The following is a 143,701-nucleotide window of genomic DNA, read 5'->3' as shown; positions in this document are numbered from 1 at the left end:
CTGAGGTCACACTGCAGAACCTCAAGAGTTTGAATGAAAAATGTAAGCAATTTTATTTCTAGAAAATGAAAATGTAAGATAAAAGTCTTCAGGTCTTGCCAAGACTCAATCAAGGGGAAAGGCGAGTCATGGAAACAAAATCACTCACAAAGGGCTAACTGGAAAAAACGCAGTGACAGACTTGACTCTTTCTGGCTGGAGCGGCCCTGCCTTCCACTCTCAAAGCTTCCTCCACAGCCACAGTCAAGTCAGGGTGGGACGGGCACAAGGACAAACATCGAACAGCAGCAGAGAAACACCAGAAATCAACACATTTAAGGCCAATTGATTTTTGAGAATTCAGTAAGGGCAACAACAATTTTAAGCCAATTTGTTAGAACAGGAGGTTCTGCATAAGCAAGAGGAGCAGCGACCGGAGAGACAGCACAGGGGAAGGCGCTGGTCTTGCACGCAGCCAATCTGGGTTCTAGCCCCAGCACCACATATGGTCCCCGAGCATGCACAGGAGTGATCCTTGAGCACAGAACCAGGAGTAAACCTTGAGCACTGCTGGGTGTGGACCAACTCCCATCTCTCCCCAAAAGGAAGAAACTGGACACTTCCAGGAATCACTAAACTGCCAGTGTGAGTGTCACCATCACAAACGAGGCAGAAACGAGTGTCAAGTTCAAAGGGCAAACACTGAACTTACTCTGAAGGCGCCCTCCGACTCCATAGAGAGAAGGTCCCCGTCGAAGGGAATGAGGTCCAGGCTGTACTCCTCCCTACGGATGAAGGAGCCCAGGACGCCCAGGTCCTTAAGCCGCTGCTCACACAGCAGGCTACGCCGGGGCACAAACAAAATGTGGAAATCTCTTGTGGGGCCACGTCTGTCTTCACTGCAAGAGAAGGACTGTGCGTTGTCCCGAGGCCCCGACGCAAGGACTGTTCCCCAGGGCCCCACCTGTGCCTGACACACAGTGGGCTCTAAAGAGACGCTTATCAGCTAACCCCCCACTACTGACTCGGCCCAAGTTTCGAGTTTCCCTGCTCTCTTGATGTGATGCTTTTTCTGGAAACCGCTGACCTGTGCTCTGCCAAGGGGCAGTGCTGCTTCTCTTGGGCCATTGATGGGACATGAAAACTCTCAGGGTTGGGGCTGGAGCAACAGCGCAGCGGGTAGGGCGTTTGCCTTGCACGCGGCCGACTCGGATTCGATTCCCAGTTCCCAGCATCCTATATGGTCCCCTGAGCACCACCGCAGGTAATTCCTGAGTACAGAGCCAGGAGTAACCCCTGTGCATTGCCGGGTGTCAACCAAAAAGAGAAAAAAAAAAACCAAAAACCTCTCAGGGTTATTGCAATGGACATCTGTTTCTTGCAGAAAAAAAAATGTTTCTATTTAATCAAGCGATGTCTCTAGGAAAATAAATGGTTGCTTCACACCGTGCCCGATCTTGCGCAAATACCCCGCATGCTTTTAAGTCCGTCCGTAGGGGCCACGTCGATCAAACGTAATGCAGACTGGGCTGGTGCACTTCCTCCATAGATGCTGCAGCATTAAATTTTAATCAGCTTCTCCTGACGTTGCTTATGAAATTTGAGCATATGGCATTCAGTACTTGAAAAAGAACCACTAGCTGTTTTTCTTTTTATAAAAAAATCTGGGTCCTTCTACTGAGACAGGCCGGAGCTTCCTACTGTCCTGAGAGAGTGGGTTTCTGTGGTTTGCCCTGCCTCCCCAAGCCCCAATGCACAAAGTTTCCCATTCTCTATTTATAGTTTTTGGGCCACACCTGCAGGTGCTCAGGGATAACTCCTGGCTATGCACTCAGAAGTCACTCCTGGAAAACTTGGGGACCACACTGGGTTCCGAGGATCTATCCTTGTCTGGCTGCAGAGTATCCTACTCCTGACCCCCCATTCTCCTCCGACACACTCTCACATCTGTCCAAAGATCCACTTCCTAAAGTGCTGGCAAGCAAAGGTGTCCTGATGAGCACTAAAACCACTAGAGGAATGATTCCGTATGGACCAAGCATCAGTTCTGAGATACCTAAGCACATTTTCAGCAATTATATCCATCAGTTCTAGCCGGGGTCTGACGAAAAAAATGATATTCTTGACATCCGCTGCTTGCAAGCGGCTTCCTTTGAGTGTGAACATTTTCTCCACCTCATGTTCCTAGGAAAGCACACATACAAATGGTGAACAGAACCCCTAAAGCTTAGCAGCCGACCCTAACTCAGACATCACTGCAGGCAGCCAACCCGGGTTGGATTGCCGGCCTCCCACACCGTCCCCAAACACCACCAAGAGTCATTCCTGAGTGCAGAGCTAGGGGTAAGTCTGAGCACTGCCAGGGGTGGCCCAAACAAAACAGACCAACAACAAAAACTCAGGTGTTCTAACACTCCCACTCGAAAGCACAGTAGACTGTAGTGTTGAGTCAGAGAATGCAGGGGTTACGGTACATGCCTGACACATGACTGCCAACTTCGCCCCCTGGCACCACAAGGGTCTCAAGCATTGCCATGTGCATCCCAAGAGAGGCCACTGGAGTGGCCTGGGATATCCCTGCCACCACAGCGCCAAGCCTCATCGAACTGCTAAGACTCACCACCAGGAGGTGCCCAGGGGCAGTGCTCAGGAGACCTGGGGCTAGGGAGAAAGTAGAGTGGTGAAGGTGCTTGCTTTGCATTCAGCTGACCCGGGGTTCTATCCCCAGCACCCCATACTGTCCACTGAGCACTGCCAGGAGTGATCCTAAGTGCAAAGCCAGGAGTAATTCCTGAGCACTGCCTGGCACGAGCCCCCAAATAAAATTCAAAACCACTTTAGTATAAAAATTTAGATTCCCCAAAGACAGGTGTATAAATTCAGGCTGAAGTAACCAATCCTGTGTCTGAAAAACTTTGAGCCACATGAAGTAACAATCAGAAGACATGCCGCTCCGTCAAGGAGAAGAGGGGGGTGCACACCCACCCTTGAAAGGTCCACTGAAGGCTCCTATGCTGCCCGAGCCCCTGAGTTGCTTGTGCCCATGTAGCCGAACAAATGCGGTGCCCGCAGCTCTCCTTGAGATGGGGACTTTTGTGCTTTCCGTTCTAATGTTGGGATGTGTGTAGGGGCTCTCTCTGTCTTTGGAGAAGCCCACGGTCTCTCCTGAAATGTTACTCTCTCTACGCTCATCCTCTTCCTAAAGGTCACCAAATAAAATGTTTTTTTTTTTACTTCAAATAAATAAACAAAAGGTCCACAGAAGATAAAACATTTACCACTCATAACAGCGTCAGTGATTCTAAAAACCAGACAGCTCTGCACACCACTTACTCCAGAAGTGGAACATCATATTACTCTTGCTAGAGTCCAGAATGACAGTTTCAAAAAAAGTAATAATAACCAAAACCTTTTTACCTTTAGAAGTGAGTACTGTGCAATCAAGCCAAATGGTCCTGTGAGATACTCATCTCAAACTATTGCCTGCGGGAGAGAGAAGCATCCCGTTCTTTTAGTAAAAGGGATTTCAATAACGGCCAACAGCAAACAACAGTCATTTGCAAACTCTGGACAAACAAAACTTGCCGTTAGCAATAGCTAACCACACTCCTATTTTGTGGCCTGAAGAAAACAGCGTCAGGGCAAGGGGCGCTACTGGCCACGGAAGCACATTCACTGTCATCCACAAAGAGTGTGTATGCAGTGTCCTGGGGTCAGACTGGGGTCATGAACCCCGTGGGTGAACTGCTAAGGAAACCGTTCAACCCAGCATGTAACAGGCGTCATATAATCCAGCATCAATCAAATGAAAACCTCTCGTGTAGGTATCCCATAGGTATCTTAATTCTGAGAGAGTATTTGGAAAGCTGGGACAGTGTCAGGTGCCCCTGAGAGAGTCAGGCCTCCAGCTGACCTTCGCCTCTACCTAGGCAAGGATGGTGTCACTGGGGGCCAGGATGAATGCCAAGCGGCCTGTGAGCATTTCGCCTGTGCGACACCAGGGTCCTTTTTCCCCATTTGGCGTAACTGCTTGGACGAACCATGGAGGAACAGGCAGCTGGGAGAAGTGGTACCCAGGGTAGCATGCAGCGACACCCCGCACACGGGGACAGCGGGGAGTGCCTGGACGCGGGGCTGTAATCGTCCTGCTGAGGACTCAGGTCACTCCCATTTTCCTTCCCAGAGCCAGGCCACAGGGGCGGGGAGCGCAACGCCCCCTCTCTCGGGGCTGCCGACTCTGGGTGGCGCCCCGGGACCCAGAGGCCGCCACCCGCCCCGGCTGTCAGCTTGCTGCCCGCGCACATGTCCAGGAACTCGCGCAGCACGTTCAGGTTGACCCGCCTGACCACAGGTGCGTGGCCTTGTCTGCACTGGGCCCCGCCGCCACGTGACGCCGCGGTCACGTGAAAATAGTGACATCACACCCCCTCATCTCCCTCCATACCGCTAGGGGCGCCGGGGGTGCCCCACGGAGCCAGGGCACAGGCCTCTGAGACTTAGCGCTTCCCGGGGGCTGTACAGACCCCCCAGACCCCCAGCAGAGCCGGGGCACAGCGCTGCCTCTGCTCCCTTGGAGGGACCCTCCCGGGAAGCTGGGGACGGGGGAACGAGGGCGCCCTGGCGTCATCTCCCCTGCACTGCCAGCTGGCCTTGCGAGGGCATGTTTCCCCCCCGCCCCACCCCGGCTCCTGGGAGCGGTCTCAGGGGGTCCTCGGGTTCCCCTGGCCATTTCCGGGTCCTGCCCAGTGAGGGACCGACCAGCAGCCCCAGCAGGCCGGTGAGCGGCGAGCGGCGCCCTCTGCTGGCCGCCGTGCGAACTGCACAGGTGCGGGCCCTGCCTGGCGGGGTGGGGAGGGCGGGGGTCCCGCCCACCGGCACCCAACAGCGCCTCGCTCAGGCCTTGTCCCCCTGTCCAGAGGGTTCCCTGCCCACCCCTCAGGGGCCGGCCCGTGGCTGCGGAGCCGCAGGAGGTGGCGCTGCCCGCGCAGCGGTCCCTGGGGGGCCTCCGGCCGGATGCCCGAGCTCCTTGGCGCCAGGTGGGTTGGCGGGTGCCGGAGCAGGGCCCGCGACTCCCGGCGGGCGACCCCCGGCGCGCGTCTCCCCGCGCGGGGCGGACCCCAGCCCCCGGCGCCCATCGAGGCGCACACCGAGGCCACGTGACCGTCTTTCCTGGGGGCCGCGGCGGGCGGCCGGGAGCGCAGGGCGCGCGAGTCCTGGGCCGCGGGCGCGGACCCCCGGCGCGGGGGTCTCAGTCCTGAGGCATCTGTCCGCGGGGCTCTGGCGGCGGGGGCGGGGACGGCAGGACGGGACAGCGTCCTGGGATCCCGGCCCCTCGGGCGGGGCGGGCGGGGCCCCCTGGCGTGCGGCTTTGGGTCTGGGTCCAGCGGTGGCGTTGGGCTCAGGCTTCGGGCTCCTCATCTCCCTCGTGGGGGGGGGGGCACCCTGCCCAGCGCGGTCGAGGAGATGGGGGTCAGCAGTGGCCCGGGCGGCCCGCACTTGCCAGCAGGGGGCTGTCCCCGCTGCAGCGCCCCCGCCCCAGACTCACCACGCACCCCCTCGCCTGCTAGGGGGCGCCCTCCACTCCAGGTGGGAAAACCCCCAGCCAACTGATCCTCCTAGGGCCCGCTGGCCAAAGACTGCTGGTCACAGGCCCTGAGGGTCCTCATGGCCCCTGGGGCCTCGACTTCCCTTCCTGTACCAGAAATCAACCCAGAGAGAGGCCAGTGCACAACTGCCCTAGAACCCCCGCTCAACGGCTCCCAGGACTATTGCGGGGGGAGGGGCCCAGGCTTTGATGCTTACACAAGTTTAGTGAAATTTTACTGACTGTGAGGGAGAAAAAGTTTGCCTGTGTGTACATGCCAGAACCAGCGTATCATTCTGTCCATTTGAATTTAAAGAAACAAGTTAATACCTTTGCGAGATGGAGAACAGAAAGAAAAAAGAAAGAACTTGTTGCAGCCCCACCCCACCCCCCCAAAAAAGAATTCTTTTAAACACCTAATCCCAGGAAGAAGTGCTATTTCTTGAATAAATTATTACCAAGCAATGACAACAATTAAAACACACACAAAAGGACGTGTGTGGGGGAGCACAGGGTGGGGACGGACGTTCAGTCAAGACTGGGCAATGCCACAGCCTGGAAAGGACATGAGAGGGGACAGAAGTGTGGCTCGTGGGATGCATATTGGGAGAGATACAGAGGTGCGTGTGAAGTGGGGGATCTCATTAAAGTCTGGGGTCCAGGACAGCAGTGGATGTTTGTGTCCTACTCATCAGTGTTTCGAATCTGTGTGCCTTGGGGATGGAGGGAATGCGCACCCCTGGGAGAAGCTGGGAGGGCCACTGGGTATTCCCTCCAACCCACCTTGCGGCACTGGGTCATGCATGTTTAGATCACATGCTCTGGGCCATAGCACCAGTGATGCGGGCAGGTGACACATTGAATGAGGCATAACTTACAGCAACAAGCCGAGTCTCTCTGGTCCCCGAGTGAATGGGTGAACAAAGAGCATGTTCCGAGTGTCAGATGCCTCCCAAAACTGACAGGAGGAATCGGAGACTGAGGCCCACCTTAGAAATGGCAGAATGTATGTCTGGTTAGTGAGACCCAAGATATCCGCAAACACATTACAGAATTCTCATGGGTTTACGGCAAAAGGGAATTCTCACAGAGATGAAAAGAGAAGTGTGTATTTCTCTCAGCACCTGGCTCACACTTACACTCCAGATCATTAAATAGAAAGCAAAGAATCTGAGACTAACAGAGATCTCCTGAATTCCACACCCAAGGGCTGGAAATACACCGGAAAGGGTGGACTTCTGTGCAGTTAAGCTATTACATGAGCAACACCTCGCTAGGGAATAGGATCTTGTTTAGGTGGAAATAAGAGCATTTTAGTGGAAAGGAAATCTCTGATGTGACCCTGTGGGTCAGGTATCTTGACTTTCCTATGGCATGTGTTTGGAGCTGGGCTGGGGTCTACGCTTCACAGACAGGAGAGCTGGGTTGGTCCCCAGCACTGCATGGTCTCTGGAGGCAGGAATGACTGAAGAGCACTGTGTCCCCAAAGCAAAACAAAACAAACTTACTTGGCAACTGATCCCACCATAAGATTATTTTAAGAGTTCCTTGCTCTAAATCTAACACATACTTAGAAAGTCTGATTTTAAATGTTTATTCAAAGTGAAGGGGTTTAAGGAGGATGAGCAGAGTCTCCTGCCCCCGCGCCTGGCTGTCCTCGCCGGGACCCTTTGGAGGGGAGCAGGTTGAGTTTCCCTCCCCACCCCGACCAGGGCTCCGGCAGCCGAAGACCTCTACAACCAGCCACCACCATGCTGAGACCACTCTCCACAGGCATGAAGGTACTGGCAGAGGAACAAAGGCATGCGTGTCCTGGGGCTGAGATCTCCAAGCCTGCCCAGATTGGGGCTGAGCATCCTCCACTCAGATCCTCCATATTCCAGTAGGCAGGGGTTACACGCACCAACTGCCCCCCTTGTGCCCTGTAATCCCATCAACGGCCAAGACCCAGAGACTATAAAACCCAGCTCCCGGAAGCATCTTATTATCTCATTCGTTCTTTGGACAAACTGGCAGGCTACCGAATGTAACCTGCCCACACGGCAGAGTCTGGCAAACTCCCCGTGGCTTACCCAATATGCCAAATACCAGTAACAATGATGAGGCTCATTCTACTAACCCTGAAAGAGCCTTGAATATGGCACTTTTTAAAAAATTCTCAGGGCTAGGACAAAGGAGACATTACTGGGGCCTGTTCGAGGCAATCGACGAACAACAGGATGGTTGTGATCGTGATCGTGAGCAGATTCCAATTTTTGGGGGGTGGAGGGGGTCATACCAAGAGATCTCAGGGGATCCTCCTGGTTGTGCACTCAGGAATTACTCCTGGCAGTGCTTAGGGGACCATATGGGATGCCAAGGATCGAACCCAAGTTGGCCGTGTGCAAGGCAAACGCTCTCCACGCTGGAATGTCGCTCCAGTCCCACATTCCCATTCTTTGGTCAGGACTATCCAACTAGCCTGAGCCATCAGCTCTAAGGCAGGAGGGGAGGGAAGCTTCCTTGGCGTGTTCCTGACACAAGCCTGGAACATTGCACAATCACCTGGCAGCCTTTCCTCGAGTGGGCACGTGTGGCGACCCCTACATGGACACGGCCAAACAGACCCTGGCAGCTGCTCCTGCTGACCAGTCCTCACGGCTAATTCCTTTGGTCTCTTCTCAGCTCTGACTCCTACCGTGCAATCCACAAGTGGCTGGAGGACATCGGCCTCTTTACCGATGCCCGAGTCACAAATACGTGGGCCCCTTGAAAGCCACACGCTTTAGATTTGGTGTCATGAGCAACAGCAGAGGGAGGAGAGCCGGAAGGGAGGTGTCCGGGGCCAGAAACCTTTCCCAAGGGATCACACTATCCAGATTCTTTCCTTACGACTTTCATAAGAAATAAATCTCAGTCATGATGCAAATGCCTTAAAGTGTTACTGGGCAGCCTTTCAAAATGCAAAAAACAAGAACCAAATATTAGAAACTAAAAAAAATATGAAATTTATTATAACGTGGATAGAGTTTCTTTAGTCTTTCCATCAAAGACACACAGATAGAGCAAAGGAAGCAGGAGTGGGAGGAAAAAGAGAGGGTGAGGTGAGCACGGCAGCGCGTGAGCGCAGAGACAGCCAGACATCAGCACACACAGTGAGCTCAGGACCGCGGACGCTGCCTCCCGGACCCGCAGAGTTCCTGACCAAAGCCCGAGCCTGACATTCTGGTTCTGGTATCTGTCCTTGACTGTCAGGGAAGTGGGGTACGCCGAACAGGACCACCCCGCCCCCGTCTGCTCTGGGCTTTAGCAGTGGTCGGAGCAGGGCAGGACTGGCCCTGCCTTCCGCAGCTGGACCTGTTTTCTTTTATTTATTTATTTATTTATTTTTTAAATTTTATTTATTTATTTTTATTGAATCACCATGAGAAACTTACAATCTTTCATGTTTGGGCTACAATCACACAATGATCAAACACCCATCCTTCCACCAGTGCACATTCCCCACCACCAATCTTCCAGGTATACCGCCCCCCTTCTACACCCTCCCCCTGCCTCCATGGCAGACAATATTCCCCATACTCTCTCTCTACTTTTGGACATTATGGTTTGCAATACAGACACTGAGAGGTCATCATGTTTGGTCCATTATCTACTTTCATCACAAATCTCCCATCCCGACAGATCTGGACCTGTTTTCAACCTGTCTGAAAACCTAACTTGGAGACAAGCTCCCGAAAGAAACGCTGACTTTCACCTTTGGCACACATCGCGTGCAGCTACGCTGGAGATAACTACAGTCTGGGAAAAACCCGCAGCAAACCCAGGGGCTGGGTGAGTGTAGGCGACGTCCTCTCTCAGAGGCAGCAGTTCTGCGCCTCCATGTGGGAGCCCAGGATGGAGAGAGCCTCCGCCATCAGGACTGCACGCCCACAAGGCCCTTGGGGGCAGGCAGCGGTTTCTGCATGAACCCAGGGAAACTGGACCTAAACCCTTCTAGGCTTTCAACCTGAGAGCAGAGCAAATTCCTTTTAGCACTTTATGTACCATCACACTCAGACCTACATCTGAATCCTTTACAATCTCTACCTGCCGATGAAGATCCTGGGATTAGCTACAATTGAGTTGTCTTCAGATTTCTGAATCAGACACAGCTTGCCATGATTAACGAGAAGAAACAGTTCAATATTTGTTTTAAAATTTTTTAATACTTTTAAAATTTTTTACTCCCACAAAAAAAAATAAAGTCATCATTTGTTCCTTAGATTCACTGAAAGTTTTTTTCCTTCGGGGTGGATGGGTGCACACCTGGCCATGCTCAGGGTTTACCATGGCTCTGGGCTCAGGGTACCACATGGGGTGCCAGGGATTGAACCCAGCTCAGCTGTGTACAAGACAAGATAGTACCAGTTCTACGACTTCCCCAGCCCCTGAAAGAATGACTTTCCATGGATGGCTGCATAAACATTCCTGGGACATAGGGGGAGAAGGGGAAAAGAGGTGATGAGACAGCAGAGGGAAATGGACAAGTGGTTAAATGGGTCATTTATTTTTTAAAATTTATTTGTGTATTTATTTTTGCCGGGGGTCACGCCCGGCGATGCACAGGGTTACTCCTGGCTCTGCACTCAGGAATTACTCCTGGTGTTGCTCAGGAGACCATATGGGATGCTGGGAATCGAACCCGGTCGGCCGCGTGCAAGGCCCTACCCTGCTGTGCTACCGCTCCAGCACTAAGTTGCATGCCAAGACGAGTGTCTTAAAAAACAAAACCAAAATGAAACAAAAAACTGCTTCCCGTTCTGACGGATGGTTCCTCCTCAAGCCAGGGGCGCCAGCCTTGATTCTGGGGGGCTGTGCGTTGTGGGGAGCGCGGGGGAGGATGGGACTCTGGTGTCTGTGTGCCCCCCACTTGGGAGTTGTCTCCTGCAAATAGCACCAGGGATGAACCGACCATTTGGGACCAGCTGTGGGGGGCTGGGAGGATGAGCAGATGGAAGGACCTGAGATGGGTGGCAACCGTGGACACGCAGCAGTCCCCGACAATCGCCACTCAAGAGTACAGAGGAGGGGGTCTCCCCGCAACCAGAACTGACGGTGGGGGTGGGGTGGGGGGTGCGCTGTGTCACAGGGAATTACAGCACAGTAGATTTCATGGGAAACGCATTTCCCTTCCTTGTGTCCTCCATCTTCGGCAGCCTGGCAGTGGGCTGGCCTTGGGGATACTCCTGGCTCCTTGCTGGGGGCTGGGTAGAGGGAGGGAACTCTGCCTTCTGCAAAGCCTGTGCTCCCTGTGGCCCCAGACTTCAGAGCAAAGCTCAGATATGCTTAGGGCCATCTGCCTTTTTCTTTTCTTTTGTTTTGGTGCCACACCTGGTGATGTGAGGGGCTTCCTCCTGGCGATGCGCTCAAGGATCACTCCTGGTGGGGGAGGGTCCACCTGGGATGCTGGGGATCAGGGATCGACCCTGGGTTGGCCTCAAACAAGGCAAGTTCCCTGCCCGCTGTGCTATCCTGCACTTCCCCTATTTGTCCTTTTCATTCTGACTTTCGTTTGCATTTCTGCAGGAAGTTCAAATTCTGGGCCTATCTGCCCCATCTCAGTTCAAGATTTTTTCCATCCTGTTGAAGTATGTCTTTTTCTCCTGATACGCTGGTTGAAGTTTTTGTTCTCCTTAGTCATAACAGTACATGCAGAAAACGAATCTGTAACAAGATAGTTCTTTTTTGTGGCACATTTGGCGGTGTTCGGGGCTTACCCCTGGCTCTGTGCTCAGAGAACACTCCTGGCGGTGCTCGGGGGACCATACAGAGTGCAGGAATTAAGCAGCACATGGGCTCCTTTGTTCAAGGTGGCTTTTATAGGGTTTCTCCAACCTGCCCCCACGAAGGGCTTCTTCCCAGGTAAAAGTCCGTTGCTAAGGAGGTTACCAGGGAGGTCCAAAAAGAGGAATTTCATGGGGAGGAGGCCTTTATCCTCAGGGTCTGCGGATGGTCTTATCGGGCCTTTGCTTTCTGTATCCACAAGGTGGCTCATTCCTAGAATTCTTCTTCCATGAAACTTTGTTTCATTGCAAAGGGCCTTTCCCCATCTACCTGCCTACATCACAACCATTATTGCCATACTGGTCCCTACTCTATCCTAAGCATCCTCTGTCCCCTACACGTGTGGTTTTTTCCAATCATTGACAAGGCCTCCTGGCCTCCATTTTTCTAGCCTTGGATATCAATCTCGTGTGTGTGTGTGTGTGTGTGTGTGTGTGTGTGTGTGTATTATGGGCTGGAGCCATAGCACAGCAGGTAGGGCGTTTGCCTTGCACGCAGCCAACATGGCCGACCCGAGTTCGATTCCTCCGCCCCTCTCGGAGAGCCTGGCAAGCTACCGAGAGTATCTCGCCCGCAAGGCAAAGCCTGGCAAGCTACCCTTGACATATTCAATATGCCAAATACAGTAACAACAAGTCTCACGATGGAGACGTTACTGGGCCCGCTCAAGCAAATCAATGAACAACGGGAGGACTGTGACCATATATATCATATTCCACAAAATGGGTGCTTACTTATATTTGTGAAGGGACTTGGAAATCATATCCAGCAGTGCTGAGGCTCCTCCGGGCTCTGCTCAGGCATCACTCCTGGAGGGGATACTGGGGACCCTATGAAACGCCAGGGAAAAGAATCTGGGTTTGCTGCTTGCTAGGCATCAGCCTTGCCCCAGGGCTCTCTCTCCAATCTACAGTTTACTTACTTACAACGTAGTATTACAGAATACTCACAGTACGATGTAATAATATTTGGATATCCTGCAAAGTAACCATGATTCATGTATAGACCGTTTGAATTCCCTACCATAGATTCTAAGGTCAAGGACTGCTATTGGGTATTATGAAGGCTGAAAGTAACGGTCCTACTCAAGTTCTTTTTCCAGAAATCTCAACGTGAGGACATGTGCTTCAAACGTACAGGAGTTGGTGCTTATAAGCATATTTGGTTCTGTTCATTTTGGGTTAATAATATAGCAATGTCCAGTTCTTTCCCAGACTTTATGGATTGATGGTGTTTGTACTGCTTGGTGTCCCTTCATTTTTGTCTTGTGAAGAATCACTGAAGGCATTCATTTTAAGGTACATTGACTAGGAAGCTTTGCAATAATGCAAGAAAGGTTTTGTTTGTTTTGTGGTTTTTTTTTGCTTTTAAACCTCACCCAGTGTTTTTCTTTTCATTTTTTATAATTTTATTGATTGAATCACCATGAGAGCAGTTACAAAGCTTTCGCGTTTAAGTCTTGGTCATAAAATGAAACACCCGTACTTTCATCAGGGCCCATTCTCCACCACCAAAAACCCCAGTATAGACCCATCCCACACCCTCCCCCTACCTGTAGAGGAGATAATTTCCATATTACTCTCTCTGCTTTGATTACATTCAATATTTTGACACCGGACCCACCATTATTATTTGGTGCTCAGATCTGCTGTAAAGGCAACAGTAGACAATTTGTTTTCTACTCCTGGTTATGAATAACATATGACATCGCGTGGCTGCAGTAGTGACTGCGCGATTTTGAAATTCCACAATTTTAACCATTAAATCTGGAGGAATTTCTTGCCAAAACCTGCTGGGTTCCAAGATGAAATCAGCAGCCAGAGAGGCCATTTGTGGGTGACAACTTGGGGTCTCGTTGGGGAGGAAAGGGCCAGCTCCACCCACATCCCGTGAGGCCCTACGTGTCTCGTCACTGTGAGCCCAAACCTGACTGTCCAGTGGCCTCTGGAGGATGGCGGCCAGCGGGCTGCCAGGGGGAACGGGCCAAGGCACGAAATCTATTCCCACCTGGGGTGGCCCAGTGCCTGTAACTTACTTCAGGGACTGGACACATTTCTGCCAAAAGCTGTTGGGTTTCGAGATTTGTTTCTGAGTCTCTGGGATCATGGCCGTTAAGCAGTTCAATCAGGAACCAGAGAGGCCATGCCTCCAATTATATAGCTGGACTGGAGGTGGTTTGTGTCTGTGTCTCCCACATACCTAACTTTTGCCTGTTTACTTTCTTGGTAAACTCTGCCCCACGTTTTTGGGGTCTGGCCCAAGGCACAGCAGCAAATAGGGGGTACCTGGAAGTCTGAAGGCGCCATCAGACTGCTGATGCACTCACCTCACAGGTACAGAGAGACCTGCTGGTGGCACCATACCCCCAACCCAGTGCTTCTTACGGTTTACTCCTGCCTCTGCACTTAGCGATTGCTCCTGCCGGGGCACAGATGACTGGATGGGATTCCTGCGATTGAACCCAGATCAGCCACATGCAAGATAAGAAACCTACTCACTGTACTACCTCTTTATCCCAAGATATAAACACTTTTAAGAAAATGGTATACAGGCACAGCGCAATAGTTCAGCTGGTAGGGCATGTGCTTTGGCCAGTCTGGCTTCAATCCCTGACGTTCCGTATAGTCTGCCCAAGCACTGTCAGGAGTGATTCCTGAGTGCAGAGCCATGAATAAGCCCTAAGACATCACCAGGTGTGGCACAAACATAAAGAAACAAAAAGAAATTGGTGTATCAGAATTCCATTGTAGAAACTCTTTGACTTCTTTGACTCTATAGTTCTTGATTGCTAGCCAAAAATCTTTTATAAATAAACCGGAGAATAATCAGTTATCACTGGCAAAAAGGAAATAATTTTATTCAAGTAGATAAAGAACATTGTTTGCTCAAATTTTAATACTGCTTTACATAGTTTGTGAAACAATTTCAATCGTGTTTATTACTCAAAATGTCAATGGATTACGATCTTTCACTGGTGAGACACTTGATAATCTCCAGAGGAAAATACATCAAAAGCATATATACAATTATAGAAATTCTTATAATCCATGTAGCCCTGATGGTACATTATTTATCACGTTTTACAGAACTAGAAAACATTCAAATGAACATAAAGAGATTCAGACTGGATGATAAACTTCTGATGGTTCAGGTCCTTCATTTAATTTTTTCTGATAAGAAAATCCAAAATTATTAATGTTGAATTTCTCATCATACATTCATCTAAAACCACAGTGGAAAAAAATAAACTTTGTAAAGACAGTAAATTGGTTATTGTAGGTGTTTCACAAGTAGCTTGCTATCTAATCCAGGAACTGCTGGAGATTTCTGCAGAGTGCAGAGAATGAGGTGGCCGGGCCGAAGTTGTTGTTGTCGTAATTGTTGAGGTCGTCCCCGTTCCCTTTGAGAGCCGCCTCGGACATCATCTCCACTTTCATGTTGAGGTCCTGATTCTTTCTTTGGAGGTCCACAATCACGGAATTCAGGAAATCAATCTGTGTTCAAGGAGAGCGTGAGACGGTGAGCCATCTGCGGGAGCCATGGGAGCCCGCCACAGAGGAGGCTGGGCCCCGCTTCCAGTCCCCGCCCCAGGGTTGGAGGCAGCCAGAGCTCCCCTTTCCCTTCCTGAGCGCAAGCTCCCAGGTGCCCAGGGAAGACCCCAGGAGGAGATGCTGGTACCCCTCGGTTCTTCTCAGAGCAGGGAGTCAAGAGGGGTCTTCCCTCTCCTACAAAGACAAACTCACTTCTTTCAAATGAATGGGGCGGGGGGAAATCCCACTTTACAAAAGCAAGCATGACTGTAGGCACAAACATTCATGTTTCACTTGAAAACTGGCAGGCGCGTTGGGTCTGAGTGATAGCACAGCGGGAAAGGTGCTTGCCTCGCACGCAGCCAACCCAGGTTTGATCCCTGGCATCCTATAGGGGCCACCGGAGAGCAGCCAGGAGTGATTCATGAGTGCAGAGCCAGGAGGAAGCCTGGAGTATCGCCAGGTGTGGCCCCCAAAGAAAGTGTAAATAAAACCAGAAAAACAGACTGATTCTTTTTCTCCCTCAGGGCAAGTTCTGATGGCCAGTCTCTGAGAGTGCCCAGGCCATCCCACACTAGAGCCAAGAAACGCGGATCTCTCTTCCTCCAGCTGAAAACAAAACAAAGCAAAACAAAACAAAACAAAACAAAACATGGAAATGTTCAGTTCCCAACAAGCCCACACAGGGTCCACCTGCACAGCCCACATGCAAAGTTCACTTCAGCCCACAAGTGCCCTCCAGGGCCACCTGCTGTTAAGTACAGAAGTGCAGGAAGTGAGGGTGTGCGGGAACTCCTCAGGGCACTGGAACCCAGATGGTCCCCTTCCTTGGAGAGGATTCAAACGATAAAGCGCTGCAGACCCGGGTGGGATGGAAGGGGGGTTGGGGAAGGAGAGACATCAAGGAGGCCCCAAGGCTGACTCCTGCTGCAGGCCAGGCCTGAGCCTGTTGATGTTAGGTGCGGGCACCGGACTGCAGCCAAGTGTGCAAACCCCGGAGGACCCCACCCAGCTGTCTCCCTTGACAGGAGCAAGAAGCAGGAAGGCAGCCCAAAGGACCAGACTCCCACAGCTCTGGGCCGAGAGCATGCGCAAAGAGGCTGGAAAAGCCACATGCTGGTGGGCGTTTCCGTTTGCGACTGAACCTTCCTGGCAGGGAAGAAGCCCTCCAAAGTGGTGTTCGACTCTGGCAACGTGAAGATTTGCCAATGTGATGGGAGCCCGAAGCCCAGGTTCTGGGAGAGCAGCAAGAGGAAGGGCATTGGAGGGCTCTGGCAAGGACATGACCCCTTGACTGAAGGGATGTGTCCTTGTCCATGGGGCCTCTCACTCCTTAAGCATCACCTCTTGTGCTGGGAGCGTGTGGGGGTGGGGTTCCAGCAGCATGTGCGCGGCCCCTGGTTCTCACGGGCGCCAGGGGAGCACAGCCCCTTCTTCCTCAGCTTCCCTCTTTTTGGCTTCTGTTATTTTAATGAATCAATTAATTTTAGGAGGGGGTTTTTGGGTCACAATCCGGCGTTGCTCAGGAGTGACTCCAGGCTCTGCACCCAGGAAGTTCTCCTGGCGGTGCTTCGGGGACCATATGGGATGCCGGGAATGGAACCTGGGTTGGCCATGTGCAAGGCCAACACCCTACCTGCTATGCTATTGCTCCGGCATCATTCTCGGATATTTTAAATGGTAGATATTCCCCGACTCTTTTGAAGCATACACGCATATATACATATATACATGTCTGTGTATGTATACATGCTTATCTAGAACCTTTGTGGGTAGTCAGTTTGGTTTGTTTGGGGGCCACACCCGGTGGGGTAGGGACTAAACCGTGGCTCTGTGCTCAGGGATCACTCCTGGCTAGGGTGGAACAGCTCAGGCTGTCAGCAGTCACTCGAGCCCCGGAAAGTGGGGCTGTGAGTTCAGAGGGCACTGGCTCACCTACAACTGCACTCAGGAATTACTCCTGGCGGTGCTCAGGGGACCATATGGGATGCCGGGGATTGAACCTGGGAATTCGGTGTGTAAGTCAAACGCCCTCCCCGCTGTGCTATCACTATGGCCCAGGATATGGTTTCTCTCAGGGCTGAGGCTGGGCCTACACAGCCCTGGTCACTACCATCACCCACCTTACTCTGCATCATCGCATTGGTGTTCCTGGTGTCCTCCAGGGAGGCCAGGGCCTGCAGGGACGCCTCCCGCTCGGCCAGCAGCTCGGTCTGCTGCGCGTCCAGCAGCGCCTGGTCTTTCAGCAGCCAGTGCAGCTGCCGCTGGAGCTTCGTGGCCTTCTGGCCCAGCAGCTGCTTCTCAGAGCCAAGGCTGTTCAGCTGCTCACGCAGGGCCGACTCCACGCGGGCGGCCTCCTCCTTCTCAGCCGTGAGCTCCTCGATCTCTTGCACCAGCGACTTCTGATCCCGAGCCAGCTCCTCGTAGGAGCACTGCAGCTTCTGGATGATGTTGTCCTTGTCCTTGGCCAGGGATAGGTTCTCCAGAACCAGCTTCTTGACATGCTCCTCCAGCTGGCCCCTCTCCTCCAGGCCCTTCTTGCACTCGGCCACCAGGCTGCTCTTGCTCATCTGCAGCTCCTCCACCAGGGCCTGCAGCCCCAGCTTGGCGACCTGCAGTGCGTCCTTCTCCGCGCCCACCCTCTGGAGCTCCTCCTGCACCGCCCTGCCCTCTTCCAGCACTTTCTCTTTCTCCGCCTCGAGGGCTTCTCGGTCCAGCCGCTCCTGCTGGCAGAGCTTCTCCGTGGCCCACCTGGCCTCGATAACCTTCTCCTTATCCAAGCGAATCGCTTGGTTCAACAGCCAGAGCTTCCTCTGCTCTTCCCTCAGCGAAGAGTTTTTGGCCTCCGCTTCTCTGAGTTTCAATTGAAACCACCCTCTCTCGGACTTCAGACAGCTCTTCTCCTTCGCCAGCAATTCATTCTCTGACCTCAGGGCCCTGCGATCCTCTGACATCAGCTCCATCTCTTCTTTGGCCGAGCTTAATAAGCAAGTTAAGGACTGCAGAAACAAAAAGCGGGGAAGAATGGAAACAAGAATGAGATCAAGCAGGCACACGCAAGCCAAGCACTTCATGTGGCCTAAATACCAGAAATGAAAATGGCAGAGTAGTCTTACCTGCACACGCGTGTATACGCGCACGCGCACACACTCACACACACACGCACACACAGACTCAGGATGGAGAGGCTCAAACACAGTTAGCTTCTTAGCGTCAACATAACTACCTGCCTATTTTGTGGATGGGGGCCCCACACCTGCTGGTGTTCGGGTCTCGCTCAGGGTTCTGTGTTCAGGGATCACTGCTGGCAGGGCCGGAGGACCATACGGGATGCTGGGGATCAACCCCAGGTTGGCGAGTACAAGGCAGAACCCTACCCATTCTACTATCAGCCGATTTGATTTTTGAAATGCCGTCTGAAATGATTCCTGACAGCTTCCCGGAAGGTGTAAGTACAGTTGGATCTTGACATTGGGGCATAAGATTTTTCCCCCCACTTCAATTCTTCTATTATAAAATCCATCACTCTGTCCTAGAAGGGATGCATTCAAAAACTAGTTTTCAATACAATTCAAAGAACTACAAAAAGTATTTTGTTTTGGAACTTTGTGCAGGAGGGGAAGGGAAGAGCAACCACTGCTTGTCAAACGATTTTCACAGGGACAAACAGAGGCAGGAAATGGACTTAGTCCCAAAAGTTATACACTTTATAGAAAATCCAGACGAATCCACCAAGCTTTGGAGACTGAAGCCAACAGTTTTTGCTTGCCAAACACAGTAACAAGTCTCAAAATGGAGACATTAGTGGGCCCGCTCGAGCCAATCGATGAGCAATGGGAGGGCAGTGTTTGCAGTCATTTGGGAGGGGCCCAGGGGCTCCAGGAGGACTGGCCGCACACGGGTCAGGGTCTCCCTCACCTGCTCTCCCTGCCCGTCAGCAATGGGTTGTGCGTTTTCATTTCTGAGTCTCAATGCACACCCCAGTTGAACCGCCATGTACTTTCCAGAACTTTCTGCAGCAAGGGCTATCTTCTCTGTCCAGCTCAGCAGCCATGAGCCGCAGCAGGCTACTGGTGTGTGCTGGGCAGCTGACCGCTGGCGGCCATGTTACCGGAATGGGACTGACCTGAGCATGCACACGAGGCTGCTGGCCACAGAACTGGGCCAGCAGGTGGTCCAGAGAGGAGATGTAGCCCTGGCTGCGGTGCGCGGTGGAAAGCGGCCGGGCACCAACACACACACGGGCCACGGCCGCCATCAGCCGCTGCGCTGCCCTGCGCCCACCCACCTTGGCCTTGTCGGCTTGCGTCTTCAGCTCGGCCACCTCCCGCAGCAGGCTCCCGTTCTCCGCCTGCACTGCCTGCAGCTTCTCCTTCGCCTGCAGCAGCAGCTGCTGAAGGGCCTGCGGTGCGTCCTCGTGCTGCCCCTGGATCTCCACGCTGGCCTTGGCGTGCTCGGCCTGTAGAGCCTGGCACTGGCTGCGGCTCACGTCCACCTTCTCCTCCTGTGGGGAGCCGGGGGCCACCGTCAGCCGCCGGCCCCCTGCCCGCTCCCAGCACACACGCACACACACGAACAAACACGAACACACACACACACACAACGCAAACACACAAACATACACACACGCACACACACGACCCCTCTGCTCTGCTCACCAGCATGCACACACAAACACACATGCACACACACGCGCGCACACACGGCCCCTCAGCTCGGCCGCTTTCGTTCAAGTTCTCCTGAAGACTACGAAGCGCTAGCCCCTTCCCCTGCAGCTCTTCGGCCAGGCTATCGGCCTACCAGAGTCACAAGGATGGAGTGAATGGACCAAGGAGACAAACAGGAACGGGAAGGGGAAAACAAAACAGAAAACACGTATGAGAAGCCCATGACCCAACACAACCCCGATGAACAGAGGCGTGAGGTGAGCGTGATTGCCTGAAGCTCACGAAGCCAAGGCCTTGGCGCCGGCAGTTCTGGTGATGACTGTCTAGTGGTTATTGAAAACGGCCCAAACAGAGGCGTTTTCTAGCCCTAACTTTGGCGTGACCAGAAAATAAGAAAGCCTATGAGAAAGACTGACTTTCCAGGGGCGGGGAGACGGCACAAAGGGCTGGAGTACACACCAGGCCCGAGTTGGAACTGCAGCACCACTGGGCGAGACTGAGATCGGTCCCCAAGCTGAAAAGCCCCACTTCTGCTGGGCGGGAGGACCCCAGAGCCCAGAGCATGGCTTGGCGAGGAAGAAGGAAGTAAGCAAGGGAGGAGGGAAGCTAAGGATAGGAAGGAGGGAGGGAGGAAACAGGGAAGAAAGGGAAAGGGAGGGGAGGGAGGGAATAAAAGGTTATCTTTTTTTTTTCCTTTTGGCTTTTTCGGTCACCCTAAATGCTCAGGAATTTCTCCTTGGCAGTAACTCGGCCAGCTCACCGAGAGTATCTCGCCTGCACAGCAAGCCTGCCAAGCTCCCCGTGATGTATTCGATATGACAAACACAGTAACAAGTGTCACAATTGAGATGTTACTGGGTCCGCTCGAGCTAATCGATAAACAACGGGAGGGTAGAGACAATGACAGGGACCCTATGGGATGATGGAGATCGAACCCACGTGGGCCGCGTGCAAGGCAAATGCCCTTCCCACTGTACTATCACTCCGGCCCCCAAGATTTACTTTCTTGTAGTTTCTTTTCTGTGACTTGAAAAGTTTGAGGGGTTTCAATATGAAATTTAAAATGAGGAACCTCTAATCCCCTAGACAGCAGTCACCCAAACTTGAGGTTTGTTACATCTTGATGCGAACAAGTGGGTCAGCTATCCCCTGCTCTGTCCTAGGAATTGATTCCATTTGTTTCAGCCGGTGTTTCTGGAATGCCAGCCAAGGAGTCCTGAGTCCTGAAGGGAACTCCCAGGGATCTCGGGGCCCTTCTGTTATGTCTGTCAGTCCTGTCTACAAAACCCACAGCCCTTCCATCTTGGCCAACAGAGAAGTTTCTCCAACAAAGTGCCCAGCGCGGGGGGGAGTGGGGGGGGGGGTGAGGGCACGTCCCTGCCACCACAATCCTATAGGAGGAAAAGGGCATCTCTCGGGGCTCCTTGGTGAGAACTGCAGCTTCCTCGGCTTGGCCCAGATCTCACTGTCTCGTCCTTCCCCAGGGTCAGGGCTACCATGAGAGTCCATGCCTGTGGCCAGCAGGGGGCCATGCTGGAAGGCGGACTTGGCCCAAGCACCTGTTAGAGGCTGAAAGGGATGGAATCTCTGCAGGGCTGCGCGGGGGCTTGTGCTGCAGGGAGGGAGGGGCTGGCAATGAGAAATACCAAGATGGGCCACGTCACCAGCCTTGAGGGAGCTCAGAGGCTCAGAGGCATCGAGCACCAGCTGGGAACTGAGGCGCCTCGGGGAGAGGAGGGCAAAGCCCGTCACACGAGCAGGTGGTCAGCAAGGTCAGGGAAAGACCCTCGCGGCCTGACTCGAGCCCAAGTGTCTGGGCGAACTCGGCGAGTATGCAGCAAGCCCAAGAGGTGGGGGGCAGAGGTTTGCTCTGGGGGCTCCTATCTTGTTTTCTCACTGGCCTCGTGAAGAATTCTCTGTTTCAGAAAGACCCCAGACGGGCCCGATTAGCCGGGGCCAAGGCTAGCACGGCATCCAGGTGCTGGGGACCAATGACAACCCCCGAATCATGCCGACTCCTTCTCAGTCCCCTCAGAGGGAACCGCACGGGACGTGACCGGGAGACCTGTCAGCACCAAGCCGGAACACGGCAGCGAGCAGACTGACACACAGCATGCAGGGAGTGAGCGTGGAAGTGGGCGAGGGCGCCCGAGTACCAACCTGCAGCTCTCGGCCTGCTTTGCATTCTCTAACTCCTGAATCTGCCGCTCAGCCACCTGGAGCTGCTGCCTGAGCTTCTCCATTCCCAATTGACCTTCGGAACTGGCCTTCCAGAGCCCATCGAGCTGCAAGAGCTTCTGCTGGGTGGCCTCCAGCTGTGCCGTGGCATTGGCCAGGGCCTGGGCTTGCTGACTACACACGGCCCGCAACCCGTCCAGGTGCTTTACCTTCGTCTCCGCCTCCTGCAGCTTGTTCAGGGCGTCCTCCATCTCCACCAGGTGCTGGTCCTCGATCTGCTCGAGCTTGGCCCGTGCGGCCTCCAGGCTGTTCTTCTGCTCCTGGGCCGTCCTGAACAGAAGCGACCTGAGCGTCTGCAGCTCGGAGGCGTGCGCTGCACGATCAGCCGCCTGCTGGGCCTTCAGGCTCTCCACCTCCTGCTGGTACTCGAACTGTAGCCTCTCGATCTGCATATTGAGCTCGGCCAGCTCGGCCGCCTCGGCGCCCACGCCCTGGCTCACGGATGCCTTCGGCTCGCCCATGGCCTGTTGGTGCGGGGCGATGGCCGTCTCCAGCTTGGACTTCCTCAGGGCGATCACGTCCGCGTTCTCCTTGTTGGCATGGTCCAGCTTGGTCCTCAGGCACTCGTTCTCCTTGGCGAGCTTCTCGGAGGCCGCCTGCAGGGACTTCACCTCCTTCTGGTGGGAAAACAAAATTTCCATGAACTTAAAACAGGAAGGAAAAGAAGCAGAAATAGAAACTTTTCTTTTCCAAACTGACTCTTTGCTTCTTCTTGTTTTAAGGAAAAGCTTCCAAAAAATGGGGTTCTAAAGGATTTGATTTGTGCTGCTCGAGTGAAAATCAAAGCTGAGGCAAAGGCATAGACCCGACTGTCAGAACGAGAGAAAAACGCTCATCAAGAGCAGCCTCCAGCCCCAAGGAGCAGAGATGTGTCAGCCGGGCCCTGCCAGGTGCATGACCCCAGGTATCCCTGTCTGATTCGGAGTCTCCAGCAGAAGTGGTCCCGGCGGGGTCGGCCAGGCCGCCCCGCATCCTTGCCTGCACCCTGCAAGCCTCCGGGACCTGCCCGGGCTTTACCTCCAGGTCGCCTTTGGTGATGGACTCCTCCTCGACTCGGAACTGGAGGTCTTCCACTTTCCTGTGGGGGAGAGGGAGACGTTGTGAGGTGCGTCACTGCTGCCCCCCATGAGGGCCACCATCTTGTAAATGCGCCTGACCCAGCCCCCGGCTCCACACACAGGAGGGCTGAGAGAGTCGGGGAGGGCCAGAGCGAGAGTACAGCAGGCAGGGCGTTTGTCTTGCACGTGGCCGACCCGGGTTCAATTCCCAGCATACCACTATGGACCCCGGAGCAATGCCTGGAGTAATTCCTGAGTGCTGAGGCAGGAGTAACCCCTGAGCATCGCTGGGTTGACCCAAAAAGAAAAAAAAGAAAGTCAGCGAGTCCCCTCACCTTCGAGCACTGGGTGGGACCCGCAGGCTACAGGAGGAAGCTAGGCCGAGCCAACGCCAGGTGCAGTGTCATATCAACCCATTCTGCCTCGCAGCTAACAGAGGTGGTTAAAAACTGACCCGCGGCGCCTGCCAGTCCCTCCCAGCCAGCACCTGTCTCCACATTGGGACAAAAACTGAGCCCCTGGGGGAGAAGCAGCCAACGACTCGGGGGCGGGGAGGGGAGGGGCTCCCAGTGACTGTCGAGTCAGCATGTGGAGCTGAGGGGCTGAGCCAGGCACTGGCAGTGCCCATGGGCACCACACTGCTGGGAGCCCATCTGAAAAGGCGGTCTCGGCCAGCACCCCGTGTCCATCTGTCTGCAGCCAGGCCTCAGCCCCGCGTCCGTCTTTCTGCACCCCGGCCTGAGCACCACGTCCGTCTGTCTGCAGCCTAGCCTGAGCCCTGTCTGTCTGCTGTCGTGCCCCATTAGTACTGTGGGTTTCCTCCCGCCTGGAACTTAACCACATGGACTCCCAGAGGGCCCAACTGGGTTAGGACAGTTCCTTGCCACCCAGCACCGGCCTCCTGAATACCAGGCCAGGTGGACACAGCAGGGAGGGCCGGGGGTGGCTGGGCTCCAATGAGCTCCCCCCCCAGCCCTCCCGGTGAGGCCGCGCTCAGGACTGGGCACCCATTGGTTTCTGGTTCTCACAGCCCTGGAAGGCCAGGAGTGCCCCAGCCGAGGGAGCCCCCAGCTCCGGGCACGGCCTCACCTCTTCTCCTCCTCCAGCTGGTTCAGCAGCTCCACCTTCTCCCAGTCGGTCGCTTCCAGCATGGCCCGCAGCTCGTCGTTCTTGGCCTCCAGCTCCAGGACGTGCTGTAGAGGCAACGGCGCGTGAGTGGCCTCGCCCGCCCCCAACAGCCCTCTGTGGGCTGGCATCGCCACCTGTCACCGCAGCAAGCTGAACGCATCTCCCACCTAAGCTACGGCATTTCTGGAAGGCCAGAGGGGAACCACACCACGCAAGCACCGGCGCGGACAACTCGGCACTCCCTAAACACCCAGAGGTCGAGCAGAAGGCGCATGCGATCAAACCACGCGCCGGACGCCACCGCAACGACGGCAGACGGGGACCCACGGCCTCTGCCTGCACCGCCTGCACCAAGCTCGCGCCCAGCCTCTACCGCAGGCGTCTCTCGGCCCCGGCACTGCCGTCTGCACAGACGTCACCTGGTCGTGCCCGTTCCGGCCAGGGCCAGCTCCTGCTCTATCTCCCCCATGTGGCTCGTGGCCTTGGCCACCTCCGCCCGCTCTAGGTCCCGCTCGGCCAGCAGCTTCTCAATGTGCTGCTGCTTCTCCTTCAGCGCCTCCTGGAGGGCGGTGGTGCCAGAGATCTTGTGCGCGTAGCGGGAGGAGGTTTCTGGCAACTGCAAAGGAAAAAGAGACGTGAAGGGGATGGGGCCGGCCGACACGGGCATGCTCGCAGTGATCCTCGGCAAAGCACATGGAGCAGTGCTGCATCCTTGCATATGGGCCAGCAACTCTCAGCAGAAACGTCATGAAACCTTCCCGAAGATCCTTGGACGGGACCTGGGCTCCACTGACCTCGGGCCTCGTGGGAATCCAGAGACTCTTCTGCAGAGCTGGAGGCAGCCCCCTCCACAGCCCGCTCTGGCCTGAGCTTCCTTAAGGATGAGCCCTTGACTTGAGCTTGAGGCCAGCTCCAGCATCTTCAGCCTTGCAGGTCCGTCAGGGTCTCCCAGGGCAGCCTGTCCCTTCTCTCTTCCTCTTCCTTCCAGCTCACCTCGCTCTCCCGGGCACCCGCCCCATGCCTGAATAGCAGTAACCAGAGACTCTTGTCTCTGGGAATGGCCCCGTGCCCCCGGGGGTCAGTGGGTGTGACCTTATAAAAGACCCCTGTGCCATCTGCCTTCGAAAATGGGAGATGAGAGGCTAAATGATAAAGTTGCGGGAAAGGCGCTGGCCTTGCACGCCGCTGACCCGAGCTGGATAACAGGTACCCACCCCATAGGGTCCCGAGCCCACCAGGAGTGACTCCTGAGTGCAGAGTCCAGAGTAAGTCCTGAGTATTGCTGGGGCATGGCCAAAGTCCAGGGGGAAAAAAAGGAAAAAGTGGTGGGTTCGAATGTGTGAGGGCTCACGCCCAGCAAGCAGGACAGCAAGGGCAGCTCAGGGAAAGACCAAGCACAAAGGGAAGGAGAGAAGAGGCAAAGACAGTGAGGAGGGGAGGGGAGTGGGCTGAAGGGCTGCGGGGACCGGGGGTCCTGTCCGTTCTATCCTGGGCTCGTGGTCGCTCATGGTCGCTCTGCAGACCCAGATCCCTCTCTGCACAACGGCCCCTGCAGGAGGGGACAAGGCGGGACCTGATCTTCATTCTTCGGGCACATGGTGGCGGGGGCTGCAGCGGCGATGGCCAGGACTTCCGCTCCTTCTGCCCGGCCATCCCTGTTCCATCGCCCTGCTGCGGTCCAGCCGCAGGTTCTCTTGCCGCTTCCCCGCATCATCTGAGCTGCTGCCAAACGCCTCCTGACCGACGGGCTCAGCAGGGCCCAGGCTGTCCACTGCTGCTTTGCCTTCTGGGAGCTCTCGAGCCACCTGGTTCTGTCCGGAGAGCGGGATCATCCTTGCCTGTGCGTAAGGACCTGGCCGTGATTTCCCGATACACTTAAAGTATATCTGGTCCGATTAAATGCCCTCCCCAGGGCCAAAGAGTCTGTTGGGGGGGTGGGGGAAGGTGCTTGCAGAGGTTCAAGATCCAGCACCATCAGGAGTGACCCCACCCCCCAAGCAGAGAGCCAGGAATAAGCCCTGAGCACCCCTGGGTGTGGCCCCAAAACCAAATAATAACTAAAATTTCTAGGAGCACACGAGCTCTCGGGCCAGCCATGTGCAGTGCTCCCGGGAACTGCAGTCAACTCGGACTTCAAGGGGTGGCTGGGAAGAGCTTGCCAGCCTTGGGGGTCTAACACCAAGACCCGGGCTCAACCCCCCTCCACCGGGAGCAGCCCCCAAGCACCACGCCTGGAGTCCCTGAGCACTGCCAGGTGAACCCCAAAGAGCAAAAATAAAAACTAAGAAAGGCAGGCGGCGGTGTTCCCTGAGCCTCCTGGCCTGAGCTGGTGGGGCAGGCCAGACGCACGCGCTTCCTGGGCCCGAGACAGCTCCCTGAGGAAACCAGCACAGGAGCGATGGGCTTCTTTCAGCCAACTATGGAGACGAGACTGTGAGGTTCAGGCGCCGGAGCAGGGAGAAAGCAGCACCCCTAGCATGGGGGGAGGCGCGTGCTGAGGGGCTGGGCAAGGTCGGGGCCACGAGCTGAACTCAGGATGCTGATGCCAAAGCCTCTGCCCTGCGCGTGGTTTGTGAGGCCCCAGGCTCCATTCCAGCAAGGCCAGGCCTTCTGTGGGAGCCTGGTACCTCAGAAGAGCAACTCAGCCAACAGACGAACAGGGAGGCCTCCACAGGGCACGCACGGACCCGTGTGCATGTATGTATGCGTGCATGTATGTTCCGGTGGGCATATCTACACGCACCTGTGTGCATGCGCGCGTTGTGTTTATGCATGTATGTGCCTGTGTGTGTATACCCATAAGCCTGTGTATATACGGTATGCACTACGTGTACATGTATGAGTGACTGTGTGTATGAACGCTTGTGTGTGCACTTATGGAATTATGTTGTCGAGGTATACTTCCGTGAAGTCACACAGAATCTTTCTATATTCCTGTCATAGACGCTAACGGTGATGTTCAGTTTAGGAGTGAGCTCCACCCTGCATAAAGATATGCAAGGCAGGGGCCAAAGAGCTGGAGAGCGAAGCCCCAGCGCTGCCCAGGCTCAATCCCGGAGGCCCGCCAGGAATAATCCCGAGCACAGAGGAGGGAGAAAGCCCTGAGCTCTGCCAAGTGTGACCCCAAAACAGAACAAAACAAGATAGCGGGGGGAGGCTGGAGATACGTCTCAGGCGTAGGGCTCTTGCTTGGAGGTGGGAGGCACCGGCAAAACCCCAGCACTGCAAACGGCCCTTTGAAGCACTGTAGGGTATGGCCCACAGTCAAGCAGAAAAACAAAACCAAATTCCACAAATGGGCTGGTTCGCGAGGGAAGGAGAGGGGCTTCTGAGTCTGCTCCCCTCCTAAATGGTGAGGCGAAGGGAAGGAGGAGTCGGACGTGAGGATGCACGTGGGGCAGGGAAACCTGGTGGTGGTCGAGCAAGACAGGACTGGCCCCAGGCCTGTGCCCACGGCGCGTGGCCTCCTGGCTCCCGTTCCCGTGTCATCTGTTTTGTATCTTCCGTTGCACACACAATCACTCCCTCCTGTTCCGCATCGAGGGTCAATGCATGGAGCAGAGGCGGCGGCAGGAAGCGCAGCCCCCAGCAAAGCCAGCCCCCCGGGACACCCTCTCCATCGTGGTCCCATTTCCCTGTGGACAATATCTCAGGGCACCCTTGCATATTCAGACACACTTTAGTGTTTATGACTCAGATAGAGGTGAGGGGAGAAGCCACGAGGCCCCAGCTTTGAATTGCGGCACCGCAATGGACAGAAGTCGAGGGCACTCTGCATGTGGACAGCGGTGCAGAGGGACAGGAGGGAGCAGGGAGAGACGGAGAGAGCAAAGAAGCAAGATGAAGGGCCAAGCGTTCCCCAGAGTCTCTGGGCCCTGCTCTGACCCTCAGGCGCCCCCTTCAGCTACCCCACTTCATCCCTAAGGTGGCCTGAGGCCAGAGAGGAGCCCTGAGCACCCCAGGAAAGGCCCATCCCTGCTCCTGTCACTGGTGGTGGCTGGGAAGCCACTCGCCTGCCACCCGGAGCTGCTCAGCCCACGTGCTCCTGCTCCGCCTCGCGCCCCTGGGGCTGTGGGAGTCTGTGGGGGCCCGAGCACCCCGCAGTGGTAGGGGGCTGCTTACTAGTCCCGTGCGGCCGGATCTGCTGCTCTCGAATGAGGCCCCGGAGCTGACGGAGCTGAGCGAGGAGGCCGAAGGGCTGCGCTTCAGGCTGGCGGGGGTGGTGGCCATCACACGCCTCACGGCGGCCACCTTGCCCTTGGCCGGCGTCGAGGACGGGAAGCCGATCTTGGTGACTTTGTGAATGGGAGCAAACAAGCCATACTTGGGCTGACACTGGAAGTACCTGCGGACAACGAGGAGGGGGGGGGACAAAAACACCTTCGGCAAGAGACACAAGCGCCGACCCAGAAGTCCACTGAGTTCCACAGTCTCACACCCCCACAAACGAACACGCTCCCACAGCCCCACATGCCCACACACTCACACCCCAACAAACACACTCACACACGCACCCCAAACAACACTCCCACACTCTCACACTCCCACCCCAACAAACACACTCACACTCACACCCCAACCAACACTCCCACATTTCCACAGCGCCACACTCACACTCACTCCCCAACAAACATCATACCCTCCACCAGCCCACACTCACACACACTCACAACCCAACAAACACACACACACCCCAACCAACACTCCCACACATAAACACCACAACCAACACACACTTACACTCACACCCCAACCAACACTCCCACACTTCCACACTCTCACAGCCCAACAAACACACTCACACCCCAACCAACACTCCCATACTCTCACACTCCCACCCCATCAAACACACACACTCACACCCCAACAGACACTCCCACATGTCCACAGCCCCACACTCACACACACTCACTCCCCAGAAACACACATACTCACACCCAAACCAACACACACTCACACTCGCACCCCACCGACACTCCCACACCCACACACACTCACACCCCAACCAACACTTCCACACACCCACAGCCCCACAGTAACACACACGCACACCCCAACCAACACTTGCACGCTCTCAAACCAACACTGACACGCTCTCATTCCCCCACAAACACGCTCACACCCCCACCAACACTCTCATGCCCACGCCCCCACCAACACTCTCATGCCCATGTCCCCACCAACACTCTCACAGCCCCACACTCACACGCTCACATACACACTCCCTCATACATTCACACCCACACTCGCTCGCATGCCGCCCACCCCCACCACGCAAACCAAGGGCGATTCCAAGCAGCCTCCCCGGCATCTGAAGGGTGACAGCAGGCCCGGGGGGTTCCTGCGGCCCGAGCACAGCTGCATGTGGGGGCCCCAGGCTGTACCCACATCCCTGCAGGGTCCCCGAGTGCCACCGGAAGTGGCCCCGCCTAAGAACCAAGTGAAGTGGCCTGCAGTCCTCTCAGCGCCTCCCGGGCACCGTGCATGGACCCAGGCTGTCTGGGGGGCAGGGGGACCCACCTCCTTCCGGCCACGGCACCATCGTTCTTGCCCAGTGGCTTGTCCAGCTCTACGCCGCACCAATCCCCCTTGGCGAAGTCCGTCTCCCCGAGGAAGCGCACCACACCGGCCTCCATGCCTCCCACCTGCAGGAGGGATGGAGGGACGTGGGTCAGGCACCCTGGACTGCGCACAGCGCCCCCACCCCCGCAAATGAACATTCTGGCTTCAGAGTCGGGATTTCCTGAAGAAACCCCAAAGGTCAAAGTGCCATTTCCCCCCGCAACCCCTACAGGGTGAGCAGACGCTGCTGCTCAGTGTCCATGCAAGGCAGCGGCATTCACACCCACTCGCTGTCACCGGTGGCCTGGCTGACCACACCCCCGGGAATCTCTGACCCAGGCCAGCCACCTGGTGTGGCGAGGGGATCGCTGCCCCGTGGGTGTGGGAGCGGAGCACTGGCAACCCCACCGCTGGAGAACAATTAAGCCAGAAACCAGCTAAAGGAAAATGACTGTTCTCGTATCTTAGCAGAGTTCGATCTTCCAGTTCTCCTTCACTATGCCTTGGCTTGACGCTTGGCTCCCGGGACACAGAGCAAAACAGAATCACAGCGCTGGACACTGACAGGAATGCTGACAAACAGGGCTGGAGCACCGGGGGAAGGGTGCTTTGTGTGCGACCACCCTGTGACGCCCCAAGCAAAAACATCGAAAACCAGAGAAATAGAACCGATTTCCAACTTTGTTCATTGGTTTGTTTTTGAGTCACAGTCAGAGTGCTCAGGGCTTACTCTTGGTTTGGTGCTCACGGATCACTCCGGGATGTGCTTGGGGGACTGTACATGGGACCAAGACTTAAACCCCGGGTCAGAGGCGTGCAAAGCATGACCCCTCCCCACGGCATGACCCCTCCACCCTGTTTTGGCTAAACTGGTAAAACTGGCAGCATCCCCGCACGCATCCATCACGCTGGAAACTGCAGGACCAGGCGTCCCGGCTGCTCGTGCTTCCACCCAAACCGCGAGTCTGGAGGAGCTGATGAACCAGACAGGCGAATGGACAGCCACCCGCGACCACTGCCCTCGGCACTCACCAACACCTGGTCCCCGAGCTTCAGCTCCCGCTCCCCTTTCTTGAGGGAGCCAGCCTCAGAGAGGTTGGAGATGGACTCGCTGGTCGTCCTGGTCAGGCTGCTGATGTGAGGGGTGGCCGGTGCCTCCTTCGCGGGGGACTGGGGCACCTTCGCGGTGCCGGCAAGGGCCGGGGAGGCCGACAGGGGCGGTGTGGCACAGGCGGCAGGCGCTGGCTGCTGGCAGTTGGTCTCATCGTCGGCCTGCAAGCTCCTACTCAGCTTGGACGGCCGGGTGAAGATGCCCTTCAGCGGCTCGCACTGGAAGTAGCGCACACCCGCCACCGAGCCGTCGTTCTTGCCGATGGGCTCGTCCAAGACGATCCCGGCCCACTGACCAGGGGCAAACTGGGTCTCCCCGAGGAACTGGATGAATCCAGGCTTGTTCCCGTTCACCCAGACTCGTTCCCCGACCTGGAAGTCGCCCACAAACTCCTCCTGCATCTCCGAGGAGGGGGCGCTGGGGGTTTTCTCCCCAGGCACGGTCTTCTCAACGGGAGCAGCCGCTGGAACAGCAGAGACGGTCAAAAGGGTCAGAAGGGACAGGAAGGGCCTGTGCAGGTCCAGTTAAAGTGTGGTTGGGGGAGAGGGACACCCAGCAGTGCTCGTGGCTACTCCCAGCCAATGACGGGGGCTGCTTGTGGCGAAGCCTGGCCGGGCCAGCCGTGAAGCGGACGTGCTCACCTACCGCAGCATCCCAGGCCGCAGTCATACTTTGGGCAGCTCAGGGGAAATCTTTGGATACACCCCGTGATACTACGGACCAAGCCAGGTGAAAGCTCGAACCCAGTGTCTTATTTCTGCTGTGTCCACTGGCCCATCTTCTTTTTCTTTTGGGCGGGGAGCAACCCAGCCAATGCTCAGGGCCTATTTCTGGTTCTCCGTTCAGGGTTACTCATGGTGAGGTTGAGGGTGGAGAGTCACATGGGGTGCCAGTTGCCCTCCCCACTGTACTGTGGCTTTGGCCGGCAATGAGGCCCTCTAGTCCAGGTGAGTCCACCTCCCTAAGCCTGTCCCCAAGCCCGGGCAAGGGAGCTAGCAGTTAGAAGGGAGCGGGTTGGTCGCCTCAGCTGTCACCGGTTGCCGTGACAGTAAACTCACAGAACGTGACACTCGTGTGTGAGAGCTGTCCCCAGAGCCACGGACGTGTCTACAGCTCAGGGAGCCCTTCCCGGGCGAGGACTCGGGATGGGGTTCCCGGGTGGGAATGAGTCTCCGTTGGCCTGGGCTGAGCGCACTTACCGGCCGAGGGTGCCTTCAGGGCCCAGCTCCCATGCTTGAGGATCTTGGTGGGGGCCTTCAGCCCGCTGGGCCTCAGCAGACTCATGGTCAGGCGGTCAGACGCTGCCGCGGCCACTACCAGGCCCCGACCATCGAGCCCACTGTGGGGCCTTCTGAGGCACACTCGTTCTCAGGACTAAATCTCTGAAGAGCAGAGGAGAGAGTCTGTCTCAGGCGAGCGACCACAGCAGCTTCCGGAGCCCAGAGAGCTGCCAGTCTGGCACTCGCCACCCCGAGTGCGACCCCCAGTCTCCCGCACAGCCCCCTGAGCCCACCAAGTGTCATTCCTGCGCAAAAACTCAATCCAAAACAGACAAACAAACAACTGCCGATTCGGGGCCAGAGAGCAGAGGGGACAGGTACTAGCCCTGCGGGCAGCTGACCCTTGCGCCCTCCCTGCCATCACTCCCACCACCAAACACATTCAGGAGCCAGAAATCATCCCTGAGCACCGCGACTGTCACTGACCACCTCCCCGTCCAGACACTGACGAGCCGGCAGGCGACGCAGCAGTGATGGCTGGTCTTGTGTGTGCGTGTGTGCGTATGTACATGTGTGAGAGGCCCGGGGTTACACGTAGAAGCTAAGGCAAGCAACAGGCACACTTTTTTCTATGGGCTGAGAACTGCAAGGGAAAAGGGCCCAGCAAGACTGCGCCATGGGGGGCTGGAGAGCGATAGCACAGTGGGAAGGGCATTTGCCGTGCACGCGACCGACCCAGGTTCGATTCCCAGCATCCCATATGGTCCTCTAAGCACTGCCAGGACTGATTCCCGAATCCAGACCCAGGAGTAAACACTGTGCATCACCAGGTGTGAACCAAAAAGAAAAAAAAAATTGTGCCAAAGGGGAACGAAGGAGTTTTCGGCATTTCCTTCATTCCTTGTGACGCTGCCCAGGTTGGATAACCACAAGCCAGTATTAACTCCATTCCTTAACCCACAGAACTGAGGCAGACAGGTAGATGGGGAAAGCGTCCCCATGGCGATGGAACGCCGAGAAAGTCAACAAAAGCTTCATGGCCACCAAAAGACTACCTGAGTGCACGGGACCCAAGATCTTGTCAAAATTAACCCACATTATGAGGCCCAGAGCAGGCTGGACCACCTGAGGGAATAGGAACAAAGGGCAGGAAAGGAATTTCTAAGAGGACCATGGACCACTCAACTCTACCCCGTTGGCAACCACCCTAGCAACGGACTCTAGGTAGCTAGAAACTCCCACCAGGGGCAGCCTGGGGAAATCCCTAGATAAGCCACCTTGAACCAAGGGAGGGCGCTCATGTGTGCCCGAGCCCAGGTACTGCTCTTGCCTATGAGGTCCATCATGTCACGGGCTTCTCCCCTCCTGAGGTGTGGACTTTCAGACGGAATGCAACCTAGCAACATAACATGTTCAGTGGCTTTCCGCACCTCTGGAGAAGCCGCACTCTCTCTCGAGCGTGTTACTCCCTCCCTCCTTCCCCTTCCTAAAGGCCTCCAAATAAAATGTTTCTGCTTCATGCTCATCTCCTGAAATGCTTTTCTGCGAGGAGGACAAAGACCCGGGGGCATGAGGAGGTCGAGGATCGACTCCCTTTCCCTGAAAAGGGCAACCCCTCACTCCGGCCCAAGACCCCGGGAAGGCCTAGTGGGCGTCGTGGGGCTGGCGGGGCTCATCGCACTCAGCAGTGCCAGCGCTCCAGCCAGTCCCGGGGGAGTGATATATTCTCCTCTACTTCTCATCAGCCCCCCATGAGGGCCCACTGACTTCAGAGTCATTCCATATTTCAATAGAGAAGTCCGCAAGGGGCAGAGAGGCAGGACAGTGGGGAGGGCACTTGCCTTATATCCAGTTGTCCTGGGCTCGATCTCCGTCAGCACAGGGACGTTAGCCGGCCAGGGTCACCCCTGGGCACAGCCAGGTATGGCCACCCCACCCCACCCCGCCCCCACCCCACCCAAAAATATATATATATAACTAGTAAAAAAACTTAAACTAACTAAACATTAAAAACTATCATACACTAAAGAACTGTTAGAGAAAAAAGCCGCCCGCACGCGGGCAGAAAGCCCAGAGACTCAGATTCACCTGTGTCACACTGCACTCGCAGCTTCAGTACTGAGCTCTGCCAAACAGGCTCGTGCCAGTCTCGTGGAGAGACTGAAAATGGCAGTTGGAGTCTAGAATGTTCTGAGGTAGAAGTAGAATTCAGCAAGGAGGAGGGCATCATGGGCCATTCTTAAAGGGGCAGGCGCCACCCTTCGTGATGTCAGTGTCTGGCTGAGGCTCCGGAGGGCTGCCCTTGCAGACGTCAGCACTACATGGTCAATGAGCCTCTGGTCCCTGCGGGGCCCAGTTCTGGATCCCCGGGCCCTGTGAAAGTGGTTTCAGAAAACTTTTGACAAATGTTTGTCAGTTACAGATCTCCAACTGAGGTCATTCAGCATCCCCCGAGAGGGACCTGGACCCAGTGACCCTGCCCAGGGCCCTCCTCAGGAGCCGGGCCAGGAAATCTGTGAGCCGGGGGGGTGGGGGGGCGCGCGGGGGGGCAGAGCGACAAGGCAGAGGTCCTGAGCTCGACCCTGACAGCCCTGCTCTCTGTGACCCCAGTGCTGTGAGCAACACCGGCCGCACCGTGGCCAGGGAGTGGCCCAGCCCACTAAGGCCTGAGAGCTGTACAGAGGAGTATTCCCTGGCCTGCTACGGATGGGAGCACAAGCTGAATGAGTGCGGGTCCCCTCGAGGATGAGTGAGCGGGAACTGGGGAGTGGGGGGGAGGTGGGGAGGGCAGAGTGACCTAACCTGGGGGCTGAGGATGGGACATCTAAAGGTGCTCAGGGCTGACTCTGATCCAGTCATGGGAGCTCATCCTGGCAGGACCTGGGTGGGGAGGGACGTACAGGGTGGGGTGGGGTCAGCCACAGGCAAGGCAGGCTCCTTGGCCCTGGGCTACCCTTCCAGGCAAGGATACCTATTTTCTTTCTTTCCTTTTGTTTTTTGGGACACTCTGCAGTGCTCAGGGTTACTCCTGGGTCTGCACTCGGGAATCACTCCTGGCGGTGCTCAGGGTACCTATGGGGTCAGCCATGCACCAGGCAAGCGCCAAGTCTTCATGTCAAGGTGCCCACGAAACACAGTGTGCAACAAGGGACTCTGCAGAGAACGTCAGGGCCAGCAAACGCTACTTGGAAATCAATCAATTCTGAAAAAACACAAAAAGATGCAAAAGGAGGGGCTGGAGTGAGAGCACAGTGGGGAGGGGTTTGCCTTGCTCACGGCTGACCAAGATTCGATCACCAGTCCTGAGCACTGCCAGGAGGAATTCCTGAGTGCCACGTCCGGCGCTGCGGGGCAGAGCCAGGGGAGGGCCGTCAGGGTGAAATCAGCACTCGAGTCACACAGGGTTCGTCATTCAGGAGATGGCATGAATGCGTGCGTTTATTCAGAGCATAAGTACAGACTTAAGTATGTTTCCACAGCCCACCCAAAAGAAGGAAAGGGGATGGGACGTGGGAAAGTGGGTGGGACAATGAGCAGAGCCATGCACTGTTGGTCAGCCACCTGGTGACCCTTTCGGCATAATGCTATTGGTCAGAACGACCTGCTTTGATATAGCTTTGACATAACTGCAAAGATTGTGCTGTTCCTCATACACCATTTACAAATCATTTACGAGGGTGCATTTTCCCCAAACTGAAGCCTCCTGTACTGGGAAGTTGCCCAGCTTTGAGCAGGACAAAGGGGGAATGAAAAATCAAGCATTCTTTTACTTGGTCAGTAGGCAACACTGAGCATCACTGAGTGTGACCCAAAAAGCCAAAAAAAAAAAAAAAGAGAAAAAAACAGCGCAAAAGAAAATGTGTTTGAGCCTCACTGTCTCCCTGAGACTTGAGCACTCAATGCTGTGTGTGAGCCTAGTAGAGTCTCCGGCCTGAACAAGCCCCCACCTCCCCACCCCCATGCTCCTGTGTTTGGACCCTGACCCTAAATCCTGTGATGGGACCACGTGTGTCCATGACAAAGACGCTAGCAGGCTCATGCCATGGAACGTCCCTGCTTCACACAGGTGTGGCACACGGGTCCTGTCCTGCTAGCGGCCGGCAGTGATTCGGCAGGAAGCAGAAGTGTGAGCCTGAACGTGGGTCAAGTCCGGTCCTTCAGCTTGGAGGGGAGGAATGTACGAGAGGGGGTTTTGAGCACTGCCTCACAAGCATGAGGTCCTGAATCCAAGTCCCCGGGGTCAACCGTGCACCTGGCACAAAGCCGGCACTAACCCGGCAGCTCTGCTGTCCCAGCACCACGCAGGAAGGGGGGTGACCCCAGGGGGAGGGCCACCGAGAGAGGAGGGGGACACCACAGAAAGGAGGAGTGAACACAGGGCAGGAGTTGAGGGCTACAGGGCCGGGAGCACCGGGCAGAGAGCAGCTCTGGGGAGCAGGAGGACACGCGGGTGCCCTTGTCACTGGCCACTCGAGGCAGTCGCACAAGCCGTGTGCAGACCCACGAGGCTGACAGGACGCCAGGGACGGTGAAACCCCAGCAAGGATTTTTCTTTAAGTTTTGGGCCTTGGGGCCAGAAGTCTAGTACAGCGGGGAGGGCATTTGCCTTGCACACAACTGACCCGGGTTCAATCCCGTCATCCCATAGGGACCCCCGAGCACCTCCAGGAGTAAGTCCTGAGTGCAGAGCCAAGAGTGACCCCGGAGCACGTCCACGTGTGACCCAAAAACAAAACTACAGCAGAGCAAGCAGAAGGGCACGGAAGCTCCGAGCCACGGAAACGCCGAAGTTGGTGCCCACTCGCCCCCGCCCCAGGCCAGGTCAGGCCTTCCTGCGATCAAGGTGCCCGAGTGTCTCCAGACAGGATCTGCCTCAGCGGCTCGGTGCGTTATCTCAGCCTATCACCCAGCTCGACTGGGATTGACTCTGGTTATCTCCTTGACTGGTTATCTTGGGCATCTCAGGGGCCAGCCACCAATCTCCATCCTCCCACCTGGCCAGGGCGGGATCAGGTGTCAGCAGCTGGGCCCTGAACACCCCACCTGCCCGTCCAAACACAACGCGAGCCGAAAGGCCAGGCTCGCCCCCAACTCATAGGACACGACCAAGCTAGGGGCCCCGGAGAGCACTGGGCCGAGGATGGGTCCCAGAGATCCCCAAATCTCCCTTGATCGACGGCCTGGCCCAGCAATCTGCATCAACCACCGGGCCCAAGCTCTTTGCTTTCCTTCTTCTTGCTGAGCGAAACTTGGAGGGGAGGAACACCAAACTTTTTTTTTTTTTTTTTTTTTTGCTTTTTGGGTCACACCTGGCGATGCGCAAGGGTTATTCCTGGCTCTGCACTCACAGGGGTTACTCCTGGCTCTGCACTCAGGAGTTACTCCTGGCATTGCTCAGGGGACCATATGGATGCTGGGACTTGAACCCGGGTTGGCCACGTGAAAGGCAAATGCCCTACCTGCTGTGCTATCTCTCCAGCCCCGGAACTCCGAACCTTATATAGAAAACAATGTATTTCACAATGCCATTTCAGCCATTCTGATTGTTGGGGGGTAAATTCTAAGCAATCATGGTGCATCTTTTGTGGAAATAATGAATGTAATCAATGTAGAGAAGAGTTAGTTAGAAATCATTTGCCTCATAGGCATTGGGTGGGTGGGAGGTGGGGTATATTGGGGTTCTTGGTGGTGAAAAATGAGTACTGGTGAAGGGTGAAGAAGATGGTGTTTGATCATTGTATGACCGAGACTTAAATCTGAAAGCTTTGTAACTTTTCCCACAGTGATTCAATAAATAAATATAAGAAGAAAAAAGAAAGAAAGAAAGAAAGAAAGAAAGAAAGAAAGAAAGAAAATTATGGAAAAAAATGTAAGGTGGAGTTCATGCCCAATTCAATCAGCTAATCAGTGGCTGAATAAATAGCAGTACTTCTACATAAAAACACAAACCATGAAACAAAAATCACTTTACCTGTGAGGCGAGTGCATCAGCAGCCTGAAGGCGCCTCCACACTTCCAGATACCCCAAAATTGCTGTTGTGCCTTTGGCCAGACCCCAAAAACTTGGGGCAAAGTTTACCAAGAAAGTAAATGGCCAAAAGTTAGGAATGTGGGAAACACACCCACAAATCACCTCCGGCTCAGCTAGATCATTGGAGGCATGGCCTCTCTGGGTCCTGATTGAACTGCTTAATGGCCATGATTCCAGAGACTCAGAAACAAATCTCGAAACCCAGTGGCTTTTGGCAGAAATGCGTCTGGTCCCTGCAGTGCTGGGCCCACGGTTTTGTGCCTTGGCCTGTTCCCTCTGGTGGCCCGGTGGCCGCCATCCTCCAGAGGCCACTGGACAGTCAGGCTTGGGACCTCAGTGACAAAACTTGTTGGGCCTCACAGGATGGGGGTGGAGCCAGTCCTGTCCTCCCCGTCCCCAAGAGACCCCAAGTCGTTGCCCACGAACGGCCTTTCTGGCTCCTGATCAAGCTGCTTAACGACCATGATCCCAGAGACTCAGGAGCAATTCTCGGGAACCCAACAGGTTTTGACAGAAATCCCTCCAGATTTAAGTGTTCAAATGTCAGAATTTCAAAATCGTGCGGCCAGTACTGCAGCCACGAAACATCATATGTTATTCATAACCAGCAATAGAAAACAAATTGTCTACTGTTGCCTTTTCAGCAGATCTGAGTGTTGGGGCAAAATCTCAAATAATAATGGTGGGTCTGGTGTCAAAATATTGAATGTGATCAAAGTAGAGAGAGAGTAATGTGGAAATCATCTGCCTCACTGGTAGGGGGAGGGTGTGGGATGGGGATATACTGGGGTTGTTGGGGGTGGAGAATGGGCACTGGTGAAGGTACGGGTGTTTCATTGTATGAAGGAGACTTAGACCTGAAAGTCTTGTAACTTCTCTCATGGTGATTCAATAAATAAAATCATAAAAAGTGAAAAAAAAAGTAAGGTGGAGTTCATGCACAATTCAATCAGCTAATCAGTGGCTGGATAAATAGCAGAACTCCTACATAAAAAAAAAAAAAGAGAGAGAGAGATAGAAATCCAGAAAAATGCGGCAAATCTGTACCCCAAGCACATTTCTCCCCAAACAATCCGTTTTCCCCCACCCGAGATAAAGCCGACACGCTATGGGTCACATCCTCCTGCCACTGACCCCCAAAACCCGATGCTCCCTCCTCCCACCCTAGGGACTGATGGCACAAACTCCATCTTTGTGTCACGCCGTACATGACACATTTGTCACTAGCACCTGATGACTCATTTCAGAACCTCAACAGAAGTCACAAAGATGGGGAGCACTGCTCAGGGAGCACCATGCAGGGGCTTCTCAGACCTTCCCTCTACCTCTTTCCCCCGCCTGTTCTGGGGAAGATGTATAGACAAATGGCCGGGTGTTGAGAACAGAGGAACCAAGCTGGGAGGAAGCGGGTGCTTGTGTTTTGTTTTCTCTGGTGGCCTCTAACTACGGTTCCTCTTAAGAGACAAAGAAGGCCACAAATAAGCAAACACTCTGACCTCGGTTAGCACCCAACTCTGATTGAACGCCAAGATCTGCTCTAAATGAACTTTGAAAGGGCAAGCTAAATATCTTTCAGGGAAGCAAATAACCTTAGGGGATTATCTGCTCTGGTACTAAAAATGGGGGGAAAAAATGTCTGTTTTGTATTTCTTGAAAATGTCAGCTTGACTCAAAGGCAGTTCTATTTCATCCCGCGGTACAAATGCTTCCTCCCAGCTAGAGCTTTGGCTCACGTCTGTCGAGCGTCTTCTGGACAGGGAAACACCAGCCCTGGGAGCTGTGGCATGATGGGCAGCACCACACACCGTTCTATGAGGAAGTTACATAAAAATCAGTCTTCTGGTCCAAACAAAATGTCAGGAGCTGCAGACACAGTTCAAGACTATATATAGCCTGAAGGCACAGGACATATGCAAACCGCATCTATTCAATGTCATCAGCCAGCCCAGTCACCCACCTCACGCTGGCATTCAACTTCAAAATATCCAGATAGAGGAAATTGTCACATGTAAGGGGGAAAAATCAGAGTTAGCAAGAGCTCGAAGAGAAGAGCAAGCCGGCAAACAGGACTGAGAGAAGGTGACCGGAGGTGAGGCAGGTCTCTGGCCTAACCCAGGTCCTAGCCCCAGCTGCCCTGCAGAACCTGCCAGGGGCGACCTCACATGCCTCGGAAGACTCACGGGCACCCCACATGCTATAGAATCCCCCCAACGCCCACAGTCGCTCAGTTCTGACTCACACCCACCCTTCCATGCAAAAGACCCGAAGGAACAAGAATCCCAGGCCGAAGCTTCTACTATTGGGGCTGGAACGATAGTACAGCAGTGAGGGCATTTGCCTTGCATGCAGCCAACGTGGGTTCGAATCCCAGCACCCCACATGGTCCCCTGAGCACCGCCAGGAGTAAATCCTGAGTGCAGAGCCAGGAGTAACCCCTGTGCATCACCGGGTGAAAAAATTAACAATAAAAATATAACACCGTGGAGATGTGCAGACTGGGGGCTGGGTGCAGAGGGAGACCTCCCAAAGAGTGGCCCAGAGTGAGCATAACATCCCCAAAGATTCCGTAGGATGGGTCCGCCAGGTCTGGGGTGCAGCCTCACACTTGAGTCTAAGCCACCCTGGTCAGGATGTCCAAAGAGTCCTCAGAAAAGGACCAGAAATTCTGCATTGGAGCAGAGTAGAGAGGATGATTCAGGGGAAGGAAAGCATTAGGGGGCATCTTTCGAACTGCTCAAGGGCCCAGGTAACTGTTCAGAGCGGGAACTGTGTCTGCCTGCGGACAGCTAAGCCGGCTCCTGCCTGGCCCTGCCCAGCCCCGAGCACCCAAACAAAACATTCATTTTGAAAAACGGCGTATTACTACAGAGACACCTCTAACAACTCCCACCCGGCGAGGCTCAGGGGATACCCCTGGCTCAGCACTCAGGAATTATTCTGGTGGTCTTTCGGGGACCATATGTGATGCTGGGGATTGAACCTGGGTCATCTGCGTACAAGGCAAATGCCCTCCGAATGTATATAGCTCCAGCCCTTGCAATTCCTCTTTAAAAGCCCCTAGGGTCATAAATGGTGGTGTGTGGGTCCCTCCTGTCCTGAACCCGGGGCTCCCCAGGTGATGCTGGGGCTCTAGCCCTCTAAGCTATCTCCACACCACCCAGAATTCCGTAAGTAAAGTGAAAAAAGTAAAGGCCCGCCCGTTGTTCGTCCATTTGCTCGAGCGGGCCCAGTAACGTCTCCTTTGGAGACTTTGTTGTTACTGAGTTTGGCATATTGAATACGTCACGGGGAGCTTGCCAGGCTCTGCCGGGCGGGAGAGATACGCTTGGTAGCTTGCCGGGCTCTCCGAGAGGGGTGGAGGAATCGAACTCGGGTCGGCCATGTTGGCTGCGTGCAACGCAAACGCCCTGCCGCTGTAATATCGCTCCAACCATAATTCCGTATTAAAAAAAAATTTGTTTACATTAACCACAGGGGCCGATGGCACAGCGAGGCCCGGGATCTTTCTCTTAAGGTGCTGCTGAGACCAACATGCTGAGGGGAAAGGGTGCCCGGAAATCTGGTGATGCACCTGCGTTCTAGAAAGGTCGTGTCTTGAGACCAGCAGCAGCAGTACCACAAATAGACTCACACACCCAAGAAAGCAGGGAAATGCGGTCACATCTCAAACACACCTGCACAAGCTTCCAATGGCAGAGGGCGCAGAGGGCGCACACAGGCACCGGAAGCGTTGGGGAAGTGCACGGGTTCAGGCTGACTCCCTGGCTTGGCACTGGGGGTGACACTTGGCGGGGCTTGGGGGACTGTATGGGGTGCTTGGGAACGAACCCGGGTCTGCCAGGGGCAAGGCAAGTGCCCTACCCACCTTACTATCTCTCTGGCCCTGGTATGCTGTTTTTAGAAGACATTATCAAGCCGATGTGTTTCCCCCTTGCATCTTCCCCTTCATTCCAGTATTTATTTTCCCTTTCCCTCCCTTTCTCGCTGAGGTTGAGGGTCGCACACTCTAGATGGTGGTTACCCACTTGGGGGGTGGGGGGTCTCACTCGGCCTGCCAGAACTCCAGCCATGCCCAATTTTCCCTATTTCCAGTGAAGAATATGCCATAGGAAAAACATCTGGTTGAAAACTCACATAAATCAATGCTTTTGGGTCTACAGATACTCTTAAGGGACTAAGCATGGAGAAACCTCACCGCACAGAAGATAGAGCCGGAGTTCTGACCCGGGCGCCCCTAAGAGCCAAGATGACACTTCGAATGAGAAATTTTTCAGAAGTGCTCCCTGTCATAAGGATAGTAAACAAAACATATAAAATCATATTTGTAAACAAAAATCCACCTTTCAGAAAAAGACAACATTTTAAAAAGAAAATGTCCCGGGGACCCGACAGATAGTATAGTGCGAAGGTGCTTCCCAGGCATCAAAGAGTCAAATATGGACCCCTGGGGACCACCAAGAGTAATCCCTGAGCATCACCAGGTGAAGCCCCAAGCAAAAACCAAAGCAAAGCAAACAAATAAATATGTGCTGAAAATAACCAGTAGGAAACGGGCTGGGACGGGCGTATGGGAGAAACAGAATTTTCCGCACACCCTGCACCCAGCCCTGAGGTCACACTGCAGAACCTCAAGAGTTTGAATGAAAAATGTAAGCAATTTTATTTCTAAAAATGAGAATGTAAGAAAAGAATCTTCAGGTCTTACCAAGACTCAATCAAGGGGAAAGGCGGGTCACGAAAACAAAATCACTCACAAACCTACGTTTCTTTTGCAGGCACCTGGGCAGCGGCTGCCCCTCCTCGAAGTGGGGACCTGGGAGGATGTGCAGAAATTCCTCGATTCTGCGCCAACCAGGCCGGGAGAGCAGCTGGGCCAGCCGCATGCTGAGGGAGGCATAGCCGAGATGTCCGTGGGGTTCTGCGGGGGATTAGAGAGCGACACCTGGAGTCAACCAACTCCTCTCTGCCCAATGGGCCATGGGATCTCTTTTTGTTCGTTTGTTTCGGCGGAGGCCATACGCTGCGGTGCTCAGGGCTCCCTCCTGGTGCTGCACTCAGGGATCACAACCTGGGTTGGCCGCATTAAAGGCAAACGTCCTCCACGCTGCCATCCTGGATTTGACTTTGGGGAGGAACACAGTGTGCTCCAGCCTACCCCGCTCAGCCCTGCCATCTCCACCCTCTACCCAATTTCCCAATCTCTCTCTTCTCTCCTTCTCTCTCTCTCTCTCTCCCCCACCCCCGCCCTTACAGCTTTATGGATCAGACCTGGTGGTGCAGAGCTGACGCATGGCTCTGCCCTCACCTCTCCTGGCCCTGAGTCCTGTCTCAAATCAATCTCAGAAAGCTGCTTGGTGCCCCTGTTTGCTGGAAGGTGCCAGTGCCCGGCAGCACGTGCAGAGGGCAGGTGCATGGCCAAACCCCAGCACCGCTGGGTCTGAACATTCAACTGTCTGCCCGGGAAAGATTCCATCGACCCCCACAGAAGAAAAAGTGTTCATCGATTTGGTGAGAAACTTCTCCTATAGAAACTTGGCCCACTGGGGGGAGGGAATGTGGAGAGCTCTAAGCCCAGCCAAGCTACTCTCAGGCATTCTTCCAGGGGGCGAGGCCCCAGGGCACAGCCAAGCCCAAATCTCCCAAGGGTGAGAGTGACAGCCCCCAGCATCACAGTCACCCCCAGTCTGAAACCCCCCCTCTCTCACAGTTACTCTGAGTCCAGCAGCCCCAACTGCCCACAGTGAGTCAGTTGTGTTGGTCCCCAATCCTCTTACTTGAGGCTGGCCTTTTCCCTGACCAGAGGCTTCCTTGAGTCCAGACCAGCCTCCCCCGCCCTGAGGCCTAAGTGGACAAGGGCCCCCGCTTCCCACCCCCCAGCCCCCATTTTCAAAGAGCATCCCCCAAAAAGCCCCTCTCAGTCCTGGCTTCTGCAAGGGCAGCGCCTTCCCACCAGCAGAATGCCACACCACTGGGGAAATGTGTGTGTGTATGTCTATGTATGTGTCTGTGTGTGTATGTTGGTCCGCATGCATGTGCGTGAAGGCTCAGCTCGCCTATTAGATGGCGTGCATGTGCATGCGTGTGCACGAAGACTCGGCTCACCTGCTCATTCACATCGTCCATCCAGAGGCGCAGGGTCTTCCGGATGGGGGGGTAGCTGTTCCTGCCCCACTGCTGGGGCCGCAGCAGCCCGGCCTTCTCCAGGTTCTGTAACATCAGGATGTGCTCGTAGCCGTATGTCTGCCAGAGAAGTTGGGGAGCCTGCTAGATCTCCCACTTCCGAAGAGGGAGCGAACATTTTCATTCTCATTTTGATACTATTGATTTTGAGTCATAGCCGGCAGCATGCAAGACAAGTGCCTTACCCCTTTCTAGCTCTTGGTTTGTTTGTTTTTTTTTGTTTGTTTGTTTGTTTTGCTTTTCAGGTCACACCCGGCGATCCTCAGGGGTTACTCCTGGCTTTGCACTGAGGAATCACTCCTGGCGGTGCTCAGGAAAACGTATGGGATGCTGGGAATCGAACCAGGGTCGGCTGCGTGCAAGGCAAACGCCCTACCCGCTGTGCTATTGCTCCAGCCCCTTTCTAGCTCTTTGGACCCCACATTTTCACTTTAAAGTCAGAATGCATGGGCCCAACGTAAGGAAGATAGATGACAGTGTACTGAAATAACTGAGTAAGAAAAGGAGGCCAACCACACCTCCTGACGTGCTATTGTCCAGATGTCTCCTTTGTTTTGTTTGCTTTTGCCCCCCCCCCCCCACTTCCTGTGCTCAGGGATCAGTGCTGGTGGGGCTCAGGGAACCCATGTGGGTGCCGGGGATCGAGCCCAAGTGGGCACATGCAAGGCCAACTGCCTTTTTAATAAATTTCTTCCTTGGCAAATGAGTCACTTAGAAACACTGACCTGGAGAATTTCTCTTTTGTAATAATCCAGAACCTTCTGCTTGACCCCACTGTTGCACACCGACTGCAGGCAAATGAGCCTGAGCACCTTGATGAGTGGATGCTTCTGGGCGATGCAGTCCTCCATGTAACTGTTGACCTAGAGTCGTGGCAGATTCATGTGTGAGAGCCGGGTCTGGGCCTGCAGTCCTGGGCGTTCCCCGGCCCCTGAGAGGCCCAATCAAGGAGAGGCTGGAGATTGGCTCACGCTCCTGCCCACACTCCCTGGACAACCTAAGCTCCAGGGGCTACGGGCGGGTGCAACTGTCCCACTTGTCAGCGACACCTGAGCAGCATCAGTAAAGTAGCAGGGACTGTGGGGAATTTGGGCGCTTGCTTGCTGCAAGTGAGAATGCGGGATTTATTGACAGGCAGACAGGAAAAGGGATCATATAACCCATGCTCTTAAATAATCCCTGATGGGCTTCAATAGTCTTGGGCTTCAGGGCTGGGTCTTGTTTCTCTGAGGACAGCAAACAGCAATGGAACACATGCGCACGCGCGCGCGCACACACACACACACACACACACACACACACACACACACACACCACCCCCGGTCAACTGAAACCTATCCCTTGGCAGAATCTCTTTCCACACATTTTGCACTGCTCTGACAGGTATTTAGGCCAGACACAGGAATCAAAGCGATTCCTTTCCTACCTCGAGTTCTGTTTGCCAATCTCGTTAACTATCGGCTAAAACAGTTTTAGTGTTCACGTACCTGATCAGTGTCTATTCCAGACATAAACTGACGCATGGCTCTGCCCTCTTCCTTCTGGCCTGGCACTCAGGGATCACTCCTGGCATGCACCGGGACCACATGGAAGGCTGGGGAGTGAGTCCATGTCAGCTGCATGCAAGGTAAGCGCCTTACCCGCTGTGCTATCACTCCGGCTCCCCCAACTTAATTTTTAGTGTGAGAAATGGACACAAAACGAATTAGGCTATAACCAGATCCCACAGCCACAGGAAAATAGAAAAGGCAGGTTGGTGGGTCCAGGTACTGCGACAGCCACATCCTGCAGCACTAGGAGACCATGTGGACGGGAGGGAGCCCAGGGTCCACGCAGGCCACACCTGACACTGCATGGTTACTGCCACGGATGTGGAGCTCAGCAAACTGTGCCTTGAAGCCACAAAAGGTAACGCTCATATAGCCTGAGACCTCAACAATAGCAAATCAAGTGTAAAACGTTTCCTGGGTCCAAGCTATACAGTGTGGGAGGCGCTTGCTCAGTGCCCGGCCTCCCCACAGAACCCCGAGTCCTGCCAGGAGCCAGCCCTGAGCACTGGCAGCGGGAAGGGAGGGAACTGGACACCATGGCGAGCTCGGAGCTGGAATAGTGAATGCCTGACACTTCTTATCCATAGCTTTATAAGACACGGTGAGGAAATAAAAAATTGAGGAACAAAACCCAAGTGAGACAAAAGCAACTTCAGAAATACAACAACCATGGGGTCAGAGTGACAGAACAGTGGCGAGGTCCTTGCCTTGCATGCGGCCAGCCTGGGTTCAATCCCCAGCATCCCATGTGGTTGCCTCAGCCCACCAGAAGTGATCCCTGAACGCAGAGCCAGGAGTTAGCCCTGAGCACCTCTGGGTGTGCCTCCCCTCAAAAAACAACAACAAAAAAAAAACCAAAGAAATACAAATACTGATATAGTGGAGATAACTCCTAAAAAAGATGAAATCAGGAAATCACCCTTCAAGGGAAAAAGTGATTTTTAAAAACTTCCCCCAGAGTTAAAAAATTCAGCTTCTATCATTTTACTGATTCAGGTTTCAAAAATGAGCTGAACCCAAAATAAATGAGCAGCAGGAGGGCGCGAGGTGCTAACGAAGCTGGGGGCCGGGGACTGTGCTCTCATTATCACACGCCTTCCCAGCCTGCTCCAGCTGAACCCGGATTCCCTAGATGCAGGAGCTAGTGGAGATGCCGCCACCGCCAGCAGCTGGGAGGAAGGTGGGAGGGACAGGGAGTGCAGATGATGACTGGCAAAGGACCTGACACCAGGAGAGGGCCTGGCACCACCTTTCCCCGGGCGCCCACAGCCCGCCTGCCGCCTGGCGCCAGGCCCCAGTCACCTCAAAGGCGGCCAAGATCACCTTGGCCTTCTTGCTGAGCACGGCGCCCACGGCGTTGAAGTTGCGGTCTTGGATCTCAGCGTAGAGCTCCTCGGCTGAGTTCAGCGGCAGCTTCTTGGACTCTGTGGGCAGGTCCTGCCCGTCACCCTGCCTCTTCAGGGCGAATTTCTCGGGTGGCAGCTTTATATGACCTGCATGGGAGGGGACACCCAAGTGAGACTCCAGAGACTTCCTGTCAGGGGAGAGCACTGGGCTTTGAGTCACTAAATGCTCACGAGCGTAGGACGCTCACGCTTTTCACGCACGGCTTCCCTGGCCTGGCCCGCGGGACGCCTCCTGCCACTGCCAGCCCGAACTGAACTCAGGATGGGGCCACCCGAGGAAACATGCCCCAGGGCGGCCTAACTGCAGGTCTGTCCTGCTGGCGCGTGCAAGTGCATGCAGTCTATACCGACATTTCAACAAGCCAAGAGGAGCCCAGGATGGGGCTGGAGTGATAGCACAGCAGGGAAGGTGATTGCCTTGCACGGGGCAGACCCAGGTTCGAGTCCCAGCATCCCATATGGCCCCCTGAGCACCGCCAGGAGTAACTCCTGAGTGCAGCACCAGGAGTAACCCCTGTGCATTGCCAAGTGTGACCCCTGTCACTGTCCTCCCATTGTTCATCGATTTTGCTCAAGCGGGCCCAGTAACGTCTCCATTTTGAGACTTGTTACTGTGTTTGCCATATAGAACACGTCACGGGTAGCTTGCCAGACGTGGCCATGCAGGCAAGATACTCTCCGAAAAAGAAAAAGAAAAGTCAAAAGAAAAACAAAAACAAAAACAAAAACAAGATCCCAGGAATCATCTCAGCATGGAAGTTTGCTTGAGGGCGGGAGACAGCTCTGACGGCTTCTTTCCTTGCTGTTTCCTTTCTCTGATTTTTGGGCCAAACCCATCAGTGCTCAAGGCTTATTCCTGGCTCTGTGCTCTGGGCTAATTCTTGGCAGTGACTGGGGGAACCATATGCGGTCCTGGGGACCAAACTCACCCTAACTGCTGCACTGCCTCTAGCTCCAAGTTGGTTCCTTTCAAAAAATCATCTCCTCCACTTTCAACACAAATCCCGACGTGTCTACACACAATCAGCTCCACTGCTGTGGGTCCAGAGAGACGGGTCATCGGGGGCAGCGCACGCTCAAGTCCAGCTGTCTGTTCCTCTGAGCACTGCCCCGTGTGGGCCCTGAGCACTGTGGGGTGGGTGCTGAGAATCATAAAGCAACAACAAGAACTCCTGCATCGGAGAATGTGGGGAGAGAAAGTGACCGACAGAAGAAAAATACTTCTCGGATGCTTTCCAAATCCTAAGCCCCTCGGAACAGCCCGGGCACCAGCGTCTGGAGACAGCACGCCACGGTGGCCGCGGGACCCGGGGCCTGAGCACATGCTGAGATACACGAGGTCGGCAAGACCTCGCATTCCAGCTCAAAGCAGGGGGGCAGCCGCTGGCCCAGGCAGCCTGCACGCAGCTCCTGCACGGGCCTGCCATCGCCCTCGGTCCAGCCACGGGCGCAGAACTGGGGGGTTATGGGGAAGCCCAAGTTCCCCTTGTTTTTCAGATTTCTCTTAATTGTTTCTTCTTGGGTGGGTCACACCCAGCAATGCACAGGAGTCACTCCTGGCTCTGCACTCAGGAATTACTCCTGGCAGTGCTCAGGGAACCATATGGGATGCTGGGAATCGAGCCCGGGCTGAGCCGCGTGCAAGGCAAACGCCCTACCCACTGTGCTATCACTCCAGCCCTCTCCCTTAATTAAATGTTTGATCAGAAGTAAGTGTGTGATGTGAAGAGACTGTGAGCTCCCGGAAGTCCCTCCCCCCCGGAGGCACCCCACAAGCCCCATCTCTCACACCTCCGCACCCCCAACCCCAGCACCTCTGCCAGATCCCTGGAGAGACTTGCAGAAGCACCAGGAGGTAGGGAACCCTCGCACGGGGTGCTCCCGTGCCAGTGAAAGTTCGGAGCAGGAGTCTGGGAGGGGCTGTGTGTGGCATCACCCCCAGCTGCTGCCAGGCACAGCCCCGGTTGGCCCAGGGCCACGGACTGGCCCCACAGAGCAGAAAATCACCGAGATCAGCCCCACAGTCCCTTGGGCACTGCTTACAACTGTCCCCACAAAAGGAAACAACTTAAGAAGTTATCCTTCGGAACAACTTGTAAAAAACAAACCAGAAACACCCCCATAATCATGAAAGAGCAGGAAAACGCTTTGTTGTGTGGAAATGCCTCCATGTGTGGTCCTGTTCTGCTTCCGTGGCCGCTGTCACTGAGCCACGCATTCACCACTGCAGTGACATACACACACACACACACGAACACACACACACACACACACACACACACATACACATACAAGCCATCGCTATCCACTCTGCGATAACCAGCTTGGCACACTGGACAGACAGCACTGTCTGGACTTGGCCAGCACTCAGCAGCTGCAGGGCTCTGTGTCCCCAGAGAAACCCCATGCAGTTAGCTGCATCCCCGTCCTTCCAGACCCGGGCTCTATCCCCAGGGCTGTTTCCCCAGCCCCCGGCCAGGGCCACTCCTGAAGGCGCCGGAGTTACCCCTCTTGCGGCCTGTGGCTCCCTGTTCTGAAGAAAAGACACGAATCACACTGTGGGAAACTTCTCAGACTGTATTCCAGCAGGAGCTACTCCCGGCTCAGTGCTCACTGGACGAGGCAGGAGCGTGGATGGAACCGTGCACTGGCTGTGCGCCTGGCAGTAGCCCCATGAGGTTTCCTAGCCCCCACTCAGATCTGAAATGCTACAGAATCTAACATCCGGGGCCAAAGTCCCCTGACCTTGGACCCAGGCACCCCTCAGAAACGCTCTATTCCTCACGCCTCCCTGGGCGGCCCGAGCAGCGGGGCTGCACACCGCATGGCCCTCCTCACAAGGCCTTCACCTCGGTTTCCCCGATGGTGTCCTGGCTCGAGCTCGCTTTAACCTTGGGCTGAAAGTCAGTGCCTGACATTTTCAAGTATTCTGACTTATACACAAATGCCACACCTTTAAAAACAGACACTTTTGAGATTGATTTTACTCAGCTAACCTATTAGTAAATGATGTCGCTTCACTTACTGTTCTGGATGCCATAAATTTCATCGATGAGTCCTTCGTATGTCGGCTGAGTCGCAAGGGGCGTTAATGAATCCACATTTCAATCAAGCAACAAGAGGTTATCAAAAACAGGAAATATTGAATTCTGACTTTCTGTAAACTCTCTCTTCATCCTCATCAGCATATTGGCCACTTGCTGGGAACAAAGTACAGAATCAGGGAGAGCCTTTTTAGCAATGGGCGGATTTTAAAATGAAGCTAAAAGGAGCCCGGAAATCCAAAATTTAAAAATAAGACAGAAAAGAATGGAATAATAAAATAATACAAGATAGGCCCGAGACAGTATGGTGGGTAGGATGCTTGGCTTGCAGGTGGCTGACACAGGTTCAATTCCTGGCACCACATAGGATCCCTCAAACACTGCCAGGAGTGAGCCCCGAGCACTGCTGGGTATGCAGAGGGCGGGAGGAGGGAGAGGGCGAGAGAGGGAGGGAGAGTAGGGATGGAAAAGAAAAGATAAAGAACAGAAAAGAGAAAAGGAAAGAGGGCTGGGAGACAGCAGAGAGGCCAGGGGTCACGCCTTGCACGCAGACAGCCTCAGTTTGGTGGCCCCAGCACAGAGCCAAGAGCACTGCGAGGTGGAGCCCCAAACCCCACCCGTAGGAGAGAGGCCTCCCTTCCCGCCCAGGCTCAGCCTTGGCGCACTCGCCCTTGCTGAAGATCTAGGGGATGGTCCTGGACAGGCCTACAGCGTCATCAGGCCCTTGGCCACGTGGTACAGGCTCGTCTGGTCGCTGTCCAAGTAGCACTCCTGTGGGAGAGGGCCAGGCGCGTGGGCACAGGCTCTGTGAGTCAGCACCGAGGCCTCAAGGCAGCATCTCTACTGGGGGCGAGCACTGCTGGGCGGGCGAGGAAAGTCTGGCCTCCGCATGCCCGCGTGACCACACAGCACAACACGCTGGGCTTGCAGAAGGGCAGGCAGCCTCTCTCACATACAGCAGCGAGTGTCACAGGGGACAGCAGGAGGGCAGCCACGGTCTCGGAGAAGGGCCACAAGGTCCATTTAACACACAGACAGAAAGAAACATCTTTGGCCCAGAAAGAGCAAAGAGCACGCACGCGCCCCCCAGCAGGGTGGTTCAGCAGCGCTGACAGAGCACACACGGTCCCCAGCAGGGCCTCAAGATCACTCCTGTGCCTCAATCCCTTCATCCAGCAAGTGCAGAGAGCAGAGGAGAAAAATCACGCAACGCGCTTCACCTGCACTCCACCTGATGGGGCAGCACTGCTGGTGCCCGTCGCGGGACTCTCTTTTTATTTTTTTTCTTTTTGGGTCACACCCGGCAATGAACTGGGGTTACTCCTGGCTTGTGCACTCAGGAACTACTCCTAGTGGTGCTCCCGGGACCATATGTGATGCTGGGAATCGAACCCACATCGGCCACATGCAAGGCAAACACCCTACCTGCTGTGCTATTGGTCCAGCTCCTCATTGTGGAATCTTTGACACTGTCTAAGGCAGCGGCCAACAGGCGTACACCCCAAAGGCATGAGGACGAGGGGTGCAGACTGAGGGTGGGGTGGAGAGAGAGACCTCCCAGAGAGCCTGGCCCAGAGTGAGCATAACATCCACAAAGATCCCGTAGGATGTCTCTGCCAAGTCTGGGGTGCAGCCTTACACTTCAGTCCAAAACATACTGGTCAGGATGTCCAGAGCGGGAACTGTGTCTGCCTGCGGATAGCTAAGCCGGCTCCTGCCTGGCCTGCCGAGCCCTGAGAACCCAAACAAAACATTCATTTTGAAAAACGGCGTATTACTACAGAGACACTTCTAACAACTCCCACCCGGCGAGGCTCAGGGGATACCCCTGGCTCTGCACTCAGGAATTATTCTGGTGGTGCTTCGGGGACCATATGGGATGCCGGGGATTGAACCTGGGTCAGCTGCGTGCAAGGCAAATGCCCTCCAAATGTATATAGCTCCAGCCCTTGGAATTCCTCTTTAACAGCCACTAGGGTCATAACTGGTGGTGTGTGGGTCCCTCCTGTCCTGAACTCGGGGCTCCCCAGGTGATGTGGGCTCGGGGGCCTTTGTGGTTCAGGGTGGGAGAGAAGGCGTGAATGCAGCATCCACGGGGGGATGTGGGGCCTTTGGCTCCGACCTGTCTCGGGTCTGTCTGTTGGGATGGCCTTGCCCCGCCCACGCAGGGCCACAAGCAACCCTGGGTGTGACCGAGACAGCTCCTATCCTCAGCTGGGCTGACCAAGCCGCTTCCTCAACGCTTCCGCACTGCTGACTGGGAAAGGGAGCAGAGAGGCCGCTCCCAGACCTGCAATGGCTTGGATGGAAGGCGAACCCCTAGTCCTGTCACCACACAGGGGCAGGCAGGCCCCTGTCCTGTCACCACACAGGGGCATGCAAGCCTGTGTCTTGTCACCAAACAAGGCCATGCAAGCCCCTCCCTGCTTCATGACTGGGGTGGGGAGAGACCATCAGGGGAGCCCAGGAAAGTTCTGGATTCCACAGGCTGAAGCCCAGAGACGTGAGCAAACCCACAGGGAGCTGGGTGACAGCAGCCCAGAACCCAAGCGAGCCCCAGGTTCTTTCTCTTAAGGTGCAGCTGAGACCAACATGCCGAGGGGAAAGGGTGCCCGGAAATCTGGTGATGCACCTGCATTCTAGAAAGGTCGTGTCTTGAGACCAGCAGCAGCAGTACCACAAATCAACTCACACGCCCAAGGAATGCAGAGAAAAGCAGTCGCATCTCAAACACACCTGCACAAGCTTCCAATGGCAGAGGGCGCAGAGGGCGCAGACAGGCACTGGGAGCGTTGGGGCCGTGCACGGGTTCAGGCTGACTCCCTGGCTTGGCTCTGGGGGTGACACCTGACGGGGCTTGGGGGACCGTATGGGGTGCCAGGGAATGAACCCGGGTCTGCAAGGGACAAGGCAAGTGCCCTACCCACATTACTATCTCTCTGGCCCGGTACGCCGTTTTTTGAAGACATTATCAAGCCGATGTGTTTCCCCCTTGCATCTTCCCCTTCATTCCAGTATTTATTTTCCCTTTCCCTCCCTTTCTGGCTGAGGCTGAGGGTCGCACACTTTAGGTGGTGGTTACCCACTTGGGGGGGGTCCCCCACTCGGCCTGCCAGAACTCCAGCCATGCCTAATTTTCCCTATTTCCAGTGAAGAATGTGCCATAGGAAAAACAACTGGGTGAAAACTCAAATAAATCAATGCTTTTGGGTCTACAGATTATCTTAAGGGACTCAGCATGGAGAAACCTCACCCCACAGAAGAAAGAGCCAGAGTTCTGGCCCGGGCACCCCTAAGAGCCAACCTGACACTTTGAAAGAGAAATTTTTCAGAAGTGCTCCCTGTCATAAAGATAGTAAACAAAACATATAAAATCATATTTGCAAACAAAAAACAACCTTTCAGAAAGAGACAATATTTAAAAAAGAAAAACTCCGGGGGGCCAGATAGATAGTATAGTGGGAAGGTGCTTCCCTGGCATCAAAGAGTCAAATATGGACCCCTGAGGACCCCTAAGAGTAACCCCTGAGCATCACCAGGTGAGGCCCCATGCAAAAACCAAAGCAAAGCAAACAAATAAATATGTGCTGAAAATAACCAGTAGGAAACAGGCTGGGACGGGCGTGTGGGAGAAACAGAATTTCCCGCACACCCTGCACCCAGACCTGAGGTCACACTGCAGAACCTCAAGAGTTTGAATGAAAAATGTAAGCAATTTTATTTCTTGAAAATGAGAATGTAAGATTAGAGTCTTCAGGTCTTGCCAAGACTCAATCAATGGGAAAGGCGAGTCATGGAAACAAAATCACTCACAAAGGGCTAACTGGAAAAACGCAGTGAGATACTTGACTATTTCTGGCTGGAGCGGCCCTGCCTTCCACTCTCAAAGCTTCCTCCACAGTGAATTCAGGGTGGGACAGGCACAAGGACAAACATCGAACAGCAGCAGAGAAACACCAGAAATAAACACATTAAAGGACAATTAATTTTTGAGAGTTCAGTAAGAGCAACAACAGTTTTAAGCCAATTTGTTGGAACAGGAGGGTCTCCATAAGCAAGCGGAGCAGCGGCCCGAGAGACAGCACAGGGGAAGGTGCTGGTCTTGCACGCAGCCAATCTGGGTTCTAGCACCAGCACCACATATGGTCCCCGAGCATGCGCAGGAGTGATCCTTGAGCACAGAACCAGGAGTAAACCTTGAGCATTGCTGGGTGTGGACCAACTCCCATCTCTCCCCAAAAGGAAGAAACTGGACACTTCCAGGAATCACTAAAATGCCAGTGTGAGTGTCACCATCACAAATGAGGCAGAAACGAGTGTCAAGTTCAAAGGGCAAACACTGAACATACTCTGAAGGCGCCCTCCGACTCCATGGAGAGAAGATCCCCGTCGAAGGGAATGAGGTCCAGGCTGTACTCCTCCCTACGGATGAAGGAGCCCAGCACGCCCAGGTCCTTAAGCCGCTGCGCACACAGCAGGCTACGCCGGGACACAAACAAAATGTGGAAATCTCTTGTGGGGCCACGTCTGTCTTCACTGCAAGAGAAGGACCGTGCGTTGGCCCGAGGCCCCGACGCGAGGACTGCTCCCCAGGGCCCCACCTGTGCCTGACACACAGTGGGCTCTAAAGAGACGCTTATGAGCTAACCCCCCACTACTGACTCGGCCCAAGTTTCGAGTTTTCCTGCTCTCTTGATGTGATGCTTTTTCTGGAAACCGCTGACCTGTGCTCTGCCAAGGGGCAGTGCTGCTTCTCTTGGGCCATTGATGGGACATGAAAACTCTCAGGGTTGGGGCTGGAGCAACAGCGCAGTGGGTAGGGCGTTTGCCTTGCACGCGGCCAACTCGGATTCGATTCCCAGTTCCCAGCATCCTATATGGTCCCCTGAGCACCACCGCAGGTAATTCCTGAGTACAGAGCCAGGAGTAATCCCTGTGCATTGCCGGGTTTCACCCAAAAAGAGGGAAAAAAACCCCAAAAACCTCTCAGGGTTATTGCAATGGACATCTGTTTCTTGCAGAAAAAAAAATGTTTCTATTTAATCAAGCGATGTCTCTAGGAAAATAAATGGTTGCTTCACACCGTGCCCGATCTTGCGCAAATACCCTGCATGCTTTTAAGTCCGTCCGTAGGGGCCACGTCGATCAAAAGTAATGCAGACTGGGCTGGAGCACTTCCTCCATAGATGCTGCAGCATTAAATTTTAATCAGCTTCGTCTGACTTTCCTTATGAAATTTGAGCATATGGTATTCAGTACTTGAAAAAGAACCACTAGCTGTTTTTCTTTTTATAAAAAAATCTGGGTCCTTCTACTGAGACAGGCCGGAGCTTCCTACTGTCCTGAGAGAGAGGGTTTCTGTGGTTTACCCTGCCTCCCCAAGCCCCAATGCACAAAGTTTCCCATTCTCTATTTATAGTTTTTGGGCCACACCTGCAGGTGCTCAGGGATAACTCCTGGCTATGCACTCAGAAGTCACTCCTGGAAGACTTGGGGACCACACTGGGTTCCGAGGATCTATCCTTGTCTGACTGCAGACTATCCTACTCCTGACCCCCCATTCTCCTCCGACACACTCTCACATCTGTCCAAAGATCCACTTCCTAAAGCGCTGGCAAGCAAAGGTGTCCTGATGAGCACTAAAACCACTAGAGGAATGATTCCGTATGGACCATGTATCAGTTCTGAGATACCTAAGCACATTTTCAGCAATTATATCCATCAGTTCTAGCCGGGGTCTGATGAAAAAAATGATATTCTTAACATCCGCTGCTTGCAAGCGGCTTTCTTTGAGTGTGAACATTTTCTCCACCTCATGTTCTGAGGAAAGCACACATAGAAATGGTGAACAGAACCCCTAAAGCTTAGCAGCCGACCCTAACTCAGACATCACTGCAGGCAGCCAACCCTGGTTGGATTGCCGGCCTCCCACACCATCCCCAAACACCAACAAGAGTCATTCCTGAGTGCAGAGCTAGGGGTAAGTCTGAGCACTGCCAGGGGTGGCCCAAATAAAATAGACCAACAACAAAAACTCAGGTGTTCTAACACTCTCACTCCAAAGCACAGTAGACTTTAGTGTTGGGTCAGAGAATGCAGGGGTTAAGGTACATGCCTGACACATGACTGCCAACTTCGCCCCCTGGCACCACAAGGGTCTCAAGCATTGCCATGTGCATCCCAAGAGAGGCCACTAGAGTGGCCTGGGATATCCCTGCCACCACAGCACCAAGCCTCATCGAACTGCTAAGAATCACCTCCAGGAGGTGCCCTGGGACAGTGCTCAGGAGACCCGGGGCCAGGGAGATAGTGCAGTGGGTAAGGTGCTTGCTTTGCATTCAGCTGACACGGGGTTCTATCCCCAGCACCCCATACTGTCCACTGAGCACTGCCAGGAGTGATCCTGAGTGCAAAGCCAGGAGTAAGTCCTGAGCACTGCCTGGCACGAGCCCCCAAATAAAATTCAAAACCACTTTAGGATAAAAATTTAGATTCCCCAAAGCCAGGTGTATAAATTCAGGCTGAAGTAACCAATCCTGTGTCTGAAAAACTTGGAGCCACATGAAGTAACAATCAGACGACATGCCGCTCCGTCGAGGAGAAGAGGGGGGAGCACACCCACCCTTGAAAGGTCCACTGAAGGCTCCGATGCTGCCCGAGCCCCTGAGCTGCTTGTGCCCATGTAGCCGAGCAAATGCGGTGCCCGCAGCTCTCCTTGAGATGGGGACTTTTGTGCTTTCCTTTCTAATGTTGGGATGTGTGTAGGGGCTCTCTCTGTCTTTGGAGAAGCCCACTGTCTCTCCTGAAATGTTACTCTCTCTCCGCTCGTCCTCTTCCTAAAGGTCACCAAATAAAATGTTTTTTTTTACTTCAAATAAATAAACAAAAGGTCCACAGAAGATAAAACATTTACCACTCATAACAGCGTCAGTGATTCTAAAAACCAGACAGCTCTGCACACCACTTACTCCAGAAGTGGAACATCATATTACTCTTGCTAGAGTCCAGGATGACAGTTTCAAAAAAATAATAATAACCAAAACCTTTTTACCTTTAGAAGTGAGTACTGTGCAATCAAGCCAAACGGTCCTGTGAGATACTCATCCCAAACTATTGCCTGCGGGAGGGAAAATCATCCCATTCTTTTAGTAAAAGCAATTTCAGTAACGGCCAACAGCAAACAACAGTCATTTGCAAACTCTGGACAAACAAAACTTGCAGTTAGCAATAACTGACCACACTCATATTCCGTGGCCTGAAGAAAAACAGTGTCAGGGCAAGGGGTGCTACTGGCCACGGAAGCACATTCACTGTCATCCACAAAGAGTGTGTATGCAGTGTCCTGGGGTCAGACTGGGGTCATGAACCCCGTGGGTGAACTGCCAAGGAAACCGTTCAACACAGCATGTAATAGGCGTCACATAATCCAGCATCAATCAAATGAAAACCTCTCGTGTAGGTATCCCATAGGTATCTTAATTCTGAGAGAGTATTTGGAAAACTGGGACAGTGTCATGTGCCCCTGAGAGAGTCAGGCCTACAGCTGACCTTCGCCTCTACGTAGGCAAGGATGGTGTCACTGAGGGCCAGGACGAATGCCAAGCGGCCTGTGAGCATTTCGCCTGTGCGACACCAGGGTCCTTCTTCCTCATTTGGAGTAACTGATTGCGCGAACCTTGGAGGAACAGGCAGCTGGGAGAAGTGGTACCCGGGGTAGCATGCAGCGCCACCCCGCACACGGGGACAGCGGGGAGTGCCTGGACGCGGGGCTGTGCTCGTCCTGCTGAGATGGACTCGGGTTGCTCCTGTGTTCCTTCCCAGAGCCGAGCCACAGGTGCGCGGAGCGCAACACCCCCTCTCTCGGGGCTGCCGACACTGGGGGGCGCTCCCGGACCCAGAGGCCGCTGACCGCTCCGGCCCTCAGCTTGCTGCCCGCACACATGTCCAGGAACTCGTGCAGCACGTTCGGGTTCACCGCTGGGCCCCGCCACCACGTGAGGCTGCGGTCACGTGAAAAGTGACATCACACCCCCTCATCTCCCTCCATCCCGCTAGGGGCGCTGGGGGTGCCCCACCGAGCCAGGGCACAGGCCGCCGAGACTCAGTGCTCCCCGGGGGCTGTACAGACCCCCCAGACCCCCAGCAAAGCCGCGGCACAGCGCTGCCTCTACTCCCTCGGAGGGACCCTCCCGGGAAGCTGGGGGCAGGGGGACGAGGGCGCCCTGGCGTCATCTCCCCTGCACTGCCAGCTGGCCTTGCGAGGGCATGTTCCCCATTGCCCCGGCTCCTGGGAGCGGTCTCAGGGGGTCCTCGGGTTCCCCTGGCCATCGCCGGGTCCTGCCCAGTGAGGGACCCACCAGCAGCCCCAGCAGGCCAGTGAGCGGCTCGCTGCGCCCTCTGCTGGCCGCCGTGCGAACTGCACAGGTGCTGGACCCTGCCTGGCGCAGGTGTCCCGGCCCACACGCACCCAACAGCGCCTCGCTCAGGCCCGCGTCCCCGCGTCCCGGGGGTTCCCTGCCCGCCCCTCGGGGGCCGGCCCGTGGCTGCTGAGCCGCAGGAGGTGGGGCTGCCGTGCAGCGGTCCCTGGGGGGCCTCCAGCCGGATGCCCGAGCTCCGTGGCGCCTGGTTGTTTGGCGGGAGCCGGAGCAAGGCTGGCGCCTCCCAGTGGGCGACCCCCGGCGCCCGTCTCCCCGACGCGGGGTGGACCCCAGCCCCTGGCGCCCAGCGAGGCGCACCCCGAGGCCACGTGACCGTCTTTTCTGGGGGCGGGGGCAGCGGCGGACTGGTCGCAGGGAACGCAGGGCGCGCGAGTCCTGGGGCGCAGGAGTCTCAGTCCGGAGGCATCTGTCCGCGGGGCCCGGGCTGTGGAGGCTGCGGCAGGACTGGACGGTGGCCTCGGCATCCGGCCCCTCGGGCGGGGCGGGGACCCCTGGCGTGCGGCACGGGGGGGGGGGGCGGGGTTCTGGTCTGGTGGCGGTGGTATCGGGCTCAGGCTTTGAGCTCCGTGTCTCCCTCGTCGGGGGCGCGGGGCTCCGTGCGGTCTAGGAGATGGGGTCAGCGGCGGTCCGGGCGGCCCGCACATGCCGGCAGGGGACTGTCCCCGCTGAAGCGCCCCCACCCGAGACTCACCACGCACCCCCACGCCTGCTCGGGCTTGCCCTCCACTCCAGGTGGGGAAACTGAAGCTCAAAGGTACGTGAGGCATGTACGGGCTCGGCTTCTTCTGACCCCGAGGTCTGGGGTCTCTCCTGCATCCCCTTCTCCCTGAAGGAGTGGCCGGACCTGTGCCCCCAGGCCGCGGGGGCTGGTCATGGGGGGGGCACTTTCCTCTCCCCACCGAGCCCTGCTGCTGTTGCGGCTGGGTGCGAACCCCCGGGAACCCCCAGCCCACTGGGTCTCCTTGGACCCTCCGGCCACGGACTGCTGGTCGCGGGCCTTGCGGGTCCTCACGGCCCCTGGGGCCTCGACTTCCCTTCCTGTGCCAGAAATCAACCCAGAGAGAGGCCAGTGCACAACTGCCCTAGAACCTACGCTCAATGGCTCCCAGAACTATTGCGGGGGGAGGGTCCCAGGCTTTGATGCTTGCAGAAGTTTAGTGAAATTTTACTGACAGTGAGGGAGAAAAAGTCTTTCTTGGGGGTGGGGGCAGAGGGAGAGGCCCAAATGCCCAGGTGCATTTGCATGGCACATGACCCAACCTGAGTTCAATCCTAGGCTTCCCATAGGGACCCTGAGCTCCACCAAGAGTAATTCTTGAGTGCAGAGCCAGGAGTAAGCCCTGAGCACTACCGGGTTTGATCCAAAATAAGGGTGTTTGCCTTGCAAGCGGCCAACATGGCGACCCGAGTTCTCTTGAGCGCCCGGCAAGCTACCGAGAGTATCTCGCCCGCACAGCAAAGCCTGGCAAGCTACCCGTGACGTATCATATTCGATATACCAAACACAGTAACAATTGTCACAGTGGAGACGTTACTGGGCCTGCTCGAGCAAATCAATGAACAGTGTCAGTGACGGGGACCGTTGGGGCCATGCCTGGCGATGCTCAGGGACCACCCCTGGCAGACCCAGGGGGACCTTATGGGGTGCCGGGATTCGACCCCGAGTCTTCTGCACGCCAAGCAAGTGCCCTGTCTGCTGTAGTGTCTCTGGCTCCCAGACGCTTCTTTTAAAGAATCAAGAACATGGGGGCAGAGAGGCAGCACAGGGGTCTGCGCCACATGGTCCCCAAGCACTGCTGCAGCTGGGATGGCCCCCACGACTCGCCCGCCCAGGCTACAGCAGGGGCTTCAGGCGGGCCCCAGCCCAGAGGGCCCAGGTCACCAAGGTCTCTGTGACCCCAATGCGGAAGCAGAAGAGCCCCCAGCTCTGACCCCAGGGCCCCATGCCCCCTCATCTCCCACCGTCCCGCTAGGGGCGCCGGGGGTGCCCCACCGAGCCAGGACACAGGCCGCCGAGACTCAGCGCTCCCAGGGGGCTGTACAGAACCCCCAGACCCCCAGCAGAGCTGGGGCACAGCGCTGCCTCTGCTCCCTTGGAGGGACCCTCCCGGGAAGCTGGGGGAGGGGGGGACGAGGGCGCCCTGTCGTCATGTCCCCTGCACTGCCAGCTGGCCTTGCGAGGGCATGTTCCCCCCCCCTTGCCCTGGCTCCTGGGAGCGGTCTCAGGGGGTCCTCGGGTTCCCCTGGCTGTCGCCAGGTCCTGCCCAGTGAGGGACTGACCTGCAGCCCCAGCAGGCCAGTGAGCAGCTCGCTGCGCCCTCTGCTGGCCGCCGTGCGAACTGCACAGGTGCGGGGCCCTGCCTGGCGCGGGGGTCCTGCCCACCCGCACCCAGCAGCGCCTCCCTCAGGCCACGTCCCCGCGTCCCGGGGGTTCCCTGCCCGCCCCTCAGGGGCCGCCCATGGCTGCGGAGCTGCAGGAGAGGGCGCTGCCCGCGCAGCGGTCCCTGGGGGGCCTCCAGCCGGATGCCCGAGCTCCGTGGCCCCAGGTTGGTTGGCGGGGGCCGGAGCAGGGCCGGCGACTCCTGGCCGGCAACCCCCGGCGCCCGTCTCCCCGCGCGGGGCGGACCCCAGCCCCCGGCGCCCAGCGAGGCGCACCCCGAGGCCACGTGACCGTTTTTCATGGGGGCAGCGGCTGGCAGGCCGCGGGGAGGGGAGCGCAGGGCGCGCGAGTCCTGGGGGCAGGCTCGGTCCCCCGGCGCGGGGGTCTCAGTCCGGAGGCGTCTGTCCACGGGGCTGGGTGGCTGTGGCGGCGGCGGCAGCGGCAGGACTGGACAGCGGGCTCGGCGTCCGGCCCCTCCGGTGGGGCGGGGCGGGGCGGGCAGGGGCCCCTGGTGTGCCGCGCGGGGTCCAGTCTGGTGGCAGCGTCAGGCACAGGTTTCGGGCTCCGCCTCTCCCTCATCCGGCGCCTGGCTCCACGCAGTCTAGGAGATGGGGGTCAGCTGCAGCCTGGGCGACCCCCACGTGCCAGCAGGGGGCTGTCCCCACTGCAGCGCCCCCGCCCCAGACTCACCACGCATCCCCACGCCTGCTCGGGGGCACCCTCCACTCCAGGTGGGAAAAGCCCCAGCCCACTGAGCCTCCTAGGACCCGCCAACCACAGACTGCTGGTCGCAGGCCCTGAGGGTCCTCACGGCCCCTGGGGCCTAGACTTCCCTTCCTGTGCCAGAAATCAACCCAGAGGGGCTGTGTGTGGCATCACCCCCAGCCGCTTCCAGGCACAGCCCAGGTGGCCCCAGGGCCACGGACTGACCCCACAGAGCAGAAAATCACCGAGATCAGCCCCACGGCCCCTGGGGCACTGCTTACGACTGTCCCACAAAAGGAAGCAACTTAAGAAGTTATCCTTCGGAACAACTGGTAAAACACAAACCGAAAACACCCCCATAATCATTAAAAAGCAGGAAAACGCTTTGTTGTGTGGAAATGCCTCCATGTGTGGTCCTGTTCTGCTTCCGTGGCCGCTGTCACTGATCCACGCATTCAACACTGCAGTGACATACACACTAACAACACAAACACACACACACACACGCCATCGCAATCCACTCTGCGATAACCAGCTTGGCACACTGGATAGACAGCACTGTCTGGACTCGGCCAGCACTCAGCAGCTGCAGGGCTCTGTGTCCCCAGAGAGTTAGCTGTTAGCTGCATCCCTGTCCTTCCAGACCGGGGCTCTATCCCCAGGGCTGTTTCCCCAGCCCCCGGCCAGGGCCACTCCTGAAGGCGCCGGAGTTACCCCTCTTGCGGCCTAGGGCTCCCTGTTCTGAAGAAAAGACACGAATCAGACTGTGGGAAACTTCTCAGACTGTATCCCAGCAGGAGATACTCCCGGCTCAGTGCTCACTGGATGAGGCAGGAGCGCGGATGGAACCGAGTGCTGGCTGTGCGCCTGGCACTAGCCCCATGAGGTTTCCTAGCCCCCACTCAGATCTGAAATGCTACAGAATCTAACATCCGGGGCCAAAGCCCCCTGACCTCGGACCCAGGCACCCCTCAGAAACGCTCTATTCCTCACGCCTCCCTGGGCGGCCCGAGCAGCGGGGCTGCACACCGCATGGCCCTCCGCACAAGGCCTTCACCTCAGTTTCCCCGATGGTGTCCTGGCTCGAGCTCGCTTTAACCTTGGGCTGAAAGTCAGTGCCTGACATTTTCAAGTATTCTGACTTACACACAAAGGTCGCACCTTCGAAAACAGACACTTTTGAGATTTATTTTACTCAGCTAACCTATTAGTAAATGATGTCACTTCACTTACTGTTCTGGATGCAATAAATTTCATGTTCCTAGGAAAGAACATATACAAATGGTGAACAGAACCCCTAAAACTTACCAGCCGACCCAAACTTGGAGTCACTGCAGGCAGCCAGCCTGGGTTGGATTGCTGGCCTCCCACACAGTCCCAAAACACCAACAAGAGTCAATCGTGAGTGCAGAGCCAGGGATAAGCCTGAGCACTGCCAAGGGTGGCCCAAAAAAAAACAGACAAACAACAAAAACCCAGGTGTTGTAACACTCCCACTTCAAAGCACAGGATACTTTAGTGTTGAGTCGAAGAGTGCAGGGGTTAAGTACATGCCTGACACATGACTGCCAACTTCGCCCCCTGGCACCACAAGGGTCTCAAGCATTGCCATGTGCATCCCAAGAGAGGCCACTGGAGTGGCCTGGGATATCCCTGCCACCACAGCGCCAAGCCTCATCGAAGTGCTAAGAATCACCACCAGGAGGTGCCCTGGGGCAGTGCTCAGGAGACCCGGGGCCAGGGAGATAGTACAGTGGGTAAGGTGCTTGCTTTGCATTCAGCTGACCCGGGGTTCTATCCCCAGCACCCCATACTGTCCACTGAGCACTGCCAGGAGTGATCCTAAGTGCAAAGCCAGGAGTAAGTCCTGAGCACTGCCTGGCACAAGCCCCCAAATAAAATTCAAAACCACTTTAGGATAAAAATTTAGATTCCCCAAAGCCAGGTGTATAAATTCAGGCTGAAGTAACCAATCCTGTGTCTGAAAAACTTGGAGCCACATGAAGTAACAATCAGAAGACATGCCGCTCCGTCGAGGAGAAGAGGGGGGTGCAGACCCACCCTTGAAAGGTCCACTGAAGGCTCCTATGCTGCCCGAGTCCCTGAGCTGCTTGTGCCCATGTAGCCGAGCAAATGCGGTGCCCGCAGCTCTCCTTGAGATGGGGACTTTTGTGCTTTCCGTTCTAATGTTGGGATGTGTGTAGGGGCTCTCTCTGTCTTTGGAGAAGCCCACGGTCTCTCCTGAAATGTTACTCTCTCTCCGCTCGTCCTCTTCCTAAAGGTCACCAAATAAAATGTTTTTTTTTTTACTTCAAATAAATAAACAAAAGGTCCACAGAAGATAAAACATTTACCACTCATAACAGCGTCAGTGATTCTAAAAACCAGACAGCTCTGCACACCAGTTACTCCAGAAGTGGAACATCATATTACTCTTGCTAGAGTCCAGAATGACAGTTTCAAAAAAAAGTAATAATAAGCAAAACCTTATTACCTTTAGAAGTGAGTACTGTGCAATCAAGCCAGACGGTCCTGTGAGATACTCATCCCAAACTATTGCCTGCGGGAGGGAGAAGCATCCCATTCTTTTAGTAAAAGCGATTTCAGTAATGGCCAACAGCAAACAACAGTCATTTGCAAACTCTGGACAAACAAAACTTGCAGTTAGCAATAGCTGACCACACTCATATTCCGTGGCCTGAAGAAAAACAGTGTCAGGGCAAGGGGTGCTACTGGCCACGGAAGCACATTCACTGTCATCCACAAAGAGTGTGTATGCAGTGTCCTGGGGTCAGACTGGGGTCATGAACCCCGTGGGTGAACTGCCAAGGAAACCGTTCAACCCAGCATGTAACAGGCGTCACATAATCCAGCATCAATCAAATGAAAACCTCTCGTGTAGGTATCCCATAGGTATCTTAATTCTGAGAGAGTATTTGGAAAACTGGGACAGTGTCATGTGCCCCTGAGAGAGTCAGGCCTCCAGCTGACGTTCGCCTCTACCTAGGCAAGGATGGTGTCACTGGGGGCCAGGATGAATGCCAAGCGGCCTGTGAGCATTTCGCCTGTGCGACACCAGGGTCCTTCTTCCTCATTTGGAGTAACTGATTGCGCGAACCGTGGAGGAATGGGCAGCTGGGAGAAGTGGTATCCAGCGTAGCATGCAGCGCCACCCCGCACACGGGGACAGCGGGGAGTGCCTGGACGGGGGGCTGGGCTCCTCCTGCTGAGACTAACTGGAGTCGCCCCAGTTTTCCTTCCTAGAGCCGAGCCGCAGGGGCGGGGAGCGCAACGCCCCCTCTCTCGGGGCTGAGGGCACTGGGGGGCGTCCCCTGCCCCAGAGGCCGCCACCCGCCGCGGGGTTCAGCCTGCTGCCTGCACACTTGTCCAGGAACTCCCGCAGCAAGTTCAAGTCACCCGCTCTAAGGACAGGTGCGCGGCCTTGGCACCGCCCAGCCCCGCCGCCACGTGACGCGTGTGTCACGTGAACATCGTGATGTCACGCCGCCGCCAGAAGCTGAAAGCGCCTGGCGACCCCGCACCTCTTTCCTGTCTGGGGTTCCGCCTCTTGGTTCCGCCCAGCCCAGACCATCCAACCCCAGGTCTGAGGGTCCCACACGGCCCCGCCGCGGCCCGAGATCCCCCGGGAGCCGAGAACTGGCGTCAGAGACAGCAGCGCTGGTGCTAAGACGTTGGAGCGACCCCTGCCTGTCAGCCCCTGGACACCGCGGGTGGGACGCAGAATATTGGTTTTGTTTGTTTGATTGAAATAAAATAAAGGGAAGGGACCAGAGTGACAGCGGAACGGTTAGGGTGTTTGCCTTGCACACGGCCGACCCGGGTTCGATCCCCAGCATCCCATAGTGTCCCCCAAGCACCGCCAGGCATAATTCCCGAGTGCAGAGCCAGAAGTAACCCCTGAGCACCTCTGGATGTGACCCAAAAGCAAAATAAATAAATAAAAGAAACAAAATAACTAAAGATAAAATTGGTCCTCCTTCCGCTTACTGTGTCTGGCATATCGAACACATCACGGGGAGCTTGCCAGGCTCTGCCGTGCAGGCGAGATACTCTCGGTACCTTGCCGGGCTCTCCGAGAGGGGCAGAGGAATCGAACTCGGGTCGGCCATGTGGGCTGCGTGCGAGGCAAACGCCCTACCGCTGTGTTAGGCAGGATGTAGGGCCTTTACCTACCTCCCGCTTAAATGTCTCACCTTCCGGGGCTGGGGATAGTACAGGGATTAAGGCATTTGCCTGCGGGCGGGATACGCTTCATATGCTTCAGCCCCCGCAGCCCCCCAAAGAACGCTGATGATTAAGGCTCCGTTTGGACCAGGGAGAGGTGCCAAGCTTCGGAAGCTTCTGGAGCGTGGGAGCTGACTCCCACCACAGCTGCCAGGTGAGGCTCTGCTAGCATCGCTCACCAGCCCACTGCACTGCTGCTCGCTCAAAATTTCAAGATTGACTTAAATTTGTTTTTTCTTTTTAAAAATGTTATTTTCTTTGTGAAATTTTTAAATCCTAATGAAATAGAGTTGATCATGGTTGGATTTCAGTCATATCATGTTCCAACACCTGTCCCTTCACCAGTGTACATTGCTCACCACCAATGTTCCCAGTCTCCCTACGCCCCCAGGCAGGCAAGGCACCTCTCTCTCCCTCCTCCTTTCTGCAGTGCTCTCTCTCCACTCCCTCTCTCCCTCTTTCCTCTCTCCCCCTCTCTCTGACACACGCCTTTTGGTTTACAATACAGGGGGACCTTATGGGGTGCCGGGATTCGACCCCGAGTCTTCTGCACGCCAAGCAAGTGCCCTGTCTGCTGTAGTGTCTCTGGCTCCCAGACGCTTCTTTTAAAGAATCAAGAACATGGGGGCAGAGAGGCAGCACAGGGGTCTGCGCCACATGGTCCCCAAGCACTGCTGCAGCTGGGATGGCCCCCGCGACTCACCCGCCCAGGCTACAGCAGAGGCTGCAGGTGGGCCCCAGCCCAGAGGGCCCAGGTCACCAAGGTCTCTGTGACCCCAATGCGGAAGCAGAAGAGCCCCCAGCTCTGACCCCAGGGCCCCATGCCCCCTCATCTCCCACCGTCCCGCTAGGGGTGCCGGGGGTGCCCCACCGAGCCAGGACACAGGCCGCCGAGACTCAGCGCTCCCCGAGGGCTGTACAGACCCCCCAGACCCCCAGCAGAGCCGGGGCACAGCGCTGCCTCTGCTCCCTCCAAGGGACCCTCCCGGGAAGCTGGGGGCGGGGGGGGATGAGGGTGCCCTGTCGTCATGTCCCCTGCACTGCCAGCTGGCCTTGCGAGGGCATGTTCCCCCCACCCCTTGCCCCGGCTCTTGGGAGCGGTCTCAGGGGGTCCTCGGGTTCCCCTGGCCATCGCTGGGTCCTGCCCAGTGAGGGACCGACACAACAGGATGGTTGTGATCGTGATCGTGAGCAGATTCCGATTTTTTGGGTGTGGAGGGGGTCATACCGAGAGATCTCAGGGCATCCTCCTGGTTCTGCACACAGGAATTACTCCTGGCAGTGCTTGGGGGACCATATGGGATGCCAAGGATCGAACCCAAGTTGCTCGTGTGCAAGGCAAACGCTCTCCACGCTGGAATGTCGCTCCAGTCCCACATTCCCATTCTTTGGTCAGGACTATCCAACTAGCCTGAGCCATCAGATCTGAGGCAGGAGGGGAGGGCAGCTTCCTTGGCGTGTTCCTGACACAAGCCTGGTACATTGCACAATCACCTGGCAGCTTTTCCTCGAGTGGGCATGTGTGGCAACCCCTACATGGACACGGCCAAACAGACCCCGGCAGCTGCTGCTGCTGACCAGTCCTCACGCCTAATTCCTTTGGTCTCTTCTCAGCTCTGACTTCTACCGTGCAATCCACAAGTGGCTGGAGGACATCGGGCCTCTTTACCGATGCCCGAGTCACAAATACGTGGGCCCCTTTAAAGCCACACGCTTTAGACTTGGTGTCATGAGGAACAGCAGAGGGAGGAGAGCCGGAAGGGAGGTGTCCGGGGCCAGAAACCTTTCCCAAGGGATCACACTATCCAGATTCTTTCCTTACGACTTTCATAAGAAATAAATCTCAGTCATGATGCAAATGCCTTAAAGTGTTACTGGGCAGCCTTTCAAAATGCAAATAACAAGAACCAAATATTAGAAACAAGAAGAGAAATGCAACTACAGCCAGGAGAATTAAATTGGCACTGAAGTTCTTTGTTGTGGTTTGATCTAAAAGGGTGCGTGTGTGTGTGTGAATGTGTGTTGTGTGTGTTGTCGACAGTATTTTACGAAACAAAAGCAAGACACAGAGGGACGAAGGCAACCAAAAAATATATATACAACGACTTGGTTTACTAAAAAAAATATGAAATTTATTATAACGTGGATAGAGATTCTTTAGTCTTTCCATCAAAGACACACAGATAGAGCAAAGGAAGCAGGAGTGGGAGGAAAAAGAGAGGGTGAGGTGAGCACGGCAGCGCGTGAGCTCGGAGACAGCCAGACATCAGCACCCACAGTGAGCTCAGGACCACGGAGGCTGCCTCCCGGCCCCGCAGAGTTCCTGACCAAAGCCCGCACCTGACATTCTGGTTCTGGTATCTGTCCTTGGCCGTCAGGGAAGTGGGGTACGCCGCACAGGACCACCCCGCCCCCGTCTGCTCTGGGCTTTAGCAGTGGTCTGAGCAGGGCAGGACTGGCCCTGCCTTCCGCAGCTTGACCTGTTTTCAACCTGTCTGAAAAGCTAACTTGGAGACAAGCTCCCGAAAGAAACGCTGACTTTCACAAAGTGCAGAGACACACCTTTGGCACACATCGCGTGCAGCTAAGCTGGAGATAACAACAGTCTGGGGAAAACCCGCAGCAAACCCAGGGGCTGGGTGAGTGTAGCCGACATCCTCGCTCAGAGGCAGCAGTTCTGCGCCTCCATGTGGGAGCCCAGGATGGAGAGAGCCTCCGCCATCAGGACTGCACGCCAACAAGGCCCTTGGGGGCAGGCAGCGGTTTCTGCATGAACCCAGGGAAACTGGACCTAAACCCTTCTAGGCTTTCAACCTGAGAGCAGAGCAAATTCCTTTTAGCACTTTATGTACCATCACACTCAGACCTACATCTAAATCCTTTACAATCTCTACCTGGCGATGAAGATTCTGGGATTAGCTACAATTGAGTTGTCTTCAGATTTCTGAATCAGACACAACTTGCCATGATTAATGAGAAGAAACAGTTCAATATTTGTTTTAAAATTTTTTAATAGTTTTAAAATGTTTTACTCCCACAAAAAAAAATAAAGTCATCATTTGTTCCGTAGATTCACTGAAAGTTTTTTCCTTCGGGGTGGATGGGTGCACACCTGGCCATGCTCAGCGTTTACCCTGGCTCTGGGCTCAGGCTACCACATGGGGTGCCAGGGATTGAACCCAGCTCAGCTGTGTACAAGACAAGATAGTACCAGTTCTACGACTTCCCCGGCCCCTGAAAGAGTGACTTTCCATGGATGGCTGGATAAACATTCCTGGGACATAGGGGGAGAAGGGGAACAGAGGTGATGAGACAGCAGAGGGAAATGGACAAGTGGTTAAATGGGTCATTTATTTTTTAAAATTTATTTGTGTATTTATTTTTGCCAGGGGTCACGCCCGGCGATGCACAGGGTTACTCCTGGCTCTGCACTCAGGAATTACTCCTGGTGTTGCTCAGGAGACCATATGGGATGCTGGGAATCGAACCTGGGTCGGCCGCGTGCAAGGCCCTACCCCGCTGTGCTACCCGCTCCAGCACTAAGTTGCATGCCAAGACGAGTGTGTTAAAAAAACAAAACCAAAATGAAACAAAAAACTGCTTCCCATTCTGACGGATGGTTCCTCCTCAAGCCAGGGGCGCCAGCCTTGATTCTGGGGGGCTGTGCGTTGTGGGGAGCGCGGGGGAGGATGGGACTCTGGTGTCTTTGTGCCCCCAACTTGGGAGTTGTCTCCTGCAAATAGCACCAGGGATGAACCGACCATTTGGGACCAGCTCTGGGGGCTGAAAGGATGAGCTGATAGAAGGAGCTGAGATGGGCGGCAACCGTGGACGCGCAGCAGACCCCGACAATTGCCACTCAAGAGTACAGAGGAGGGGGTCTCCCCGCAACCAGAACTGACGGTGGGGGTGGGGTGGGGGGTGCGCTGTGTCACAGGGAATTACAGCACAGTAGATTTCATGGGAAACGCATTTCCCTTCCTTGTGTCCTCCATCTTCGGTAGCCTGGCAGTGGGCTGGCCTTGGGGATACTCCTGGCTCTTTGCTGGGGTCTGGATGGAGGCAGGGAACTCTGCCTCCTGCAAAGCCTGTGCTCCCTGTGGCCCCAGACTTCAGAGCAAAGCTCAGATATGCTTAAGCCCATCTGCCTTTTTCTTTTGTTTTGGGGACATACCTGGTGATGTGAGGGGCTTACTCCTGGCGATGCATTCAAGCATCACTCCTAGAGGGAGGAGGGTCCACCTGGGATGCCGGGGATCAGGGATCGACCCTGGGTTGGCCTCAAACAAGGCAAGTTCCCTGCCCGCTGTGCTATCCTGCACTTCCCCTATTTGTCCTTTTCATTCTGACTTTCGTTTGCATTTCTGCAGGAAGTTCAAATTCTGGGCTTATCTGCCCCACCTCAGTTCAAGATTTTTTCCATCCTGTTGAATTATGTCTTTTTCTCCTGATACTCTGGTTGAAGTTTTTGTTCTCCTTAGTCATAACAGTAAATGCAGAAAACGAATCTGTAACAAGATAGTTCTTTTTTGTGGCACATTTGGCAGTGTTCGGGGCTTACTCCTGGCTCTGTGCTCAGAGAGCAATCCTGGCGGTGCTCGGGGAACCATACGGAGTGCAAGAATCAAACATGAGTTAGAGAAACAGCAAGGCAAGAGCCCTCCCACTGTGATATTGATGTCGGTGGGTCCCACGGGTGACTTATGTGAAGCGGGGAGGAGAAAGACGGTCACTTTCTCCCCAACCACCTCTGCCACCGGGGACCCAGGGTTACTGGGTTCTTGTCTCACCTTGCAGAAAGGAATTTCAGGAGTAGACAAGCAGTGAAACAAATAGATTTTATTTGGAGGATTTTTGGAGAGGGAGAGAAAGGAATAAGTAGATAAGCGGGGGAATGGAGAGTAAGAGAGAGAGAGTAATGCGTCCAGAGAGAACGCGGGCTTCTCCGAGGGTGGAGAGAGCCCTACACACATCCCAGCATTAGACACGAAAGCATGAAACTACACATCTCAAGAGGGGAGATGCGGGCGACACATGCGCTCGGCCACGTAGGTGCAAGCAGCACATGGGCTCCTTTGTTCAAGGTGCCTTTATAGGGTTTCTCCAACCTGCCCCCACATGCGGCTTCTTCCCAGGTAAAAGTCTGTTGCTAAAGAGGTTACCAGGGAGGTCCAAAAAGAGGAATTTCATGGGGAGGCGGCCTATATCCTCAGGGTCTGCTGATGGTCTTATCAGGCCTTTGTTTTCTGTATCCACAAGGTGGGTCATTCCTAGAATTCTTCTTCCATGAAACTTTGTTTCATTGCAAAGGGCCTTTCCTTATCTACCTGTCTACATCAAATCCCCCCTAGAGATGCCACCATCTTGAATCTTTAAGCGAGAATGGCAGAAGGTCCATCTTCTGGAGCTGCTTCATGCTGACAATGGGGGGCTGGCCCTGCCTAAGCAGGGGGTGAAATCTCATGCTACTTCAGCTTTTTAGTGGCCCTCAGCAATGAATTGGTTGGGTTCCTGAAATTATTTGAAAGAAAAGATCAGATCGATTAGACTGAGGGATATCACTTTGAAATGGTTAGACCCTTGGAGGAGTAGAAGGTCCTTTCTGACCCAGTAAGGACAATGTTGTTTGCTGTCTTAAAAAACAAGAGTTAAAACAACAGAAAGCAAAGTGACATAATGCTATACCCATATCTATCACTAAAATAATGGAAAGGAATAACTCTACCCGCAGGTTTGGTTGATAGAGAAATGACTTCCTGTGTCCAGATTTTTCTACTGGACACAGAAACACCAAGCCGTTCTCTGGCTTTCTCAGTACAGATAGGAAAAGCTTCTGCCCATACACTGAAGCTCTCAATGAGAACCAACGGGTATTTATACCTTGAATGTATGAGCATTTGATCACCTGCATAAGGTCAAGCCGCTGACCCTCCTCTAAGTTCCTTGATGCTGAACAGGTGTTAGGAGAGGAGGCTCAGGAGTTTCTCTAGGTTCATTAATGGCACAGAAAGCACAGTTCTGAATTACTTCTACCTTACTTGCTGTTCAGTTCCTTTCCATGGAAGATGGTTTTCACTGGTGTTAAAGCATAACCATTTAATAATATTCCACTGCAGACCAAAATACAAAGACAGTCTACAGAATGGGAAAGGATATTCGTCGAATACACATCTGACAAGGGGTTGATATCCAGGATATACAAAATACTGGTTAAACTCCACAAGAAGAAAACATCCAACCCCATCCAAAAATGGGGCGATGAAATGAACAGAAACTTTCTCAAAGAAGAAATCCGAATGGCAAAAAAGCACATGAGAAAATGCTCTACATCATTAATCATCAGGGAGATGCAAATCAAAACCACAATGAGATACCATCTCACACCTCAGAGACTGGCCCACATTCAAAAGAACAAAAGCAACCGATGCTGGCGTGGATGTGGCGAGAAAGGGACACTCCTTCACTGTTGGTGGGAATGTCCACTGGTTCAGCCCTTCTGGAAAACAGTATGGACGATTCTCAAAAAATTATAAATTGAGCTCCCATTTGACCCAGCAATACCACTCCTGGGAATATATCCCAGAGAGGCAAAAATGTATAGTCGAAGTGACATCTGCACTTGTTTGTTCATTGGAGCACTCTTTACAATAGCCAGAAACTGGAAGAAACCTGAATGCCCAAGAACAGATGACTGGTTAAAGAAACTTTGGTACATCTACACAATGGAGTACTATGTAGCTGTTAGAAAAGATGAAGTCATGAAATTTACATACAAGTGGTACAATATGGAAAGTATCATGCTAAGCGAAATGAGTCAGAAAGAGAGGGATAGACATAGAAAGATTGCATTCATCTGGGGGATATAAAGTAACAAAGTATGAGATTAATACCCAAGAATAGCTGAGATCAGCACCAGGAGGATTACTCCATAACTTAGAGGCCAGCCGGGTATCCTATAGGAAAGGGCAGTTCAGATAGAGAAGGGAGCACCAAATAAAGGGTGTTTGGAGGATCCTCCCAGGAGGGGAGATGCATGTCAAAAGTAGACTATGGACTGAACATGTTTGCCACTCAATGCCTCTTTTGCAGACCACAATACCCAAAAGGAGAGAGAGAACACAGGGGATTGCCCTGCCACAGAGGCAGGGGGAGGATGGGGGGATGGGGGTGGGGGGATATTATCCATGGTCGTGGAAAATGGGCACTGGTGGAGGGATGGTTTTCTGATCATTGTATAATCGAAACCCAAGCACAAAAAATTGTAAATCTACAACTGTACCTCATGGTGTTTCCCAAATATATATATATATATATATATATATATATATATATTCCACTGCATTGGTCCAGGAGTTACCAACTTTCCTTGTTGGGTAAATCATCCACCAACTTCCTTTTGAAAATCTCTAATGTCCACTATGCCCACTGTTCCTCTTCTGCAGAACATTCTGACTTAGAGGAAATACTCTCTGGTGTTAATCCCATGACGCAACAAAAATTAAGAGCTGTTAACATCCTTGTTCTCTGCAAACGATTGTTCACAGAAAATGAGATGCAATACAAAAAGTATAGAAAGAATATTCACAGTATTTTAGAACTAGATATTAATCCATTCTAATTGAACCAGTTTAGATGCTTTCCTCGACACTGTGGCCAATGCACAGGCTGGGGGAAAGCAATTCTGTACTTTGAGATGAGCTTCACCCTAGTAAAGCTCTGGCTTCCAATGCTCTGATCAGACTAGTAACAGCATGTATAACATTGAGTTCCTTTACACATTAGGCTGTTTACCTACAGAGAGTAAACCAAGTTTTATCTAAATTTCCCAAAGAGGGGTACCTTTTAGATCAAGATGAAATACATTTCTTCAATCACCTCTGTAGAATTAGAATCTGATTCTTGCAAAAAGCAAGTTGCAGAAACATGGTTTTCTCTCCACCTTCATTTTAAAACTTTGCAAGATAGTTTAACAAACCTGGCTTGTTCTTTTGCATAAACACAGTAAGCTTAGAGAACTCTCCATTTGGGATACCCCATTATTTACTGAGAAGTCCTGGGGATCGGCTAAAGACAGGAGACACACCAAGAGTGGCATTAATCTGATTTGGCACGTCAGAGCTACCCAGGCCTGGCCAGAAGATGTCCCGCGATGAACTGGATGGATGGCTTTGAGCCTTCAGGTTGACCTGGATGTAGCTTTGGCCCTCATTTTCCACAGAGATGTCCTGGCAGAAAGGAGTCCATCCTATCCCTTCTTCAGGGCTGGGAGAAATCCTGGTTTCCAGGTTTTTCCTTGACGCTGAGAGTAGGCCCAGACTGAATTAGTCATTGCAGAGTCCTGGATTCCTCATTCTCCACAGCAGTGATGATTTCCAGTCTTTCCTTGAGCTGGCCTGCCTGTAGGTTCGCCCTGAGGTTTGTAGGGTATATGAAACAGTACTTATTAAATCCCTGCTCCTGTCATTTAGACAGATCCCCTGACTGTTCCCTGGAAGAGGGCTTTGGGGTCCCATAGTTGGTTTTTCCTGTCTGCATGAGGGGTAGACCCTATTACAGAGAGGAAAGACTTATCTGGATTTATGCAAACCAACATAGTGCCATGAAACATCAAAAAACACACTGAAGGTACAAAAGAAGAGAAAAGCAAGCATTTCAATTTACTCACACAGATGTAATACACCTGTTTGCTGTGGGTCCTAGTCAAAAGAAGCTAAAATCTGTAGAGATAAAGCATACAGTTTAACATCATGTTTTCATTCCCATGTTGAAAACCTTAATTTCCCATTAATAAGAGCACTGTACCAGGAGTCCAGAGTACAGTTTAACATGTCTAATTCATTTAACCCCATGTCAAAAAACCCTGGATTTCCTGCAACTTTTGAAAATTATCTAAGAGCACTGTAACAGGAGTCCGGAAAATCCACCTATCATCTTTTCCATAGATCTTACTGAAAAGGTACTAGAACAATTCTGCATGTGATTTAAAGAGTTTCTTATAACAAAACAATTTGATCAGTTCCTTTTCTTAAAACAATCTCAAACCTCATATACACATTCCTTTGACATACGTTCTGTACTGGATTCCTTTCCTTTTTCTCACTGATGTCTCCATCCATTATCTTTCTGACTTAAGACACACATCTATATTCCTAATAGTCATCCCACAAGTTTAAACTCTTATTTTACTGAACTTGGTACAATATGATCTACCAAGTTTAGACACTAGTTACCAATCATCTCATTTAACATGACAAAACTACTCTGCAGTACCATTTCAAAAGCATTACATCAGTTTCTATAGGTATTTAAAAGGCTTTAGAGATACTCCCAAAAGTTCTTACAATATATATTCACTGGGCAAAAGTTCACTTCACATTAGAAATTAACCAAGAGACATCTTAGAATTCTTAGATTTCTAGGAAAACACAAATACAAAATGATTAAAGCACTCCTAGATTACCATGGAACAGAAAGGATTTCACACATTTCTCTGAAGGTCAGGACGAGGTTGATACCTGGTGACAAGGCTTGGCATGAAATAAAGTTATCATAATACTAGCATGCATTTTCAAATGCTGGACAGGCTGATTAACAATACAGTTATCTCATACTTTCACCAAGGTGCAATGCTATGGCTTCAGACTATCAAGATGACATCTGAGATCACTCGTAATTCTTTGCTAGGTACCTTTAGAAATTTTAGTTCCCAAAAGTCTCAGAGATCAAATAAAACCACTGGTAGGATAAGTTTTGCAACCAACTTTATAACTCTAGAAACTCATATTTTAAAATAAACATGAACCTGTTTTTATGTACCACATTATTTCAACTCACAAGATTTTCTAGGTCAAATATTCTAATCCAATGCAGATACAAATATGTACATTGATATAACAGCATAAAACCTTTGAACCGCCAATGAATATAAAACATGATAAAACCCTTCTTTGGCTTCATTTCAATAGTTCTTGTCCCTTAGTTATTTCAATCATAAGCTTTCTACACCAGATACTTTTACCAATTCCACAAGAATACAAACACACTTTCAGACACAGAAAAAGCCCTTTCGTTTTTACCGAACTTTGATATCAGCATAGAAAAAAGCACTTGGACTGTCAATGTTTATGGTAACCTAAGAAAACTATTTATTAATATGAGGAAACTTTATTTTAGTGGCTTATGTAGCTCTATTGTTTGTAAAACAGCTAAATTCCTCATTACAATTGGCTGAGGCTTGTAAGATAAAGCCTTGCATTCTCTGAACTTTATTTCACTTTAGTTTCAGGCTCTAGTTCCACAGCTCTTCTAGATAGTACAGATTCTTAAGTTCAAAAGGATTTCTAATCCTGTTAGTAATCATTAACATTCTTCTAATAAGAAATCTAGATTGAGAATTCTGCTTTCTCTGTAGGCTCAAACTTCTGATAAGAAATCTTCGTTTAAAGCTCGTCTAGCAAGTTCCAAAAACAACTGCATTCCTTCAATCACTGAGTTGCATATCACTGACTTCTCTAGAATTTCTACTTCTGATTTCAACCTGGTTCCAGCACTCGAGTGTTCCAGACAGACAGACAGACAATGAACTGACTAAAGACCACCACACGTACATGTACACACATCTGCAGTTGATCGATCGATCTGACCCTTCAAAAATGGCAGGGAGAAAACTGATGGACTGAGGAAGGAAGGGCAGTCCCCAGGCCAAAGAAGCCCTGTCGGCCAATTGGGAACACTGCTTGCCGTTTCCCAGCCTAACCAGACAGTCTCCTGTTTGTTACAAAAATGGGTCAAGAAAGCGCTTTTGTTGATATAAGTGAGCAAAATAAACTATGACAAAGCAGTTGAAACCTAAGGTTCTCAGATGTTACCATATTTTGATCGAGGCTAGTTCTGAGGCAGGGAGCTGGTATCTTCTTATCAGACATGGGGATAGGCTACATTCGTGACACTTCTTTGTTTCTGTGATCAAACAATTAATCATATGATCTTGCATTTGTCCTGCCTCCTCTGCTTTGATGATCCTATTTCTTTTGTTACCTGCAAAGATCTGACTGCAAAAAGATCTGGTAATGCAAACTGCCACTCACTGGCCATCTTTCTCCAAGTTCTAGCTTATACTCAGGCCACGTGGTGTTACAGAGGTCAACAAGACCTCTTATTTAAGCCTTCTAGCTTCAGGCTCCTCCGGTGTTTTAACAAGCAACCCAAAGGAGAATATTTAGATACTGATGTAGAATTTCCCATATCTCCTAAGTGTCAGCAATAACCTATGAAAGGGAGGGAAAAGAAAAATCTAAGGTAGGATAACTCCTTAGCAAGCTCTCCTCCTAATACTTTCTCCCAAGGGACTTTGTCCCCTTGTGAAGTGTTGTGGTTCTAGAGAGAGCGTAGACACAACCACAACTGCATGCTGGCCCGTGGTGTTGTGGTTCTAGAGAGAGAGCAGACACGACCACAACTGCATGCCGACCCATCAGAAAAATCTCTCAAGAAAGGACGTCTCCTTTAGAGATTTCTGAGTCACCCCAGGCGTCCCTGGGGCCTGCCTCCTGAGCGTCCTCACAACCATGGCTTGCACGTGTGGAGCCATACCTAGAGTGCCACGGGTTTCCAAGAAGCCTATTAAGGGGAGAAGAGAAAGGTTCTGCCTTTCTTAGCTTGCCACTTATTCCAATGCTCCCTGCTGACTTGCTTTCTTCCACAAACTTCTTGCCTGTCTTTTTACTGCTTGTTTTTCTCTGCTTCACTTTGCCTGTGCTGGAGCGATAGCACAGCGGTAGGGCGTTTGCTTTGCAGGCAGTCAACATGGCCGACCGGAGTTCGATTCCTCCGCCCCTCTCGGAGAGCCCGGCAAGCTACCGAGAGAGTATTGCCCACACGGCAGAGCCTGGCAAGCTCCCCGTGACATATTCGATATGCCAGACACAGTAACAACAAAGTCTCCAATAGAGACATTACTGGGCCCACTCGAGCAAATCGATGATCAACGGGAGGGCCTTTACCTTACTTTACTTACACTTTGCCTAGTGCTAAACCTTCTGACATCCTCCATTAGCATTTGAATTGACCTCTAGCTGATTCTGCTGAAACTGCTTGGGGAAAGACATTTTTACTGAGAAATTGATCTGCCTTAGTTTCCCACGATCTTCACACCATTGGGCTTTCCTCCCGTTCCTCCCATAGTGGACAGTGACAGGAGACAGACAAAGGAGGGGTGCCTCTTTGCAGAGACCATTCAGATGCTTGCCTGGCCGGTGGAGAACTTACCCTTAGTGGTTCAGCATTGTGACTTGCGACCGGCAGCTACGCCAGTGCCACCATTGACCAGATGTTCTCCGTGGAATCACAGGCAGCCCACTCGAGCTCCGTGACTTTAGGGGGACTTTAAGAGTGCCAGGTCATGGAGGTACAAAATCATGCCCGATAGGAGGACCTATCAGGGTGCTCATACACACACATTCATACAGAGGTTATCACATTCCTCCCCCTTCCCCCCTAGAGATTTTCAAGGGAGCATACCTCCACAGCAGATTTTCCAAAGATGACCTCCTTCCTCGTGGACTTCTTCACTGCCTGTCCCTTCGTGGTCATCAACTGATGTTGGTGGGCCCCACGGGTGACTTATGTGAAGCGGGGAGGAGAAAGACGGTCACTTTCTCCCCACCCGCCTCTGCCACCCGGGACCCAAGGTTACTGGGTTCTTGTCTCGCCTCGCAGAAAGAAATTTCAGGAGTAGACAAGCAGTGAAACAAATAGATTTTATTTGGAGGATTTTTGGAGAGGGAGAGAAAGGGATAAGTAGATAAGCGGGGGAATGGAGAGTACGAGAGAGAGAGAGAGAGAGAGAGAGAGAGAGTAATGCGTCCAGAGAGAACACAGGCTTCTCCGAGGGTGGAGAGAGCCCCTACACACATCCCAGCATTAGACACGAAAGCATGAAAGTACACATCTCAAGAGGGGAGATGCGGGCGACACATGTGCTCGGGCACACATGTGCTCGGCCACATGGGCGCAAGAAGCACATGGGCTCCTTTGTTCAAGGTGGCCTTTATAGGGTTTCTCCAACCTGCCCCCACCTGGGGCTTCTTCCCAGGTAAAAGTCTGTTGCTAAGGAGGTTACCAGGGAGGTCCAAAAAGAGGAATTTCATGGGGAGGAGGCCTTTATCCATAGGGTCTGTGGATGGTCTTATCAGGCCTTTGCTTTCTGTATCCACAAGGTGGCTCATTCCTAGAATTCTTCTTCCATGAAACTTTGTTTCATTGCAAAGGGCCTTTCCCTATCTACCTGCCTACATCACAACCATTATTGCCATACTGTTCCCTACTCTATCCTAAGTATCCTCTGTCCCCCACACTTGTGGTTGTTTCCAACCATTGACAAGGCCTCCTGGCCCCCATTTTTCTAGCCTTGGATATCAATCTCATGTGTGTGTGTGTGTGTGTGTGTGTGTGTGTGTGTATTATGGGCTGGAGCCATAGCACAGCGGTTAGGGCATTTGCCTTGCACGCAGCAACATGGCCAACCCGAGTTCAATTCCTCCGCCCGTCTCGAAGAGCCTGGCATGCTACCAAGAGTATCTCGCCCGCAAGGCAAAGCCTGGCAAGCTACCCGTGACATATTCAATATGCCAAACACAGTAACAACAAGTCTCACGATGGAGACGTTACTGGACCCGCTCAAGCAAATCAATGAACAACGGGAGGACTGTGACCATATATATCATATTCCACAAAAATGGGTGCTTACTTATATTTGTGAAGGGACTTGGGAACCATATCCAGCAGTGCTGAGGCTCCTCCGAGCTCTGCTCAGGCATCACTCCTGGAGGGGATACTGGGGACCCTATGAAGTGCCAGGGAAAGGAATCTGAGTTTGCTGCTTGCTAGGCATCAGCCTTGCCCCAGGGCTCTCTCTCCAATCTAGAGTTTACTGACTTACAACCTAGTATTACAGAATATTCACAGTACGATGTAATATTTGGATATCCTGCAAAGTAACCATGATTCATGTATAGACCGTTTGAATTCCCTACCATAGATTCTAAAGTCAAAGACTGCTATTGGGTATTATGTAGGCTAAAATTAACGGTCTTGCTCAAGCTCTTTCTCTAGAAAAATCAAACTGAGCAGGCGTGTGTCAAACGTACAGGAGTTGGTGCTTATAAACATCTTTGGATCTGTTAATTTTGGGTTAATAATATAGCAACTTCCAGTTTCTTTCCCAGACTTTATGGATTGATGGTGTTTGTACTGCATGGTGTCTTTTCAGTTTCATCTCGTGAAATAGCTATGGAGAATCACTGAAGGTATTCATTTTAGGCTACGTTTATTTGGAAGCTTTGCAATAATACAATAAAGGTTTTATTTGTTTTGGGTTTTTTTTTTTTTTGCTTTTTGAGTCACACCTGGTGATGCACAGGGGTTACTCCTGGCTCTTCACTCAAGAGTTACTCCTGGCGGTGCTCAGGGGACCATGTGGGATGCTGGGAATTGAATCCGGGTCTGCTGCGTGCAAGGCAAACGCCCTACCCGCTGTGCTATCTCTCCAGCCCCCTGTTTTGACTTTTTTTTACCTTTAAACCTCACCAGTGGTTTTTTTTTCATTTTTTATAATTTTATTTATTGAATCACCATGAGACCAGTTACAAAGCTTTCGGGTTTAAGTCTTGGTCATACAATCAAACATCCGTACCTTCACCAGTACCCATTCTCCACCACCAAAAACCCTAGTATACCCCCATCCCACACCCTCTCCTTACCTGTGGAGGAGATGATTTCCACATTACTCTCTCTCTACTTTGATTACATTCAAAATTTTGACACCGGACCCACCATTATTATTTTGGATTTTACCCCAACACTCAGATCTCCTGAAAAGGCAACAGTAGACAATTTGTTTTCTATTCCTGGTTTTAAATAACATATGATGTCATGTGGCTGCAGTAGTGGTTGCGCGATTTTGGAATTCCAAAATTTTAACAATTAAATCTGGAGGGATTTCTTGCCAAAACCCGCTGGGTTCCGAGATTTGTTCCTGAGTCTCTGGGATCATGGCCGTTAAGCAGCTTGATCAAAGCCAGAAAGGCCTTTAGTGGGCGGTGACTAGGGGTCTTGTTGGGATGGGGAGGAAAGGGCTGGTCCCACCCCCATCCCGTGAGGCCCCACATGTCTCATCACTGAGGGCCCAAACCTGACAGTCCAATGGCCTCTGGAGGATGGCGGCCACCGAGCCACCAAGGGGGAGCAGGTGGAGGGACAGCACCCTTTCCTCCCTGGAATGGCCCAGCGACAGTAACTAACTGCAGGGTCTGGATGCATTTCTGCCAAAAGCCACTGTATTCCTAGATTTGTTTCGGAGTCTCTGGGATCATGGCCATTAAGTAGCTTAATCAGGAGCCAGAGAGGCCATTCGTGGGTGGTGACTTGGGGTCTTGTTGAGACTGGGAGAAAAAGGCCGGCTCCACCCCCATCCCATGAGGCCCCACGTATCTGGTCACTGTGGGCCCAAACCTGACTGTCCAATGGCCTCTGGCGGATGGTGGCCACTGAGCCGCCAAGGGGGAGCAGGCGCAGGGACAGCACCCGTTCTCCCCTCGGGCGGCCCGGCAACAGTAACCTATTGTGCGGTCCTGACGCATTTCTGCCAAAAGCTGCTGAGTTTCGAGATTTGTTTCTGAGTCTCTGGGATCATGGCTGTTAAACAGCTTGATCAGAAGCCAGAGAGGCCGTTTGTGGGTGACGACTTGGGATCTCATTGGGGAGGAAAGGGCCAGCTCCACCCCCATCCCATGAGGCCCTACGTGTCTCGTCACTGTGGGCCCAAACCTGATTGTCCAGTGGCCTCTGGAGGATGGCAGCCAGAGGGGTGCCAGGGGGAACAGGCCAAGGCACAAAATCTATTCCCACCTGGAGTGGACCAGCGCCTGTAACTTACTGCAGGGACTCGACACATTTCTGCCAAAAGCTATTGGGTTTCGAGATTTGTTTCTGAGTGTCTGGGATCATGGCCACTAAGCAGTTCAATCAGGAACCAGAGAGGCGATGCCTCCAAATATATAGCTGAACTGGAGATGTTTTGTGGGTGTGTCTCCCACATACCTAACTTTTGCCTATTTACTTTCTTGGTAAACTCTGCCCCACGTTTTTGGGGTCTGGCCCAAAGCACGGCAGCAATTTGGGGGTACCTGGAAGTCTGAAGGTGCCATCAGGATGGGTATTAGTCTCCTATTTTGTTACTTAATGTTCCCCAGATGAATGCAATCTTTCTATGTCTGCCTCTCTCTTTCTGGCTCATTTCGCTTAGCATGATATTTTCCATGTAGTACCATTTGTATGTAAATTTCATGATTTCATCTTTTCTAACAGCTACATAGTACTCCATTGTGTAGATGTACCAAAGTTTCTTTAACCAGTCATCTGTTCTCAGCACTCAGGTTTTTTCCAGATTCTGGCTATTGTAAACAGTGCTGCAATGAACAAACAAGTGCAGATGTCACTTCGAGTATACATTTTGACCTCTCTGGGATTTATTCCCAGGAGTGGTATTGCTGGGTCAAATAGGAGCTCAATTTCTAATTTTTTGAGAATCGACCATACTGTTTTACAAAAGGGCTGAACCAGCCGGCATTCCCACCAGCAGTGGAGGGTCCCTTTCTCGCCACTTCTGCGCCAACTCTGGTTGCTTTTGTTCTTTTGGATGTGGGCCAGTCTGTGTGGTGTGAGATGATATCTCATTGTGGTTTTGATCTGCATCGCCCTGATGATTAATGATGTAGAGCATTTTCTCATGTGCCTTTTAGTCACTTAGATTTCTTCTTTGAGAAAGTTTCTGTTCATTTCGACGCCCCATTTTTGATGTGGTTCAATGTTTTCTTCTTGAGGAGTTCAACCAGTACTTTGTATATCCTTGATATCAACCCTTTGTTGGATGTCTATTGGGTGAATATCCTTTCCCATTCTGTAGACTGTCTTTGTACTTTGGTTACTGTTTCTTTTGAGGTGCAGAAGCTTCTTAGTTTAAAGTAGTCCCATTGATCTATCTCTGTTTTCACTTGCTTGACCAGTGGCATGACATCTTTGAAGATACCATTCGCTTCGATGTCATGGAGGGTTTTGCCAACCTTGTCTTCAATGTACCTTATGCCATTCTGACAATACTTATGGATTCCCGTCTGATGTAGAGGTCTTTCATCCATTTTGATCTTACTTTTGTACATGGTGTTCGGCAGAGATCTGAGCCCACTGTTTTGCATGTAGCTGTCCAGTTTTGCCAGCACAATTCGTTAAAGAGGCTTTCCTTGCTCCACTTCACGTTTCTTGCTCCCTTCTCAAAGATTAGATGATCATATGTCTGGGGGAAGATGTCAGTATATTCAACTCTGTTCCACTGGTCTGCAGCCCTGCCTTTGTTCCAGTACCATGCTATTTTAGTTGTTACTGCTTTGTAGTAGAGTTTGAAGTTAAGGAGGTTGATTCCTTCCATTTTCTTTTTCCCAAGAATTGCTTTAGCTATTCTTGGGGGCTTATTGTTGCATACGAATTTCAGGAGTGTTTGCTCCATTTTTAGTTGAAAAATGTCATGAGTATCGTTATAAGGATCACACTGAATTTGTACAATGCTTTGGGAAGTATTGCCATTCTGACAATGTTAATTCTCCCGATCCATGAGCAGGGGATATCTTTCCATTTTCTCATGTCCTCTTTTATTTCATGAAGTAGCGTTTTGTAGTTTTCTTTGTACAGGTTCTTTACTTCCTTAGTTAAGCTGATTCCTAGGTACTTGATTTTCTGGGTCACAATTGTGAACAGGATTGTTTTTTTCATGTCACTTTCTTCTCTCTCACAATTTGCATATAGGAAAGCCCTGGACTTTTGGGTATTGATTTTACAGCCTTCAACTTTACTATACAAGTCTATTGTTTGTAGGAGTTTCTTGGTAGAGGTTTTAGGATTCTCTAAGTATAGTATCATATCATCTGCGAATAGTGAGAGCTTGATTTCTTCCGTTCCTACCTGACTGCTCTTAATATCTTTTTCTTGCCTAACCGCTATTGCAGTACTATATTGAACAGCAGTGGAGAGTGTGGGCATCCTTGTCTCGTCCCTGATCTTAGGGGGAAGGCTCTCAGTTTTTCCCCATTGAGGATGATGCTTGCTGTAGGCTTGTGGTAAATGGCTTTAACTATATTAAGGAAAGTCCCCTCTCTCCCCATTTTGGAGAGGGTTTTTATCATAAATGGGTGCTGGATCTTGTCAAATGCTTTCTCTGCATCTATTGATATGATCATATGGTTTTTATCCAAGATAATTTTTAATAAAAAAATAAAGTCCTAAAATTATGTTTATATTTTTAAAAAGAGAAGTAGCACACGCAGTGGAGAACTGAGTGAGGGCCCTGTAGGAGGCTGCCAGCTCCGCCACGCCTCCCTCCAGTGGAACAGGTTCAGGAGCTCAGCAGTTACTCCTCCGCCTGCAGAGGGGCCCCTGGAGCCCCATGTCCCCATGGTCCCCAGGGCCCTTGGCTGTCCTCCCAGGTGGGGACAAGCGCAGGAAGTGACAGGCCCTCCTGGGAGGCGGGTGGGCATTGCTTGCTTGTTTGCTTATTAGAGCCTACAGCGCTAATGGGCCAGCAGGGATGCCCCAGGGCGTGAGGCGCCTCTGAGTGCCTCAGAGCTGCCGAGGGAACCCGAGCACTTACAAGCTCCTGGCAAGCTCCTCAGAACTCTAGGGAGCTGCTAACATTGCTAATGAGAGGCCAGACCTGCGATCTCCACCCTCAACTTTTCACATGCTCTGTCCGTACACTCTCACACACATGCAAACACACCTACATGCAAACCACATACACAAGCAAATACAAATGCACACTTACAAACACATACACATACATGCAAACACACAAATGCACATGCATGCACATAAACACAAGCATACACAAACACTTCAAACACAAACACATAACTACAAGCCACACATATATGCATATGAACACATACAAACACAAACAAGTATACACAATTAATATATACAAACACATAAAAATGCACAAATACAAACACGCACTTGCAAATACAAACACATACACATGTACACAGACAAGCATACATACAACACACACAAACATACATGACTATACACATATACAAACATACACACATATACGCATACACACTGCCCTGCAATTTCCAAGTTATTTCAGTTTGTTTTTAATAAAGCACCGTGATTTGCAAAGATATTAATAGATAAGGGTTTTTTTTTTTCAAAATTGTATTTGTGTTGAGTTTTTTTCCAATTTTGTTTTAAGGATCATAAAATAAGCAAAAATTTCAAAATTCTTTATTCCATAGGTAGCCAATTAGAAGAAACAGGATTAGGAGGAAATGTTTGAAGTGTTTTGACAAAAGGGTCAGGCAGAAGTCTGGAGAGAGGCAGCGAGAAACAAACCCCATAGGCAGAGGTGAGAGGCATCTCAGAACCACATTTTTATGGGTAACGGGAGGGGGGTCCCCACTGACCCTCCCTGGATGAGACAGGAAAGACCAAGCTGACATTTGCAGAATGGTCAGGACCCCAGTCGTCTTCTGAACCCGAGGCAGCTTGCGCACTGTCTTCTACCATCCTCCGGCTTATTAAAGCAATGTTGAGTTCCATGACAGGGGATTGTTGAGTTTTAGACATGCAACATCCCACCACGGATCCCACTACCAGAATCACCATCGCCCCACTGGAGTCCCCAGGTTCACTGTCACCCTCCAGCCCACCACTTGGACAGGCGCGTTTTGAGTTTGGCAGTCATAATCTGGATCTGGCATTTTCCGTGTTATTGACTCGGGACTGGCTCTAGAGCTGGGCCACTCCTCCACATCACTGATGTGTGTTTCTGTGCCCAAATGTCTTTCAATTTCTTTCTGTCTTACTAATGCTCTTTTATTATTTTATTTTATTTTTAGGGGTGGAGCAATAGTACAAAGGTATGCTGCCTTGCATGAGACCAACCCAGGCTCTATCCAAGGCATCCCATCGGGTTCCCCAAGCACTGCCAGGAGTAATCTTTGAGTGCAAAGGCAGGAGGAATCCCTGAGCATAGCCAGGAGTTACCCAAAAAGCAAAAAATAAAAATAATTTTTTTGGGGGTCACACCCAGCGATGCTGGTTCATGCACTCAAGAATTACTCCTGGCAGTGCTCAGAAGACTCTATGGGATGCTGGGAATCAAACCTGGGTCAGCTGCATGCACAGGAAATGCCCTACCAACTGTGCTATCACTCCAGCCCAAAACTATATTATTTTTAATATATTTGTTTGGATGATAGTTATATGATTCACAACACTGTTCTTGGTGCTTTCGTGGACACATAATTCCAACACCACACACATCACCATTGATTTTCTATAGCATTAGTGTTGCGGGAAAGAATTTACAAGGTCCTTGGCCCGACCTCCCAGCTCTGGGAGCTGCGGGGCCCAGAGTGGAGAGAGGGGTTACTCTTGGCAGGAAAAGAAAGGCAGGCCTAAGTCTGACCCAGACTTACCAGGAATGCTGCCTTCCCTCCCAGAAAAGAATTTCAGAAAGAGACAAATAGTGAAGTCAAAAAGTTTTAACTTAGAGTTAAAGGGGAGAGAGAAAGAGAGGAGAGAAGAGAGAGAGAGAGAGAGAGAGAGAGAGAGAGAGAGAGAGAGAGAGAGAGAGAGAGAGAATGAGAGAGAGATGCATTCAAGAGAGAACTTGGGCTTTTTAGTCAGTCACCCTATATTTCCCACCCCACTCCACCCCCACCCCCACACACAGTATTGGGGGCACACTGTTTGCCTTGCAGAATGATTATGTAGGTTTTCTCCCAAACCGCCATGTGTGGGATTTTCACACTAGATTAAAAAAAACCTTGGTATTGTTGTTTTGGTTTGTTTTGCTTAATTTTCAGTTTGCTTGTTTTTGTTTTGGGAGCACACCCAGTGGTGCTCAGGATTTACTTCTGACTCTACACTCAGGAATCTTTCCTAGCGGGGCTCGGATGACCACTTGGGATCGCACTGGGTTTGGCCCTGTGCAAGGAAGGGCCCTCCCGCTGTGCTATAGCTTGGGCCCCAACATTTGAAACGTTCGATGGTCCATCTTCATTTCCTATCACATTCTCCTGCTGGATCTTCTTTCCGAAAAGGGGTCCAGCCTTTACTGGACCTGGGCTGGTGCCACTTAGAGTCTTAGCAGGCCTTAGTTCCTGTGTCCACAAAGTGGGTCCAGCCATAATATGTTTTTCTACTTTAGAGTTGGAGAAAGAGTCACTTCTTCAAACCCCGTCTTGGTTTCATTACTTCCCAAGAAGTCATTGCCCAGGGTTCCTGCTGACAATCTATCTACTACTTCATTTTGTTTCCACTTGGGGTGTGGAGGGGGCCATACTTGACAACACAGTGCTCAAGAGTTATTTTTCATTCTGTGCTCAAGGATTGCTCCTGGTGATGCCCAGGGAGCCACACGAGGCGTGGGGGATGAACCTGGGATTGGGCCCACATAAGGCAAGAACCTTAAGCCCTGTTCTATCTCTCCAGCCTACATATGACTTCCTTGGTGCAAAAGTTACTTGAGGTCCTAGAAGTTCTGAAAAATCTTTGGGAGCTAGAGAGACAGTACATTCAGTAAGGTGATGGCCTTGAACACACCCATTGGGTTCTATCCCCAGGTCCCCTGACCCCTGCCAGGAGTGCTCACTCCCCTCCCCCCCAAAAAAAAGAAGAAACTTTCACCACTCCTCAACTATAGCCAAGAATAAAAATTACCCCAGATTTGGACTTTTTACAATGACCTATCAAAGAAAACAATCTATTTGACAGAGCAAACATATTTGGTCTTGTTTTTGTTTTGTTTTGTTTGGGAGGGTGTGCTCAGGGATCACTCCTGGCAGGAATCAGGGACCACGTATGATGCAGGGGATAGAACCAAGGTCAGCTGCATGCAAAGCAAGAGTCCTGCCTTCTGTAATCCTCTCTGGCTCATGCTGTTCTTTTAGACATAAACAGTTCCACAGACTTCCAAGCCCAGATCATGTTTCCCTGAGACTCTGGAAAAATGCAGCAAACCAGCAACAAACCAACAGGAGCCTAGTGCCACCGATGAAAGCCCACTTTCCCTCTATCGCCGCCAACATCGGAAACTGCTGCTTCTTTGCAATGATAGCTGAGTCTCGCCTCTCCTTAGAACCAGATAAGTGCATTGAGAGATGGGGGTGTGTGGCTTCATCGTAGAGCACATACCGGCATGGGTCCAATCCCCTGAGGTTGATACCAACCACAGCCTCCAATTCCTCAGACCCTTCCCCCAAATTACCAACTAAGCCCCAGTGCTTTCTCTCCTTTCTAATACTGACATACACCCCCCCACAGCTCCCAGTGGTGTGGCCAGAATATGTGGCCACCCCCAGCAGTCCTTCGTGGCAGCTCCCAACTTAGTGCTCAAGCACTGCTCCCGGCTATACTCCGGGACCATGAATACTGGGAAGCAAGCCTGCACCCCAACCTGTTTAGCTAATTCCCTGATACCGTGATTTATAGTACAAAATCGTATTCTTTATTTACCCTTATTCCTAGCACAGGGAACCCCAGCAAGGGCTTTTTCTAATTTATCTTTGCTTCTTTTGTAGTCTGATTGGTTTTCGTGGGGAGGGAGTTTGGGGCACACCAGCCATGCTCAAGCCTACTTCTGGCTCTGTACTCAGAGTCACTAGCAAGACAAGCACCTTCACTCAATACTATCTCTAAAGCCCTGGGAAGTTTTCTTGGTTCTGTGAAGGAAGCACTTTTGGGAAAGTCGCTAAGTCACTCAGGCTGTGAAGGTCATTTGTCAGGGGAAACCAAAGTAAACAAAGGTTGCATCTTCGAGACCTCCCTGGATTTGCCCAGGGCTTGACCCAATAATTCACCAAGGGCCTATGTACTGAAGCTCCAGAACACTCAGACTGTCTGGTCTGAGAGAGCCTCTGAGCTGGGGGATGGGTGGAGACTTGAGAGGATGGGAAGTAGCTGAGCCAGAAGAGGGCAGGGCTCAGACGGCTTCCCTTTCTAGGTTCTGCTGCAACCCTTCAGCTGACTCTTAACCCCTAATCTTCAAGACGCTTCTGCAGAGCCTGGACCCAGAGCATGGTACAGCGAGGAGGGTTGCCTTGCATGCGGCCAACCCCGGTTTGATTTCCAGCATCCATAGGGTCCCCTGAGCACCTCCAGGAGTAATTCTTGAGTGCAGAGCCAGGAAGAACCACCGAGCTTGGCCAGTTTTGACTAAAAAAGAAAAAAAAAACAATAACCAAAGAACCCTTCCTAAGGAAGGAAGAACCGTAGTAGGAAGGTTCTGGAGAGAGCATATTGGGTAGAGGGTTTCCCTTGCACGAGGCTGGCTGGAGCTAGAGCCCCATCATCCCATAGGTTTGCCTTAAGCCTTCCAGGAGCGACTCCTGAATGCAGAGTCAGGATTAAATCCTCCGACTGTGCTATCGTTCCGGCCCCATGTTTCTAAGAGTATAAATGATTGTTCAAAGAGTCTACGACAACCACGGTGAGCTTTGGGCAGCTGGGGCGCTGTGGACAGTCACAGAGAGTGTCACTGTTACTCCTGGTATCTATGAGCCCAAAGACACGGAAGAGTCCTTCCATCCTGTGTCTCCTCCTTTCAGGTTCATAATGTCACTATGGTTCCCGTAGGTGCAAGCAGGGGTGGGCTCAGCGACTGCACCCTTGGGAGGCAGGCTGGGTGGGTTTGCAGGCGCACACGCAACTCACAGACCTCCCACCTTGAACGCATGCTCCATACTGCGATACCACAGACGGCCAGCAGGGGGCGGGCCCACCACGGCAAAGGGGCCACACGCGCTCCAGACTGCAATACCGCAGACGGCCAGCAGAGGGTGGGCGCACCGCGGCAAAGAGACCACACGGGCTCCGAACTGCGATACCGCAGACGGCCAGCAGGGAATGGGTGAACCGCTGCGTAGGGGCCCGAGGGATCCAAACAGGCCCGTGGGGTCCCAAGCAGCTTCCACCCGAGCGATGTGCATCGGGATTAGATTCGATTTACTGCGGGGAGGGCGCTTGTCTTGCACGAGGCCCACCAGGACCCACCGCCCCCCCCCCGGGCACCCTAAGGACTCCCCAAGGGGACTTGGGAGTGACCCTGAGCGCAGAGCCAGGGGTTGGACCCGAGATCCAGGGTGTGCACATCAAACAAAAATTTTTGAAAAAAACAAGATTGGAGGAGTGGGCAAGCTAAATAGATAAAGTTTGGGGGCAGGGGTGTAACTGGGCTGCAGAGCACCGGCCTAGCAGGTCTGAGTCCACGGATTTGATTCCAAGCTCCTGGATCAGGCACCAGAGTCACCCACCCCGCCACCGGAACTCACAGTTTCAACTGGGAGGAGGACTGCGGGAGGCAGGGGGGGCAGGAGGCTGAGAGGTGCAGGAGGAGCAGGAGCGCAGCCTTCCTCACAGGCCACAGAACCACGCCCCCAGCACCCCCAGAGTCGTGCCCTGAGCACTGCAGGTGGGAACAAAAGGAAAGAAACCGTGGGATACTGTGTATCCGACCCTGACTAGCCTCAGGCTCCCTTCTTATTTTATGTCACTGTCAATGTCCTCTCATTGTTCATCAATTTATCAATTTTGCTCAGTAACATTGTGAGACTTGTTACTGTATTTGGAATAACGAATGCATCAAGGGTAGCTTGCCTGGCTTTGCCATGCAGGTGAGATACTCTAGGTAGCTTGCCAGGCTCCCCGAGAGGGGCGTAGGAATCAAACTCTAGTCGGCCGTGTAGGAAGCGTGCAAGGCAAACGCCCTACCCTCTGTGCTATGTATGTAACTTTTGCCTGTTTATTTTCTTGGTAAACTCTGCCCCAAATTTTTGGGGGTTGGCCCAAGGCATGGCAGCAATTTGGGGGTACCTGGAAGTCTGAAGGCGCCATCAGGCTGCTGATGCACTCGCCTCATAGGTACAGAGAGACCTGCTGGTGGCACCATACCCCCAACCCAGTGCTTCTTACGGTTTACTCCTGCCTCTGCACTTAGCGATTGCTCCTGCCGGGGCACAGATGACTGCATGGGATTCCTGCGATTGAACCCAGATCAGCCACATGCAAGGTAAGAACCCTACTCACTGTACTACCTCTTTAGCCCAAGATAAACACTTTTAAAAAAATGGTATACAGGCACAGAGCAATAGTTCAGCTGGTAGGGCATGTGCTTTGGCCAATCTGGCTTCAATCCCTGACGTTCCGTATAGTCTGCCCAAGCACTGTCAGGAGTGATTCCTGAGTGCAGAGCCATGAATAAGCCCTAAGACATCACCAGGTGTGGCACAAACATAAAGAAACAAAAAGAAATTGGTGTATCAGGATTCCATTGTAGAAACTCTTTGACTTATTTGACTCTATAGTTCTTGATTGCTAGCCAAAAATCTTTTATAAATAAACCGGAGAATAATCAGTTATCACTGGCAAAAAGGAAATAATTTTATTCAAGTAGATATAGAACATTGTTTGCTCAAATTTTAATACTGCTTTACATAGTTTGTGAAACAATTTCAATCGTGTTTATTACTCAAAATGTCAATGGATTACGATCTTTCACTGGTGAGACACTTGATAATCTCCAGAGGAAAATACATCAAAAACATATATACAATTATAGAAGTTCTTATAATCCATGTAGCCCTGATGGTACATTATTTATCACGTTTTACAGAACTAGAAAACATTCAAATGAACATAAATAGATTCAGATTGGATGATCACCTTCTGATGGTTCAGGTCCTTCATTTAATTTTTTCTGATAAGAAAATCGAAAATTATTAATGTTGAATTTCTCATCATACATTCATCTAAAAACACAGTGGAAAAAAAGTAAACTTTGTAAAGACAGTAAATTGGTTATTGTAGGTGTTTCACAAGTAGCTTGCTATCTAATCCAGGAACTGCTGGAGATTTCTGCAGAGTGCAGAGAATGAGGTGGCCGGGCCGAAGTTTTTGTTGTCGTAATTGTTGAGGTCGTCCCCGTTCCCTTTGAGAGCCGCCTCGGACATCATCTCCACTGTCATGTTGAGGTCCTGATTCTTTCTTTGGAGGTCCACAATCACGGAATTCAGGAAATCAATCTGTGTTCAAGGAGAGCGTGAGACGGTGAGCCATCTGCGGGAGCCATGGGAGCCCGCCACAGAGGAGGCTGGGCCCCGCTTCCAGTCCCCGCCCCAGGGTTGGAGGCAGCCAGAGCTCCCCTTTCCCTTCCTGAGCGCAAGCTCCCGGGTGCCCAGGGAAGACCCCAGGAGGAGATGCTGGTACCCCTCGGTTCTTCTCAGAGCAGGGAGTCAAGAGGGGTCTTCCCTCTCCTACAAAGACAAACTCACTTCTTTCAAATGAATGGGGCGGGGGGAAATCCCACTTTGCAAAAGCAAGCATGACTGTAGGCACAAACATTCATGTTTCACTTGAAAACTGGCAGGCGCGTTGGTTCTGAGTGATAGCACAGCGGGAAAGGTGCTTGCCTCGCACGCAGACAACCCAGGTTTGATCCTTGGCATCCCATAGGGGCCACCGGAGAGCAGCCAGGAGTGATTCCTGAGTGCAGAGCCAGGAGGAAGCCTGGAGTATCGCCAGGTGTGGCCCCCAAAGAAAGTGTAAATAAAACCAGAAAAACAGACTGATTCTTTTTCTCCCTCAGGGCAAGTTCTGATGGCCAGTCTCTGAGAGTGCCCAGGCCATCCCACACTACAGCCCAGAAACACAGATCTCTCTTCCTCCAGCTTAAAACAAAACATAACAAAACAAAACAAAACATGGAAATGTTCAGTTCCCAACAAACCCATACAGGGTCCACCTGCACAGCCCACATGCAAAGTTCACTTCAGCCCACAAGTGCCCTCCAGGGCCACCTGCTGTTAAGTACAGAAGTGCAGGAAGTGAGGGTGTGTGGGAACTCCTCAGGGCACTGGGACCCAGATGGTCCACTTCCTCGGAGAGGATTCAAACGATAAAGCGCTGCAGACCCGGGTGGGATGGAAGGGGGGTTGGGGAAGGAGAGACATCAAGGAGGCCCCAAGGCTGACTCCTGCTGCAGGCCAGACCCGAGCCTGGTGATGGTAGGTGCGGGCATCGGACTGCAGCCAAGTGTGCAAACCCCGGAGGACCCCACCCAGCTGTCTCCCTTGACAGGAGCAAGAAGCAGGAAGGCAGCCCAGAGGACCAGACTCCCCCAGCTCTGGGTCTAGAGCATGCGCAAAGAGGCTGGAAAAGTCACATGCTGGTGGGCGTTTCCATTTGCGACTGAACCTTCCTGGCAGGGAAGAAGCCCTCCAAAGTGGTGTTCGACTCTGGCAAAGTGAAGATTTGCCAATGTGATGGGAGCCCGAAGCCCAGGTTCTGGGAGAGCAGCAAGAGGAAGGGCATTGGAGGGCTCTGGCAAGGACATGACCCCTTGACTGAAGGGATGTGTCCTTGTCCATGGGGCCTCTCACTCCTTAAGCATCACCTCTTGTGCTGGGAGCGTGTGGGGGTGGGGTTCCGGCAGCATGTGCGCGGCCCCTGTTTCTCACGGGCGCCAGGGGAGCACAGCCCCTTCTTCCTCAGCTTCCCTCTTTTTGGCTTCTGTTATTTTAATGAATCAATTAATTTTAGGAGGGGGTTTTTGGGTCACAATCCGGCGTTGCTCAGGAGTGACTCCAGGCTCTGCACCCAGGAAGTACTCCTGGCGGTGCTTCGGGGACCATATGGGATGCCGGGGATGGAACCTGGGTTGGCCATGTGCAAGGCCAACACCCTACCTGCTATGCTATTGCTCCGGCATCATTCTCAGACATTTTAAATGGTAGATATTTCCCGACTCTTTTGAAGCATACACGCATATATACATATATACATGTCTGTGTATGTATACATGCTTATCTAGAACCTTTGTGGGTAGTCAGTTTGGTTTGTTTGGGGGCCACACCCGGTGGGGTAGGGAAAAATCCCTAGCTCTGTGCTCAGGGATCACTCCTGGCTAGGGTGGAACAGCTCAGGCTGTCAGCAGTCACTCGAGCCGGGAAAGTGGGGCTGTGAGGTCAGAGGGCACTGGCTCACCTACCACTGCACTCAGGAATTACTCCTGGCAGTGCTGAGGGGACCATATGGGATGCCGGGGATTGAACCTGGGAATTCGGTGTGTAAGTCAAACGCCCTCCCCGCTGTGCTATCACTATGGCCCAGGATATGGTTTCTCTCAGGGCTGAGGCCGGGCCTACACAGCCCTGGTCACTACCATCACCCACCTTACTCTGCATCATCGCATTGGTGTTCCTGGTGTCCTCCAGGGAGGCCAGGGCCTGCAGGGACGCCTCCCGCTCGGCCAGCAGCTCGGTCTGCTGCGCCTCCAGCAGCGCCTGGTCTTTCAGCAGCCAGTGCAGCTGCCGCTGGAGCTTAGTGGCCTTCTGGCCCATCAGCTCCTTCTCAGAGCCAAGGCTGTTCAGCTGCTCACGCAGGGCCGACGCCACGCGGGCGGCCTCCTCCTTCTCAGCCGTGAGCTCCTCGATCTCTTGCACCAGCGACTTCTGATCCCGAGCCAGCTCCTCGTAGGAGCACTGCAGCTTCTGGATGATGTTGTCTTTGTCCTTGGCCAGGGATAGGTTGTCCAGAACCAGCTTCTTGACATGCTCCTCCAGCTGGCCCCTCTCCTCCAGGCCCTTCTTGCACTCGGCCACCAGGCTGCTCTTGCTCATCTGCAGCTCCTCCACCAGGGCCTGCAGCCCCAGCTTGGCGACCTGCAGTGCGTCCTTCTCCGCGCCCACCCTCTGGAGCTCCTCCTGCACCGCCCTGCCCTCTTCCAGCACTTTCTCTTTCTCCGCCTCGAGGGCTTCTCGGTCCAGCCGCTCCTGCTGGCAGAGCTTCTCCGCGGCCCACCTGACCTCGATGACCTTCTCCTTATCCAAGCGAATCGCTTGGTTCAACAGCCAGAGCTTCCTCTGCTCTTCCCGCAGCGAAGAGTTTTTGGCCTCCGCTTCTCTGAGTTTCAATTGAAACCACCCTCTCTCGGACTTCAGACAGAGCTTCTCCTTCGCCAGCAATTCATTCTTTGACCTCAGGGCCCTGCGATCCTCTGACATCAGCTGCATCTCTTCTTTGGCCGAGCTTAATAAGCAAGTTAAGGACTGCAGAAACAAAAAGCGGGGAAGAATGGAAACAAGAATGAGATCAAGCAGGCACAAGCAAGCCAAGCACTTCATGTTGCCTAAATACCAGAAATGAAAATGGCAGAGTAGTCTTACCTGCACACGCGTGTATACGCGCAAGCGCACACACTCACACACACATTTACACACACAGGCAGGATGGAGAGGCTCAAACACAGTTAGCTTCTTAGCGTCAACATAACTACCTGCCTATTTTGTGGATGGGGGCCCCACACCTGCTGGTGTTCGGGTCTCGCTCAGGGTTCTGTGTTCAGGGATCACTGCTGGCAGGGCCGGAGGACCATACGGGATGCTGGGGATCAACCCCGGGTTGGCGAGTACAAGGCAGAACCCTACCCATTCTACTATCAGCCGATTTGATTTTTGAAATGCCGTCTGAAATGATTCCTGACAGCTCCCCGGAAGGTGTAAGTACAGTTGGATCTTGACATTGGGGCATAAGGTTTTTCCCCCCACTTCAATTCTTCTATTATAAAATCCATCACTCTGTCCTAGAAGGGATGCATTCAAAAACTAGTTTTCAATACAATTCAAAGAACTACAAAAAGTATTTTGTTTTGGAACTTTGTGCAGGAGGGGAAGGGAAGAGCAACCACTGCTTGTCAAACGATTTTCACAGGGACAAACAGAGGCAGGAAATGGACGTAGTCCCAAAAGTTATACACTTTATAGAAAATCCAGACGAATCCACCAAGCTTTGGAGACTGAAGCCAACAGTTTTTGCTTGCCAAACACAGTAACAAGTCTCAAAATGGAGACATTAGTGGGCCCGCTCGAGCAAATCGATGAACAATGGGAGGGCAGTGTTTGCAGTCATTTGGGAGGGGCCCAGGGGCTCCAGGAGGACTGGCTGCACACGGGTCAGGGTCTCCCTCACCTGCTCTCCCTGCCCGTCAGCAACGGGTTGTGCGTTTTCATTTTTGAGTCTCAATGCACACCACAGTTGAACCGCCATGTACTTTCCAGAACTTTCTGCAGCAAGGGCTATCTTCTCTGTCCAGCTCAGCAGTCATGAGCCGCAGCAGGCTACTGGTGTGTGCTGGGCAGCTGACCGCTGACGGCCATGTTACCGGAATGGGACTGACCTGAGCATGCACACGAGGCTGCTGGCCACAGAACTGGGCCAGCAGGTGGTCCAGAGAGGAGACGTAGCCCTGGCTGCGGTGCGCGGTGGAAAGCGGCCGGGCACCAACACACACACGGGCCACGGCCGCCATCAGCCGCGGCGCTGCCCTGCGCCCACCCACCTTGGCCTTGTCGGCTTGCGTCTTCAGCTCGGCCACCTCCCGCAGCAGGCTCCCGTTCTCCGCCTGCACCGCCTGCAGCTTCTCCTTCGCCTGCAGCAGCAGCTGCTGAAGGGCCTGCGGTGCCTCCTCGTGCTGCCCCTGGATCTCCACGCTGGCCTTGGCGTGCTCGGCCTGTAGAGCCTGGCACTGGCTGCGGCTCACGTCCACCTTCTCCTCCTGCGGGGAGCCGGGGGCCACCGTCAGCCGCCGGCCCCCTGCCCGCTCCCAGCACACACGCACACACACGAACAAACACGAACACAACGCAAACACACAAACATACACACACGCACACACACGGCCCCTCTACTCTGCTCACCAGCATGCACACACAAACACACATGCACACACACATGCGTGCACACGGCCCCTCAGCTCGTCCGCTTTCGTTCAAGTTCTCCTGAAGACTACGAAGCGCTAGCCCCTTCCCCTGCAGCTCCTCGGCCAGGCTATCGGCCTACCAGAGTCACAAGGATAGAGTGAATGGACCAAGGAGACAAATAGGAACGGGAAGGGGAAAACAAAACAGAAAACACGTATGAGAAGCCCATGACCCAACACAACCCCAAAGAACAGAGGCGTGAGGTGAGCGTGATTGCCTGAAGCTTGCGAAGCCAAGGCCTTGGCGCCGGCAGTTCTGGTGATGACTGTCTAGTGGTTATTGAAAACGGCCCAAACAGAGGTGTTTTCTAGACCTAACTTTGGCGTGACCAGAAAATAAGAAAGCCTATGAGAAAGACTGACTTTCCAGGGGCGGGGAGACGGCACAAAGGGCTGGAGTACACACCAGGCCCAAGTTGGAACTACAGCACCACTGGGCGAGACTGAGATCGGTCCACAAGCTGAAAAGCCCCACTACTGCTGGGCGGGAGGACCCCAGAGCCCAGAGCATAGCTTGGCGAGGAAGAAGGAAGAAAGCAAAGGAGGAGGGAAGCTAAGGATAGGAAGGAGGGAGGGAGGAAACAGGGAAGAAAGGGAAAGGGAGGGGAGGAAGGGAAAAAAAGGTTATCTTTTTTTTTTCTTTTGGGTTTTTCGGTCACCCTAAATGCTCAGGAATTTCTCCTTGTCAGTAACCCGGCCAGCTCACCGAGAGTATCTCACCTGCACGGCAAAGCCTGCCAAGCTCCCCGTGATGTATTCGATATGACAAACACAGTAACAAGTGTCACAATGGAGACGTTACTGGGTCCGCTCGAGCTAATCGATAAACAATGGGAGGGTAGAGACAATGACAGTGACCCTATGGGATGATGGAGATCGAACCCGCGTGCAAGGCAAATGCCCTTCCCATTGTACTATCATTCCGGCCCCCAAGATTTACTTTCTTGTAGTTTCTTTCCTGTGACTTTAAAAGTTTGAGGGGTTTCAATATGAAATTTAAAATGAAGAACCTCTAATCCACTAGACAGCAGTCACACGAACTTGACGTTTGTTACATCTTGATGCGAACAAGTGGGTCAGCTATCCCCTGCTGTGTCCTAGGAATTGATTCCATTTGTTTCAGCCAGTGTTTCTGGAATGCCAGCCAAGGAGTCCTGAGTCCTGAGAAGAATTCCCGGGGATCTCGGGGCCCTTCTGTTATGTCTGTCAGTCCTGTCTACAAAGCCCACAGCCCTTCCATCTTGGCCAACAGAGAAGTTTCTCCAACAAAGTGCCCAGCGCGGAGGAGCGGGGGGGGGGGGGGTGAGGGCACGTCCCTGCCACCACAATCCTATAGGAGGAAAAGGGCATCTCTCGGGGCTCCTTGGTGAGAACTGCAGCTTCCTCGGCTTGGCCCAGATCTCACTGTCTCGTCCTTCCCCAGGGTCAGGGCTACCATGAGAGTCCATGCCTGTGGCCAGCAGGGGGCCATGCTGGAACGCGGACTTGGCCCAAGCACCCCTTAGAGGCTGAAAGGGATGAAATCTCTGCAGGGCTGGGTGGGGGCTTGTGCTGCAGGGACGGAGGGGCTGGCAATGAGAAATACCAAGATGGGCCACGTCACCAGCCCTGAGGGAGCTCAGAGGCTCAGAGGCATCGAGCACCAGCTGGGAACTGAGGCGCCTCGGGGAGAGGATGGCAAAGCCTGTCACACGAGCAGGTGGTCAGCAAGGTCAGGGAAAGACCCTCGCGGCCTGACTCGAGCCCAAGTGTCTGGGCGGACTCGGCGAGTATGCAGCGGGCCCAAGGCGTGGGGGGCAGAGGTCTGCTCTGGGGGCTCCTATCTTGTTTTCTCAATGGCCTCGTGAAGAATTCTCTGTTTCAGAAAGACCCCAGACGGGCCCGATTAGCCGGGGCCAAGGCTAGCATGGCATCCGGGTGCTGGGGACCATTGACAGCCCCCGAATCATGCCGACTCCTTCTCAGTCCCCTAAGAGGGAACCGCACGGGACGTGACCGGGAGACCTGTCAGCACCAAGCCGGAAAACGGCGGCGAGCAGACTGACACACAGCATGCAGGGAGTGAGCGTGGAAGTGGGCGAGGGCGCCCGAGTACCAACCTGCAGCTCTCGGCCCGCTTTGCATTCTCTAACTCCTGAATCTGCCGCTCAGCCACCTGGAGCTGCTGCCTGAGCTTCTCCATTCCCAATTGACCTTCGGAACTGGCCTTCCAGAGCCCATCGAGCTGCAAGAGCTTCTGCTGGCTGGCCTCCAGCTGTGCCGTGGCATTGGCCAGGGCCTGGGCTTGCTGACTACACACGGCCCGCAACCCGTCCAGGTGCTTTACCTTCGTCTCCGCCTCCTGCAGCTTGTTCAGGGCATCCTCCATCTCCACCAGGTGCTGGTCCTCGATCTGCTCGAGCTTGGCCCGTGCGGCCTCCAGGCTGTTCTTCTGCTCCTGGGCCGTCCTGAACAGCCGCGACCTGAGCGTCTGCAGCTCGGAGGCGTGCGCTGCACGCTCAGCCGCCTGCTGGGCCTTCAGGCTCTCCACCTCCTGCTGGTACTCGAACTGTAGCCTCTCGATCTGCATCTTGAGCTCGGCCAGCTCGGCCGCCTCGGCGCCCACGCCCTGGCTCACGGATGCCTTCGGCTCGCCCATGGCCTGTTGGTGCAGGGCGATGGCCGTCTCCAGCTTGGACTTCCACAGGGCGATCACGTCCGCATTCTCCTTGTTGGCATGGTCCAGCTTGGTCCTCAGGCACTCGTTCTCCTTGCCGAGCTTCTCAGAGGCCGCCTGCAGGGACTTCACCTCCTTCTGGTGGGAAAACAAAATTTCCATGAACTTAAAACAGGAAGGAAAAGAAGCAGAAATAGAAATTTTTCTTTTCCAAACTGACTCTTTGCTTCTTCTTGTTTTAAGGAAAAGCTTCCAAAAAATGGGGTTCTAAAGGATTTGATTTGTGCTGCTCGACTGAAAATCAAAGCTGAGGCAAAGGCATAGACCCGACTGTCAGAACGAGAGAAAAACGCTCATCAAGAGCAGCCTCCAGCCCCAAGGAGCAGAGATGTGTCAGCCGGGCCCTGCCAGGTGCATGACCCCAGGTATCCCTGTCTGATTCGGAGTCTCCAGCAGAAGTGATCCCGGCGGGGTTGGCCAGGCCGCCCCGCATCCTTGCCTGCACCCTGCAAGCCTCCGGGACCTGCCCGGGCTTTACCTCCAGGTCGCCTTTGGTGATGGACTCCTCCTCGACTCGGAACTGGAGGTCTTCCACTTTCCTGTGGGGGAGAGGGAGACGTTGTGAGGGGCGTCACTGCTGCCCCCCATGAGGGCCACCATCTTGTAGATGCGCCTGACCCAGCCCCCGGCTCCACACACAGGAGGGCTGAGAGAGTCGGGGAGGGCCAGAGCGAGAGTACAGCAGGCAGAGCGTTTGTCTTGCACGTGGCCGACCCGGGTTCAATTCCCAGCATACCACTATGGACCCCGGAGCAATGCCTGGAGTAATTCCTGAGTGCCGAAGCAGGAGTAACCCCTGAGCATCGCTGGGTTGACCCAAAAAGAAAAAAAAGAAAGTCAGCGAGTCCCCTCACCTTCGAGCACTGGGTGGGACCCACAGGCTACAGGAGGAAGCTAGGCCAAGCCAACGCCAGGTGCAGTGTCATATCAACCCTTTCTGCCTCGCAGCTAACAGAGGTGGTTAAAAACTGACCCGCGGCGCCTGCCAGTCCCTCCCAGCCAGCGCCTGTCCCCACATTGGGACAACAACTGAGCCCCTGGGGGAGAAGCAGCCAACGACTCGGCGGCGGGGGGGGAGGGGCTCCCAGTGACTGTCGAGTCGGCATGTGGAGCTGAGGGGCTGAGCCAGGCACTGGCAGTGCCCCTGGGCACCACACTGCCGGGAGCCCATCTGAAAAGGCGGTCTCGGCCAGCACCCCGTGTCCATCTGTCTGCAGACAGGCCTCAGCCCCGCGTCTGTTTGTCTGCAGCCTGGCCTGAGCCCCATGTCTGTCTGTCTGCACCCCGGCCTGAGCACCACGTCCGTCTGTCTGCAGCCTAGCCTGAGCCCTGTCTGTCTGCTGTCGTGCCCCATGGGTACTGTGGGTTTCCTCCCGACTGGGACTTAACCACAGGGACTCCCAGAGGGCCCAACTGGGTTAGGACAGTTCCTTGCCACCCAGCACAGGCCTCCTGAATACCAGGCCAGGTGGACACAGCAGGGAGGGCCGGGGGTGGCTTGGCTCCACTGAGCTCCCCCCCCCAGCCCTCCCGGTGAGGACGCGCTCAGGACTGGGCACCCGTTGGTTTCTGGTTCTCAAAGCCCTGGAAGGCCAGGAGTGCCCCACCCGAGGGAGCCCCCAGCTCCGGACACGGCCTCACCTCTTCTCCTCCTCCAGCTGGTTCAGCAGCTCCACCTTCTCCCAGTCGGTCGCTTCCAGCATGGCCCGCAGCTCGTCGTTCTTGGCCTCCAGCTCCAGGACGTGCTGTAGAGGCAACGGCCCGTGAGTGGCCTCGCCCGCCCCCAACAGCCCTTTGTGGGCTGGCATCGCCACCTGTCACCACGGAAGCTAAATGCATCTCCCACCTAAGCTACAGCGTTTCTGGAAGGCCAGAGGGGAACCACACCACGAAAGCACCGGCGCGGACAACTTGGCACTCCCTAAACCCGCACAGGGCGAGCAGAAGGCGCATGCGATCAAACCACGCGCCGGACGCCACCGCAACAACGGCAGACGGGGATCCACGGCCTCTCCCTGCACCGCCTGCACCAAGCTCGCGCCCAGCCTCTACCACTGGCGTCTCTCGGCCCCGGCACTGCCGTCTGCACAGACGTCACCTGGTCGTGCCTGTTCCGGCCAGGGCCAGCTCCTGCTCTATCTCCCCCACGTGGCTCGTGGCCTTGGCCACCTCCACCCGCTCCAGGTCCATCTCGGCCAGCAGCTTCTCAATGTGCTGCTGCTTCTCCTTCAGCGCCTCCTGGAGGGCCGTGGTGTCGGAGATCTTGTGCTTGTAGCGGGAGGAGGTTTCCGGCAACTGCAAAGGAAAAAGAAACGTGAAGGGGATGGGGGCGGCCGACACGGGCATGCACGTGGTGATCCTCGGCAAAGCACATGCAGCAGTGCTGCTTCCTTGCATATAGGCCAGCGACTCTCAGCAGAAACGTCTTGAAACCTTCCGAAAGATCCTTGGACGGGACCTGGACTCCACTGGCTTCGGGCCTCGTGGGAATCCAGAGGCTCTTCTGCAGAGCTGGAGGCAGCCCCCTCCACAGCCCGCTCTGGCCTGAGCTTCCTTAAGGATGAGCCCTTGACTTGAGCTTGAGTCCAGCTCCAGCATCTTCAGCCTTGCAGGTCCGTCAGGGTCTCCCTGGGCAGCCTGTCCCTTCTCTCTTCCTCTTCCTTCCAGCTCACCTCGCTCTCCCGGGCACCCGCCCCATGCCTGAATAGCAGCAACCAGAGACTTTTGTCTCTGGGAATGGCCCCGTGCCCCCGGGGGTCACTGGGTGCGACCCTATAAAAGACCCCTGTGCCATCTGCCTTCGAAAATGGGGGATGAGAGGCTAGAATGATAAAGTTGCGGGAAAGGCGCTGGCCTTGCACACCGCTGACCCGAGCTGGATAACAGGTACCCACCCCACAGGGTCCCGAGGGCACCAGGAGTGACTCCTGAGTGCAGAGTCCGGAGTAAGTCCTGAGTATTGCTGGGGCATGGCCAAAGTCCAGGGAAAAAAAAAGGAAAAAGTGGTGGGTGAGAATGTGTGAGGGCTCACGCCCAGCAAGCAGGACAGCAAGGGCAGCTCAGGGAAAGACCAAGCACAAAGGGAAGGAGAGAAGAGGCAAAGACAGTGAGGAGGGGAGGGGAGTGGGCTGAAGGGCTGCGGGGACCAGGGGTCCTGTCCGTTCTATCCTGGGCTCGTGGTCACTCATGGTCGCTCTGCAGACCCAGATCCCTCTCTGCACAACGGCCCCTGCAGGAGGGGGCAAGGCGGGACCTGATCTTCATTCTTCGGGCACACGGTGGCGGGGGCTGCAGCAGCGATGGCCAGGAGTTCCGCTCCTTCTGCCCGGCCATCCCTGTTCCATCGCCCTGCTGCGGTCCAGCCGCAGGTTCTCTTGCCGCTTCCCCGCATCATCTGAGCTGCTGCCAAATGCCTCCTGAACGACGGGCCCAGCAGGGCCCAGACTGTCCACTGCTGCTTTGCCTGCTGGGAGCTCTCGAGCCACCTGGTTCTGTCCGGAGAGCGGGATCATCCTTGCCTGTGCGTAAGGACCTGGCCGTGATTTCCCGATACACTTAAAGTAGATCTGTTCCGATTAAATGCCCTCCCCAGGGCCAAAGAGTCTGTTGGGGGGGTGGGGGAAGGTGCTTGCAGAGGTTCAAGATCCAGCACCATCAGGAGTGACCCCACCCCCCAAGCAGAGAGCCAGGAATAAGCCCTGAGCACCCCTGGGTGTGGCCCCCCAAACCAAATAATAACTAAAATTTCTAGGAGCACACGAGCTCTCGGGCCAGCCATGTGCAGTGCTCCCGGGAACTGCAGTCAACTCAGATTTCAAGGGGTGGCTGGGAAGAGCTTGGCAGCCTTGGGGGTCTAACACCAAGACCTGGGCTCAACCCCCCTCCACCGGGAGCAGCCCCCAAGCACCACGCCTGGAGTCCCAGAGCACTGCCAGGTGAACCCCAAAGAACAAAAATAAAAACTAGGAAAGGCTGGCGGCGGTGTTCCCTGAGCCTCCTGGCCTAAGCGGGTGGGGCAGGCCAGACGCACGCGCTTCCTGGGCCCGAGACAGCTCCCTGAGGAAACCAGCACAGGAGCGATGGGCTTCTTTCAGCCAACTATGGAGACGAGACTGTGAGGTTCAGGTGCCGGAGCAGGGAGAAAGCAGCACCCCTAGCATGGGGGGAGGCGCGTGCTGAGGGGCTGGGCAAGGTCGGGGCCACGAGCTGAACTCAGGATGCTGATGCCAAATCCTCTGCCCTGCGTGTGGTTTGTGAGGCCCCAGGCTCCATCCCAGCAAGGCCAGGCCTTCTGTGGGAGCCTGGTACCTCAGAAGAGCAACTCAGCCAACAGACGAACAGGGAGGCCTCCACAGGGCACGCACGGACCTGTGTGCATGTATGTATGCGTGCATGTATGTTCCAGTGCGAATGTCTACACGCACCTGTGTGCATGCGTGCGTTGTGTTTATGCATGTATGTGCCTGTGTGTGTATACCCATAAGCCTGTGTATATACGGTATGCACTACGTGTACATGTATGAGTGACTGTGTGTATGAACGCTTGTGTGTGCACTTATGGAATTATGTTGTCGAGGTATACTTCCGTGAAGTCACACAGAATCTTTCTATATTCCCGTCATAGACGCTAACGGTGATGTTCAGTTTAGGAGTGAGCTCCACCCTGCATAAAGATATGCAAGGCAGGGGCCAAAGAGCTGGAGAGCGAAGCCCCAGCGCTGCCCAGGCTCAATCCCGGAGGCCCGCCAGGAATAATCCCGAGCACAGAGGTGGGAGAAAGCCCTGAGCTCTGCCAAGTGTGACCCCAAAACAGAACAAAACAAGATAGCGGGGGGGAGGCTGGAGATACGTCTCAGGCGTAGGGCTCTTGCTTGGAGGTGGGAGGCCCCGGCACAAGCCCAGCACTGCAAACGGCCCCTTGAAGCACTGTAGGGTATGGCCCACAGTCAAGCAGAAAAACAAAACCGAATTCCACAAATGGGCTGGTTCGCGAGGGAAGGAGAGGGGCTTCTGAGTCTGCTCCCTTCCTAAATGGTGAGGCGAAGGGAAGGAGGAGTCGGACACGAGGATGCACATGGGTCAGGGAAACCTGGTGGTGGTTGAGCAAGACAGGACTGGCCCCAGGCCTGTGCCCACGGCGCGTGGCCTCCTGGCTTCTGTTCCCGTGTCATCTGTTTTGTATCTTCCGTTGCACACACACTCACTCCCTCCTCTTCCGCATCGAGGGTCAATGCACGGAGCAGAGGCAGCGGCAGGAAGCGCAGCCGCCAGCAAAGTCAGCCCCCCGGGACACCCTCTCCATCGTGGGCCCGTTTCCCTGTGGAAAATATCTCAGGATACCCTTGCATATTCGGACACACTTTAGTGTTTATGACTCAGATAGACGTGAGGGGAGAAGACACGAGGCCCCAGCTTTGAATTGCGGCACCACAATGGACAGAAGTCGAGGCCACTCTGCATGTGGACAGCGGTGCAGAGGGACAGGAGGGAGCAGGGAGAGACGGAGAGAGCAAAGAAGCAAGATGAAGGGCCAAGCGTTCCCCAGAGTCTCTGGGCCCTGCTCTGACCCTCAGGCGCCCCCTTCAGCTACCCCACTTCATCCCTAAGGTGGCCTGAGGCCAGAGAGGAGCCCTGAGCACCCCAGGAAAGGCCCATCCCTGCTCCTGTCACTGGTGGTGGCTGGGAAGCCACTCGCCTGCCACCCGGAGCTGCTCAGCCCACGTGCTCCTGCTCCGCCTCTCGCCCCTGGGGCTGTGGGAGTCTGTGGGGGCCCGAGCACCCCGCAGTGGTGGGGGGCTGCTTACTAGTCCCGTGTGGCCGGGTCTGCTGCTCTCGAATGAGGCCCCAGAGCTGACGGAGCTGAACGAGGAGGCCGAAGGGCTGCGCTTCAGGCTGGCGGGGGTGGTGGCCATCACACGCCTCACGGCGGCCACCTTGCCCTTGGCCGGCGTCGTGGACGGGAAGCCGATCTTGGTGACTTTGTGAATGGGAGCAAACAAGCCATACTTGGGCTGACACTGGAAGTACCTGCGGACAACGAGGAGGGGGGGACAAAAACACCTTCGGCAAGAGACACAAGCGCCGACCCAGAAGTCCACTGAGTCCCACAGTCTCACACCCCCACAAACGAGCACGCTCCCACAGCCCCACATGCCCACATACTCACACCCCGACAAACACACTCACACACGCACCCCAAACAACACTCCCACACTCTCACACTCCCACCCCAACAAACACACTCACACTCACACCCCAACCAACACTCCCACATTTCCACAGCGCCACACTCACACTCACTCCCCAACAAACATCATACCCTCCACCAGCCCACACTCACACACACTCACAACCCAACAAACACACACACACCCCAACCAACACTCCCACACATAAACACCACAACCAACACACACTTACACTCACACCCCAACCAACACTCCCACACTTCCACACTCTCACAGCCCAACAAACACACTCACACCCCAACCAACACTCCCATACTCTCACACTCCCACCCCGTCAAACACACACACTCACACCCCAACAGACACTCCCACATGTCCACAGCCCCACACTCACACACACTCACTCCCCAGAAACACACATACTCACACCCAAACCAACACACACTCACACTCACACCCCACCGACACTCCCACACCCACACACACTCACACCCCAACCAACACTCCCACACACACACAGCCCCACAGTAACACACATGCACACCCCAACCAAAACTTGCACGCTCTCAAACCAACACTGACACGCTCTCACTCCCCCACAAACACGCTCACACCCCCACAAAAACTCTCATGCCCACGCCCCCACCAACACTCTCACAGCCCCACACTCACACGCTCACATACACACTCCCTCATACATTGACACCCACACTCTCTCGCACGCCGCCCACCCCCACCACGCAAACCAAGGGCGATTCCAAGCAGCCTCCCTGGCATCTGAAGGGCGACAGCAGGCCCGGGGGGTTCCTGCGGCCCGAGCACAGCTGCATGTGGGGGCCCCAGGCTGTCCCCACATCCCTGCAGGGTCCCCGAGTGCCAATGGAAGTGGCCCCGCCTAAGAACCAAGAGAAGTGGCCTGCAGTCCCCTCAGCGCCTCCCGGGCACCGTGCATGGCCCCAGGCTGTCTGGGGGGGCAGGGGGACCCACCTCGTTCCGGCCACGGCACCATCGTTCTTGCCCAGTGGCTTGTCCAGCTCTACGCCGCACCAATCCCCCTTGGCGAAGTCCGTCTCCCCGAGGAAGCGCACCACACCGGCTTCCATGCCTCCCACCTGCCGGAGGGATGGAGGGACGTGGGTCAGGCACCCTGGACTGCGCACAGCGCCCCCACCCCCGCAAACGAACATTCTGGCTTCAGAGTCGGGATTTCCTGAAGAAACCCCAAAGGTCAAGGTGCCATTTCTCCCCGCAACCCCTACAGGGTGAGCAGACGCTGCTGCTCAGTGTCCAGGCAAGGCAGCGGCATTCACACCCACTCGCTGTCACCGGTGGCCTGGCTGACCACACCCCCGGGAATCTCTGACCCAGGCCAGCCACCTGGTGTGGCGAGGGGGTCGCTGCCCCTTGGGTGTGGGAGTGGAGCACTGGCAACCCCACCGCTGGAGAACATTTAAGCCAGAAACCAGCTAAAGGAAAATGACTGTTCTCGTATCTTAGCAGAGTTCGATCTTCCAGTTCTCCTTCACTATGCCTTGGCTTGACGCTTGGCTCCCGGGACACAGAGCAAAACAGAATCACAGCGCTGGACACTGACGGGAATGCTGACAAACAGGACTGGAGCACCGGGGGAAGGGCACTGGCTTTGTGTGCGACCACCCTGTGACGCCCCAAAGAGAAACATAGAAAACCAGAGAAATAGAACCGATTTCCAACTTTGTTCATTGGTTTGTTTTTGAGTCACAGTCAGAGTGCTCAGGGCTTACTCTTGGCTTGGTGCTCAGGGATCACTCCGGGATGTGCTTGGGGGACTGTACATGGGACCAAGACTTAAACCCTGGGACAGAGGCGTGCAAAGCATGACCCCTCCCCATGGCATGACCCCTCCACCCTGTTTTGGCTAAACTGGTAAAACTGGCAGCATCCCCGCACGCATCCATCACGCTGGAAACTGCAGGACCAGGCGTCCCAGCTGCTCGTGCTTCCACCCAAACCGCGAGTCTGGAGGAGCTGATGAACCAGACAGGCGAATGGACAGCCACCCGTGACCGCTGCCCTCGGCACTCACCAGCACGTGGTCCCCGAGCTTCAGCTCCCGCTCCCCTTTCTTGAGGGAGCCGGCCTCAGAGAGGTTGGAGATGGACTCGCTGGCCGTCCTGGTCAGGCTGCTGATGTGAGGGGTGGCCGGTGACTCCTTCGCGGGGGACTGGGGCACCTTCGCGGTGCCGGCAGGGGCCGGGGAGGCCGACAGGGGCGGTGTGGCCCAGGCGGCAGGCGCTGGCTGCCGGCAGTTGGTCTCATCGTCGGCCTGCAAGCTCCTACTCAGCTTGGACGGCCGGGTGAAGATGCCCTTCAGCGGCTCGCACTGGAAGTAGCGCACACCCGCCACCGAGCCGTCGTTCTTGCCGATGGGCTCGTCCAAGACGATCCCGGCCCACTGACCAGGGGCAAACTGGGTCTCCCCGAGGAACTGGATGAATCCAGGCTTGTTCCCGTTCACCCAGACTCGTTCCCCGACCTGGAAGTCGCCCACAAACTCCTCCTGCATCTCCGAGGAGGGGGCGCTGGGGGTTTTCTCCCCAGGCATGGTCTTCTCAACGGGAGCAGCCGCTGGAACAGCAGAAAGGGTCAGAAGGGTCAGAAGGGACAGGAAGGGCCTGTGCAGGTCCAGTTAAAGTGTGGTTGGGGGGGAGGGACACCCAGCAGTGCTCGTGGCTACTCCCAGCCAATGACGGGGGCTGCTTGTGGCGAAGCCTGGCCGGGCCAGCCGTGAAGCGGACGTGCTCACCTACCGCAGCATCCCAGGCCGCAGTCATACTTTGGGCAGCTCAGAGGAAATCTTTGGATACACCCCGTGATACTACGGACCAAGCCAGGTGAAAGCTCGAACCCAGTGTCTTATTTCTGCTGTGTCCACTGGCCCAGCTTCTTTTTCTTTTTGGGGGGGAGCACCCCAGCCAGTGCTCAGGGCCTATTTCTGGTTCTCCGTTCAGTGTTACTCATGGTGAGGTTGAGGGTGGAGAGTCACATGGGGTGCCAGTTGCCCTCCCCACTGTACTGTGGCTTTGGCCAGCAATGAGGCCCTCTAGTCCAGGTGAGTCCACCTCCCTAAGCCTGTCCCCAAGCCTGGGCAAGGAAGCTAGCTGTTAGAAGGGAGCGTGTTGGTCGCCTCAGCTGTCACCGGTTGCCGTGACACTAAACTCACAGAACGTGACACTCGTGTGTGAGAGCTGTCCCCAGAGCCACGGACGTGTCTACAGCTCAGGGAGCCCTTCCCGGGCGAGGACTCGGGATGGGGTTCCCGGGTGGGAATGAGTCTCCGTTGGCCTGGGCTGAGCGCACTTACCGGCCGAGGGTGCCTTCAGGGCCCAGATCCCATGCTTGAGGATCTTGGTGGGGGCCTTCCGCCCGCTGGGCCTCAGCAGACTCATGGTCAGGCGGGCAGACGCTGCCGCGGCCACTACCAGGCCCCGACCATCGAGCCCACTGTGGGGCCTTCTGAGGCACACTCGTTCTCAGGACTAAATCTCTGAAGAGCAGAGGAGAGAGTCTGTCTCAGGGGAGCGACCACAGCAGCTTCCGGAGCCCAGAGAGCTGCCAGTCTGGCACTCGCCACCCCGAGTGCGACCCCCAGTCTCCCGCACAGCCCCCTGAGCCCACCAAGTGTCATTCCTGCGCAAAAACTCAATCCAAAACAGACAAACAAACAACTGCAGATTCAGGGCCAGAGAGCAGAGGGGACAGGTACTTGCCCTGCGGGCAGAGGACCATCACGCCCTCCCTGCCATCACTCCCACCACCAAACACATTCAGGAGCCAGAAATCATCCCTGAGCACCGCGAGTGTCACTGACTACCTCCCCGTCCAGACACTGACGAGCCGGCAGGCGACTCAGCAGTGATGGCTGGTCTTCTGTGTGCGTGTGTGCGTATGTGTATGTGTGAGAGGCCCGGGGTTACACGTAGAAGCTAAGGTAAGCAACAGGCACACTTTTTTCTATGGGCTGAGAACTGCCAGGGAAAAGGGGCCAGCAAGACTGCGCCATGGGGGGCTGGAGAGCGATAGCACAGTGGGAAGGGCATTTGCCTTGCACGCGGCCGACTCAGGTTCGATTCCCAGCATCCCATATGGTCCTCTAAGCACTGCCAGGAGTGATTCCCTAGTGCAGACCAAGGAGTAAACACTGTGCATCACCAGGTGTGACCCAAAAAGAAAAAAAAAATTGCGGCAAGAGGGAGCGAAGGAGTTTTCGGCGTTTCCTACGTTCCTTGTGACGCTGCCCAAGTTGGATAACCACAAGCCAGTATTAACTCCATTTCTTAACCCACAGAACTGAGGCAGACAGGTCGATGGGGGAAGCGGCGCCATGGCAATGGAACTCCGAGGAAGTCAACAAAAGCTTCATGGCCACCAAAAGACCACCTGAGGGCACGGAACCCAAAGTCTGGTCAAAATTAACCCACATTAGGAGGCCCAGAGCAGGCTGGACCCCCCGAGGGAATAGGGACAAAGCCCAGGAAAGGAATTTCTAAGAGGACCATGGACCACTCAACTCTACCCCCTTGGCAACCACCCTAGCAACGGACTCTAGGTAGCTAGAAACTCCCACCAGGGGCAGCCTGGGGAAATCCCTAGATTAGCCACCTTGAACTAAGGGAGGGCGCTCATGTGTGCCCAAGCCCAGGTACTGCTCTTGCCTATGAGGTCCATCATGTCACGGGCATCTCCCCTCCTGAGGTGTGGACTTTCAGACCGAATGCAACCTAGCAACATAACATGTTCAGTGGCTTTCTGCACCTCTGGAGAAGCCGCACTCTCTCTCGAGCGTGTTAATCCCTCCCTCCTTCCCCTTCCTAAAGGCCTCCAAATAAAATGTTTCTGCTTCATGCTCATCTCGTGAAATGCTTTTCTGCGAGAAGGACAAAGGCCCGGGGGCCTGAGGAGGTCGAGGATCGACTCCCTTTCCCTGAAAAGGGCAACCCCTCACTCCGGCCCAAGACCCTGGGAAGGCCTAGTGGGCGTCGTGGGGCTGGCGGAGCTCATTGCACTCAGCAGTGCCAGCGCTCCAGCCAGTCCCGGGGGAGTGATATCTTCTCCTCTGCTTCTCATCAGCCCCCCATGAGGGCCCACTCACTTCAGAGTCTTTCCATATTTCAATAGAGAAGTCCGCAAGGGGCAGAGAGGCAGGACAGTGGGGAGGGCACTTGCCTTATATCCAGTTGTCCTGGGCTCGATTTACGTCAGCACAGGGACGTTAGCCGGCCAGGGTCACCCCTGGGCACAGCCAGGTATGGCCACCCCACCCCACCCCACCCCCACACCACCCCCAAAATTATATATATATAACTATTAAAAAAACTTAAACTAACTAAAGATTAAAAACTATCATACACTAAAGAACTGTTAGAGAAAAAAGCCGCCCGCACGCAGGCAGAAAGCCCAGAGACTCAGATTCACCTGTGTCACACTGCACTCGCAGCTTCAGTACTGAGCTCTGCCAAACAGGCTCATGCTAGTCTCGTGGAGAGACTGAAAATGGCAGTTGGAGTCTAGAATGTTCTGAGGTAAAAGTAGAATTCAGCAAGGAGGAGGGCATCATGGGCCATTCTTAAAGGGGCAGGCGCCACCCTTCGTGATGTCAGTGTCTGGCTGAGGCTTCGGAGGGCTGCCCTGCAGACATCAGCACTACATGGCCAACGAGCCTCTGGTCCCTGCGGGGCCCAGTTCTGGATCCCCGGGCCCTGTGAAAGTGGTTTCAGAAAACTTTTGACAAATGTTTGTCAGTTACAGATCTCCAACTGAGGTCATTCAGCATCCCCCGAGTGGGACCTGGACCCAGTGACCCTGCCCAGGGCCCTCCTCAGGAGCCGGGCCAGGAAATCTGTGAGCCGCTGGGGGTGGGGGTCGGGGGGGGGGCAGAGCGACAGGGCAGAGGCCCTGAGCTCCACCCTGACAGCCCTGCTCTCTGTGACCCCACTGCTGTGAGCAACACCGGCCGCACCTTGGGCAGGGAGTGGCCCAGCCCACTAAGGCCTGAGAGCTGTACAGAGGAGTATGGCCTGGCCTGCTCCGGATGGGAGCACAAGCTGAATGAGTGCGGGTCCCCTCGAGGATGAGTGAGCGGGAACCGGGGAGTGGGGGGCAGGTGGGGAGGGCGGAGTGACCTAATCTGGGGGCTGAGGATGGGACATCTGACAGTGCTCAGGGCTGACTCTGATCCAGTCATGGGAGCTCATCCTGGCAGGACCTGGGTGAGGAGGGACGTACAGGGTGGGGTGGGGTCATCCACAAGCAAGGCAGGCTCCTTGGCCCTGGGCTACCCTTCCAGGCAAGGATACGTATTTTCTTTCTTTCCTTTTGTTTTTTGGGACACTCGGCAGTGCTCAGGGTTACGCCTGGGTCTGCACTCGGAAATCACTCTTGGCAGTGCTCAGGGGACCTATGGGGTCAGCCATGCACCAGGCAAGCGCCAAGTCTTCATGTCAAGGTGCCCACGAAATACTGTGTGCAACAAGGAACTCTACAGAGAACGCCAGGGCCAGCAAACGCTACTTGGAAATCAATCAATTCTGAAAAAACACAAAAAGATGCAAAAGGAGGGGCTGGAGTGAGAGCACAGTGGGGAGGGGTTTGCCTTGCTCACGGCTCACCAAGATTCAATCACCAGTCCTGAGCACTGCCAGGAGTAATTCCTGAGTGCCACGTCTGGTGCTGCGGGGCCGAGCCAGGGGAGGGCCGTCAGGGTGAAATCAGCACTCGAGTCACACAGGGTTCGTCATTCAGGAGATGGCACGAATGCGTGCATTTATTCAGAGCATAAGTACAGACTTAAGTATGTTTCCACAGCCCACCCAAAAGAAGGAAAGGGGATGGGATGTGGGACAGTGGATGGGACAATGAGCAGAGCCATGCACTGTCGGTCAGCCACCTGGTGACCCTTTCGGCATAATGCTATTGGTCAGAACGACCTGCTTTGATATAGCTTTGACATATCTGCAAAGACTGTGCTGTTCCTCATACATCATTTACAAATCATTTACGAGGGTGCATTTTCCCCAAACTGAAACCTCCTGTACTGGGGAGTTGCCAAGCTTTCAGCAGGACAAAGGGGGAATGAAAAATCAAGCATTCTTTTACTTGGTCAGTAGGCAACACTGAGCATCACTGAGTGTGACCCAAAAAGCCAAAAAAAAAAAAAGAGAGAGAAAAAAAACAGCGCAAAAGAAAATGTGTTTGAGCCTCACTGTCTCCCTGAGACTTGAGCACTCAATGCTGTGTGTGAGCCTAGTAGAGTCTCCGGCCTGAACAAGCCCCCACCCCCCCACCCCCATGCTCCTGTGTTTGGACCCTGACCCTAAATCCTGTGATGGGACCACGTGTGTCCATGACAAAGACGCTAGCAGGCTCACACCCTGGAACGTCCCTGCTTCACACAGGCGTGGCACACGGGTCCTGGCCTGCTAACGGCCGGCAGTGATTCGGCAGGAAGCAGAAGTGTGAGCCTGAACGTGGGTCAAGTCCGTTCCTTCAGCTTGGAGGGGAGGAATGTACGAGAGGGGGTTTTGAGCACTGCCTCACAAGCATAAGGTCCTGAATCCAAGCCCCCGGGGTCAACCGTGCACCTGGCACAAAGCCGGAACAAACCCGGCAGCTCTGCTGTCCCAGCACCACGCAGGAAGGGGGTGACCCCAGGGGGAGGGCCACCGAGAGAGGAGGGGGACACCACAGAAAGGAGGAGTGAACACAGGGCAGGAGTTGAGGGCTGCAAGGCCGGGAGCACCGGGCAGAGAGCAGGATGACACGCGGGCGCCCTTGTCACTGGCCACTCAAGGCAGTCGCACAAGCCGTGTGCAGACCCACGAGGCTGACAGGACGCCAGGGTCTGGGAATCCCCAGCAAGGATTTTTCTTTAAGTTTTGGGCCTTGGGGCCAGAAGTCTAGTACAGCGGGGAGGGCATTTGCCTTGCACACAACTGACCCGGGTTCAATCCCGGCATCCCATAGGGACCCCCGAGCACCTCCAGGAGTAAGTCCTGAGTGCAGAGCCAAGAGTGACCCCGGAGCACGTCCAGGTGTGACCCAAAAACAAAACTACAGCAGAGCAAGCCGAAGGGCACGGAAGCTCCGAGCCACGGAAACGCCGAGGTTGGTGCCCACTCGCCCCCGCCCCACGCCAGGTCAGGCCTGCCTGCGATCAAGGTGCCCGAGTGTCTCCAGACAGGATCTGCCTCAGCGGCTCGGTGCGTCATCTCAGCCTATCACCCAACTGGACTGGGATTGACTCTGGTTATCTCCTTGACTGGTTATCTTGGGCATCTCAGGGGCCAGCCGCCAATCTCCGTCCTCCCACCTGGCCAGGGCGGGATCAGGTGTCAGCAGCTGGGCCCTGAACACCCCACCTGCCCGTCCAAACACAACGCGAGCCCAAAGGCCAGGCTCGCCCCCAACTCGTAGGACACGACCAAGCTAGGGACCCCGGAGAGCACTGGGCCCGAGGATGGGTCCCAGAGATCCCCAAATCTCCCTTGAAAGACGGCCTGGCCCAGCAATCTGCATCAACCACCGGGCCCAAGCTCTTTGCTTTCCTTCTGCTTGCTGAGCGAAACTTGGAGGGGAGGAACTCCAAACTTTTTTTTTTTTTTTGCTTTTTGGGTCACACCTGGCGATGCACAAGGGTTATTCCTGGCTCTGCACTCACAGGGGTTACTCCTGGCTCTGCACTCAGGAGTTACTCCTGGCATTGCTCAGGGGACCATATGGATGCTGGGACTCGAACCCGGGTTGGCCACGTGAAAGGCAAACGCCCTACCCGCCGTGCTATCTCTCCAGCCCCGGAACTCCGAACCTTATATAGAAAACAATGTATTACACAATGCCATTTCAGCCATTCTGATTGTTGGGGGGTAAATTCTAAGCAATCATGCTGCATCTTTTGTCGAAATAATGAATGTAATCAATGTAGAGAAGAGTTAGTTAGAAATCATTTGCCTCATAGGCATTGGGTGGGTGGGAGGTGGGGTATATTGGGGTTCTTGGTGGTGAAAAATGAGTACTGGTGAAGGGTGAAGAAGACGGTGTTTGATCATTGTATGACCGAGACTTAAATCTGAAAGCTTTGTAACTTTTCCCACAGTGATTCAATAAATAAATATAAGAAGGAAAAAGAAAGAAAGAAAGACAGAAAGAAAGAAAGAAAGAAAATTATGGAAAAAAAGTAAGGTGGAGTTCATGCCCAATTCAATCAGCTAATCAGTGGCTGAATAAATAGCAGTACTCCTACATAAAAACACAAACCATGAAACAAAAATCACTGTACCTGTGAGGCGAGTGCATCAGCAGCCTGATGGCGCCTCCACACTTCCAGATACCCCAAAATTGCTGTTATGCCTTTGGCCAGACCTCAAAAACTTGGGGCAAAGTTTACCTAGAAAGTAAATGGCCAAAAGTTAGGTATGTGGAAAACACACCCACAAATCACCTCCGGCTCAGCTGTATCATTGGAGGCATGGCCTCTCTGGGTCCTGATTGAACTGCTTAATGGCCATGATCCCAGAGACTCAGAAACAAATCTCGAAACCCAGTGGCTTTTGGCAGAAATGCGTCTGGTCCCTGCAGTGCTGGGCCCACGGTTTCGTGCCTTGGCCTGTTCCCTCTGGTGGCCCGGTGGCCGCCATCCTCCAGAGGCCACTGGACAGTCAGACTTGGGACCTCAGTGACAAAACTTGTTGGGCCTCACAGGATGGGGGTGGAGCCAGTCCTGTCCTCCCCGTCCCCAAGAGACCCCAAGTCATTGCCCACGAACGGCCTTTCTGGCTCCTGATCAAGCTGCTTAACGACCATGATCCCAGAGACTCAGGAGCAATTCTCGGGAACCCAACAGGTTTTGACAGAAATCCCTCCAGATTTAAGTGTTCAAATTTCAGAATTTCAAAATCGTGCGGCCAGTACTGCAGCCACGAAACATCATATGTTATTCATAACCAGCAATAGAAAACAAATTGTCTACTGTTGCCTTTTCAGCAGATCTGAGTGTTGGGGCAAAATCTCAAATAATAATGGTGGGTCTGGTGTCAAAATATTGAATGTGATCAAAGTAGAGAGAGAGTAATGTGGAAATCATCTGCCCCACTGGTAGGGGGAGGGTGTGGGATGGGGATATACTGGGGTTGTTGGGGGTGGAGAATGGGCACTGGTGAAGGTACGGGTGTTTCATTGTATGACCGAGACTTAGACCTGAAAGCTTTGTAACTGCTCTCACGGTGATTCAATAAATAAAATCATAAAAAGTGAAAAAAAAAAGTAAGGTGGAGTTCATGCACAATTCAATCAGCTAATCAGTGGCTGGATAAATAGCAGTACTCCTACATAAAAAAAAAAGAGAGAGAGAAATCCAGAAAAATGCGGCAAATCTGTACCCCAAGCACACTTCTCCCCAAACGATCCGTTTTCCCCCACCCGAGATAAAGCCGACACGCTATGGGTCACATCCTCCTGCCACTGACCCCCAAAACCCGATGCTCCCTCCTCCCACCCTAGGGACTGATGGCACAAACTCCATCTTTGTGTCACGCCGTACATGACACATTTGTCACTAGCACCTGATGACTCATTTCAGAACCTCAACAGAAGCCACAAAGATGGGGAGCACTGCTCAGGGAGCACCATGCAGGGGCTTCTCAGACCTTCCCTCTACCTCTGTCCCCCGCCTGTTCTGGGGAAGATGTATAGACAAATGGCCGGGGGTTGAGAACAGAGGAACCAAGCTGGGAGGAAGCAGGTGCTTGTGTTTTGTTTTCTCTGGTGGCCTCTAACTACGGTTCCTCTTAAGAGACAAAGAAGGCCACAAATAAGCAAACACTCGGACCTCTGGTTAGCACCCAACTCTGATTGAACGCCAAGATCTGCTCTAAATGAACTTTGAAAGGGCAAGCTAAATATCTTTCAGGGAAGCAAATAACCTTAGGGGATTATCTGCTCTGGTACTAAAAATGGGGGGAAAAAAAGTCTGTTTTGTATCTCTTGAAAATGTCAGCTTGACTCAAAGGCAGTTCTATTTCATCCCGCGGTACAAATGCTTCCTCCCAGCTAGAGCTTTGGCTCACGTCTGTCCAGCATTTTCTGGACAGGGAAACACCAGCCCTGGGAGCTGTGGCGTGATGGGCAGCACCACACACCGTTCTATGAGGAAGTTACATAAAAATCAGTCTTTCGTTCCAAACAAAATGTCAGGAGCTGCAGACACAGTTCAAGACTATATATAGCCTGAAGGCACAGGACATATGCAAACGGCATCTATTCACTGTCATCAGCCAGCCCAGTCACCCACCTCACGCTGGCATTCAACTTCAAAATATCCAGATAGAGGAAATTGTCACATGTAAGGGGGAAAAATCAGAGTTAGCAAGAGCTCGAAGAGAAGAGCAAGCCGGCAAACAGGACTGAGAGAAGGTGACCGGAGGTGAGGCAGGTCTCTGGCCTAACCCAGGTCCTAGCCCCAGCTGCCCTGCAGAACCTGCCAGGGGCGACCTCACATGCCTCGGAAGACTCACGGGCACCCCACATGCTATAGAATCCCCCCAACGCCCACAGTCGCTCAGTTCTGACTCACACCCGCCCTTCCATGCAAAAGACCCGAAGGAACAAGAATCCCAGGCCGAAGCTTCTAGTATTGGGGCTGGAACGATAGTACAGCAGTGAGGGCATTTGCCTTGCATGCAGCCAACGTGGGTTCAAATCCCAGCACCCCACATGGTCCCCTGAGCACCGCCAGGAGTAAATCCTGAGTGCAGAGCCAGGAGTAACCCCTGTGCATCACCGGGTGAAAAAATTAACAATAAAAATATAACACCGTGGAGATATGCAGACTGGGGGCGGGGTGCAGAGGGAGACCTCCCAAAGAGTGGTCCAGAGTGAGCATAACATCCCCAAGGATTCTGTACGATGGGTCCGCCAGGTCTGGGGTGCAGCCTCACACTTGAGTCTAAGCCACCCTGGTCAGGATGTCCAAGGAGTCCTCAGAAAAGGACCAGAAACTCTGCATTGGAGCAGAGTAGAGAGGATGATTCAGGGGAAGGAAAGCATTAGGGGGCATCTTTCGAACTGCTCAAGGGCCCAGGTGACTGTTCAGAGCGGGAACTGTGTCTGCCTGCGGACAGCTAAGCCGGCTGTGCCCAGCCCTGCCCAGCCCCGAGCACCCAAACAAAACATTCATTTTGAAAAACAGCATATTACTACAGAAACACCTCTAACAACTCCCACCCGGCGAGGCTCAGGGGATACCCCTGGCTCTGCACTCAGGAATTATTCTGGTGGTGCTTCGGGGACCATATGTGATGCCGGGGATTGAACCTGGGTCAGCTGCGTGCAAGGCAAATGCCCTCCGAATGTATATAGCTCCAGCCCTTGCAATTCCTCTTTAAAAGCCCCTAGGGTCTTATCTGGTGGTGTGTGGGTCCCTCCTGTCCTGAACTCGGGGCTCCCCAGGTGATGCTGGGGCTCTAGCCCTCTAAGCTATCTCCACACCACCCAGAATTCCGTAAGTAAAGTGAAAAAAGTAAAGGCCCTCCCGTTGTTCGTCCATTTGCTCGAGCGGGCCCAGTAACGTCTCCATTGGAGACTTTGTTGTTACTGAGTTTGGCATATCGAATACGTCACGGGGAGCTAGCCAGGCTCTGCCGGGCAGGCAAGACACGCTTGGTAGCTTGCCGGGCTCTCCGAGAGGGGTGGAGGAATCGAACTCGGGTCGGCCATGTTGGCTGCGTGCAACGCAAACGCCCTGCCACTGTAATATCGCTCCAGCCATAATTCCGTATTAAGAAAAAATTTGTTTACGTTAACCCCAGGGGCCGATGGCACAGCAAGGCCCGGGTTCTTTCTCTTAAGGTGCTGCTGAGACCAACATGCTGAGGGGAAAGGGTGCCCGGAAATCTGGTGATGCACCTGCGTTCTAGAAAGGTCGTGTCTTGAGACCAGCAGCAGCAGTACCACAAATCAACTCACACACACAAGAAAGCAGGGAAACGCGGTCACATCTCAAACACACCTGCACAAGCTTCCAATGGCAGAGGGCGCAGAGGGCGCAGACAGGCACCGGAAGCGTTGGGGAAGTGCACGGGTTCAGGCTGACTCCCTGGCTTGGCACTGCGGGTGACACTTGTCGGGGCTTGGGGGACCGTATGGGGTGCTTGGGAACGAACCCGGGTCTGCCAGGGGCAAGGCAAGTGCCCTACCCACCTTACTATCTCTCTGGCCCTGGTACGCTGTTTTTAGAAGACATTATCAAGCCGATGTGTTTCCCCCTTGCATCTTCCCCTTCATTCCAGTATTTATTTTCCCTTTCCCTCCCTTTCTCGCTGAGGCTGAGGGTCGCACACTCTAGATGGTGGTTACCCACTTGGGGGGTGGGGGGTCTCACTCGGCCTGCCAGAACTCCAGCCATGCCCAATTTTCCCTATTTCCAGTGAAGAATATGCCATAGGAAAAACATTTGGTTGAAAACTTACATAAATCAATGCTTTTGGGTCTACAGATACTCTTAAGGGACTAAGCATGGAGAAACCTCACCGCACAGAAGATAGAGCCAGAGTTCTGGCCTGGGCGCCTCTAAGAGCCAAGCTGACACTTCGAATGAGAAATTTTTCAGAAGTGCTCCCTGTCATAAAGATAGTAAAGAAAACATATAAAATCATATTTGTAAACAAAAATCCACCTTTCAGGAAAAGACAACATTTAAAAAAGAAAATGTCCCGGGGACCCGACAGATAGTTCAGTGCGAAGGTGCTTCCCAGGCATCAAAGAGTCAAATATGGACCCCTGAGGACTCCCAAGAGTAATCCCTGAACATCACCAGGTGAAGTCCCAAGCAAAAACCAAAGCAAAGCAAACAAATAAATATGTGCTGAAAATAACCAGTAGGAAACAGGCTGGGACGGGCGTGTGGGAGAAACAGAATTTCCCGCACACCCTGCACCCAGCCCTGAGGTCACACTGCAGAACCTCAAGAGTTTGAATGAAATATGTAAGCAATTTTATTTCTAGAAAATGAAAATGTAAGATAAGAGTCTTCAGGTCTTGCCAAGACTCAATCAAGGGGAAAGGCGGGTCACGAAAACAAAATCACTCACAAAATCACTCACAAACCTACGTTTCTTCTGCAGGCACCTGGGCAGCGGCTGCCGCACCTCGAAGTGGGGACCCGGGAGGATGTGCAGAAATTCCTCGATTCTGCGCCAACCAGGCCGGGAGAGCAGCTGGGCCAGCCGCATGCTGAGGGAGGCATAGCCGAGATGTCCGTGGGGTTCTGTGGGGGATTAGAGAGCGACACCTGGAGTCAACCAACTCCTCTCTGCCCAATGGGCCATGGGATCTCTTTTTGTTTGTTTGTTTCGGCGGAGGCCATACCCTGCGGTGCTCAGGGCTCCCTCCTGGTGCTGCACTCAGGGATCACAACCTGGGTTGGCCGCATTAAAGGCAAACATCCTCCACGCTGCCATCCTGGATTTGACTTTGGGGAGGAACACAGTGTGCTCCAGCCTACCCCGCTCAGCCCTGCCATCTCCACCCTCTACCCAATTTCCCAATCTCGCTCTTCTCTCCTTCTCTCTCTCTCTCTCTCTCTCTCTCTCTCTCTCTCTCTCTCTCTCTCTCTCTCTCTCTCTTTCTCTCTCTCTCTCTCCCCCACCCCCGCCCCTACAGCTTTATGGATCAGACCTGGTGGTGCAGAGCTGACGCATGGCTCTGCCCTCACCTCTCCTGGCCCTGAGTCCTGTCTCAAACCAATCTCAGAAAGCTGCTTGGTGCCCCTGTGTGCTGGAAGGTGCCAGTGCCCGGCAGCCCGTGCAGAGGGCAGGTGCGTGGCCAAACCCCAGCACCGCTGGGTCTGAACATTCAACTGTCTGCCCGGGAAAGATTCCATCCGACTCCCACAGAGGAAAAACTGTTCATCGATTTGGTGAGAAACTTCTCCTATAGAAACTCGGCCCACAGGAGGGAGGGAATGTGGAGAGCTCTAAGCCCAGCCAAGCTACTCTCAGGCATTCTTCCAGGGGGCGAGGCCCCAGGGCACAGCCAAGCCCAAATCTCCCAAGGGTGAGAGTGACAGCCCCCAGCATCACAGTCACCCCCAGTCTGAAACACCCCCCCTCACAGTGACTCTGAATCCAGCAGCCCCAACTGCCCACAGTGAGTCAGTTGTGTTGGTCCCCAATCCTCTTACTTGAGGCTGGCCTTTTCCCTGACCAGAGGCTTCCTTGAGTCCAGACCAGCCTCCCCCGCCCTGAGGCCTAAGTGGACAAGGGCCCCCGTTTCCCACCCCCCAGCCCCCATTTTCAAAGAGCATCCCCCAAAAAGCCCCTCTCAGTCCTGGCTTCTGCAAGGGCAGCGCCTTCCCACCAGCAGGATGCCACACCACTGGGGAAGTGTGTGTGTGTATGTATATGTATGTGTCTGTGTGTGTATGTTGGTCCGCATGCATGTGCGTGAAGGCTCAGCTCGCCTATTAGATGGCGTGCATGTGCATGCGTGTGCATGAAGACTCGGCTCACCTGCTCATTCACATCGTCCATCCAGAGGCGCAGGGTCTTCCGGATGGGGGGGTAGCTGTTCCTGCCCCCCTGCTGGGGCCGCAGCAGCCCGGCCTTCTCCAGGTTCTGTAACGTCAGGATGTGCTCGTAGCCGTATGTCTGCCAGAGAAGTTGGGGAGCCTGCTAGATCTCCCACTTCCGAAGAGGGAGCAAACATTTTCATTCTCATTTTGATACTATTGATTTTGAGTCATAGCCGGCAGCATGCAAGCAAGTGCCTGACCCCTTTCTAGCTCTTGGTTTGTTGGGTTTTTTTTTTTTGTTTGTTTGTTTTGCTTTTCAGGTCACACCCGGCGATCCTCAGGGGTTACTCCTGGCTTTGCACTCAGGAATCACTCCTGGCGGTGCTCAGGAAAACGTATGGGATGCTGGGAATCGAACCAGGGTCGGCTGCGTGCAAGGCAAACGCCCTACCCGCTGTGCTATTGCTCCAGCCCCTTTCTAGCTCTTTGGACCCCACATTTTCACTTTAAAGTCAGAATGCATGGGCCCAACATAAGGAAGATAGATGACAGTGTACTGAAATAACTGAGTAAGAAAAGGAGGCCAACCACACCTCCTGACGTGCTATTGTGCAGATGTCTCCTTTGTTTTGTTTGCTTTTGCCCCCCCCCACTTCCTGTGCTCAGGGATCAGTGCTGGTGGGGCTCAGGGAACCCATATGGGTGCCGGGGATCGAGCCCAGGTGGGCACATGCAAGGCCAACTGCCTTTTTAATAAATTTCTCCCTTGGCAAATGAGTCACTTAGAAACACTGACCTGGAGAATTTCTCTTTTGTAATAATCCAGAACCTTCTGCTTGACCCCACTGTTGCACACCGACTGCAGGCAAATGAGCCTGAGCACCTTGATGAGTGGATGCTTCTGGGCGATGCAGTCCTCCATGTAACTGTTGACCTAGAGTCGTGGCAGATTCATGTGTGAGAGCCGGGTCTGGGCCTGCAGTCCTGGGCGTTCCCCGGCCCCTGAGAGGCCCAATCAAGGAGAGGCTGGAGATTGGCTCACGCTCCTGCCCACACTCCCTGGACAACCTAAGCTCCAGGGGCTACGGGCGGGTGCAACTGTCCCACTTGTCAGCAACACCTGAGCAGCATCAGTAAAGTAGCAGGGACTGTGGGGAATTTGGGCGCTTGCTTGCTGCAAAGTGAGAATGCGGGATTTATTGACAGGCAGACAGGAAAAGGGATCATATAACCCATGCTCTTAAATAATCCCTGATGGGCTTCAATAGTCTTGGGCTTCAGGGCTGGGTCTTGTTTCTCTGAGGACAGCAAACAGCAATGGAACACATGCGCGCGCGCACACACACACACACACACACACACACACACACACACACACACCACCCCCGGTCAACAGAAACCTATCCCTTGGCAGAATCTCTTTCCGCACATTTTGCACTGCCCTGACAGGTATTTAGGCCAGACACAGGAATCAAAGCGATTCCTTTCCTACCTCCAGTTCTGTTTGCCAATCTCGTTAACTATCGGCTAAAACAGTTTTAGTCTTCACGTACCTGATCAGTGTCTATTCCAGACATAAACTCCTGCTCCACGGTTAACTTATCAAAGAAGTCTTCAGATGCTGAAATATAATTAACACACGAGCAACTCAGAAGTGGGATAAATGCTCATTTCTCCCAAAGGCATGCAAAGTAGCAAGCAAGCACCAAGTTTAAGTCATCACCGGGAAGGCACATTCCAGAACAGAGAGGCTGACAGCCTGTGCCCCGAGGTGCGCCTAGACACAGAGCCCCAGGGCCTGGGCCCTAGCAGCTTCCCCTTCACACTAATTAAAGCAATTTCCCAAGGGCATTTTACTTTGGTTACTTTGGGGGCCACTCCCGGTGGTGCTCAGGGATCACTCCTGGCAGGCTTTGGAGACCATATGGGACTCCGGGATCCAACCCGGGCCGGCTGTGTGCCAGGCACTGCAGTACCGCTCCAACTCCAGCTCCTCGCCACATCAGACTGAAACCAACCTCAGCAAGTATTGCCAGGTCTGGCGAAGCAGTGCTGGCGCCACCCAGAGCCTGGGAGAGTCCTGCTGCACCACCTGACCCCACAGAACCCAACAGTCACACTCGGAACATTTCTGTGAGGACACAGCGGCTGGCACAGGGAACAATGCACAAGTGAAAAAGTAGCCGGGGGCCACCCCAGAAGTAGCAGGGAGCCAGTGACACACCCTGAGCCTGAGCCCGGGACAGGGCACTCACTCGTTACGTCCCTGATGAGCTCGGCGATGGAGGTGTGGTTGGCCAGGGAGCCCCGTGTCACCTGCATGTGGGGTAGCTGGGAGACAATCTGCTTGATCTCGCCCACCGTCTTGACATTGTGCCTTTCCTGAGGGAGGGGAGAAGGTCACGACAGTACTGGGGACAGCACTCAGGGCCTCGCACACCTGTGTGTGTGCGTGTGCGCACACGCACACACACAGATACACGCACACACACACACACACACATACACGCACACACACACACACACACACGGGGCATGCCCCAGACACAGCCAAAGCAGTGCTGGGAATGCACCCAGGCCACCCACTCTCCCACGCCCCCCCCACACACACAATGTGCCCCAGCTCCAGCCCTGGTTGCCAAGAGTGCATTTTTAAGAATTTGGGTCTTTGGGTTGCCCAGGGCATGTTTGAATCACGTGCAAGGCAGTGCCCCGGCTTTCCTCCTGGCCTGGCACTCAGGGATCACTCCTGGCATGCACCGGGACCACATGGAAGGCTGGGGAGTGAGTCCAGGTCAGCTGCATGCAAGGTAAGCGCCTTACCTGCTGTGCTATCACTCCGGCTCCCCCAACTTAATTTTTAGTGTGAGAAATGGACACAAAACGAATTAGACTATAACCAGATCCCACAGCCACAGGAAAATAGAAAAGGCAGGTTGGTGGGTCCAGCTACTGCGACAGCCACATCCTGCAGCACTGGGAGACCATGTGGACGGGAGGGAGCCCAGGGCCCACACAGGCCACACCTGACACTGCATGGTTCCTGCCACGGATGTGGAGCTCAGCAAACTGTGCCTTGAAGCCACAAAAGCTAACGATCGTATAGCCTGAGACCTCAACAATAGCAAATCAAGTGTAAAACGTTTCCTGGGTCCAAGCTATACAGTGTGGGAGGCGCTTGCTCAGTGCCCGGCCTCCCCACAGAACCCCGAGGCCTGCCAGGAGCCAGCCCTGAGCACTGGCAGCGGGAAGGGAGGGAACTGGACACCATGGCGAGCTCGGAGCTGGAACAGTGAATGCCTGACACTTCTTATCCATAGCTTTATAAGTCACGGTGAGGAAATAAAAAATTGAGGAACAAAACCCAAGTGAGACAAAAGCAACTTCAGAAATACAACAACCATGGGGTCAGAGTGACAGAACAGTGGCGAGGTGCTTGCCTTGCATGCGGCCAGCCTGGGTTCGATCCCCAGCATCCCATGTGGTTGCCTCAGCCCACCAGATGTGATCCCTGAGCGCAGAGCCAGGAGTTAGCCCTGAGCACCTCTGGGTGTGCCTCCCATCAAAAAACAAACAAAAAAAAAACCCAAAGAAATACAAATACTGATATTGTGGAGATAACTCCTAAAAAAGATGAAATCAGGAAATCACCCTTCAAGGGAAAAAGTGATTTTTAAAAACTTCCCCCAGAGTTAAAAAATTCAGCTTCTATCATTTTACTGATTCAGGTTTCAAAAGTGAGCTGAACCCAAACTAAATGAGCAGCAGGAGGGCGCGAGGTGCTAACGAAGCTGGGGGCCGGGGACTGTGCTCTCATTATCACACGCCTTCCCAGCCTACTCCGGCTGAACCCGGATTCCCTAGATGCAGGAGCTAGTGGAGATGCCGCCACCGCCAGCAGCTAGGAGGAAGGTGGGAGGGACAGGGAGTGCAGATGATGACTGGCAAAGGACCTGACACCAGGAGAGGGCCTGGCACCACCTTTCCCCGGGCGCCCACAGCCCGCCTGCCGCCTGGCCCCAGGCCCCAGTCACCTCAAAGGCGGCCAAGATCACCTTGGCCTTCTTGCTGAGCACGGCGACCACGGCGTTGAAGTTGCGGTCTTGGATCTCAGCGTAGAGGTCCTCGGCTGAGTTCAGCGGCAGCTTCTTGGATTCTGTGGGCAGGTCCTGCCCATCACCCTGCCTCTTCAGGGCGAATTTCTCGGGTAGCAGCTTTACATGACCTGCACGGGAGGGGACACCCAAGTGAGACTCCAGAGACTTCCTGTCAGGGGAGAGCACTGGGCTTTGAGTCACTAGATGCGCACGAGCGTAGGACGCTCACGCTTTCCACTCACGGCTTCCCTGGCCTGGCCCGCAGGACACCTCCTGCCACTGCCAGCCCGAACTGAACTCAGGATGGGGCCACCAGAGGAAACATGCCCCAGGGTGGCCTAACTGCAGGTCTGTCCTGCTGGCGCGTGCAAGTGCATGCCGTCTATACCGCCATTTCAACAAGCCAAGAGGAGCCCAGGATGGGGCTGGAGTGATAGCACAGCAGGGAAGGTGATTGCCTTGCACGGGGCAGACCCAGGTTCGAGTCCCAGCATCCCATATGGCCCCCTGAGCACCGCCAGGAGTAACTCCTGAGTGCAGCACCAGGAGTAACCCCTGTGCATTGCCAAGTGTGACCCCTGTCACTGTCCTCCCATTGTTCATCGATTTTGCTCAAGCGGGCCCAGTAACGTCTCCATTTTGAGACTTGTTACTGTGTTTGCCATATAGAACACGTCACGGGTAGCTTGCCAGACTTTGCCATGCAGGCAAGATACTCTCCAAAAAAGAAAAAGAAAAGTCAAAAGAAAAACAAAAACAAAAACAAAAACAAGATCCCAGGAATCATTTCAGCATGGAAGTTTGCTTGAGGGCGGGAGACAGCTCCAACGGCTTCTTTCCTTTCTGTTTCCTTTCTCTGATTTTGGGGCCAAACCTGTCAGTGCTCAAGGCTTATTCCTGGCTCTGTGCTCTGGGCTAATTCTTGGCAGTGACTGAGGGAACCATATGCGGTCCTGGGGACCAAACTCACCCTAACTGCTGCACTGCCTCTAGCTCCAAGTTGGTTCCTTTCAAAAAATCATCTCCTCCACTTTCAACACAAATCCCGACGTGTCTACACACAATCAGCTCCACTGCTGTGGGTCCAGAGAGACAGGTCATCGAGGGCAGCGCACGCTCAAGTCCAGCTGTCTGTTCCTCTGAGCACTGCCCCGTGTGGGCCCTGAGCACTGTTGGGTGGGTGCTGAGAATCATAAAGCAACAACAAGAACTCCTGCCTCAGAGAATGTGGGGAGAGAAAGTGACCGACGGAAGAAAAATACTTCTCGGATGCTTTCCAAATCCTAAGCCCCTCGGAACAGCCCGGGCACCAGCGTCTGGAGACAGCACGCCACGGTGGCCGCGGGACCCGGGGCCTGAGCATATGCTGAGATACACGAGGTCGGCCAGACCTCGCATTCCAGCTCAAAGCAGAGGGGCAGCCGCTGGCCCAGGCAGCCTGCACGCAGCTCCTGCACGGGCCTGCCATCGCCCTCGGTCCAGCCACGGGCGCAGAGCTGGGGGGTTATGGGGAAGCCCAATTTCTCCTTGTTTTTCAGATTTCTCTTAATTTTTTCTTTTTTTGGGGGGTCACACCCAGCAATGCACAGGAGTCACTAGTGGCTCTGCACTCAGGAATTACTCCTGGTGGTGCTCAGGGGACACTCTGGGATGCTGGGAATCGAACCCGGGCTGAGCCGCGTGCAAGGAAAATGCCCTACCCGCTGTACTATCACTCCAGCCCTCTCCCTTAATTAAATGTTTCATCAGAAGTAAGTGTGTGATGTGAAGAGACTGTGAGCTCCCAAAACGCCTTCCCCCCCGGAGGCACCCCACAAGCCCCATCTCTCACACCTCCGCACCAGCCACCCCAGCACCTCTGCCAGATCCCTCGAGGGACTTGCAGAAGCACCAGGAGGTGGGGACCCCTCGCACGGGGTGCTCCCGTGCCAGTGAAAGCTCGGAGCAGGAGTCTGGGGAGGGACTGTGTGTGTGGCATCACCCCCAGCCGCTGCCAGGCACAGCCCCGGTGGCCCCAGGGCCACGGAGTGGCCCCACAGAGCAGAAAATCACCGAGATCAGCCCCACAGTGACTTGGGCACTGCTTACGACTGTCCCCACAAAAGGAAGCAACTTAAGAAGTTATCCTTTGGAACAACTGGTAAAAAACAAACCGGAAACACCCCCATAATCATTAAAGAGCAGGAAAACGCTTTGTTGTGTGGAAATGCCTCCATGTGTGGTCCTGTTCTGCTTCTGTGGCCGCTGTCACTGAGCCACGCATTCACCACTGCAGTGACATACACACTAACACACACAAACACACACACACACACACACACACACACACATGCCATCGCAATCCACTCTGCGATATCCAGCTTGGCACACTGGACAGACAGCACTGTCTGGACTTGGCCAACACTCAGCAGCTGCAGGGCTCTGTGTCCCCAGAGAGACCCCATGCAGTTAGCTGCATCCCCGTCCTTCCAGACCGGGGCTCTATCCCCAGGGCTGTTTCCCCAGCCCCCGGCCAGGGCCACTCCTGAAGTCGCCGGAGTTACCCCTCTTGCGGCCTAGGGCTCCCTGTTCTGAAGAAAAGACACAATCAGACTGTGGGAAACTTCTCAGACTGTATCCCAGCAGGAGCTACTCCCAGCTCAGTGCTCACTGGATGAGGCAGGAGCGTGGATGGAACCGAGTGCTGGCTGTGCGCCTGGCACTAGCCCCGTGAGCTTTCCTAGCCCCCACTCAGATCTGAAATGCTACAGAATCTAACACCCGGGGCCAAAGTCCCCTGACCTCAGACCCAGGCACCCCTCAGAAACGCTCTATTCCTCACGCCTCCCTGGGCGGCCTGAGCAGCGGGGCTGCACACCGCATGGCCCTCTGCACAAGGCCTTCGCCTCAGTTTCCCCGATGGTGTCCTGGCTCGAGCTCGCTTTAACCTTGGGCTGAAAGTCAGTGCCTGACATTTTCAAGTATTCTGACTTACACACAAAGGCCACACCTTTAAAAACAGACACTTTTGAGATTGATTTTACTCAGCTAACTTATTAGTAAATGATGTCGCTTCACTTACTGTTCTGGAAGCCATAAATTTCATCGACGAGTCCTTTGTATGTCAGCTGAGTCGCAAGGGGCGTTAATGAATCCACATTTCAATCAAGCAACAATAGGTTATCAAAAACAGGAAATATTGAATTCTGACTTTCTGTAAACTCTCTCCTCATCCTCATCATCATATTGGCCACTTGCTGGGAACAAAGTACAGAGTCAGGGAGAGCCTTTTTAGCAATGGGCGGATTTTAAAATGAAGCTAAAAAGACCCCGGCAATCCAAAATTTAAAAATAAGGCGGAAAAAAATGGAACAATAAAATAAAGCAAGATAGGCCCGAGACAGTATGGTGGGTAGGATGCTTGCCATGCAGGTGGCTGACACAGGTTCAATTCCTGGCACCACGTACGATCCCTCAAACCCTGCCAGGAGTGAGCCCCGAGCACTGCAGGGTATGGAGAGGGCGGGAGGAGGGAGAGGGCGAGAGAGGGAGGGAGAGTAGGGATGGAAAAGAAAAGATAAAGAACAGAAAAGAGAAAAGGAAAGAGGGCTGGGAGACAGCAGAGGGGCCAGGGGTCACGCCTTGCACGCAGACAGACTCATTTTGGTGGCCCGAGCACAGAGCCAAGAGCACTGTGAGGTGGAGCCCCAAACCCCACCCGCAGGAGAGAGGCCTCTCTCCCCGCCCCGGCTCACCCTGGCGCACTCGCCCTTGCCGAAGATCTAGGGGATGGTCCCGTACAGGCCAGCAGCTTCATCAGGCCCTTGGTCGCGTGGTACAGGCCCGTCTAGTCACTGTCCAGGCAGCACTCCTGTGGGAGAGGGCCAGGCGCGTGGGCACAGGCTCTGAGTCAGCACCGAGGCCTCAAGGCAGCATCTCTACTGGGGGCAAGCATTGCTGGGCGGGCGAGGAAAGGCTGGCCTCCGCCTGCCCGCGTGACCACACAGCAGAACACTCTGGGCTTGTGGAAGGGCAGGCAGCCTCTCCCACATACAGCAGCGAGTGTCACAGGGGACAGCAGGAGGGCAGCCACGGTCTCGGAGAAGGGCCACAAGGTCCATTTAACACACAGACAAAAAGAAACATCTTTGGCCCAGAAAGAGCAAAGAGCACGCACGCGCCACCCAGCCGGGTGGTTCAGCAGGGCTGACAGAGCACACATGGTCCCCAGCGGGGCCTCAAGATCTCTCCTGTGCCTCAATCCCTTCATCCAGCAAGTGCGGAGAGCAGAGGAGGGAAATCACGCAACGCGCTTCACCTGCACTCCACCTGATGGGGCGGCACTGCTGGTGCCCATTGCGGGACTCTCTTTTTATCTTTTTTCTTTTTGGGTCACACCCGGCAATGCACTGGGGTTACTCCTGGCTCATGCACTCAGGAACTACTCCTAGTGGTGCTCGGGGGACCATATGGGATGCTGGGAATCGAACCCGTGTCGGCCGCATGCAAGGCAAACGCCCTACCTGCTGTGCTATTGCTGCAGCCCCTCATCGTGGAATCTTTGACCCTGTCTAAGGCAGCAGCCAACAGGCGTGCACCGCAGAGGCGTGAGGACGAGGGCTGCAGACTGAGGGCGGGGTGCAGAGAGAGACCTCCCAGAGAGCCTGGCCCAGATTGAGCATAACATCCCCAAAGATCATGTAGGATGTCTCTGCCAAGTCTGGGGTGCAGCCTCACACTTAAGTCCAAAATATCCTGGTCGGGATGTCCAAAGAGTCCTCAGAAAACGACCAGAATCTCCGCATTGGAGCAGAGCAGAGAGGAAGATTCAGTGGAAGGAAAGCATTAGGGGGCCTCTTTCAAACTGCTCAGGGGCACAGGTGACTGTTCAGAGTGGAAACTGTGTCTGCCTGCGGACAGCTAAGCCGGCTCCTGCCCGGCCCTGCCCAGCCCCGAGCACCCAAACAAAACATTCATTTTGAAAAACGGCGTATTACTACAGAGACACCTCTAACAACTCCCACCCGGTGAGGCTCAGGGGATACCCCTGGCTCTGCACTCAGGAATTATTCTGGTGGTGCTTCGGGGACCATATGGGATGCCGGGGATTGAACCTGGGTCAACTGCGTGCAAGTCAAATGCCCTCCGAATGTATATAGCTCCAGCCCTTGCAATTCCTCTTTAACAGCCACTAGGGTCATAACTGGTGGTGTGTGGGTCCCTCCTGCCCTGAACTCGGGGCTCCCCAGGTGATGCGGGCTCGGGGGCCGTCGTGGCTCAGGGCGAGAGAGAAGGCGTGAATGCAGCATCCACGGGCGGATGTGGGGCCCGTGGCAAGGACCTGTCTTGGGTCTGTCTGTTGGGATGGCCTTGCCCCGCCCACGCAGGGCCAGGAGCAACCCTGGGTGTGAACGAGACAGCTCCTATCCTCAGCTGGGGTGACCAAGCCGCTTCCTCAACGCTTCTGCACTGCTGACTGGGAAAGGGAGCAGAGAGGCCGCTCCCAGACCTGCAATGGCTCGGATGGAAGGCAACCCCTAGTCCTGTCACCACACAGGGGCAGGCTGGCCCGTACCCTATTACTACAGAGGGGCATGCAGGCCTGTGTCCTGTCACCAAACAAGGCCATGCAAGCCCCACCCTGCTTCATGACTGGGGTGGGGAGAGAACATCGAGGAGCCCAGGAAAGTTCGGGATTTCACAGGATGAAGCCCAGAGACGTGAGGAAACCCACAGGGAGCTGGGTGACAACAGCCCAGAACCAAAGCGAGCCCCAGGTTCTTTCTCTTAAGGTGCTGCTGAGACCAACATGCCGAGGGGAAATGGTGCCTGGAAATCTGGTGATGCACCTGTGTTCTCGAAAGGTCGTGTCTTGAGACCAGCAGCAGCAGTACCACAAATCAACTCACACGCCCAAGGAATGCAGGGAAACGTGGTCCCGTCTCAAACACACCTGCACAAGCTTCCAATGATAGAGGGCGCAGAGGGCGCAGACAGGCACTGGGAGCTTTGGGGCCGTGCACGGGTTCCGGCTGACTCCCTGGCTTGGCACTGGGGGTCATACCTGGTGGGGCTTGGTGGACCGTATGGGGTGCCAGGGAACAAACCCGGGTCTGCAAGGGACAAGGCAAGTGCCCTACCCACATTACTATCTCTCTGGTCCAGTACGCTGTTTTGAGAAGACATTATCAAGCTGATGTGTTTCCCCCTTGCATCTTCCCCTTCATTCCGGTATTTATTTTCCCTTTCCCTCCCTTTCTTACTGAGGCTGAGGGTCGCACACTCTAGGTGGTGGTTACACACTTCGGGGGGGGGTCCCCACTCGTTCTGCCAGAACTCCAGCCATGCCCAATTTTCCCTATTTCCAGTGAAGAATGTGCCATAGGAAAAACATCTGGGTGAAAACTCAAATAAATCAATGCTTTTGGGTCTACAGATTATCTTAAGGGACTCAGCATGGAGAAACCTCACCCCACAGAAGAAAGAGCCAGAGTTCTGGCCCGGGCGCCCCTAAGAGCCAACCTGACACTTTGAAAGAGAAATTTTTCAGAAGTGCTCCCTGTCATAAAGATAGTAAACAAAACATATAAAATCATATTTGCAAACAAAACACAACCTTTCAGAAAAAGACAATATTTAAAAAAGAAAAACTCCGGGAGCCAGATAGATAGTATAGTGGGAAGGTGCTTCCCTGGCATCAAAGAGTCAAATATGGACCCCTGAGGACCCCCAAGAGTAACCCCTGAGCATCATCAGGTGAGGCCCCAAGCAAAAACCAAAGCAAAGCAAACAAATAAATCACTTATCACTTAATCACTTAATCCCCGTTATTCATCGATTTATTCAAGTGGGTGCCAGTAATGTCTCCATTCATCCCGGTTGCGTGCTAGCGTAGCCCAATGGTATCTGTTCGTTCTAGCAACATGCAGAGCCTTAAACCGATCATTTAGGGTCTTGACGAAGAAGTCTGACCATCTTATAGGTGGGCGTCCACGTGATCTTTTGATGTCTCGTGGTATCCAATCAGTAATGGCTCTAGTCCAGCGGTTGTCTGTAAACCTCATTACGTGTCCAGCCCATCTGATTTTTGATGTCTTGGCAAATGAGACAGCATCCCTGATTCTTGAGCGTTGATGAAGATCCGAACTCCGGATTCTATCTCTCATTTGAGTGAATCGTGATATTCCAAGCATAGTTCTTTCGATTCCTCTTTGAGAGACCCGAATAGCGTTCTCATCCTGTTTTCGTAGGGTCCAGGTCTCTGAGGCATATGTTAATGCAGGAAGAATAGTGGAATCAAAGAGGTGTGTTCGTAGCTGGAGGTTCTTTGTCCTTTTAGTTATTTCTTCAATGCTCTTGAAGACATTCCAAGCCGCTCTCTTCCTCCTGCGCAACTCAGGTGCCAGGTCATTCATCATGTTGATTTCTTGACCTAGGTATATATAACCGTTGCATTCGGAGATGGTGGTTCCGTTGAGAGCGAATGGAGTGCCAGGAACAAGGCTGTTTCTCATAAACATTGTCTTCGTAAGATTCAGCTGTAGTCCGACCTTTCCACATTCACGGTCAAATTCGTTCAGCCTTTGTGCCGCTTGGCTGATGTTTGGTGTTTTTAGAACGATGTCATCAGCAAAGCGGAGGTGGTGTAGTTGCCGACCATCTATCTTCACTCCCATGTTTTCCCATTCCATCGTCGCATGATGTTCTTGAGGGTGGCACTGAAGAGTTTTGGTGAAATGGTATCACCCTGCCGAACCCCTCTCTTGATATGGATGATTGCTTCTTTGTAGAATGGTGAGATTTTGGTAGTGAATCCGCAATAGAGCTCACGAAGGATCCTGATGTATTGAGTTTGTACGCCCTGATTGGCTAGGGCTTCCATGACCGCTTCCGTCTCAACAGAATCAAAGGCCTTCTTTAAATCAATGAACGTTAGACAGAGCGGCATCTTGAACTCCCGAGATACCTCAATGAGCTTGGTTATTGTGTGGATATGGTCGATGGTACTGAATCCTTTTCGGAATCCAGCTTGTTCACATGGTTGTCCTTCATCTAGCGTTCTGCTAATCCTATTCAGGATGACTCGAGTGAATAGTTTGTAGATGACAGACAATAGGCAGATTGGGCGATAGTTGCCAATGTCGTGGGTGTCTCCTTTCTTGTATAGTAGTACAGTCCTGCTGGTTTTCCATTGGGATGGAACCTTGCATTCAGACAGGTAGTGTGTGAAGAGTCGAGCCAATGTATTGATGAGTACTGATGGTAAGTTCTTCAGTTGTTCAGGTCTGATCTTGTCTGGACCAGGTGCTCTTTGTTTCTTTACCGACGAGATGGCATGTTGGATTTCGGAAGGGAGAACATTGGGAACGACATATCCATCATGTGGTATGTGGTATGTGGGCAAGTGGATGTGGCTATTAAAGAGATCTGAGTAGAAGTCATGAATAATCTTCTCCATTGCCCTTCTGGAAGATGTGATAGATCCATCATGATGTCGGAGGGCAGTCATCTTGGTTTTGTAGTTGGTGAAGGACAGGCGGGCATTACGAATGTTTTTCCCAGCTTCTGCTGCATCTACCAGTACTGCAGATCTCCTGTTTTTGAGGTCATCCTTGATGGCTTCTCTGCACTGTTTTGCCAGTTCGGATGTTCGCTTGTGGTTGCCTGAGGCATGTGCCAAGCCACGTTGGCGAATAAGTTCAAGAGTGTTCGAAGAAAGACGGTTTTTTGTGGTTATCTATCTCTTGGCATTCCTTGCACAATCATGGAGGTGCTGAATCATTCGATGGTATTCCTCATCAATGTTGTCAATGACGGCATCTTCCCATGTTGCCACAATAGAGCCAAAGAGCTCCCAGTTGGTGGTTGTTCTGGGAGTCCTCTTCTTAAACCTTGCATTCTTTTCTCCTTGTTCTGTGAGGTAGAATTTTGCACGAAGAAGATGGTGGTCTGATCCCGTTTGTAATTTTGGGACAACAGCAACATCGGTTAGGCAAAACCGCCGATTGAATATGATGTGGTCTATTTCATTGTGGAACCGTCCATCGGGAGACTCCCATGTCCAACGTTTAGATTCAGCCTTTTGGAATTGTGAGTTACCATGGAAGGTTTTGGTTGACATGATGAACTCAGACAGTCTGTCACCCTGTTCGTTCCATTCCAGGCCATGGGTTCCGATGTGGAGTTCATCGACTGATCTTCTTGGTCCTATCTTGGCATTAAAATCACCGACAATGATCTTGTAGAAGGTGTGATCTTCTTTATAGAACTTCTCCAGCTCCATGTAGAATTTCTCAGTTTCTCTTTCACCATAACTGGATGTTGGTGCATAGACAACAAAGATAGAAACTTCCGGTAGTGAGCCACATTTATTCAAGTGTAATCGTCCGATTCGGGTTGTTAGGCATTCGAATGAATCAATGCTCATGACTAAGTTTGTATTGACAAGGATACCAACACCACCGACGCCTCTTTTATCACATGTTCCAAGGAACAGTTCTTCTCCAGTGTCGAAAACAGCATGATGGGATTGATGTCTTCTCGTTTCGGTCAGACCAATGATGTCGTACTTGATCTTTCGCGCTTGTACCATAAGGTCTTCAATGGATGCAGTAGATGCCAGCGTACGAGCATTAAAAGTACAGACAATCATTTTTGTTTTTCTGCGTTTTGGCAGCCTATGTCTGCCTTGGTGTTTTATCAGCCTCTCCTTCCATATCCTTCTCGACTCTGCATATTCAGGGTTAGGGAAATGAGATCCATTTATTACTGGATTTGGCATATCAATTTGGTCTATTAGGCATAGACCACGGATAGCTTGCCAGGCTCTGCCGTGTGGGTTGGATATTTAAGGTACCCTGAAAACTTAGAGAAAAGTAAATAATGTTCGCGGCCGCGCGCTCCCGGGAGCTTGTTGTGATAATCTCTGGATCCTGGCCGTTGTTTGGGTTACACGGCAGTTGGAGGGTGTAACTGTCTAGCTACTGACAGGTCCAGTCCCAAACCGTGCAGGCTTGGAGATCTCAAATAAATCACAAATAAATATGTGCTGAAAATAACCAGTAGGAAACGGGCTGGCACGGGCGTGTGGGAGAAACAGAATTTCCCGCACACCCTGCACCCAGCCCTGAGGTCACACTGCAGAACCTCAAGAGTTTGAATGAAAAATGTAAGCAATTTTATTTCTAGAAAATGAAAATGTAAGAGAAAAGTCTTCAGGTCTTGCCAAGACTCAATCAAGGGGAAAGGCGAGTCATGGAAACAAAATCACTCACAAAGGGCTAACTGGAAAAACGCAGTGACAGACTTGACTCTTTCTGGCTGGAGCGGCCCTGCCTTCCACTCTCAAAGCTTCCTCCACAGCCACAGTCAAGTCAGGGTGGGACGGGCACAAGGACAAACATCGAACAGCAGCAGAGAAACACCAGAAATCAACACATTTAAGGCCAATTGATTTTTGAGAATTCAGTAAGGGCAACGACAATTTTAAGCAAATTTGTTGAAACAGGAGGGTCTCCATAAGCAAGAGGAGCAGCGGCCAGAGAGACAGCACAGGGGAAGGCGCTGGTCTTGCACGCAGCCAATCTGGGTTCTAGCCCCAGCACCACATATGGTCCCCGAGCATGCGCAGGAGTGATCCTTGAGCACAGAACCAGGAGTAAACCTTGAGCACTGCTGGGTGTGGACCAACTCCCATCTCTCCCCAAAAGGAAGAAACTGGACGCTTCCAGGAATCACTAAAATGCCAGCGTGAGTGTCACCATCACAAAAGAGGCAGAAATGAGTGTCAAGTTCAAAGGGCAAACACTGAACTTACTCTGAAGGCGCCCTCCGACTCCATGGAGAGAAGGTCCCCGTCGAAAGGAATGAGGTCCAGACTGTACTCCTCCCTACGGATGAAGGAGTCCAGGACGCCCAGGTCCTTCAGCCGCTGCTCACACAGCAGGCTACGACAGGGCACAAATAAAATGTGGAAATCTCTTGTGGGGCCACGTCTGTCTTCACTGCAAGAGAAGGACCGTGCGTTGGCCCGAGGCCCCGACACGAGGACTGCTCCCCAGGGCCCCACCTGTGCCTGACACACAGTGGGCTCTAAAGAGACGCTTATGAGCTAACCCCCCACTACCGACTCGGCCCACGTTTCGAGTTTTCCTGCTCTCTTGATGTGATGCTTTTTCTGGAAACCGCTGACCTGTGCTCTGCCAAGGGGCAGTGCTGCTTCTCTTGGGCCATTGATGGGACATGAAAACTCTCAGGGTTGGGGCTGGAGCAACAGCGCAGCGGGTAGGGCGTTTGCCTTGAACGCGGCTGACTCGGATTCGATTCCCAGTTCCCAGCATCCTATATGGTCCCCTGAGCACCACCGCAGGTAATTCCTGAGTACAGAGCCAGGAGTAACCCCTGTGCATTGCCGGGTGTCACCCAAAAAGAGAAAAAAAAACCCCAAAAACCTCTCAGGGTTATTGCAATGGACATCTGTTTCTTGCAGAAAAAAAAAATGTTTCTATTTCATCAAGCAATGTCTCTAGGAAAATAAATGGTTGCTTCACACCGTGCCCGATCTTGCGCAAGTACCCCGCATGCTTTTAAGTCCGTCCGTAGGGGCCACGTCGATCAAACGTAATGCAGACTGGGCTGGTGCACTTCCTCCATAAATGCTGCAGCATTAAATTTTAATCAGCTTCTCCTGACGTTGCTTATGAAATTTGAGCATATGGTATTCAGTACTTGAAAAAGAACCACTAGCTGTTTTTCTTTTTATAAAAAAATCTGGGTCCTTCTACTGAGACAGGCCGGAGCTTCCTACTGTCCTGAGAGAGTGGGTTTCTGTGGTTTGCCCTGCCTCCCCAAGCCCCAACCCACAAAGTTTCCCATTCTCTATTTATAGTTTTTGGGCCACACATGCAGGTGCTCAGGGATAACTCCTGGCTATGCACTCAGAAGTCACTCCTGGAAAACTTGGGGACCACACTGGGTTCTGAGGATCTATCCTTGTCTGGCTGCAGAGTATCCTACTCCTGACCCCCCATTCTCCTCCGACACACTCTCACATCTGTCCAAAGATCCACTTCCTAAAGCGCTGGCAAGCAAAGGTGTCCTGATGAGCACTAAAACCACTAGAGGAATGATTCCGTATGGACCAAGCATCAGTTCTGAGATACCTAAGCACATTTTCAGCAATTATATCCATCAGTTCTAGCCGGGCTCTGACGAAAAAAATGATATTCTTGACATCCGCTGCTTGCAAGCGGCTTCCTTTGAGTGTGAACATTTTCTCCACCTCATGTTGCTAGGAAAGCACACATACAAATGGTGAACAGAACCCCTAAAGCTTAGCAGCCGACCCAAACGCGGACATCACTGCAGGCAGCCAACCCGGGTTGGATTGCCGGCCTCCCACACCGTCCCCAAACACCACCAAGAGTCATTCCTGAGTGCAGAGCTAGGGGTAAGTCTGAGCACTGCCAGGGGTGGCCCAAACAAAACAGACCAACAACAAAAACTCAGGTGTTCTAACACTCCCACTCCAAAGCACAGTAGACTTTAGTGTTGAGTCAGAGAATGCAGGGGTTACGGTACATGCCTGACACATGACTGCCAACTTCGCCCCCTGGCACCACAAGGGTCTCAAGCATTGCCATGTGCATCCCAAGAGAGGCCACTGGAGTGGCCTGGGATATCCCTGCCACCACAGCACCAAGCTTCATCGAACTGCTAAGACTCACCACCAGGAGGTGCCCAGGGGCAGTGCTCAGGAGACCTGGGGCTAGGGAGAAAGTAGAGTGGTGAAGGTGCTTGCTTTGCATTCAGCTGACCCGGGGTTCTATCCCCAGCACCCCATACTGTCCACTGAGCACTGCCAGGAGTGATCCTAAGTGCAAAGCCAGGAGTAAGTCCTGAGCACTGCCTGGCACGAGCCCCCAAATAAAATTCAAAACCACTTTAGTATAAAAATTTAGATTCCCCAAAGGCAGGTGTATAAATTCAGGCTGAAGTAACCAATCCTGTGTCTGAAAAACTTTGAGCCACATGAAGTAACAATCAGAAGACATGCCGCTCCGTCAAGGAGAAGAGGGGGGTGCACACCCACCCTTGAAAGGTCCACTGAAGGCTCCTATGCTGCCCGAGCCCCTGAGTTGCTTGTGCCCATGTAGCCGAGCAAATGCGGTGCCCGCAGCTCTCCTTGAGATGGGGACTTTTGTGCTTTCCTTTCTAATGTTGGGATGTGTGTAGGGGCTCTCTCTGTCTTTGGAGAAGCCCACGGTCTCTCCTGAAATGTTACTCTCTCTCTCCGCTCGTCCTCTTCCTAAAGGTCACCAAATAAAATGTTTTTTTTACTTCAAATAAATAAACAAAAGGTCCACAGAAGATAAAACATTTACCACTCATAACAGCGTCAGTGATTCTAAAAACCAGACAGCTCTGCACACCACTTACTCCAGAAGTGGAACATCATATTACTCTTGCTAGAGTCCAGAATGACAGTTTCAAAAAAATAATAATAACCAAAACCTTTTTACCTTTAGAAGTGAGTACTGTGCAATCAAGCCAAATGGTCCTGTGAGATACTCATCTCAAACTATTGCCTGCGGGAGAGAGAAGCATCCCATTCTTTTAGTAAAAGGGATTTCAATAACGGCCAACAGCAAACAACAGTCATTTGCAAACTCTGGACAAACAATACTTGCCGTTAGCAATAGCTATCCACACTCCTATTTTGTGGCCTGAAGAAAAACAGCGTCAGGGCAAGGGGCGCTACTGGCCACGGAAGCACATTCACTGTCATCCACAAAGAGTGTGTATGCAGTGTCCTGGGGTCAGACTGGGGTCATGAACCCCGTGGGTGAACTGCCAAGGAAACCGTTCAACCCAGCATGTAACAGGCGTCATATAATCCAGCATCAATCAAATGAAAACCTCTCGTGTAGGTATCCCATAGGTATCTTAATTCTGAGAGAGTATTTGGAAAGCTGGGACAATGTCAGGTGCCCCTGAGAGAGTCAGGCCTCCAGCTGACCTTCGCCTCTACCTAGGCAAGGATGGTGTCACTGGGGGCCAGGACGAATGCCAAGCGGCCTGTGAGCATTTCGCCTGTGCGACACCAGGGTCCTTTTTCCCCATTTGGCGTAACTGATTGGACGAACCGTGGAGGAACAGGCAGCTGGGAGAAGTGGTACCCAGGGTAGCATGCAGCGCCACCCCGCACACGGGGACAGCGGGGAGTGCCTGGACGCGGGGCTGTAATCGTCCTGCTGAGAAGGACTCAGGTCACTCCCATTTTCCTTCCCAGAGTCAGGCCACAGGGGCGGGGAGTGCAACGCCCCCTCTCTCGGGGCTGCCAACTCTGGGTGGCGCCCCCAGACCCAGAGGCCGCCACCCGCCCCGGCTGTCAGCTTGCTGCCCGCGCACATGTCCAGGAACTCGCGCAGCACGTTCAGGTTCACCCGCCTGACCACAGGTGCGTGGCCTTGGCTCCAGTGGGCCCCGCCGCCACGTGATGCCGCGGTCACGTGAAAATAGTGACATCACACCCCCTCATCTCCCTCCATACCGCTAGGGGCGCCGGGGGTGCCCCACGGAGCCAGGGCACAGGCTTCCGAGACTCAGCGCTTCCCGGGGGCTGTACAGACCCCCCAGACCCCCAGCAGAGCAGGGGCACAGCGCTGCCTCTGCTCCCTTGGAGGGACCCTCCCGGGAAGCTGGGGACGGGGGAACAAGGGCGCCCTGGTGTCATCTCCCCTGCACTGCCAGCTGGCCTTGCGAGGGCTTGTTCCCCCCCTGCCCCACCCCGGCTCCTGGGAGCGGTCTCAGGGGGTCCTCGGGTTCCCCTGGCCATCACCGGGTCCTGCCCAGTGAGGGACCGACCAGCAGCCCCAGCAGGCCGGTGATCGGCTCGCTGCGCCCTCTGCTGGCCGCTGAGCGAACTGCACAGGTGCGGGGCCCTGCCGGGCGGGGGGGAGGGGGGGGAGGGGGGGGTCCCGCCCACCAGCACCCAACAGCGCCTTGCTCAGGCCGCGTCCCCCCGTCCCGAGGGTTCCCTACCCGCCCCTCAGTGGCCGGCCCGTGGCTGCGGAGCCGCAGGAGGTGGCGCTGCCCGCGCAGCGGTCCCTGGGGGGCCTCCGGCCGGATGCCTGAGCTCTGAGGCGCCAGGTGGGTTGGCGGGGGCGGAGCAGGGCCCGCGACTCCAGGCGGGCGACCCCCGGCGCCCGTCTCCCCGCGCGGGGCGGATCCCAGCCCCCGGCGCCCAGAGAGGCTCACACCGAGCCCACGTGACCGTCTTTCCTGGGGGCCGAGGCGGGCGGGCGGCGGGGAGCGCAGGGCGCGCGAGTCCTGGGCCGCGGGCGCGGACCCCCGGCGCGGGGGGGTCTCAGTCCTGAGGCATCTGTCCGCGGGGCTCTGGCGGCGGGGGCGGGGGCGGCAGGACTGGACGGCAGCCTGGGATCCCGGCCCCTCCGGCGGGGCGGGCGGGGGCCCCTGGCGTGCGGCTTTGGGTCTGGGTCCAGCGGTAGCGTTGGGCTCAGGCTTCGGGCTCCACATCTCCCTCGTGGGGGGGGGGCACCCTGCCCAGCGCGGTCTAGGAGATGGGGGTCAGCGGAGACCAGGGCGGCCCGCACTTGCCGGCAGGGGGCTGTCCCCACTGCAGCGCCCCAGCCCCAGACTCACCACGCACCCCCTCGCCTGCTAGGGGGCGCCCTCCACTCCAGGTGGGAAAACCCCCAGCCAACTGAGCCTCCTAGGGCCCGCTGGCCAAGGACTGCTGGTCACAGGCCCTGAGGGTCCTCATGGCCCCTGGGGCCTCGACTTCCCTTCCTGTACCAGAAATCAACCCAGAGAGAGGCCAGTGCACAACTGCCCTAGAACCCCCACTCAACGGCTCCCAGGACTATTGCGGGGGGAGGGGCCCAGGCTTTGATGCTTACACAAGTTTAGTGAAATTTTACTGACTATGAGGGAGAAAAAGTTTGCCTGTGTGTACATGCCAGAACCAGCGTATCATTGTGTCCATTTGAATTTAAAGAAACAAGTTAATACCTTTGCGAGATGGAGAACAGAAAGAAAAAAAAAAGAACTTGTTGCAGCCCCACCCCACCCCCCCAAAAAAGAATTCTTTTAAACACCTAATCCCAGGAAGAAGTGTTATTTCTTGAATAAATTATTACCGAGCAATGACAACAATTAAAACACACACAAAAGGACGTGTGGGGGGGAGCACAGGGTGGGGACGGACGTTCAGTCAAGACTGGGCAATGCCACAGCCTGGAAAGGACATGAGAGGGGACAGAAGTGTGGCTCGTGGGATGCATATTGGGAGAGAGACAGAGGTGCGTGTGAAGTGGGGGATCTCATTAAAGTCTGGGGTCCAGGAGAGCTGTGGATGTTCGTGTTCTACTCAGTGTTTCGAATCTGTGTGCCTTGGGGATGGAGGGAATGTGCACCCCTGGGAGAAGCTGGGAGGGCCACTGGGTATTCCCTCCAACCCACCTTGCGGCACTGGGTCATGCATGTTTAGATCACATGCTCTGGGCCATAGAACCAGTGATGCGGGCAGGTGACACATTGAATGAGGCATAACTTACAGCAACAAGCCGAGTCTCTCTGGTCCCCAGGTGAGTGGGTGAACGAAGAGCATGTTCCAAGTGTCAGATGACTCCGAAAACTGACAGGAGGAATCGGAAACTGAGGCCCACGTTAGAAATGGCAGAATGTATGTCTGGTTAGTGAGACCCAAGATATCCGCACACACATTACAGAATTCTCATGGGTTTACGGCAAACGGGAATTCTCACAGAGATGAAAAGAGAAGTGTGTATTTCTCTCAGCGCCTGGCTCACACTTACACTCCAGATCATTAAACAGAAAGCAAAGAATCTGAGACTAACAGAGATCTCCTGAATTCAACACCCAAGGGCTGGAAATACACCGGAAAGGGTGGACTTCTGTGCAGTTAAGCTATTACATGAGCAACACCTCGCTAGGGAATAGGATCTTGTTTAGGTGGAAATAAGAGCGTTTTAGTGGAAAGGAAATCTCTGATGCGACCCTGTGGGTCAGGAATCTTGACTTTCCTATGGCATGTGTTTGGGGCTGGGCTGGGGTCTACGCTTCACAGACAGGAGAGCTGGGTTGGTCCCCAGCACTGCATGGTCTCTGGAGGCAGGAATGACTGAAGAGCACTGTGTCCCCAAAGCAAAACAAAACAAACTTATTTGGTAACTGATCCCACCATAAGATTATTTTAAGAGTTCCTTGCTCTAAATCTAACACATACTTAGAAAATATGATTTTAAATGTTTATTCAAAGTGAAGGGGTTTAAGGAGGATGAGCAAAGTCTCCTGCCCCCGCGCCTGGCTGTCCTCGACGGGACCCTTTGGAGGGGAGCAGGTTGAGTTTCCCTCCCCACCCCGACCAGTGCTCCGGCAGCCGAAGACCTCTACAACCAGCCACCACCATGCTGAGACCACTCTCCACAGGCATAAAGATACTGGCAGAGGAACAAAGGCATGCGTGTCCTGGGGCTGAGATCTCCAAGCCTGCTCAGATTGGGGCTGAGCATCCTCCACTCAGACCCTCCATATTCCTGTAGGCAGGGGTTACACCCACCAACTGCCCCCCTTGTGCCCTGTAATCCCATCAACGGCCAAGACCCAGAGACTATAAAACCCAGCTCCCGGAAGCATCTTATTATCTCATTCTTTCTTTGGACAAACTGGCAGGCTACCGAATGTAACCTGCCCACACGGCAGAGTCTGGCAAACTCCCCGTGGCTTACCCAATATGCCAAATACCAGTAACAATGATGAGGCTCATTCTGCTAACCCTGAAAGAGCCTTGAATATGGCACTTTTTAAAAAATTCTCAGGGCTAGGACAAACGAGACATTACTGGGGCCTGTTCGAGGCAATCGACGAACAACAGGATGGTTGTGATCGTGATTGTGAGCAGATTCCAATTTTTTGGGGGGAGGAGGGGGTCATACCGAGAGATCTCAGAAGATCCTCCTGGTTGTGCACTCAGGAATTACTCCTGGCAGTGCTTGGGGGACCATATGGGATGCCAAGGATCGAACCCAAGTTGGCCGTGTGCAAGGCAAACGCTCTCCACGCTGGAATGTCGCTCCAGTCCCACATTCCCATTCTTTGGTCAGGACTATCCAACTAGCCTGAGCCATCAGCTCTAAGGCAGGAGGGGAGGGAAGCTTCCTTGGCGCGTTCCTGACACAAGCCTGGAACATTGCACAATCACCTGGCAGCCTTTCCTTGAGTGGGCACGTGTGGCAACCCCTACATGGACACGGCCAAACAGACCCCGGCAGCTGCTCCTGTTGACCAGTCCTCACGGCTAATTCCTTTGGTCTCTTCTCAGCTCTGACTTCTACCGTGTAATCCACAAGTGCCTGGAGGACATCGGGCCTCTTTACCGATGCCCGAGTCACAAATACGTGGGCCCCTT

General features: G+C 53.8%; 2 pseudogenes; both read right to left on the bottom strand.

The window, feature by feature from the left end:
* Nucleotides 1-50,798: 50,798 nt before the first annotated feature.
* On the bottom strand, nt 50,799-109,061 carry LOC130024602 (CAP-Gly domain-containing linker protein 1-like; annotated as a pseudogene).
* A 9,446-nt stretch (nt 109,062-118,507) lies between these two features.
* Nucleotides 118,508-139,799, bottom strand: LOC130024601 (vacuolar protein sorting-associated protein 33A-like; annotated as a pseudogene).
* Between the last annotated feature and the right edge of the window lie 3,902 nt (nt 139,800-143,701).

This window comes from Sorex fumeus, unplaced genomic scaffold, assembly GCF_029834395.1.
Source record: "Sorex fumeus unplaced genomic scaffold, SorFum_2.1 ptg000029l, whole genome shotgun sequence".
Lineage (NCBI taxonomy): Eukaryota > Metazoa > Chordata > Mammalia > Eulipotyphla > Soricidae > Sorex > Sorex fumeus.
The sequence above is the reverse complement of the archived record's forward strand: the minus strand, read 5'-3'. Positions and strand labels throughout refer to the sequence as shown.